The sequence below is a fragment of the Coregonus lavaretus genome, assembly GCF_964263955.1.
Source record: "Coregonus lavaretus genome assembly, chromosome: 9".
NCBI lineage: Eukaryota > Metazoa > Chordata > Actinopteri > Salmoniformes > Salmonidae > Coregonus > Coregonus lavaretus.
The window spans coordinates 38,502,475-38,616,760 of record NC_139996.1 but is presented as its reverse complement, the minus strand read 5'-3'; the positions used below and the strand labels follow the sequence as shown (position 1 = coordinate 38,616,760).

The 114,286-nt window shown below is 43.4% G+C and overlaps 1 protein-coding gene across 1 annotated transcript; it reads left to right on the top strand.

The window, feature by feature from the left end:
- Positions 1-5,108: 5,108 nt before the first annotated feature.
- Positions 5,109-86,896, top strand: LOC311135344 (cytosolic carboxypeptidase 4-like; the record flags this gene model as incomplete). The annotated part of the gene is made up of 20 exons (XM_084169285.1): positions 5,109-5,184; positions 20,489-20,559; positions 24,192-24,255; positions 24,401-24,547; positions 34,974-35,105; positions 37,075-37,168; positions 41,273-41,310; positions 62,925-63,133; positions 63,431-63,590; positions 64,989-65,056; positions 67,873-67,989; positions 71,163-71,605; positions 75,307-75,390; positions 75,996-76,085; positions 76,523-76,671; positions 77,134-77,221; positions 77,523-77,655; positions 77,862-78,015; positions 86,037-86,297; positions 86,883-86,896. 20 exons carry the CDS (start codon positions 5,109-5,111, stop codon positions 86,894-86,896), a joined length of 2,592 nt encoding a protein of 863 aa, XP_084025411.1.
- Between the last annotated feature and the right edge of the window lie 27,390 nt (positions 86,897-114,286).

The following is a 114,286-nucleotide window of genomic DNA, read 5'->3' as shown; positions in this document are numbered from 1 at the left end:
ATGGGGAAAGTAACACAGTATTAAAAACAGGTCTCAAAATGGGAATTAACAACTTTGTTATCATCAGTTAATTTATTGATGAGCAACTGTGGCATTACCTCTAGTTTAGTTCTAGACAGAGAAACAAGCCCAGCCATTTATGTCTCCCCACATTCTGCCATCGCAATTAGCTTGTGAAGGCCTTTAAATACAAAGTTATAGTATGTCTGTCTGTCTGTCAGGACGTGGTTTGTCCATGAGGATACAGCAATATAAGTATTGCTTTGATACAAAGCTTGTCAAAGATTTCAAATGGTGCTTGATTGTCCTTGCATCAATTTACCATTAATTCACTGCTGTTCCTACTTACAGTTTGTATAACAGATGGAACTGGTCTCTGTTGTATTTTTAACCATAAAGCATTTCCCCTATAGGAGGTTGGTGATTGTTATTTCCGTAGTTATGCTGCTACTGATTTATAAAAGTTAAAGCTGGATAATTTGTAGTACAACATCAGAATCGTGTATAGCCTTCCCACAACCTTGCACACTCCTCTGATTTATTTATGAAGAGTGCTGGTGCTTGGTATGAGGATTTAGCTTCTTAAGCTGCATGATCTTGCGAGCTTAGTACTATAGAATATGAGTGCATTTGGCTATTTAACCTTTTACTGCAGTGGGCTAAATCAGGGTCACACAGAGTGTTTCTTGGTAGTCTTAAACAAATCTACTTTGAAACAAAAGTATACACTTCACACACATGGTTATGGGCTTAAAAAAAAAGAAGACATCTGTACCATGTCAGATTGTCACGGTCGTTGAGAGACGGATTGGACCAAGGTGCAGCGTGATATGCGTACATGTTTATTAGAATAAATAAACACTTGACAAAATAACCAAAACAACGAAACCGTGAAGTCCTATGGGCTATACACACAACAAGCCAAACAGGAACACAAACAAGATCCCACAACTAAGGCAGGCAACATGGCTACCTAAGTATGATCCCCAATCAGAGACAACGAGCGACAGCTGCCTCTGATTGGGAATCACACCCGGCCAAACATAGAAATACAACAACATAGAATGTACACATAGAAATTCCCACACATCGAATATTCACACCCTGACTCACCAACTCTATGTCAGGGCGTGACAGTACCCCCCCCCCCCAAAGGTGCGTACTCCGGCCGCACCAACCTGACTCATTAGGGGAGGGTCCGGGTGGGCATTCAGCCTCGGAGGCGGCTCCGGCTCCGGCCGTGACGACCTCTCCCTCTCTGCCTCCCCGTTGCACCCCTGGTCTGGTCTGGACCTCGGCGCGATGCTTCCCCTCTCCTTCCTCCCACGATGCACCAAGCCCTGTCTGGACCCTGGTGTGGGAGACCCCAAACCTGGAGAGGGGCTGACGTCTGGGCCTGGATCGGCACTAAACTGGACCCCGTGGAGCGGACTGCCCTGGCTCCGGAGTGGAGCCGCTGACCGGAGCTGAACTGGACCCCGGTGGAGCGGACTGCTCTGGCTCCAGAGTGGAGCCGCTGACCGGAGCTGGACTGGGAACACGCACCACTGGTCTGGTGCGAGGAGCATGCACGGGTCGTGCCGGACTGGAGACACGCACCACTGGTTTGGTGCGAGGAGCAGGCACGGGCCGTGCCGGACTGGATACACGCACCACCGGTTTGGTGCGGGGAGCAGGTACGGGGCATACCGGGCTGGCGACATGCACCACTGGTTTGGTGCGGGGAGCAGGTACGGGCCGTACTGGACTGGATACGCGCACCACTGGTTTGGTGTGGGGAGCAGGTACGGGCCGTACCGGGCTGGCGACACGCACCACTGGTTTGGTGCGAGGAGCTGGCATGGGCCGTACCGGTCTGGATACACGCACCACTGGTTTGGTGCGGGGAGCAGGTACGGGGCGTACCGGGCTGGCGACAGGCACCACTGGTTTGGTGCGAGGAGCTGGCACAGGCCGTACCGGGCTGTGGAGGCGCACTGGAGGTCTGGAGCGTAGAGCTGGCACAACCCGTCCTGGCTGGATGCCCACTTCGCACGGTACGTGCGTGGCGTTAGCACAGGACGCACTGGACTGTGCAGGCGCACTGGTGACACAGTGCGTATCTCCGCATAACACGGAGCCTGCACGGTCACACGCTTCTTAGCGTGAATACGGGGAGTTGGCTCTGCTCTGAACCCTGGCTCTGCCAACCACCCCGTGTGCACCCCCAAATTTTTTTATTGGGGCTGCTTCTCTGGCTTTCTTCGTGACCGAGTCCTTTTGGGTCGCCGTTTCTCCTCTCCTGCCTGGGCTTCCTCCTTCGCCCAGGGTCCTCTACCAGCCAATATCTCCTCCCAAGTCCAAAATGTCTTCCCCACCTGTGTCCAGGGTGTCTGCTGCTCCTGGGCACGCTGCTTGGTCCTTGTTTGGTGGGATCTTCTGTCACGGTCGTTGAGAGACGGATTGGACCAAGGTGCAGCGTGATATGCGCACATGTTTATTAGAAGAAATAAACACTTGACAAAATAACAAAAACGTGAAGTCCTATGGGCTATACACACAACAAGCCAAACAGGAACACAAACAATAATAATATATGCCATTTAGCAGACGCTTTTATCCAAAGCGACTTACAGTCATGTGTGCATACATTTTAAGTATGGGTGGTCCCGGGGATCGAACCCACTACCCTGGCGTTACAAGCGCCATGCTCTACCAATTGAGCTACAGAGGACCACACACAAGATCCCACAACTAAGGTAGGCAACATGGCTACCTAAGTATGTTCCCCAATCAGAGACAACGAGCGACAGCTGCCTCTGATTGGGAATCACACCCGGCCAAACATAGAAATACAACAACATAGAATGTCCACATAGAAATTCCCACACATAGAATATTCACACCCTGACTCACCAACTAGCCAACTCTATGTCAGGGCGTGACACAGATATAGAGTTGAAATGTATTCAATTTTGAGTTTGCATCCCAATATTACAGTTGATATACATCACAGAAGACTGAAATATAACAAAACCGTTTGAAAACCAGATTTTCAGAAATTAAAAATTCAATAATGTTTATAAATTATGCAATTATGTAAAATATTAATGACATTCCACCCATGAGGCCACTAGAGGTCGATTTGGTCATTTGTACTGCAGGAAAGGTCTACGATCTGCATATTAGCTACCCAAGTTTATCAGGAGTTATTTTGAGCCTATTTGCAATAAGAATCAATGTGTTTGCACAGTGGGAAATGCAGGAGGTACACAGTGTAACCTACATCCATGGCTAGCTGGAAGTTTAATCTGTCTGGAAGGCTAGTAGCATTGGGTGTAAAAGGGATACCCCTGGAGGACATGATTACACATGGGCATCCATCCATCGCTCTGCTCTGCCTCTCTGCAGCTGGGATTAAACTGTCTACAGGTTCCCTACTGGCCACTGACTAGGGCCAGCAGCCTTATTAACCTTCAGGGCTAAGGACAGCCTTAAGTCCTAGCCTACTGTATGCCATCTGAAAGGACAACTCAACCTTGTTTGCTACAGCAAAAGTCTGCAACATCATGGGTCATGAATCATGACCTATGGCACTACTTAATAACGTTCAGTCTAGGAGGAAAACCTGCTGTAATTATGCAGATCAAAGAATTGTGAGCTATTAAATAGAATGTGATTGAAATCGAGAGAGAGAATGATGTTAATAGCGATGTCATGGCATCCATATCAGTCAGGCCCAGTTATTCTAAGGATGTAAAGTGTTAATTAACAGGTTGAGAGACAGCCGGCCAGTTGTAAATCTGTGGCCCTAGGTCTCTCTGTAAAGATATACTGCTCAGCTCTCTGACTTCAGGACATGCAGTTGTTTGAAACACTCTGCCTATAGTTACAGTAGCTAGAGCTGCAATGTTGTCCTGCTTTAGACCTCTCAGTCAAGGTATTCTCATTACATTTACTGAATGACTGTTTTTTTTGCTCTGCGTTACGTTCCCAGCATTGTTGTCAGTGGTTCTTGGCACCTAGTCTGACCGTAATGAAGGTGGTATGGCAGTGAGTTATGATCTATGACTGTGTCTGTTTAGTCACTGAGGCAGCACTGCTTTAAACATTCACTTCATTCACACTGAGGACTGATTCAATCCTGCACTCTTAGAAAAAAAGGTGCTATCTTGAATCTAAAAGGGTTCTTCGACTGTCCCCATAGGAGAACCCTTTGAATAACTATTAAATTGTTTTGGATCCAGGTAGAACCCTTTTGGTTCCAGGTAGAACCCTTTGGGGTTCCATGTAGAACCCTTTCCACAGAGGGTTCTACATGGAACCCAAAAGTATTCTACCTGGAACCAAAAAGGGTTCTACCTGGATTCAAAAAGGGTTCTCCTATGGGGACAGCCAAATAACCCTTTTGGAACCCTTTTTTCTAAGAGTGTAGATATATTCTGAATGGAACAGGCCCATGGTCTTCTTCGAACGCCCTGCTGGTTCTGGAAAGTTCAGGACAAATAGTTTGGTACATTAGTGTCGTGTTTGTTTTGATTGTTGTCATGGTCATATCCTTTGCAAGCTGCCACAATGCACTGGTATAGACCTAATCAACACAATGCATTTGCATGGGATTGAATAAGCTTATGTTATGATTTTACAAATATTTCCAACATCTATTCTAAACAGCTTGAGTTCAAAGGAAACATTTGTTGCCTGTCTACTCATATTGCATACTATTTGTGTTGTGTGGAAGGCACATGCATTGCAAGCCTTTTGAGTTTAGAAATCTCACTAAACAGATTAACACACACACACTGAGGCTCCGTAGCGGTGCGCTACAACCTGAAGCCCACAAGCTGATCTTGATGACAAGGGAATGCTTGGGTGATTTACTCCCCGTACACTCTAGAGTTCACTTATCCATGTCACTGTTTGACGCACAAGGGGTCCAATGGGAGAGTTAACGCACAAGGGCGTTTTAAAACACAGCAGGCGCATTCCTCCGGTCAGAGCTCAACGGGCGGGCTGCCCCTGACACGCACACTCAGAGGACAGACAGTAGTGAGAGGAAGGAGAGCTGACCGAGCCCCCCTTTTACATTTATCCTTTATTCCCCTTCTGGGTTAGACACAGCACAAGCCATGCACAACTACAGCAAACGCAGTAACTTTACCTGGAACGGAACCCTGAAAGAGCTGGGTAACTACTCCTGCAGTGGTAAGCAGGATACGCATCCTTGATACAGTATGTATCCTTGATATGTCTTGAATGTGCTTTTGAAATCCCTCACTTGGCACAGGTCTCGAATCATTCATTGAGAAGTGGTGAGAGTCAGGGCTTGACTTACACATGCAAAGCTCTTGGTTTATTCAATAATATTGCATGCATATCCTTTTTGTTAACACTGTACAGTGTTACCATATTTTTTTTATGTCACAGACATTATTATTTTTAGTATCAGTGCAAGCATGGATCCCAGCATAGATTTGAATTTCACAATGTTAGCTTGCATGCTACTTTTTTAGAGTCTGTGATTCCAATTCATGTATGGGTTCAGTTGTATTAGTCTGCATCCCATTGCCTCTCCCCCTTCTGTCTCCACAATAAACTCTGCAACCACCACTGGTCTTGCAAAAATATTTAGCTTACTGATATTTAGCCTAGTAGTTTCAATGGAAATCTTGTCAATTAGAGTTGATTACCTAATTTATATTGTGTTGAAGTTAAAATATAAAAATGTTTCCTTCTTTCTGCCGCAACATTACAAATGCTTTATCTGAATAATGGTGGTGCAGGCATGCAGGTGCAGGATGAAACAGGATCCTCCAAGCTAATACCAAGATATGTCCAATGCAGCAAAGCTTCAACATCCTTCCTGTTACCTATAGGAACAGATACATACAGTGCCTTGCAAAAGTATTCATCCCCCTTGGCGTTTTTCCTATTTTGTTGCATTACAACCTGTAATTTAAATTGATTTTTATTTGGATTTCATGTAATGGACATACACAAAATAGTCCAAATTGGTGAAGTGAAATGAAAAAAATAACTTATTTCAAGAAATTCAAAAATATATATAACGGAAAAGTGGTGCATGCATATGTATTCACCCCCTTTGCTATGAAGCCCCTAAATAAGATCTGGTGCAACCAATTACCTTCAGAAGTCACATCATTAGTTAAATAAAGTCCACCTGTGTGCAATCTAAGTGTCACAGGATCTCAGTATATATACACCTGTTCTGAAAGGCCCCAGAGTCTGCAACACCACTAAGCGAGGGGCACCACCAAGCAAGCGGCACCATGAAGACCAAGGAGCTCTCCAAACAGGTCAGGGACAAAGTTGTGGAGAAGTACAGATCAGGGTTGGGTTATAATAAAATATCAGAAACTTTGAACATCCTACGGATCACCATTAAATCCATTATAAAAAAATGGAAAGAATATGGCACCACAACAAACCTGCCAAGAGAGGGCCGCCCACCAAAACTCACGGACCAGGCAAGGAGGGCATTAATCAGAGAGGCAACAAAGAGACCAAAGATAACCCTGAAGGAGCTGCAAAGATTGGAGTATCTGTCCATAGGACGACTTTAAGCCATACACTCCACAGAGCTGGGCTTCACGGAAAAGTGGCCAGAAAAAAGCCATTGCTTAAAGAAAGAAATAAGCAAACACGTTTGGTGTTCGCCAAAAGGCATGTGGGAGACTCCCCGAACATATGGAAGAAGGTACTCTGGTCAGATGAGACTAAAATTGAGCTTTTTGGCCATCAAGGAAAACGCTATGTCTGGCGCAAACCCAACACCTCTCATCACCCCGAGAACACCATGCTGTGGGGATGTTTTTCATCGGCAGGGACTGGGAAACTGGTCAGAATTGAAGGAATGATGGATGGAGCTAAATACAGGGAAATTCTTGAGGGAAACCTGTTTCAGTCTTCAAGAGATTTGAGACTGGGACGGAGGTTCACCTTCCAGCAGGACAATGACCCTAAGCATTCTGCTAAGGCAACACTTGAGTGGTTTAAGGGGAAACATTTAAATGTCTTGGAATGGCCTAGTCAAAGCCCAAACCTCAATCCAATTGAGAATCTGTGGTATGTCTTAAAGATTGCTGTACACCAGCTGAACCCATCCAACTTGAAGGAGCTGGAGCAGTTTTGCCTTGAAGAATGGGCAAAACTCCCAGTGGCTAGATGTGCCAAGCTTATAGAGACGTACCCCAAGAGACTTGCAGCTGTAATTGCTGCAAAAGGTGGCTCTCCAAAGTATTGACTTTATGCACGCTCATGTTTTCAGTTTTTTTGTCTTATTTCTTGTTTGTTTCACCCCCAAAAATATTTTCCATCTTCAAAGTGGTAGGCATGTTGTGTAAATCAAATGATACAAACCCCCCCCAAAATCCATTTTAATTCCAGGTTGTAAGGCAACAAAATAGGAAAAATGCCAAGGGGTGTGAATACTTTCGCAAGGCACTGTACATTACAGTATATATACAGTATGGTGTCGGCTATTAGGCCTACTTGGAAATATTTACTGTAACATCTTCTACTTGATTAACTTCCTGGTGGAACCCAATCCGTTAGCACAACAGCAGTATAATGGTGTGTTGCTATTAGGAGATACACTTGGGACTATATACAGATTCTCCGTTTTGCACGCTCCAGTGTACTGGGTATGTATGGAAATGCATATCATCTTGTCTGGTGTCTTTACAGGCCCATGCATTAAGAAGGCTTCTGTGAACTCATTTCACTGGGAACTCAGTTCTCAGATGCACCCGAGTAGCAAGCTGACAATGTCAAGCATTGCAATACAAGTGCCCTTCCTTCTCCTTTCCACCCAGTCATTTCTATGGCACTATCCCTTTCATTATCAGATCCTGTTATATTTGATGGGTATATCTGTTTCTATATTGTATGTTGTAAAGTCACAAATAGGTTATACTAGGTTTTACTGTATGAGTCAAGTATTTAAGACGGTGTTTAGGCGCTGTTGAACATGTGGGGATCAAGAGAGAGAAAGATATCATCAGAGAGTGAGGCGACTCAGCAGAGAAAGTGAGAAAGAGAGAGAGAGAGAGAGAGAGAGGGTGGGAGAGAGAGAGAGAGGGAGAGCGAGAGAGATGCCAAGAACTACATGTCCCACAGGTGTAGGTCATAACTCATAGACCCTGTATGTGTGGATTAGGGAGGGAATTTAGTTATATTGTGACAGGCAGTCACCTTGCTTCATTCGCTAGGCTGTAGGGAGGAGAGCTTTATGAAATGGTAGCAACTCCTCCTCAAGAAGAAGTAATTGAGTTCTGTGTTTGTGTGTGTCTGTCAGTAAAAAACGTTGAACTTAACACTGAATCTTCAACAACGTATCTTCATTTCATATTAGAAAGACATAAATTGCATCTAGCCTTGACAGCAGACATGTTTCAAGATTTTAACTATCTCAGCAATTCAAGTTTACATTCACATTAATTTTGGTATTTTGCTGGAAGCTGCTACTGCAAAAAAACATATGAGAAGGGGAAAAATGTGTTTGATACCCTCTAGGTATGTATCTTTTCATGATTTGAGCACAGCACTGGTAGCATGGTAATTTTAGCTCTGACTGAGTAGTGAGTCATTTGAATACATGACTGTTGTTCTTGTGCCACAGAGGGATTTAGGTAGCTTTAGTGTAAAAGCCAAAAGGCAGTACTTGTGTGTCACCAACGCTGAACACCAGTGCGGGGGTAATTCAACTCCAGGGTCAAATTGTTTCTTATTAATAGCAAATTATTCACAGGGCCATAGTTATCCCTCTGTGTCGTTCTGAGAGGAATCTGTTTGATGAAAGAAGCCTCCAGTCTCATCATCATATCCCACTGCGAACGAGTCCTGGTTTACCCTGTGATGTGCTAATTAATTAGGCTTTAGGTTACCTCTAATACATGCACCTTAACTGGACAAAGATGTTGCTCTGTTGTGGCTCTGCAGATTAGCAATGTGATAGCGCTGCTTTGCGACTGTGGACTAATAAGACTAATAGCCTTGGCTGGTGCTTCTGTGAGGAAAGATTTGTCTCCACAGCCTGGAAGTGGTTTCTAATTTCACTCTGAAGTTCAAGGTCGAGTTTACCGTCTTCCTCCTCGAGTTATTTTCAACAACGGACTAGTCACCTAAGGAAACAATGCTTTAAAGGGACAAATTACTTTATTTCTTCTGAAATATTAGTAGGGTTTTCTTGGGATGTTGATATTTGCTGATATTGGACCTGTCAGAGAGCCAGTGAAACTTAATGATGCCAAGGCTCCCCTAATACCACGGCATTCGTCCTCAGCTTTGTTTTATGACAGACACTAGGTTTCAATCTCCGACCTAAATATAGCTGCTGGAGCCAAAACAACAAATTACCATCTGGTCACCTTGTCATCAGTTTACATTTTGACCTGAGGAACTGGATGTTTAACCCCTATTTTATAGTCATCCAATACTAAACATACAGGACATCTTTCAGCAATTTCTGAAGCAGTAAGCAGTCATTTGACGTTTACAGCCACAACCCCCCCGTGCAAATTCCTACTCGTTCTCAGCCACAGGTTGTAGGTTAGATTTAGGAGTGGACATCCTTTATGATTTGACGCCTGTCTGTTTAGGGGTCTATTTTAACAAACCCAACTCAATGGTAAATCTATTCACTGGCGGTAGCGCTGTAGGTTCGTGGGTCTGTCAGAAATATTTTTGCTATTTTCACGAACAGAATTATGGCCGCAGTAGCTGGCGGTGGCACGAAAGTGCTGGGTTTCAATGAATAAACAATTTGAAGGTGTGTTGACCCCTCACTGGCCAATCAGAATGTGCTCCATGGCTAAATATGTGGTTGCTTCAAGTTGTGTATTTATGGTCTTTTACATATCGCATTGTCATCAACTCCAATTCAAATGTTAGTCTGTTATAGCCTAGTTTGTTAAATAGCCTACAGAAACCAAATAACAGAATGTAGGCCTATCCCATATTTGTTAAATATGTTGAACTGGTTTTTGAACAGTAATTACATGGCTTCAATATATTGTTAACATAGCATTCGTACTGATATAGGCCTACTGTAAAATGCATTATGTCTGAGCCATGGACATGCCAAACTTTGTCAATAAGCAAGATTACATTCACTATTGATAAGACCTAAAAAGACTGAATAATTTGAATCAAATTCTAATAAAACGAAACAACAACTTGTTTTAAATAGGCTAAATACAGTTACAGGCACCATAATTGCTCCCTGTGGGCATATTAGGTCTAAGACAACGTAGACTATGGAGGGTTTTACGCACATCCAAACTTTTCACAGGAGCTGGAAAAAGAACCAAAGGGGGAATGTCCACTCACCGTTACTGCTCCTAAATATACATAGCTATAGCCTGCCATCGCGGTTGACATGGCCAGTAGTGACTTTACCATGTGAAAGGTAGACAAACAAACAGGCAAATATAGCCTACAAGCGGATTCAGCACCATGGGCAGCCATCGGAATTGCCGCGATTTTACAGTTAGGTCCAACAGAGGAAAGTGGAAGATTCATATTTGACAAAGTGATAAATGAAAAACAATAAGCAGTCTTTTAAATAACGTCATGTTCCTTAGCAGGCTTCTTACAGTCACTGACACCTTTCATGCAATGGGCATCGCACAGAATGAGTCCAAACGCTTCACAGAAGCTGGACAAAAATAATGTTCAATATAAATAAAAAAGGGTGTTTTGCTGTTTGTGATATTTTAATGATACATTGGTGATGCACATAAGGCTACTGTGTGTGCCTCCGCTGGCATAATCAATACCATAACCAATTGTGTTACCGCTAAGACCAGCTTTTGGTCGGTCTTAAATAACCCTATTTGTGCACACTGACATTGGCATATTGGCGTGCGTTTTTAAGGACACACCTAAAATATTTCCACCCTCCCACCTCAGCGCAACCGAGATAAATTACCAAACCTGGCGTAAGGCCTTGAAAATGCCAATGTGCCAGTTTTTACATGACAAAATTGCAAACTATCGGCGTTTGACACTTGCGCCTACTTACCGCCAACCGAAAATAGAGCCCTTAGTGTGTTATGTTCATCGTTAGGAAACATGAGTGTGATTTAAGTCTTAGCTGTTATTGTAGAGTGATGATGGTTGAAATGGGGCCTCTGGATATAATGGCCGCCAAGATGTGTTTCACAGCAAAAAGTGAGTAGCCCTGGAGATGGTGTACCTTTCAGACCGTAACTTTTCAGATGACGAGACAACCTACTCATCGGTGTTATTTTACAGGGCTTTTTATTGGGTGCTGCTGGTCATGGAGGGCAACGAGGGCAGAGGGACTGTCTGAATGCTAGCATGGCTACAACGCTAACTGGGCTACAACTAGGCCTACAACTATTACATGGCTCAAAATTATGTGAAATATTAGGCTTCATACTTTAGCTGGACAACATTATTTTATTTTGAGGCATGAATTAAGCTTTATAGAGACAACTTGGCTCTACTGTCTATTACATTTCTGAATTATACAACTCATCAGTGCTGTTTATATGCATTAAGCGACAAAAGCGGCCGCTTAGATCCCCGCAGCCACTAGGGGGGCCCCAACCCCCAATTTTGTTTTTAGGAACTCAGTCGGGTCTCAACTTACTGTTAGTTAGGATAGTAGAATTTTGAAATTTGGTAGTGCATCAGCAGTTTTTCTCATGTTTTGTCAATCACTGACAGTCAGTCACTCAATTGCTAGTTAAGTTAGTCTAGCCAGCTTTGCAGGACATTAACTTAAAAACTGTACATTTTTCTCTCCGCCGCCAATAGCGGGGCCTCTAAAATGTTTTGCCCACCAGGTGGGAGGGCCCCAACCAAATCTTGCTTAGGGCCTCCAAAATGCTAGAAACGGCGCTGCAACTCATGTTACCATTATATTGTATTGCCTGCATATACTTGATGACTGTATTCAATGTCCTTTTTGGTGTAAGGGGGATAAAGATGAATTTCATTCGCACATTTCACAGGCTAAACTGTAATTGGAGCACATCTTAATGTTTAATAAGATGTGAGGTGTCTACATATAAAGTTCTCCTGTTTTATGGAAATGTTAGGGTCATCCATTTGGTGCATGACCACAAATTGGCTGCCCACTGTAGCAAAGAAAACTAATAATAATTGTCAGACTATAATGTTTAATCTTAACACAACCAGTGGCGACCCGTCATTCAGGGCAGGTGGGGCAATCACCACTGAACACAACAAATCCTTTTGCACCTGTGTCAGTAACCGACATAGCACTGGGGCAAAGGTACACTGTTTCCTCTGTTTCATAAACTACTATTCTGTTAGATAGTCTCCTAAACAGACTATATATATTTTTTCAAGCGTCTGAAGACTGTTTAATAGGACTTGATGGCTAAATTATGCCCTTACATTTAGAAGGCGGAAGAACACACTTCATAGATGACTTAAGAGCACACCACTTATCTAGTGTATGTCCAATACCAGGTTTCTATGACACTATCACAGCAGATTATCTTTTCATTGGATCCCCCTGTTATCTCATGTCAATTTTTTTATGTAATTGTCTCCCTTTGAATATCAGATGTAATTTGGCAAAGAATAGCTTAATTTTAATCCTCTTCCTCACTTTAATTATATAGTATGTTACAACATAGGCTACACTATGCAGCCTTCTCGTTACAGCCCCCCTCAGGTTTATTGTGGGTTCATACAGGTTCATTGTAGATTTGGCCTCCTTCGTGTACCTGGCCTCCTTTGGTTTTTTCCTTGACATGAGAAAGAGCCTGTACCTGGTCCGTGCTCTAAAGGCTGCGGTGTAATAAAGTTATATCTGGTCCTAGCAGCTGGCTGCTCTCTTCTCTGGTTCCATCTCGGCTCGGCCAGTTTCATCTCCCTGCCAGCCCAGTGGGCTGCTGGCCTGTGTCATCAGGAGGGGGGCCAGGGTGAAACATGACTGACTTCTAAACCCAACTGGCGTCTCCATTCTGACACCACCAACACGTACAGGAGGCATCAAGCACATATACACTTAAAACACCTGCACACACACACACATATGCAAAACACCCTCTCTTTCTCTCTTTCTCTTGCTCCTTCCCCCTCTCCCTCAGATCGACACATTCTGGAGCCGGTCTTTCTCTGGCTCATTTGGCGTTAGGCAGTGGCTCATTTATTTTCCATCTGTTTGCTTTCATTAAGTTATTTCTGATTTATTGCTGCATTTGCAAGTCAATGGCTGGCAAGGTTACATCCATGCACCTTTCACTATACAGTAGAAAGGAATATTATTAACTCTTTATTTCAGGATTTTCTGTTGTGTTGACCGTTTATGTTTAGAAACAGCTTACAGCTAGATAATGTTTCAAAACATGTTATTTGGTTATTGAATATGCTCCATTGAGATGAATGGATTCTATTTCCAGTATAGGAATAGTTTTCCATGTACAGTAGAGTTGCATCCAGACTATTCTGTATTTATATGTATTGCCTGTAGGGATCATAGCACATTGACTAGACAACAACAGAGGAGAGAGAAAAACTAAACACAGGGTACATCTTTTTTTGGGGGTGAGAGGGGTGAGGGTGTGGGGGATGAAATCAAGCCATGTGTCCTTCAGCCTGACCCCTTGTGGTCTATGAAGCATTGGCTCTCTCCCATGGTTCCCTTCGCCACCTTAATCCTCACTCTCACCCACACACCTTACTGCCAACTCTTTAGCCCATGAACTTCAGAGTGCCCTTTGCGTCCCCATTAAATTCACAGCGGTAATCCCAACCTGACATCATTCAACCCATTCTGTTCCGCCCAAGGATTCCCGTCTGTCCAAGTTTGTCTGCTTAGCACCCTGCTACAGGACCAGCAGGCAGTTGGGATTGGTCTCTGAAGACCGTCAACACATGGACGTGGCTTAGCATAGCAGAGAGAGTATTTTAGGTGTGTGAATAATGATCTCTGTACCCCCAGCAGCAGGTCAACAGCATGTTGGATTTAGGGAGCTATCTTTGGTTGGATAGTTGAATGGTTCAAAATAAGAAGGGGTGTTGTGGGGTATCCGTTGTCTTTGGGATGAGTGTAAAAGGGGGTTAATGCAGGAGGTGGTGGGGGAGCTGTACACCCAACCCAGACGACCCCAGAAAGATCAGGAATGTCTGTATAGGCCACTACTCTCCAGGGAAGTCAATTCCCAACCATGGAATGACTCATCCTCACTAGGCTCAGTCAACTGTATTTTCACTAAACGTAATCGTATTAACACAATAATTTGCCTTGTCTGCTTTATCAGAGCAAAATGCCTTTTACAGATAGTTTTATAATCTGTATAACTTTTATCAGCCGAGTAATGAGCCAGTCAGATTGTCTGGCTCATTATTTCTTCACAGAAAGAATATGACTTCATCAAATGTTTAAATTGAAATTGAAACTCTCTTACGATGACAGAAATACTCGTACTTATTTAAGTGTCCAAATTGTGATGGCTTGTAAAATCTATGTTGTTAACAATATAATTGCTGTAGTCCTGCAGACATTATTCCACAGATATTGCTATCAGCACCCACTTTGAACAGAGCTCTCTGACAGGTTGTCACTTACATAATGTTTATTTTGGTGCACACACATAAACACACTTACAAAACTGTTAAACTAGGTCCCAAGTTGCCCATGTTGGATAATGGTACACACTTTTTGTAACAAAGTTGGTATAATATGTACACAACACTTCTATAGCATTACCATGATTTGATTAAGCAAGGAAAGGTATACTGGCCTCTAGTGTTTAGATCAGGCACCATATACAATGTATATACTGAACAAAAATATAAACATGTAAAGGTCTCATGTTTCATGAGCTGAAGTAAATGATCCCAGAAATGTTCCATACGCACAAAAATCGTATTTCTCTCAAATTTTGTGCATACATTTGTTTACATCCCTGTTCGTGAGCATTTCTCCTTTGCCAAGATAATCCATCCCCCTGACAGCTGTGACATATCAAGAAGCTGATTAAACAGCACGATCATTACACAGGTGCACCTTGTGCTTGGGGACAATAAAAGGCCATGGTATGGGTTATGGTGTGGGCAGGCATAAGTTAGACAACAAACACAATTGCATTTTATCGATACCGTGACGAGATCCTGAGGCCCATTGTCGTGCCATTCATCCACCACCATCACCTCATGTTTCAGCATGATAATGCACAGCCCCATGTCGTAAAGATCTGTACACAATTCCTGGAAGCTGAAAATGTCCCAGACATGTCACCCATTGAGCATGTTTGGTATGCTCTGGATCTACGTGTACGACAACGTGTTCCAGTTCCCGCCAATATCCAGCAACTTCGCACAGCCATTGAAAAGGAGTGGGACGCCATTCCACAGGCCACAATCAACAGCCTGATCAACTCTATGTGAAAGAGATGTGTTGCGCTGCATTAGGGAAATGGTGGTCACACCAGATACTGACTGGTTTTCTGATCTATGCCCCTACTTTTTTTTAAAGGTATCTGTGACCAACAGATGCATATCTGTTTTCCCAGTCATGTGAATTTCATAGATTAGGGCCTAATTTATTTATTTCAATTGACTGATTTCGTTATATGAACTGTAACTCAGTAAAATCTTTGAAATTGTTGCATGTTGCGTTTATATTTTTGTTCAGTGTACATTACTGACCATATGGGCCTTTCAAGCCCCCCACTGTGGAACTATGCCAAGTGTTCCCAAGACATGACATGTCTTTTAAACAGAAAATGGATAGGAAAGTTTATACGCCTACTGAAATACTATAAATACTACCTGTCCACAGTTTGATAATTTACATCATTTCGATCAATTCGTATTAATTTCCTTCTAAGTTAAGCAGCAAAAGTTTTGTATATATTATAGAAAAAACGGTAAACCCAAGAAGAGTCACTCTTCAAGACATTGTCATAAGGCTTGAAATGCTAACGACAGCTTTTTAGACTCTGATTTATTATATTGATACCTAATGCCAATCCAAATAAGTGGCCCACCAAATTCAAAGTGGTCCATCAAAGACTGTTAAACATTGACCATAATGACTGACATTATTGATTTGAGTCTTCTTTTAGCTCAATAACAAGCAACATCTAAGGAAATTTACCCTCTGATGAACAACTGAAATTTATATGGTGTTAGAGAACACCTTAGTCATTCATCAGTCAGAGCTCATCAGTGGTGAGGATGGGTAAGCTAAGCCTCCCCGTTTTATCAGCCAGCATCATAACACATCCTCAAGCCTTGAGTTTGACCTCGGCCACCGCTATCAGAGCATACAGCACCTTGTTTCCCTAGACGTTGGTCTATTTGGATGATATTTTAGGAGATAATTTGGTATGTGCTATGTACAGTAGTGGTTGTTACAGTATTTCTGAAAAACCTCAAGTATGGACGTAGAGGTTGACCTTTAATGTTAAAGTGGTCATAGGAAAACAGTCATACAACTGAGATAAAAGCAGTTGATTAAAAAGTTGATTAAACAGTTGAATATTCTTATGCTCTTCAATGACACATCAACAGTAGGCCTAAGGGGTGATTCCCTTTTAGATTTGTTCATATTCATAAATGTATGTAAGAAAATTGTTATTGAAATCAAAATACTACTCATATTACAGAGTAAGCTTCATATGACACCAATACTTGCTTTGTAGTACCTACATATGAAACATTACAAAGTCTTAAAGGAGGCCTGGGTAAGGCCAAAATGTCAGAAATATTCTAACTTCAATTAATTATTTCCCAATTATGATTTTAGATATATGTCAGCAATCCTCCCTCCAAAGGACCATTCTATGGATTAAATCATGGTCCTTTTTTGTCCTAGTTTTGTGAAGAATCACCCTATGGTTGTTAGCTAGCTCAATAAATAAAAGGCTTTATACTCAATAAACTCAAGGCTAAATACTATGCTCTACGACCTCTCTCAACACTCAATAACACAGCAAATGTGAAAATCGTGGCACTGAAAGGTAGAGAGATAGTGAAGATGGTGACATGATAGTTAGTTTGAAAGTGTAAGTGCCTCCCGTTGTGCCACATTTCGTCATTTACAGTCGGGCCGGTTCTAAGATGATATATCCTTGTGGACAGTCAGACACTTTTTGTCTGTTTCTAGCTTGCTTACTGCAACATTACATTTCGGGAGGGCAGTGCCCAACCCTGCACCCCCCTAAAACCGGCCTTGTTTACGGTCCTGTTCTGGTTGTGTTTGTATCCTAGGCCTGGTGAGTGGGTTTCCCCTAAACTAATGCCAGATCAGTATTATCCTCAGCATTGCAAATATTGCTTCAGAGCGGACACCATGTTCCATTCATCAGTAAGTGCCAGAAAGTTCCTCCTGACATACCCTGCTGTCATCGCTCATAATTTACAGCCTCTCCTGTCCATCCTTTCTCTAATCCACATGGTAAAAATAGCTCAGCTCATACTTACTCACTGTTCTCCATAGCCATACACTGATGAGGTTTTGAGGAGGAATAGGACCCATTACGGTGTTGTCATATGATTTGATGAAACACCATCTTTATATGACGTTTTAATGAGCTCTATAAAGATGAGCCAGGGCTTGGGGAGGATGGCCAATGTCATAGGGAAAGGATTCTCTTCCTGTGGGCCTCTAAAGGGTTTTTTTCTGGAAGAAAGCGGTGTGTACAATTTGAGGCGATGATTTCTCTGGGCTTGAGTCTGCCTTATTGGCTTCATTGTCGCTCCCCTCCCCTCGTTCCCCAGACGCTGCCCTCTTCAGAAGGGCCTGAGCCAGAGCCAAAGACGTGTCAATCCCAACCACTGTAAATGTAATGGAAATCTAAAGAAGAAGAGTATCAGTTTTCAAAAGCAAGGACACTTCACCTTTGTATGAACGTGTCCAGCTTGGGCTTTCGTAACTGTATCTTCACTGAGGGCCCTGCTGGCACTGCCCACTGAATGTGTTGCTTGCAACGTTTCTTAAAGCAGAAAGTTCTCAGTCTATTTCTGTATGTCACTGTATGTGTCACGTACCTCCTATTAACCCCCTTTAACATTGACATAAATTATTATGGGAAAATATACATACTGTACTCCTGTATGCGTCACGCAAATTTGTGTTAAATAGTTAGGTATACAGAGACCTTGCATTAAGCTTAAATAGGTTGACACCAGCAGATACAATTACTATCAGGTAAAATGAATGTAACACAGCAATGGAAAACAATATTGAGGAATAATTTTCCTTCATTGTTGATTTCCCCTACCTAACAACTATCTCCAATTTAAGCGAATTATTCATTTAATATGATATCTGCTACTGAAATGTCGCCTTGCTGCTTGCTGTAGTTAGCTACACCACTCTGTCCCCATGATGCCATTCATACTACGTAATATTTCCCAAACACAAATATTCCTACGCCAATCACACTACGCCTGTGAAACATTTTAAATGACACTATTCATGTGAGATATTTGAAATAAATGCCATTATGTATGTGAGACATTTAGCCCCTGTAAGTGTGAATAGATTAGGCATTATAAGCAGTTAAATACCGTATGGTGTTTTTGTTTCCTATGAAATCTCAATGTGATGGTTGTGTGCTGTTTATTAAACATTTGTTACCACTGGATGTGTGTGACCTATTGTTCATTAGTGTTGCAAAATGGAAAACAAAACAGAAGCATTTACCATAGACTAAAAGTGAAAATGTACGTGTAATGTCTTTCATGTTCTCATTGTGTCATTCATGTTGACTTCAATAGAGCCCCACAGTGGAGGTGTCATAATACCCATAAAACCTAGCGGTCAAACAGGGAAATGGTTCCAATCATTTTTCCCATAGGGGATTTTAGAAACACTTCAAATAAGGGCTGTGTTTTGTGTAGGCTAACTGGTATTGGATCTATTTAAAACTTGCACAAGACAGTTCACAGAATGGTCCATTTAAAGAAATGTAGCCAATTGATTAATTACTACATTTAGCTAACATTAGATAGTTAATCCAGAGATTCTTACCTTTGCCTCGATTCAGCAGTCTCGTCCAGATCATCATGACATTTGTAGTGGTCCTCTGTAGCTCAGCTGGTAGAGCACGGCGCTTGTAACGCCAAGGTAGTGGGTTTGATCCCCAGGACCACCCATACACAAAAAAAAATGTATGCACGCATGACTGTAAGTCGCTTTGGATAAAAGCGTCTGCTAAATGGCATATTATTATTAGTTCTTTCTGATAGCCACATTAGCAGCTAATTTGTGTTTCATTTTTGGGGGGTTAAATACAGCCGAATATATTGATAAAAGTCACCTTGTCCTAGAGAGATTTACACGGTTATCAAAACGTCACGCCAGAGTAAGCCTACATGAAACACAGCCCTTATTTGAAGTGTTTCTAAAATCCGTTATGGGAAGAATGAATGATGGAAAAACGATTGGAACCATTTCCCTGTTTGACCGCTAGGTTTTATGGGTATTATGACTCTGTGGTTGTCACAAGCTGGGCTAGAACTCCAGTCTCAGATGTGGAGAGCTGGGGGTTCTACCCCTTAGCCACAGAGGAGGTATAGTTGGACCCAAATGAAACACCCAAGGCAATACTCCAGGCAAGTAGATTTAATGTAAAAACAAAGGTTCTTCGCACTTCAAAAATAGTCCAACAAAAGTTCTTCTCAGAAAGAGGTATATTAACAGCGGTAGAGTAACAAAACAGGAGGCAAAACAAAATAACTCCACGAGGGGAGAAAAACAAACTAAAGATAACTTAGAAAAGCTTACTTGGAAAGACACGGTGGGACAAAGCAGGAGACACATAGCCAGGACTCAAAAACCAAGTGAGAAACAAGGGGAAAACACACAGCTAAAATACTCTAGGGGAAACAAGGCACAGGTGACCTGGATCAAGCTAATAAGGACACACGAGGAAGAACTAAGGCAGAGGGGAACACAGATGACCTCTAGAGGCCCGGAGACAAACAGGAGGCAGGAAGCTGACAGTGGTACTCTATAGTTACTAACCAACAGCCTGAAAGTTTTTAAATGCATCTGACGAAACACTAACTACGAACATAGATGATATACAGTTGTGTTTTGTTATGTTTCCCATTTGTCTGTCAAGCGCCCCCCTCCACCCAACACACACACACCCCTCCACCCAAACATAATAACTACACACACTCCTCGCTCTAGCCCCTGTGTGTTTTCCTAAACTAGGGCGGCCTCCTGTGGAATGCAGGGCTCTGTTTAATCCCTGAGTCTTGTCAGGCCCTTTTTTATAGGAAACTCATCTCAACGTCCAGCAACAAATGGAGCGCAGGGATTTATCCGTGGAGATAGAGTTTCAGCCTGCAGCTGAACGCCCCTCTCTCACAGCTCCATTAGGCTTCCTTGTTAAGTTAAGCCACAAAGAGACTGTGTGTCGCTGCTGCTGCTGCTGCTGGTCTCCTTGGCTTGGCGGCTGTGTGTGTGTAAGGTGGGCTTGACTCTAGCCTGATCTTCCTTTCTGTTTCCCCTGTGTACCTTCAGAGCGAGTACGGCCCAGCATGGCAGCCCCCGGCAGCTCCAGCGGACTAGAGGTTCTCCTGTCTACTCTGCAGGTAGGAACACACTGGGTCTGGGACTGTGAGTGTGTATGCATGTCACGGTGTGTGACTGTGTCTCTGTTTGCCCACGGTCACTGATATGGCAGTCTAAAGTGGAATGCTCCAAATAAAAGTGGGCAGGGGTTCTGCTGATGGACGGGAAAGGCAAGCAACAGGCACTTTCAACAGGCACTTTCTCCGTAGAGCTGAAAGAGGAAGATAAATCGAGAGCTTGGGACTATAAGGGTCTATCTGCATTTTTGTCAAAATTGAGTTATTGATATAGCCTTGTTCTGTTCAATGTTCTCTACCTATATAGTACTCTAAATACCCCAATTTGTGTTGTTTAGTTCTAAAGAATACTAGATAAAAATTGCTGACACCATTCAAACCAATGAGGGTTCGGAACTTTAAAGCCAATTCTCTCCGAATCGTCTTTTTGCAGATATAACTTTATAGTCCCAAGCTCTCGGAATGGTGATCATAAGCATTCTCTCAACACCCAGAAAAAGCATCTGGAAATATGTTCACAACTTTCACTTGTATTACACAGACAGTTACTGTACGGTATAATATAGCTTACTGTGTAGCTTCTGGAATGGAAGTTTCAATTTAGGTTGTGTTGTTCAAATAATTTTTATGAAATGGTAAACATATTTCCATTTAAATGTTAGTATATTGTATAGTAGTAGTATTTTAGTGTACTGATAGTCAGTGTCGAGAATACTGTAATTTCTACACTCCTAACTGAATTAAATAAATGGTGAAAAATATTTTCTAATATTGGTTTGTGCCCACTTTATTTAAAGTAGCTAAACTAGTTCATAAATCAGTTTGTGTAGTTTACATGACATTAACTTGTGTAAGAAAAAGCTTGTGAAGTGATATGCATGACCAGCTGTAGGAAGGCAGGCAGAAGGCTGGCGGGCAGATGTCAGTGGGGATAGCTAGCTCTACTGTAGCTGTTCTGGTGGGAGAGGAGCAGAGGATTACAATATAGAACGGATGGTGTGTGAGATATCATCTACAGCCCAGTGAATGCAGCTGATCCCTCAGTATTGCAGTTGTCAGGATCCACTTTTAAAACCAGTTTCATACTGTTATGTTGTTGGTGCTGTTGTTGCATTTGGTTCTGTTGAACCACATTTGTCAAGCATGTTGGTAGACTATTTGTTTTTTCATAAGTTTGTTTTTACTAATTAAATAAGTAATTACATTTTCGATTATGTCAAAGCTGTTATATGTTTTGGCCTTCCTGGTTGTTGTGTATTTGCAGTGAAAAGTATGACATTTAAAAAATTTAAGAAAGCTCAACATAACGTAACTGACACATCCTAAATTAGCCTGTATAAAATGTCAATTTTTTCATAAACTGTAACATTAAATAGAATTGCATTACAACCAAGTGTATTTAAAATGTAAACAACATATAAACAACATAAATATAAACAACTTTGTATTCTTATATAAAACGGACAGCTTAGTATTCTTAAAATATTGTAATTTTTACCTTGCTTGTTGGTTCATTTTGACCAAAGTAGACAGTAGCTTTTCTCTTACTTTGAGTGATAATTCATTAGATTTCTGATCCACTCCCCAGCCATGTATCCTGATTGATAATGAATTATGATAGAGCACACTGACAACACCATTAATTCCCCATGCTTAGCCGGAGACAAAGTGTTGCCCCCCACAAAGTAGCAGTCTTACCAACTGTTATCATTAAGCGGATTGTCTTACAAATACACTGGCCTTGGTGTGGCTGTGGGTGCCTGTATTGATAGCACCGGTAATTCATATATTCATGTCATATACTGAACAAAAATATAAACGCAACATGCAACAATTTCAAGGATTTTACTTAGAGACAGTTCATGTAAGGAAATCAGTCAATTGAAATAAATTCATTAGGCCCTAATCTATGGATTTCATATGACTGGGCAGGGGCGCAGCCTTGGGTGGGCCTGGGAGGCCAATCAGAATGAGTTTTTCCCCACAAAAGGGCTTTATTACAGACAGAAATACTCCTCTGTTTCATCAGCTGGCAACATCTCTGGTGGACATTCCTGCAGTCAGCATGCCAATTGCACGCTCCCTCAAAACTGTGGCATTGTGGTGTGTGACAAAACTGCACATTTTAGAGTGGCCTTCTATTGTCCCTAGCACAAGGTGCACCTGTTTAATGATCATGCTGCTTAATCAGCTTCTTGATATGCCACACCTGTCAGGTGGATGGATTATCTTGGCAAAGGAGAAATGCTAACAGGGATGTAAACAAATTTGTGCACAAAATGTGCGAGAAATAAGCTTTTTGTGCAAATGGAAAATTTCTGGGATCTTTTATTTCATCTCATGTAACATGGGACCAACACTTTACATGTTACGTTTATATTTTCTGATGTAATAGAGACATGGAGAGTAACAATATGCCAGTGTTAGTAGTTCTTAATGAAACCAATACCCACCAACCATCACTTCTAATGTTTTCTGAAGCGCATGTGACAGAAAGACATGGCTCTTCACAGATACACCTCATGTCAGCTCAGCTGTAATAGATCGCCTCTGTTGGGTGTTGGGTCCTGTCTCTTATCCCCTCTGTGACAACACCTGTCATGGAGTACACACACAGAAAGGCCAACAGAGAATCTATCTTCTGCACTGTTATATGTCAAGGTCATTGTAGTACTTTTCCTAGATCATTTCATATGTTCTGCTGTACTCACAGAGTATTTATTTTCAGAGTATTTTACTTAGATTATTTATTTTCCTTTATTTCGGTTCTATACTTTTAAAAAGGTGCATACGTACTGTACAATCCTTCAATAATGTAACCCTTTGCATATCTTACTCCCAGTGGTCTATTAGAGAACCAACGTTTTAGCCTTCTTTAGTCTGCACCTCGTCAACTATTAAGCTTTGAGTCTGCAGCTCCTACCTTATCCCTTTCCATATCTAAAATCATCCCAACCATATAATAACACTGCCACCTGTCTAACAAAGTTAGCCTTTTTCAGCACATACGGTATAAGCAGATATTTTCCCTGCCTGTTATCATATAGGAATTCTCTCAGCTATAAATGTCGAAGTCTGGGCCTGGATCGTGTAGGTGATCCATTCACACCTAATCACCATGCCTGTTTAGGTTCTGTCTGTCTATAGAGATCCCAGATATCACCTTATTCCATATGAAGTGCACTACCTTTGACCAGGGCCCATAGTAGTGCACTATATAGGGAATAGGGTGCAATTTGGGACTTCTCTCTGGGGATTAGTCCCCCCTCATACAGAAGGGCTGTCATCTGCTGCTGCTTTTAAACACAGCACTACAGCCCCTGCTGGGCCCGGGGCATTCGGTTTCCTGCACCTGGGCCTGTTGCAGTATTTGGAACCCACGCTGCTGTGTTGTTGTGACCTAAGTGATCTCACCACCTAATTCATCAGCAAAATTAGACGTCCGAGTCAAAGCTCCCCAGCTCGGTTTTGGGAAATGCGTTTGCATTGCCAGTCGAGAGCATGGTCACATAGTTAAATGTAACAACAATGCCAATGTCAGTTCTCTCGTTCAAATTGCCATTACAACATGACAGAAAACAACAGCAGCAGCCTGGCTGAGGTGTTGACGTAGTGTTGATCTTTTCTCCCCACAGAATGCAGGGGACATCGAGAGCACCCTCAATATCCTCAACGTGCTGGATGAGCTGCTTTCAGCTGGTAAGTCTCTGTTGCTGATTCAGATTCATAGTAATTCCATGCAGATACAACGCTACAGTACCTCTACTCCCCCTAGATGGCTACAGTCTATTACCCTTCTTTGGTTTAGGTGCCTTTGGTCACTGTGTTGTGTTGTGTGTCCCAGGCACAGACAGACGGATCACCTACATGATCTCGAAGGGGGGCAGCGAGGCCCTCCTAAGCGCCCTGGTGACCACAGCCAGGACCTTCTCCCCCAACTTCACCATCCTCCTCCCCCTGCTGCACCTCCTGGCCAAGGTCGGACACAGAGGTGAGGCTCCGACTGACAGATCAGAGTGGAAATATAGTTTACAAGAACGTGAAGTGATAAAATATTTGGAGATATTATAAAGTGTGTAATTATTTAGCTGTTGTCATGACAGTACAGTCTCAGTTCTACTGCACGTTGTAGTGAGAGGTTGTCAAATGGTCTGTAGATCCCAACCTTTCAACGCAGTGGGTAGCTTGATGATTTTCTTAGTTACCATCTTAGAATGTCATCAGGAAGTGAGTCCGCATCAAATAATGGAGACATCGTGGCTTTCTCCTCCTTGGCTGAGGTGTCCGTCAGCAGTGGTGGAAAAAGTACCCAATTGTCATGACTCAAGTAAAAGTGAAAGTCACCCAGTAAAATACTACTTGAGTAAAAGTCTAAAAGTATTTGGTTTGAAATATACTTAAGTATCAAAAGTAAATGTAATTGCTAAAATATTTTATTTTAACTTTTTTTAACTAGGCAAGTCAGTTAAGAACAAATTCTTATTTACAATGATGGCCTACACAGGCCAAACCCGGACGACGCTGGGCCAATTGTGCACCGCTCTATGGGACTCCCAATCACAGCTGGTTGTGATACAGCCTGGAATCGAACCAGGGGGTCTGTAGTGACGCCTCAAGCACTGAGATGCAGTGCCTTAGACCGCTGCGCCACTCGGGAGCCCAAATATACTTAAGTATCAAAAGTAAAAGTAAAATTATAAATCATTTCAAATTCCATATATTAAGCAAACCAGATGGCCTCATTTTCTTGTTTATTTTAATTTACGGATAGCCAGAGGCACGCTCCAACACTCAGACATAATTTACCAACGAAGCATGTGTTTAGTGAGTCTGTCAGATCAGAGGCAGTAGGGATGACCAGGGATGTTCTCTTGATAAGTGTGTGAATTTGATAATTTTCCTGTCTTGCTAAGCATTCAAAATGTAACAAGTACTTTTGGGTGTCAGGGAAAATGTATGGAGTAAAAAGTACATAATTTTATTTAGGAATGTAGTGAAGTAAAAGTAAAAGTAGTCAAAAATATAAATAGTAAAGTAATACCCCAAAAAACGACTGTTTTTTTACTTAAGTACTTTACACCACTGTCCGTCAGCTTTTAATAGAAAGGCCAGCCCAACAGGTCCATCTGACTGATGTTATCCATTATGTGACAAAGCTTCACTGACATGGATGCATACCCTCATATCTCCACTAGTGACATGTGGCCACTTGTAGGAATAGGATAAGCTTTCTCCATTCATATTCATTGACCTGTTTATTGTAACCCACACTAATGAAGGGTTTATGGTAACTGGTATCAGCAGCATCAGCTGGTTTCTAAAACCCCATTTTGATCTCAAGCTATTTTGACAAGAATGAGAAGCAATGGTCAATTTATATGGTGCTATGCAATATAATAGATCAATGTGCTTGTGTTACTACTTGAATTAGATCCCACAACTCTTTACTTTCACATCTGTTAGTGCTTTCATTATGCTATTGCTAAACAGCACAAATTGTTTTATTGGTCTCATCTGCATTCCAATAAAAGCAAAGCTTCGCCCTATACTTCAGGGCCTGATGAGCCTTTTCTCTCTGGTCTACAAAACATAGTACAGTCAGTCATCTAATGGGTGCCTTTGACTGGATTCTTCACATTTAATGGGTGTCCTCCGATCACTAAAATGCCAGCTTTGAATATTGATGCAATATCCAATAAAGCCAGTTACGCTTTTGAATGTTGGTTTAAGTGGTTTTTCCACTGTAATTGCTGTAATATTGTATCATAAACTAGGATTTGTATGCCTGGTTAAGCATTGTTGTGTGTCAGTGATTAGTAGAAAATCATACCCGATCTATTCCACTCCACGGACCGTCGGGCAATTCACATGTGTAAAAGCAGTGAGAGATCATTCAAGCGGATAGACAATCTAATAGCATATTTGGATTGCGTATCATTCAGTGAAAATATTGTCCTCATGCGCCCAAGCAGCTTTTATTCATGCGTTAATTTCATTATGGTGATTCTCACTGAGAAGTGTTTTCTTGTTATTTTTTTTATTATAATTTTTTTTATATACTTTGTTTATTGAATTTTCAGTACCAGCATTTAGTAAATAATTGCACTTGAAAGTTATTTGGTATGAATATGGAACAACAATTTGAAGACAACGATACAGCAAAACATGGAGAGACAGACATGAAAGAAAAAATAGACATTAAGTACATAAATAAGATAAAACACAAAAAAAAAAAAAAAAAAAAAAAGGGAAAAATATCTGTTTTGATCCAGTTGTTATAGGTCAGCTAGCACAGTTATTACCGTCCTGTCACGGTCGTCGAGGAGTGAAGGAGACCAAGGCGCAGCGTGTGAAACGAACATGGTACTTTATTTAGTTAAAGCACAAAAAACAAGAAACACGACTAGTGAAGTCCACAGTCAACCTGACTGAAAACGGAAACAATAACCCACAATGCCCACAGGAAAACATGCAGTATAAATATGGCTCCCAATCAGAGATAACGAGCCGACAGCTGACACTCGTTACCTCCGATTGGGAGTCAATGACCAAACCTAGAAATAAACGTGACAGAAATGCAAACATAGAAAATCACCCAAAACCCAACAAAACACAATACACCCTGGCTCAAATACAAAAGTCCCGGAGCCAGAGTGTTACAGTACCCCCCCCTAAAGGTGCGCACTCCGGGCGCACCAGCATACAGTCTCGGGGAGGGTCTGGGTGGGCGTCTGTCCACGGTGGCGGTTCTGGCCCTGGTCGTGGTCCCCACCCCACCTTAGTCACCACCCGCTTCCCTAGCCTCCTCCACATGACCACCCCCCAATTAAACCCCACTGGATTAAGGGGCGGCACCGGACTAAGGGACAGTACCTGACTAAGGGGCGGATCCTGGCTGGCTGGCTCTGGCGGATCCTGGCTGGACGGCTCATGGCAGGCTGAAGGATCTGGCTGCTCATGGCTGGCTGACGGATCTGGCTGCTCATGGCTGGCTGACGGATCTGGCTGCTCATGGCTGGCCGACGGATCTGGCTGCTCATGGCTGGCCGACGGATCTGGCTGCTCATGGCTGGCCGACGGATCTGGCTGCTCATGGCTGGCGGAAGGCTCTGGCTGATCCTGTCTGGCGGAAGGCTCTGGCTGATCCTGTCTGGCAGAAGGCTCTGGCTGATCCTGTCTGGCAGAAGGCTCTGGCTGATCCTGTCTGGCGGAAGGCTCTGGCTGATCCTGTCTGGCGGAAGGCTCTAGCGGCTCTGGTCTGGCGGACGGCTCTGATGGCTCATGGCAGACGGGCGGCTTTGCAGGCTTTAGGCAGACGGGCAGTTCAGGCCCCGTTGGGCAGACGGCAGACTCTGGCCGTCTGAGGCGCACCGTAGACTTAGTGCGGGTGGCCGGAACAGGCCGGACCGGGCTGGCGACGCGCACCGTAGTCTTGGTGCGGGTGGCAGGAACAGGCCGGGTCGGGCTGGCGACGCGCACCGTAGTCTTGGTGCGGGTGGCAGGAACAGGCCGGACCGGGCTGGCGACGCGCACCGTAGACTTGGTGCGGGTGGCAGGAACAGGCCGGACCGGGCTGGCGACGCACACCGTAGACCTGGTGCGGGTGGCAGGAACAGGCCGGACCGGGCTGGCGACGCGCACCGTAGACTTGGTGCGGGTGGCAGGAACAGGCCGGACCGGGCTGGCGACGCACACCGTAGACCTGGTGCGGGTGGCAGGAACAGGCCGGACCGGGCTGGCGACGCGCACCGTAGACTTGGTGCGGGTGGCAGGAACAGGCCGGACCGGGCTGGCGACGCACACCGTAGACCTGGTGCGGGTGGCAGGAACAGGCCGGACCGGGCTGTGGAGACGGATAGGAGGCCTGGAGCGAACAGCGGACACCACCCGTCCTGGCTGAATGCCTACCCTCACACACTCTGTGTGAGGCATCAGCACAGGACGTACAGGGCGGTGTACCCCTGGCCTGGTGGCCTCCTGGATACTCCCCCTTTTCTCCTCCGTCAGCCCCGTCGTCCATGCCGTGTGCCCCCCCCTAAAAAATTTCTGGGGTTGACACACGACCCTCCGACGATGGCCCTGCTGCCGCCGTTGCTCCTCTCTCGCCAGGGCCTTGATCCTTCCCCAAGGTCCCTTGCCTCCGAGCATGTCCTCCCAGGACCACGATGTGCCCACCTGGGCCATCGCCAGCCTCTCCATCTCCTTGCCCGGTGCCTCCTCCCATGTCCAGTCTCCCTGCTCCTGGACACGCTGCTTGGTCTTTCTTTGGTGGGTTATTCTGTCACGGTCGTCGAGGAGTGAAGGAGACCAAGGCGCAGCGTGTGAAACGAACATGGTACTTTATTTAGTTAAAGCACAAAAAACAAGAAACACGACTAGTGAAGTCCACAGTCAACCTGACTGAAAACGGAAACAATAACCCACAATGCCCACAGGAAAACATGCAGTATAAATATGGCTCCCAATCAGAGATAACGAGCCGACAGCTGACACTCGTTACCTCCGATTGGGAGTCAATGACCAAACCTAGAAATAAACGTGACAGAAATGCAAACATAGAAAATCACCCAAAACCCAACAAAACACAATACACCCTGGCTCAAATACAAAAGTCCCGGAGCCAGAGTGTTACACGTCCTTAACATCCGAGATGTCGTATATGCACATACCAGGCTTCTTACATCACCAATATATAAATATACATCACTCTGGAACTGCAGGGAAATGTATTCTTTTAACATAAGAAAAGAAGGGAGCCCACTTTGCATAAAATTTGTCTACAGACCCATTGAGTGTCTGTTTTATTTTCTCCAACTTTATGCAATTCAAAATAGATTTAATCCAAAGAGCATGAGAAGGGGCTGCAGAGGATTTCCATCTAAGTAAAATTAATCGTCTCGCTAACAACGTGACAAAGGCAATTACATCCTTATTCATTTTGGTCAATTGTATTGTGGGTAAGGAAACTCCAAATAATGCAATGAGAGGGTCTGGCTCGATCTGTGTGCCGCTTAATTCTGAGAGTGTGTTAAAGATGTCTTTCCAGAAACCAACAAGAGATGGGCAGCACCAAAACATGTGCACATGATTAGCAGGGGACTGGTTACATCGAACACAATTAGGGTTCACATCCTTGTAAATTTTTGAGAGTCTTGCTTTGGTCCAGTGGGCCCTATGAATGAGTTTGCATTGGATGAGGCCGTGTCGAGCGCAAATAGAAGAGCTATGTACCCTTTTGAGTGCCCCTTCCCATAGTTCATCAGATATTTCCTCACCCAGTTCCTCCTCCCAAGAGGATTTGATATTGTTTAATGAGATGGCTTGTAGTGAGCAAATTTGACTATAGATTATTGACAATGTGCCTTTCTGATTAGGAAGTGGGGTGAGAAATGTGTCGAACTGTGTTCCACTAGAAAGGTTGGGGAATCCTGGATCTATGCTGCGGATGTAACTCTGGACTTGTAAGAACCTAAAAAAATGATGTCTGGGGAGACCAAATTTAGCTGATAGTTGTTGAAACGTACTAAATGTATTGTTAGTATACAGATCTCTGAATCTTTTAATACCGAGATTAGACCATGTTGAGAAAGCACCATCAATCATAGATGGGGGAAAAGCTGGGTTTGAGGCTACCGGAGCCAAGGAAGAGGTTGTTTGAAACCCAAAGTGGCGCCTAAATTGATTCCAGATCTTCAATGTTGTTTTGACACATGTATTATTGGTGAAGGAGGAGTAAGGGCCTGTAATAGAGGAGTGAGCGAGGGAAGACAGTGATGCCGGTGTAGACGAGGCAGCCTCCATCTCCAGCCAAGTTGGGGGTGGGAATATTACTCTGCTCTGCAACCAGTACTGAATGATCCTAAGGTTAGCGGCCCAATAATAGAATCTGAAATCTGGTAGAGCTAGACCGCCGTCTGGTTTGGGCCTCTGCAAGAGCTGTTTTCGCATCCTAGGAGGCTTTTTGTCCCATATAAAGGGTAGAATTAGGCCGTCGATCTTTTTGAAAAATGTATTGGGTAGAAATATTGGAAGGCACTGATAGAGGTATAAGAATTTAGGGAGAGTATTCATTTTAATAGAGTTAATTCTAGCAACTAAGGAGAGGTGTAGCAAAGACCACCGTTCCAAATCGTCCTTAGTACGGGTTAAGAGAGGAGCAAAGTTGGCTTGAAAAAGGTTTTCAAACCTAATTGTGACATGTACCCCGAGATAAATAAAACTACTGTGTGCTATTTTAAATGGCAAGTTATGTAAAGGGGATTTTTTTGCAGCCATGTTAAGTGGCATCAATTCACTTTTACTGAGATTTAGTTTATACCCTGATATGTGACCGAAGGATGCGAAAGTGGCAAGGGCAGCAGGGACAGAGACAGAAAGATTGGATGTGTATATTAATAAATCATCTGCATATAAAGACAGTTTGTGTTCGTGCCCGTATCTGACTATGCCTTTGATGAGGGGGTTGGAGCGAAGTGCTATTGCAAGTGGCTCTATGGCGAGGGCAAACAGTAAGGGACTTAAAGGGCAACCCTGACGTGTCGATCTTTGCAAAGGGAAGCGATCTGATTGAGTGTTATTAGTCCTGACAGAGGCTTGGGGGGATGAGTACAGAAGTTTTATCCAGGTCATGAATTTGGAGCCAAAGCCAAATTTATTTAGAGTGTAAAAAAGGTATTTCCATTCCACCCGATCAAACGCTTTCTCCGCGTCCAGGGATATAATGGCTTCAGAGGTATTGTCGACAGAAGGATTGTATATAATATTAAATAATCTTCGGAGATTGAAGAATGAGTGTCTATTTTTTATAAATCCTGTTTGATCCGGAGAGATAATTGATGGGAGGACTGTTTCTAGCCGCGTTGCCAGAATTTTGGCTAGAATTTTATAGTTCACATTTAGCAGGCTAATTGGACGGTATGATGCACAGTCAAGAGGGTCTTTGTTTTTTTTAAGAATAACACAAATGGTTGCTTGAGTGAGAGTATGTGGGAGAGCACCATTTACAAATGCATCATTGTACATTTCAATTAGAATAGGGGCTATTTTGGTGATAAACTTTTTATAAAACTCTGTCGGGTAGCCATCAGGCCCTGGGCTTCTCCCAGATTGAAGGGATTTGACAGCGTTAGACAGTTCTTCAACAGTGATCGGCTGCTCTAATTTTTTTACCAAATCCCGGCCGACCGAAGGCACAGATAGTGAGTGGAAGAAATTATCAAATTCCAGTGTATCCGCTTTACTTTCAGAGGTATATAGAGACTGGTAAAATCTCTTGAACTCCTCATTGATCCCCCCAGGATCTAATGATATCCCAGATGATGTACGAATTTTTGTAATCTGAGATGATGATGATTGTTGACGTAACTTGTGAGCTAATAATTTACTGGCTTTCTCTCCTTGTTCATAGTAAGTGCTCCTAGACTTGACAAGCATTTCAGTAACCTGGTCTGTTAATAGTGTGTCAAATTCTGCTTGCAGAGTTAAACGTTCCTTATAAATATCCGGGGATGGTGAAACGGCATAAATGTCATCTAATTGGGCAATACAGCGTGTTAGCATAGATAACCTATTCCTTTTCAATTTGTTCTCATGTGCGGTGTAGGAGATAATTTCACCTCTGATATAAGCTTTCAAAGTTTCCCAGAGAGTAGACGCAGAGATGTTTGGGGTTCTATTTGTAATCATGAAAAAGTCGATTTGACTCAAAACAAAATTGACAAAGTGTTCATTACTGAGCAGTTGAGTTTTTAGTCGCCAAGGCGGTCGCTGATTGTCAACATTTTGAAAAGCTACTTCCATAGTAACAGGGGCGTGGTCAGATACAACAATTGGGTTATATGAACATGAAGTTATGGAGTGGAGGAGCCGGTCATCAACAAGGAAGTAGTCTATGCGCGTAAAAGTGTGGTGAACCGATGAGAAAAAAGAGTATGCTTTCCCAGCTGGATTAACCATTCTCCAAGGATCTGAGACTGCGAATTCAGACATAAAGGTTCGAACAACTCTAGCTGAGGTTGATAGGGTGGTAGGTTTAGTGGAGGATCGATCCAATTGTGGGTCTAACCAACAGTTAAAGTCACCTCCTAAAATCAACATATGGGTGGACATATCTGGGAGTGTAGAGAAAACCGATTTGAAAAAATCACCATTGTCCCAATTAGGAGCATAGATATTAACAAGAAGAACCTTTGTATTGAGCAGCCTACCACTGACAATTATATATCTACCATGGGGATCTGCGATCACCTTAGAACATGTAAAAGGTACCGATCTGTGAAGTAAAATAGCCACCCCTCTCGCCTTACTCTGAAATGAGGAATGGAACACCTGACCCACCCATCTGCACCTAAGACTTGAGTGTTGTGATACCTTCAGATGAGTTTCTTGGAGAAAGATGATGTGAGCTTTCAAATGATGAAGATGGTGTAGCACCTTACTACGTTTAACTGGGTTATTTATGCCCCTGCAGTTCCAAGTAAGAAAATTAAAGCCATTCCCTCCAGCAGTATGGGCTACACTAGGCTGAGTCATATCTTAAGAGAGAGAGAGGATGTGTAAAGGACAAGGTACAATGTAAACTGAAGATCTTAGTTGAACCTAAAAGCGCAAATGTAAAAAACAAAGACAAACGAAGAGGCACAAAAAACATATACAAACTATATACAAATAGAGAGTGAACAAACCCTTCCCTCACACCCGCCCTTGCCGAAGCATCTCCCCAAATGAGATGCAAGCAAAACCCTAAATACGAAGAAAGTTTAGAGCTAAGCATGATAACTCTTACTCTGTGCTACCTAAGATTAGTGACCATTTAACTAGAGTAAGCCAAACATGAATAGAATGGTCCCCAATAGAGTCTAAGGAAAACTATCCTCGATTAAGAGAGGTTTAACCTCGACGCAGATGGTAAATGATCAGACTGAAACAGCCATGCAGACCCCCAGATATTGGCATTAGAGGCGGCAAGCCTGGGCTGGAAATAAAGAGATAAAGAAGAGAATGACATTCATATGTCGATGAACCCAGCAGAGATGGCTTCGTTAGTCACCCATTCGGCCTGCTAACTAGCCTGCTAGGAAGACCAGCTAGCCAACCATTTGTTACAAACCATGCGGTACAACAGCCGCTTTCACGTTCTTGTTGATGAAATCTGCCGCTATAGCCGGGTCCTCGAATCTGTGCCGTCCGGTAAAGTCAGTCTCAAAACCGCAGGGTAGATGAGGCCGAACTTCACGCCCGGGCAGGTGTGTAGTTGGCGTTTCACAGCTCCAAAGCTAGCCCGCCTCTTAGCCACAGCTGTTGTGTAGTCCGCAAATATCGAGACTCTTTTACCCTTATGTAGAAGAGGGGATGCTTCTCCCGATCTTCTCAGTATGTCGTTGCGGACGTGAAAGAAATGCACCCTGATGACAAATGGTCGTGGGGGTTCTCCATCCCTGGGTCGGCTACGCAGAGTGCGGTGAGCCCGGTCTAGCAGTGGCTTCTCCTCTAGCCCGAGCAGCTCCTGAAGTAGCTGGGCCATGTACTCCGTGGGTCTTGGGCCCTCCACTCCCTCCGGTATTCCCAGTAGACGAATGTTGTTCCTCCGCATTCTACTTTCCATATCTTCGCATCTATTATCGAGGAATGCCACCCTAGTTGTCAATGAGCCGACGTTAGCCTCTAGCTCGCTAATGCGAGTGCTGTGGTCTGTAGCCCCTCGCTCCAAATCCGATAAAGTCACCCCATGTGCGTCGAGCTTATTCTGTATACTCTCGATAGATTTTTTAAGCTCGTCTTTGATCGTTGATATCTCTGACCTGAGGTTGGTAGAGAGACAGTCAATTTTTCCGAAAATGTCGGCTTTGAGGGTGCCTATCACGGATTGTAGCATCTCCACAGTCAGTGTTTCCGTGGGGCCGGCATTGGTAGCGTTCGGTGGCGGGGGTGAGTCGGGAGAAGTTGCAGGCTTGTTGCGGCCTGCTCTTGCAGACTCTGTTTTTGGTCGGGTTGATGTCATTACGAATTTAAATTTATTAAACTTGAACTGAGTTGTTTATGGGTCTCTTCAGATGCCTGGGGAAACAGAAATGTATGCAGTTTTGCAAAGTTAAATATATAAATTTGGTCACTAACTCAGGAGCGATAGGGAGACGCGTGCTACATCCTTGGCTTCCAACAGCGCCCCCCGTTTTCTTGTTATTTTAAGTGGTGGATAAAATAAGCAAACCACATTGGCCTAAAACTGTTTTAATTACTCGAATCAAATCTTTATCTTCATTTTAGCTTGATCCCTTTTTCTACCTCATAGAATGTTTAATTTTCTCTGAAAAATAACTTGTGAACATTTGCACTGGTGTAAACCGTGTCAGTGGGTGGTCACACTCATTAGATCTGGGGGTTACTGACTGCTGTCTGTGGTGTTGTGTCTCGATCAGACCGTCGTATTGGGATGAAGGCAGAGAAGGCGGAGGCTGTGCTGCCAACTCTGACTCTGCTGAAACAGAATGTAAAACACGCCAGGAGGACGGCAGCCTGCCTTTGGGTCCTCCAGGTCTTCTGCTCCTCTGGTAGGTCAATGACCCCTCAAAGCTTCAATCACACTTCACTGCTTTGTCTGTTTTGTGATTTACTCTCAATGTCAACAGTATCCAGAATTAATACAAAGATGTCTATGGGACTCTGTGAGTTCAGGGAGTATGGAGGAGGTCTGCATTCTGAAGAGGCACCACACATTTGACTTGAGTGCAGACGTGCTGGTGCCCTTCATTTAGGATAGTAATTACAATTGAATGAAAACATACTGTATCTAAATATTGACCAGTGAAATGATAAAACAACATGGTCACAAGGTCAGAGCTGCAGCAGGTTTATGTCTGATAATTTTTACGATGACTGTAAACTGTCAATAAGTCGTTTATACAGTCGCAAGTGAAAAGTCCTCTGTAGCTCAGCTGGTAGAGCACGGCGCTTGTAACGCCAAGGTAGTGGGTTCGGTCCCCGGGACCACCCATACACAACAATGTCTGTAAGTCGCTTTGGATGAAAACGTCTGCTAAAATGGCATATTTATTTTAAGTCTACACACCCTTTGCAGTCTTCAAATTTTGCTGCCTTAAAATTAAATCATAAAAGGGATCCAATTTGATTTTTTCCCCTATCGATCTACCAACCTACTCCACATTTTCAAAGTGAATGAAAATGTATAGAACATTTTCCAAATTACAACAATATACAAAAGGAGGATGTATTTATTGCGTATGTCTTCACACCCCAGAATTAATACTTGGTGGGAACACCTTTGGCAGCCATTACAGCTGTGATTAATTTTGAATAGATTCTACCAACCTTGCACAACTCTTAAGGCAACATATATCCTTTGTTTTTGTCAAAATTGCTCAAGCTCAGTACATTTGGTTGGGAATTATTGATGGATATATTGTATTTTTTAAGTATTATGGTGGTAGCATCATGTTATGGGTATGCTTGTCATCGGCAGGGACTGGGGAGTTTGTCACGATCAAAATAAATATGAAAGGAGCAAAGACTAGTAAAAAGATAAAGGAAAACCAGCCTGTCTTCTGAAAACCTAAACCTGGGATAGAGTTATATTTTTCAGCAAGACAATTACACAAATGTTTATGCCAAAGACACACCAGAATGGCTTTCCAATAGGTGTTGTGTGTTCCTGAGTGGTCTAGTCTCAGTCCTGACTTAAATTTGTTTGAAAATCTTAGACAAGGTTTGCTGCCCATCACTGATTCCCAACCAAATGTACTGAGCTTGAGCAATCTTGACAATAACAATGGATATATGTTTCCCTAAGAGTTGTGCAAAGTTGGAAGAATATACATATAAAAAGCTGGTTGAATCAACGTTGTTTCCGAAGTTATTTCAACCCAAAAATGCAATGTGATTATGTTGAATCAACGTGGAAAACTGATTAGATTTGAAAAAAGTTAGATAATTTCCAATTTTTTTACACAACCTTTAACCTAAAATCAATGGCAAGGTGACATTTTTGGTTGATTTCACTTTGAATTCACGTTAGCTGACAACCAACTTTAAATCAAAACTAGACGTTGAACTGACATCTGTGCCCAGTGGGAAGACTGTGCATGGGGTGTGTAGACTTTCACTAGGCACTGTAAATTGAAATGTTTTGTCTGTAAGCATACCTAAATTATGTGGTTGAAGTTAGAATTTTGGTTGAAGTTGAGGTCTCTTGAAATTCCCATGAAGCCAGTAGATTTCCACTATGGACTCGTAAGGAATTGGACAGGGAGAAACATCATCAATCAGCACCAACCATTGAATGCAATTATCAATAGCATTTCTATCCATGTGTGCCTTTGTTTGTGGTCCTCTGTAGCTCAGCTGGTAGAGCACGGCACTTGTAACGCCAAGGTAGTGGGTTCGATCCCCGGGACCACCCATATACAAAAAATGTATGCACGCATGACTGTAAGTCGCTTTGGATAAAAGCGTCAGCTAAATGGCATATTATTATTATTTATTGTTTACTTCTTAATCTTTCAGTCACCACGGCTACGCTGCTGGGACAAAACCGAGGCCTGGACGTTATATTCAGACTGATACCCCCTCACACTACGAGGAACATACGCACCATCAAGTGAGTATCGTATATCATGTCCACCTGTCATTGGCTGTGCCAGAGAAATGCCACAGCTACAGCCCGAGCTCTACAGTATACCCACCGCTGCATTCTCTAAGCGCTACACATAACACGGACGGATCAGGTCACACTGAAAATGAGACTAACCAAGTGCTGGGTGAATCAAATACTGCACTTTATATGATTTATAGCCCAAGATTTAAACATAAGTTCTGCTGAAGTGCTGTTAATTGTTCTCTGTAGTTAGCCAATATGTAACAATCTTAGTGCCCTTATCAATAGGCTTTGGCCTAATAAATGATTGTCGCACGAGAGGTATAATGTTTATTGAAGGTTTACTGAAGGTACAAGTTTATTAATAATATCATGAATTTGGCATTCTATTTATAGGGCTAATGGTAACTACTTCTAAACTTCCAAAGATCCAATCAACCATGGATGAATGATAGTATACCTAGCTTATCATTGAAATGATGGTGTCCTTTGGGCAAATCAGATGTCAATGTAGATTTCATAAATCCAACCTCACTCTCAATTTACTTTCACATATAGCTTGTTTAAGAAAAGTTAGAGGAGTTACTTTAAACTGTTCAATTTTATTTAGGTAGTCTATGCAAAATTGTATGGAAGCTGATCAATGTCTAAATGTGTTGACATGATAGCTCAGCTGAATCAAACACAGCTGGTTTCCAAAGCTAAGCAGGATACTTAGAGGTAGGCATCTGGATGGTAGACTTGTTCTCACTGAACTGTATTACCCCTCGTATACCAGTAGGAGTCAATGTTCAGGCAGGAATCCATCGACACATTTTATGATTTACTTCAATCTTTTTTTGGGTTTATGGCATGATGTTGAAACGATGACGTTGACTCAAAAATACAATTTTACTATCAACATTGAAACAAGGTCAAATAAAATATGCCTAATCAAATATGAAATTCAACATAATTTCAACCACCCAATATACACGGAGTATACAAAACATTAGGAACACCTTGCTAATATTGAGTTGCACCAACTCAAACTGGTGCGCCTGGCACCTACTACCATACCCAGTTCAAAGGCACTTAACTATTTTGTCTTGCCCATTCCCCCTCTGAATGGCAAAGATACACAATCCACGTCTCAACTGTCTCAATGCTTAAAAATCCTTCTTTAACCTGTCTCCTCCCCTTCATGTACACTGATTGAAGTGGATCTAACAAGTGACATCAATAAGGGATCATAACTTTGAACTGGATTCACCTGGTCAGTCTGTCATGGAAAGAGCAGGTGTTCCTAATGTTTTGTACACTCAGTCATCACTCAATCAATCAAATGTATTTATAAAGCCCTTTTTACATCAGCAGATGTCACAAAGTGCTATACAGAAACCCAGCCTAAAACCCCAAACAGCAAGCAATGCAGAAGCACTCAGTGTATATATTGTATATAGGATGAAAAAGATTTGTAACATTTCTATGTGGAATTGTCATGGCATACATAGTTCTGACGATTATGTTGAAATTAGATTGATGTAACTACCTGTTAGGTCAGTGTATTTAAGTTGAACTCTAATTTCAATGTACTGTATACAACGCTGGTTGAAATGAGATGACAACAGTACTGGTTGTTGACTTTTTTCTAATCCAATGTATTTTCCATGTTGATTCCACATTTTTTGTAATTTTACCCAGAGTGACTTACAGGAGCAATTAGGGTTAATTGGCTTGCTCAAGGGCATATCAGCAGATGTTTTACCTAGTCTGCTCAGAGAGTCAAATCAGCGATCTTTCGGTTACCAGCCCAACACTCTTAACCACTAGCCTACCTGCTGCCCCACGTCACAATACGTTGACAAATTACATTGAAACAACGTTGATTCAACCAGTGTGTGCCCAGTGGGTCTAGTTCACAGATATCGCTATAAAATCACTCACTCTGTCATCACTCTGCATGACAGCAGACTATGGAGCACCACTAAATTTCAACATGAACTTGAGTACTATAGATAGGTTTGAGTATAGTATACTTGGACAGCTCAATTCATAATTTAACTAAGCTAACTGTGTCTTATGAGATAACAAAGTTTAGCCTCACTCAGGAGAGGCTGTAGTGTCTTCCTAGTACTGCTAAAGGGCATAGGTCTACTTTGTCGCCACCATAAAGCCAAGAGCCCAAAACAGAATGTGTGTTGTTGCTTATAGATTCAAACATTATTTTTGTCTTATATCAAAAATAGTTTTACCCTCTACCAGCAAGAGAGGTTTTACGTTTTCTAAAACTGAATCCCTTGAAAAGCGGAACCTTTTTCGTGTCGGCACAAATTGAACAATTTGCATAAGTTTGCCTGGCTCAGATTTGTAATTAAATGTGTGCCTTAAAGCAAGAGTCCGCCGGGCAGAGGAGGAACTTGCTGAACCTGCATTCATCAAAACTTTCCCCAGTAGCTCATTTAAAGGGAAGTAGGTTACTCATGTTTAATGGAGTTGGATCACGGCAGGGAGCATATCTATTGGCACTTTCTTTCTGTGCAAATGGAAAGGAAATTGTTACCGCCTTTGGCAGCAGGGGGGAGTTTGAACACCTGACGTTCTCACTCAATTTGACCAAATGTTATAATACTTTGCAAACACTAACGTACACAATCAAACACATACACATGAAAGCAAACACACGCAGGCCAAGCGCACACACAGGCACACAAGCGACAGGCACACACGCACAGACACAAACACATTTGTTAGTAGTGCCTGCTATCAACAATCCAGCACCAGAGATCCCTGCTCCCAGCTTGGATTCTGATGGGAATTCTGACACATGCATTTATTTGTTCACATGTTGGAATAGGAAGAGGCTTATCAATCATGTATGTAGTGAACGGTGCCCTCATAGCCTTTCCCCAACATGGTAATGAAAACGCAATACTGCCAGATTTCCCTTTTTGTTGCCTATAGTGTTGACTGTGCACCATAGGCTATTTTTTCCCATAGGGAGAGCCCCAGTGCTGTATGGCTGCATGGCAACCACATGACTGAGGGCTAACAATGTCACAGTCAGCTGGGTTTCAGCACAACAAGCTGTAGTCGACGAGAGGTGGTCCACAGGGCTAACCTGTGGCTATGAGCTAAGCCTTAATATGACCAAGAAGCTTTTCAAGGATGAGCGCTCAGAACATAATTAACAAGACTCTCTCCCCCTCTGATGAGCTCGTCTGTGTGAGAGGGTGTGTGTGTGTGTGTGTGTGTGTGTGTGATCATTGATCTGTCCAGAGGCATGCTGTATTCCCCATAGAACAACAACAACAACCACAGCTGTGAGGAACAACTTTATTATGACCCCTGTTCAAATCGGCTGAAATTAGTCACATATTTATGTGATTTCGGAAAATAAATCGTCCGGATAATTACTTTTCACCGCTCCCATCAGATATCCCCATGGGCTCTTTTATATACAGCACTGCTAGGTGCCTGTGTTAAACTGTTTCAGTTTGAGTCTAAGACGGGGAGACGGTGTGGCGTATTAGGAAAACGAAGAGCATGATAACCGATTAATTTAATAGACTACATATGGTACACTGTGTGAATGGTATTGATGTGCACTCATCAGAGGGGAAGCACACACTGCTTATTCTTAATAATGGAACATGTCACAGGAGATGTGTCCTCTTAATGTGGATCAAAGACAATCAACAGACAACAGTTCACTGGCATTACATTTCCTGTGTTCCAGCGACTGCATGCAACACTGTTTGTATTTGGCTTGTTTATGCCGTTCACCTCAGCTCTAGATCAACATAACACACTACTGCATCATCCTAATTCAGAAGTCCAATTTAGGATTTATGTGGATGTAGAGAGAACCACATTCATAATTAATCTATGTTCACACTGTTGTGGCAGAATATATGTCTGCAACCCTGAATCAGCAGTTATGTTGCTGGTAATAAATGCTTATGATTGCAGTGACAGGGATTTCGACATTACTAAAGCAGGTGCCTCTGTGCTTATGTAAACTATAAAATGCTGACTGGGACATTGGAGAGGTGCCCATCTTCTTGGTTTTATTCTGCAGAAGGAGAGCAGCTCCTTAATCACTGTGACTTCTCTTTTGTTTTGCAGGGCAGCAATCGATGCACTGGCAGCACTTTTATGTTCAAGTAAGTATTCTTTAGCCCCTCTTACTCATACTTTTTCCCCTTTATAAACTGTTACCTCCCATACTAGTAGTCTGGAATAGTTCTATCACAATAGACTGTGCTATTGGCTGTCTCAGATGATCTTGTTCAATGCCATGAGAGTAATCTGGATCATAACAGGGAGGAATATTGAGTGGTATTTTGTGTTGGATAGCCTCGACTCCAGCTGTGTAACGTGTCGGATAGTCTGTGCCACAGGCTTTGTTTTGACCACACGATTAATCTATTCTCTCGATATCAAACCCCTTAATTAACTGGTCAAACATGGTCATTTTATCGAGTCTATTTACGAGCCAGTGGGTAACCATTGCTGATTTATAGCTATTAATATTATGCAAGCATGGAAGCATATGCACAGAATATGATTTAGTGATATAGGGAAGCCAGCTGTGAATTAGCTCAGTGTAACATGTCTTTTTGTACATAATTGTGATAATATTCCAGGCAATTTACTTTTTCAAATGAGCACACGGGACTGTTCTTCTGTAGTACCGTACAAGTTGTTTTGTGACCGGGGCTTGAATATGGATATGAAATGTATAGTATTACCAGATTTAGCAATTCTGCTAGCAGAGGCACTGGTGAAAAATGCATATATGACAAGCAATACTATTGGGTCTATTTCATTTTTACTTAGCTCACATCTTCTTGGGTGGTAATAGTTTACATACAATCTCCATGTCTGTGTTAGCCCTCAGAGTGATCATCTTCTTGGGTGGTAATAGTTTACATACAATCTCCATGTCTGTGTTAGCCCTCAGAGTGATCATCTTCTTGGGTGGTAATAGTTTACATACAATCTCCATGTCTGTGTTAGCCCTCAGAGTGATCATCTTCTTGGGTGGTAATAGTTTACATACAATCTCCATGTCTGTGTTAGCCCTCAGAGTGATCATCTTCTTGGGTGGTAATAGTTTACATACAATCTACAATGTCTGTGTTAGCCCTCAGAGTGATCATCTTCATTAAATTATTGATTTGTTGTCTTGCAGCACTTTTATTTCTAACAGCTTCTTCCAGTTGGATTCACTCAGTTGAAACACAATCATAGTCAGTATAACATGATTACACTGAGGTTCTCCGCAACTTTACAGCTTGTCAGACAATGATTTAATATCACATCTCCCTCACTGGATATTTGCTCATAACAAAAGCTATATTAGCTATTGATATTGTAGTAAATGTTAAAAATCACTTTAATATTACTCCCTGTGTGCTTTAACAGAACCGTTATTTCCTTTTATCGTCAGGGGAATAATTTTTTTCCTCCAACAAAATCAAGTTTCTGTTTTCTCCCAGCATTCAAAATGCGTAAAGGCATGAAAAACACACAAACTCAGCTATTAATCTGCCAGGGAGAGGTTGCTCAGCTCTGAGCTGTAATAACAGCCAGGTAGCAGTGTTCTGGTCTACCTGTAGGTGGCAGTGTGACTCTGTGCCTTACTCAGCTCCTCAGCTCCCTCTTTGTGTATACAGGCTCTGCACCTGTTGATGCACTGCAGTTGTTGAACGATTCTACTTGTGAATAACATTAGGCTACTGGTTCTCTCTGAAGCCTATTTTAAAGATGTGCGCCTAGGCGGGGATGGTGCAATTAATTCTCTTTCATTCAGCAACAGTTTCCAGTGCAGTCGCTGCTCTTTGTCTATGCAGTCTACAGGGAGCTTTATTACCCTTTGTGATGTTTTTTGACTGTCCTGGTTTCCTGTTCTCTTAAGGGGGATGTGAGTCAGAGGTAGTCGATAACCATCTAACAATTCACCTCCTTCTTCCTTGTATGGTTTAACGATCAGTTAGTTGTGCATTTTAGTTCATTGCTATACATTTAGTCGTCGTAGGCTAGATGATGTTTCTGTATCAAGCTGCTCAGACGGCAGCTTCAAAGATGGCTTGACATGAGAAAAGGAAGGTCCCAGATGCATCTTTTCTTTCAGTTTTATTTTCAATGTTTTACCATTTCAACTAGGCTTGCGCTGCTTCCACTCTTACGCATAGTCCATGTGTTGATGCTGTATTTCTGGGCAGCTGTTATGACACAGTGTCTCATTCCAAATTATACTCTCTCCATAGGATTAGAAAACCAAACCTTTTAAAAAACCTTTCTAGGATTTTCAGATAGGCTTACAGCAAGGCATATTGCTTGCATACATACCTGTCCCTGTGGCTGTGATTGGAGTTATGTGAATTAGCTTTGTAGTATGCATTACCTACCTACCCACTCCTATACATCTGCATGCATCTCACCATAAGTTGATCTCTAACCCCGTGGGAGAGCGCAAAGAAAACCCATTGCAGTCAATAATATTTCAGAAAGCTGTGTTTGGCAGAGGGCTAGAGCTCTAAGAGCCCATAGCCCCTATGCTGAGATCTAGGTGATAGGAGGAAGAGAGAGTTGGAAAACGGATACCTAGTCAGTTGCACAACTGAATGCATTCAACCGAAACGTGTCTTTCCGCATTTAACCCAACCCCTCTGAATCAGAGAGGTGCGAAGGCTACCTTACTCTACATCATCATCGCCCAGGGAACAGTTGTTGTTCAGGTTTAACTGCCTTGCTTAAGGGCAGAACAGAAGATTTTTCCACCTTTGCCAGCTCAGAGATTCAAACCAGTGACCTTTCGGTTACTGGCACAACACTCTTAACCGCTAGGCTATCTGCTTGCCAGAGTGAGGGAGGGAGATACAGAGAGAGAGGGGAGCTCTTGCACTAGTGAGAGAATCCCCAGTTCTTTCTTATTTGCTTCCATACTCACGCTACATTCCATCTCCTGTGATCAACTGTCAGACACTGGACTGGGGAGATACACTTGAGCACTTCCCATGCTGCCCCAGTCCAGCATACAGTACAGTACCCACGTCAGGTTGACCTTCAACACGCTAGCTCAGTCCTCTGTGGACTACTGCAGTGGCACCATAGATTCTCTATCAGAGTGTAGCTCTGGCTATGGCATTGGTATTGGCCAGGCCCAAGCTTCCTCATCAGATACAAGGATGCATTCTGTTATAAGATCAGCAAGCTGTCCTCCCCTTCACTGAACAATAATAAGGTTTATGGCCATTGTGGATAGTAGATGTAGTTACGCTTCTGTTTATACCATTCAGACTGAACACGCAGCTAGCTACAGAAACTAAACCAAGCCAGAGCATTGTTATATACAGTGCATTTGGAAAGTATTCAGACCCCTTGACTTTCTCCACATTGTGTTACGTTACAGCCTTATTCTAAAATGGATTAAAAAAACTAAAAAACTAATTAATCTACACACAATACCCCATAATGACAAAGCAAAAACAGGTTTTTCGAAATTTTAGCAAATGTATTAACAATACAAAACTGAAATATCACATTTACATAAGTATTCAGACCCTTTGCTATGAGACTCGAAATTGAGCTCAGGTGCATCCTGTTTCCGTTGATCATCCTTGAGATGTTTCTACAACTTGATTGGACATGATTTGGAAAGGCACACACCTGTCTATATAAGGTCCCATAGTTGACAGTGAATGCCAGAGCAAAAACCAAGCCACGAGGTCGAAGGAATTGTCCGTAGAGCTCCGAGACAGCGTTGTGGGAAGATCTGGGGAAAAATGTATGCAGCATTGAAGGTCCCCAAGAACACAGTGGCTTCCATCATTCTTAAATGGAAGAAGTTTGGAACCTCCAAGACTCTTCCAAGAGCTGGCTGCCCTGCCAAACTGAGCAATTGGGGGAGAAGGGCCTTGGTCAGGGAGGTGACCAAGAACCCGATGGTCACTCTGACAGAGCTCCAAAGTTCCTCTGTGGAGATGGGATCTTCCAGAAGGACAACCATCTCTGCAGGTCTCAGGCCTTTATGGTAGAGTGATCCTTGATGAAAATCTGCTCCAGAACGCTCAGGACCTCAGACTGGGGGTGAAGGTTCACCTTCCAACAGGACAACGACCCTAAGCACACAGCCAAGACAACGAAGAAGTGGCTTCGGGACAAGTCTCTGAATGTCCTTGAGTGGCCCAGCCAGAGCCTGGACTTTAACCCGATCTAACATCTCTGGAGAAACCAGAAAATAGCTATGCAGCGACGCCCCCCATCCTACCTGACAGAGCTTGAGAGGATCTGCAGAGAAGAATAGGAGAAACTCCACAAATACAGGTGTGCCAAGCTTGTAGCATCATACTCAAGAAGAATCGAGGCTATAATCACTGCCAAAGGTTCTTCAACAAAGTACTTAGTAAAGGGTCTGAATACTTATGTAAATGTTATATTTCCGTTTTTTCTAAAAAACTGTTTTTGCTTTGTCATTATGGGGTGTTGTGTGTAGTTTGATGAGGGGAGAAAAACAATTGAATCCATTTTAGAATAAGGCTGTAACGTAACAACATTTAGAAAAAGTCAAGGGGTCTGAATACTTTTCGAATGCACTGTAGCATTCACAAGCACTGGCTAGACTAACAGTCTTTCCTTCAATTGTGTAGCTTTTGCAGCACTCACTAGACCTTAATTATCATACCAGTTGGACTTCTTACCATATTCTTCTTCTTAACAAGTTGTTTTGCCCAATGGTATCCTCATGGCGCCTACATGCATTGTAACACAAACTGCCCTCATCTCATCCCTATTGGAGCAGTGTTCCTGTATTCCACATCTTCTCCAAAAGATTCATCATTATGTGCAATGTGTTTTCATCTTATTTCGACATTTCAGTTTTACATTTTAGTCATTTAGCAGACGCTCTTATCCAGAGCGACTTACAGTTAGTGAGTGCACACAATTATTTTTTTCATACTGGTCCCCCGTGGGAAACGAACCCACAACCCTGGCGTTGCAAACACCATGCTCTACCAACTGAGCTACACGGGACTACATTATAGTATTGTTTATTTGGCCTCTCAGTGCCAAGATGATGCATGCTCTTATTATGTTCTTCTAATAAAATGCACTGTGAAGCATGACATGGAGGAAAAAAGCGCCAGCCCGGCATATTTGAATATCAATAGCTAATACAGCTGTTGGACTCTGACCCAGAGAGCAAACAGACAAGGGACTAATGCAAATGCAACACACCTTTTTCTTTAACACTAAGGTGGTGGCTAATACTTAAATTGATGCAAATGTCACGTGTGAATAACTATTTGAAAAAGGTTTTTAAACTCCCTCAATACTTGAATCCATTTATCACTCAAGCCTGTCTGCAGGACATATGATGGATACGATGTTTTGCCTTCCGTTAGGCCTTGCCGAATTATCATTAAAGAGAAGTAGAGGGGATCAGAGAGGTAGTTAAGTGATGCCAACACGAGAAAGTGCTTCACTTTTCCAAGTTTATTTCATTATTTTGTGTTTCATTATAATGAGGCTGGAAATGAGGACACTTGAGTGTTTCTACTGCTATTAAACCAGGTAGAAAAGCTTTGTTGTCTCTAGAGAACTGTGATAAAACTTACCCTGCAGATACTGAATGTAAATGCCAACCATGACATCTCACGCTGTGTGCTATGCAGTATTTTACACCTTCCAAGAAAGACAGCTCTCTATGTCAAAGTAATAACACTCATTGACCATAGGATCAAGATCTTTGACATTACCGCTGTGGGCTTGATAAATAGGCCAAGTATGCATTGTTAAGCATAGCCGCTCAATAAATACAGTGCCTTCGGAAAGTATTCAGACCCCTTGACTTTTTCCACATTTTGTTACATTACAGCCTTATTCTAAAATGTATTTAAAAATAATAATCCTCAGCAATCTACACACAATACCCCATAATGACAAAGCAAAAACTGGTTTTTAGAAAATTGAGCAAATTTATTAAAAACTTAAAACAGAAATACCTTATTTATATAAGTATTCAGACCCTTTGCTATGATATTAGAAATTGAGCTCAGGTGCATCCTGTTTCCATTGATAATCCTTGAGATGTTTCTACAACTTGATTGGAATGCACCTGTGGTAAATTCAATTGAATGGACATTATTTGGAAAGGCACACACCTGTCTATATAAGGTCCCATAGCATGTCAGAGCAAAAACCAAGCCATGAGGTCGAAGGAATTGTCCGTAGAGCTCCGAGACAGCATTGTGTCGAGGCACAGCTCTGGGGAAGGGTACCAAAACATTTCTGCAGCATTGAAGGTCCCCAAGAACACAGTGGCCTCCATCATTCTTAAATGGAAGAAGTTTGGAACCACCAAGACTCTTCCTAGAGCTGGCCGCCTGGCCAAACTGAGCAATCAGGGGAGAAGGGCCTTGGTCAGGGAGATGACCAAGAACCCAATGGTCACTCTGACAGAGCTCCATCATTCCTATGTGGAGATGGGAGAACCTTCCAGAAGGACAACCATCTCTGCAGCACTCCACCAATCACACCTTTATGGTAGAGTGGCCAGACGGAAGCCACTCCTCAGTAAAAGGCACATGACAGCCTGCTTGGTCAAGGGTTCCGAAGGCACTGTATTTACCACAGGACAACTATAGAACTAAATCAAATCAAATCAAAATGTATTGGTCTGGTCGCGTACACAGATTTACAGAGGTTCAGCGAAATGCTTATGTTTCTAGCTCCAACAATACAGTAATATCTAGCAATACATTAACAATACACACATAAGAGAAGAAGAACAGCGCCGGAGAAGATGGCTGCCGTTTTACAGCACTCTAATCAATTGTACTATTATGTGTGTTTTTCCGCGTTATTTGTAATTTATTTTGTACATAATGTTTCTGCCATCGTCTCTTATAACCAAAAAGAGCTTCTGGATATCAGGACAGCGATTACTCACCTCGTATTGGACGAAGATTTTTTCTTCAACGAGGCGGCCGCGAAGGATATCATACAGACACCCGACAAGGCCCAAATCCCCGTCATTCGCGTGAGGAAGAGACGGAGATATCGTGGACGTAGATCGGGGTGCCTTGTAAGGATCCGACGGCGAGCGAGTAAACTGCCTCTTCCATCAATCCTATTAGCCAACGTTCAATCATTTGAAAATAAATTGGATGATTTAAGATTACGGTTATCCTACCAACGGGACATTAAAAACTGTAATATCTTATGTTTCACCGAGTCGTGGCTGAACGACGACATGGATAACATACAGCTAGCGGGCTATACGCTACATCGGCAGGATAGAACGGCTGACTCCGGTAAGACAAGGGGTGGCGGTCTGTGTATATTTGTAAACAACAGCTGGTGCACAAAATCAAATACTAAGGAAGTCTCGAGGTTTTGCTCGCCTGAGGTAGAGTGTCTTATGATAAGCTGTAGACCACACTATTTACCAAGAGAGTTTTCATCTATATTTTTCATAGCTGTCTATTTACCACCACAAACCAATGCTGGCATTAAGATTGCACTGAATGAGTTGTACAAGGCCATAAATCAACAGGAAAACGCTCATCCAGATGCAGCGCTCCTAGTGGCCGGGGACTTTAATGCAGGGAAACTTAAATCCGTTCTACCTAATTTCTACCAGCATGTTAAATGTGCAACCAGAGGAAAAAAAACTCTAGACCACCTTTACTCCACACACAGAGACGCATACAAAGCTCTCCCTCGCCCTCCATTTGGGAAATCTGACCATAACTCTATCCTCCTGATTCCTGCTTATAAGCAAAAACTAAAGCAGGAAGCACCAGTGACTCGGTTAATACAAAAGTGGTCAGATGACGCAGATGCTAAGCTACAGGACTGTTTTGCTAGCACAGACTGGAACATGTTCCGGGATTCTTCAGACAGCATTGAGGAGTACACCACATCAGTCACTGGCTTCATCAATAAGTGCATCGATGATGTCGTCCCCACAGTGACCGTACGTACATACCCCAACCAGAAGCCATGGATTACAGGAAACATCCGCACTGAGCTAAAGGGTAGAGCTGCCGCTTTCAAGGAACGGGACTCTAACCCGGACGCTTATAAGAAATCCCGCTATGCCCTCCGACGAACCATCAAACAGGCAAAGAGTCAATACAGGACTAAGATTGAATCGTACTACACTGGCTCTGACGCTCGTCGGACTACAAAGGGAAGCACAGCCGTGAGCTGCCCAGTGACACAAGCCTACCAGACGAGCTAAACCACTTCTAGGCTCGCTTCGAGGCAAGCAACACTGAAGCATGCATGAGAGCACCAGCTGTTCCGGATGACTATGTGATCACGCTCTCCGTAGCCAATGTGAGTAAGACTTTTAAGCAGGTCAACATTCACAAGGCCGCAGGGCCAGACGGATTACCAGGACGTGTACTCCGAGCATGTGCTGACCAACTGGCAAGTGTCTTCACTGACATTTTCAACATGTCCCTGACTGAGTCTGTAATACCAACATGTTTCAAGCAGACCACCATAGTCCCCGTGCCCAAGGACTCTAAGATAACCTGCCTAAATGACTACCGACCCGTAGCACTGACGTCTGTAGCCATGAAGTGCTTTGAAAGGCTGGTCATGGCTCACATCAACAGCATTATCCCAGAAACCCTAGACCCACTCCAATTTGCATACCGCCCCAACAGATCCACAGATGATGCAATCTCTATTGCACTCCACACTGCCCTTTCCCACCTGGACAAGAGGAACACCTAAGTGAGAATGCTATTCATTGACTACAGCTCAGCATTCAACACCATAGTGCCCTCTAAGCTCATCACTAAGCTAAGGATCCTGGGACTAAACACCTCCCTCTGCAACTGGATCCTGGACTTCCTGACGGGCCGCCCCCAGGTGGTAAGGGTAGGTAACAACACATCTGCCACACTGATCCTCAACACGGGGGCCCCTCAGGGGTGCGTGCTCAGTCCCCTCATGTACTCTCTGTTCACCCATGACTGCATGGCCAGGCACGACTCCAACACCATCATTAAGTTTGCCGACGACACAACAGTGGTAGGCCTGATCACCGACAACGATGAGACAGCCTATAGGGAGGAGGTCAGAGACCTGGCCGTGTGGTGCCAGGACAACAACCTCTCCCTCAACGTGACCAAGACAAAGGAGATGATTGTGGACTACAGGAAAAAAAAGAGGACTGAGCACGCCCCCATTCTCATCGACGGGGCTGTAGTGGAACAGGTTGAGAGCTTCAAGTTCCTTGGTGTCCACATCACCAACGAACTATCATGGTCCAAACACACCAAGACAGTCGTGAAGAGGGCACGACAAAGCCTATTCCCCCTCAGGAGACTGAAAAGATTTAGCATGGGTCCTCAAAAAAGTATACAGCTGCACCATCGAGAGCATCCTGACTGGTTGCATCACCGCCTGGTATGGCAACTGCTTGGCCTCCGACCGCAAGGCACTACAGAGGGTAGTGCGTACGGCCCAGTACATCACTGGGGCCAAGCTTCCTGCCATCCAGGACCTCTATACCAGGCGGTGTCAGAGGAAGGCCCTCAAAATTGTCAAAGACTCCAGCCACCCTAGTCATAGACTGTTCTCTCTGCTACCGCACGGCAAGCGGTACCGGAGTGCCAAGTCTAGGTCCAAAAGACTTCTCAACAGCTTCTACCCCCAAGCCATAAGACTCCTGAACAGCTAATCATGGCTACCCGGACTATTTGCACTGCCCCCCCACCCCATCCTTTTTACGCTGCTGCTACTCTGTTAATTATTTATGCATAGTCACTTTAACTCTACCCACATGTACATATTACCTCAACTACCTCAACTAGCCGGTGCCCCCACACATTGACTCTGCAACGGTACCCCCCTGTATATATAGCCTCCCTGCTGTTATTTTATTTTACTTCTGCTCTTTTTTTTCTCAACACTTTTTTTGTGTTGTTTTATTTAAAAAAAATACATGCACTGTTGGTTAAGGGCTGTAAGTAAGCATTTCACTGTGATGTCTGCACCTGTTGTATTCGGCGCATGTGACCAATAAAATATGATTTGATTTAAGAAATATCAGAAGGAGCAATATCAGAACGAGCAACGTCAGAGTCCGGAGTATACACTGAGTGCCCTCAGAACAGCCTCAATTCGTCTGGGCATGGACTCTACAAGGTGTCGAAAGCGTTCCACATGGATGCTGGCCAATGTTGACTCCAAAACATCCCACAGTTATGTAAAGTTGGCTGGATGTCCTTTGGGTGGTGGACCATTCTTGATACATGCGAGAAACTGTTGAGCGTGAAAAACCCAGCAGCGTTGCAGTTCTTGACACAAACCGGTGCGCCTGGCACCTACTACCATACCCTGTTTAAAGGCACTTAAATCTTGTGTCTTTCCCAGTCACCCTCTGAATGGCACACATACACAATCCATGTCTCAATTGTCTCAAGGCTTAAAAATCCTTCTTTAACCTGTCTCCTCCCCTTCATCTACACTGATCAAAGTTTGTAATTTATTTAACAGGTGACATTAATAAGGCATCATAGCTTTCACATGGATTCACCTGGTCAGTTTATGTCATGGAAAGAGTTCTTAATGTTTTGTACACTCAGTGTGTGTGTGTGTATACAGTTGAAGTCTGAAGTTTACATACACCTTAGCCAAATACATTTAAACTCAGTTTTTCACAATTCCTGACATTTAATCCTAGTACAAATTCCCTGTCTTAGGTCAATTAGGATCACCACTTTATTTTAAGAATGTGAAATGTCAGAATAATAGTAGAGAGAATTATTTATTTCATCTTTTATTTATTTCATCACATTCCTAGTGGGTCAGGAGTTTACATACACTCAATTAGTATTTGGTAGCATTGTCTTTAAATTGTTTAACTTGAGTCAAATGTTTCGGGTAGCCTTCCACAAGCTTCCCACAATAAGTTGGGTGAATTTTGGCCCATTCCTCCTGACAGAGCTGGTGTAACTGAGTCAGGTTTGTAGGCCTCCTTGCTTGCACACGCTTTTTCAGTTCTGCCCACACATTTTCTATAGGATTGAGGTCAGGGCTTTGTGATGGCCACTCCAGTACCTTGACTTTGTTGTCCTTAAGCCATTTTGCCACAACTTTGGAAGTATGCTTGGGGTCATTGTCCATATGGAAGGCTTTAACTTCCTGACTGATGTCTTGAGATGTTGCTTCAATATATCCACATAATTTTCCTTCCTCATGATGCCATCTATTTTGTGAAGTGCACCAGTCCCTCCTGCAGCAAAGCACCCCCACAGCATGATGCTGCCAACCCCGTGCTTCACGGTTGGGATGGTGTTCTTCGGGTTACAAGCGTTCCCCTTTTTCCTCCAAACATAACGATGGTCATTATGGCCAAAACAGTTCTATTTTTGTTTCATCAGACCAGAGGACATTTCTCCAAAAAGTACGATCTTTGTCCCCATGTGCAGTTGCAAACCGTAGTCTGGCTTTTTTATGGCAGTTTTGGAGCAGTGGCTTCTTCCTTGCTGAGCGGCCTTTCAGGTTATGTTGATATAGGACCGTTTTACTGTGGATATAGATACTTTTGTACCTGTTTCCTCCAGCATCTTTACAAGGTCCTTTGCTGTTGTTCTGGGATTGATTTGCACTTTTCACACCAAAGTACGTTCATCTCTAGGAGACAGAATGCGTCTCCTTCCTGAGCGGTATGACGGCTGCGTGTCCCATGGTGTTTATACTTGCATACTATTGTTTGCACAGATGAACGTGGGACCTTCAGGCGTTTGGAAATTGCTCCCAAGGATGAACCAGACTTGTGGAGGTCTACAATTGTTTTTCTGAGGTCTTGGCTGATTTCTTTTAATTTTCCCATGATGTCAAGCAAAGAGGCACTTAGTTTGAAGGTAGGCCTTGAAATACATCCACAGGTATACCTCCAATTGACTCAAATGATGTCAATTAGCCTATCAGAAGCTTCTAAAGCCATGACATCATTTTCTGGAATTGTCCAAGCTGTTTAAAGGCACAGTCAACCTAGTGTATGTAATCTTCTGACCCACTGGAATTGTGATACAGTGAATTATAAGTGAAATAATCGGTCTATAAACAATTGTTGGAAAAATTACTTGTGTCATGCACGAAGTAGATGTCCTAACAGACTTGCCAAAACTATAGTTTGTTAACAAGAAATTAGTGGAGTGGATGAAAAACTATATTTAATGACTCCAACCTAAGTGTATGTAAACTTCCGACTTCAACTGTACATACACTACGGGTCAAAAGTTTTAGAACACCTACTCATTCAAGGGTTTGTCTTTATTTTTATTATTTTCTACATTGTAGAATAATAGTGAAGACATCAAAACTATGAAATAACACATATGGAATCATGTAGTAACCAAAGAAGTGTTAAACAAATCAAAATATATTTTCTATTTGAGCTTCTTCAAATAGCCACCCTTTGCCTTGATGACAGCTTTGCACACCCTTGGCATTCTCTCAACCAGCTTCATGAGGTAGTCACCTGGAATGCATTTAAATTAACTAGTGTGCATTCTTAAAAGTTAAATTGTGGAATTTGTTTCCTTCATAATGTGTTTGAGCCAATCAGTTGTGTTGTGACAAGGTAGGGGGGTATACAGAAGATAGCCCTATTTGGTAAAAGACCAAGTCAATATTATGGCAAGAACAGCTGAAATAAGCAAAGAGAAATGACAGTCCAACATTACTTTAAGACATTAAGGTCAGTCAATACGGAACATTTCAAGAACTTTTAAAGTTTCTTCAAGTGCGGTCGCAAAAACCATCAAGAGCTGTGATGAAACTGGCTCTCATGAGGACCACCACAGGAATGGAAGACCCAGAGTTACCTCTGCTGCAGAGGATAAGTTCATTAGAGTTACCAGCCTCATAAATTGCAGGCCAAATAAATGTTTCACAGAGTTCAAGTAACAGACACATCTCAACATCAACTGTTCAGAGGAGACTGTGTGAATCAGGTATTCATGGTCGAAATGCTGCAAAGAAACCATTACTAAAGGACACCAATAATAAGAAGAGACTTTCTTGGGCCAAGAAACACAAGCAATGGTGGAAATTGTCCTTTTCTCTGGAGTCCAAATTGGAGATTTCTGGTTCCAACCGCTATGTCTTTGTGAGACGCGGTGTGGGTGAACGGATGATCTCCGCATGTGTATTTCCCACTGTAAAGCATGGAGGAGGAAGTGTTTTGGTGTGGGGGTGCTTTGCTGGTGACACTGTCTGTGATTTATTTAGAATTCAAGGCACACTTAACCAGCATGGCTACCACAGCATTCTGCAGCGATTCGCCATCCCATCTGTTTTGGGCTTAGTGGGACTATCATTTGTTTTTCAACAAGACATTGACCCAACACACCTCCAGGCTGTGGAAGGGCTATTTTACCAAGAAGGAGAGTGATGGAGTGCTGCATCAGATGACCTGGCCTCCACAATCCCCCGACCTCAACCAAATTGAGATGTTTGGGATGAGTAGGACCGCAGAGTGAAGGAAAAGCAGCCAACAAGTGCTCAGCACATGAGGGAACTCCTTCAAGACTGTTGGTAAACCATTCCAGGTGAACCTGGTTGAGAGAATGCCAAGAGTGTGCAAAGCTTTCATCATGGCAAAGGGTGGCTATTTGAGGAATCTGAAATAAAAAATATTTTGATTTGTTTAACACTTCTTTGGTTACTACATGATTCCATATGTGTTATTTAATAGTTTTGATGTCGTCACTTTTATTCTACAATGTCGAAAATAGTAAAAAATAAAGAAAAACCCTTGAATGAGTCGGTGTTCTAAAACTTTTGACCGGTAGTGTGTATATATACAGTGGGGAGAACAAGTATTTGATACACTGCCGATTTTGCAGCTTTTCCTACTTACAAAGCATGTAGAGGTCTGTAATTTTTTATCATAGGTACACTTCAACTGTGAGAGACGGAATCTAAAACAAAAATCCAGAAAATCACATTGTATGATTTTTAAGTAATTAATTTGCATTTTATTGCATGACATAAGTATTTGATCACCTACCAACCAGTAAGAATTGCGGCTCTCACAGACCTGTTAGTTTTTCTTTAAGAAGCCCTCCTGTTCTCCACTCATTACCTGTATTAACTGCACCTGTTTGAACTCGTTACCTGTATAAAAGACACCTGTCCACACACTCAATCAAACAGACTCCAACCTCTCCACAATGGCCAAGACCAGAGAGCTGTGTAAGGACATCAGGGATAAAATTGTAGACCTGCACAAGGCTGGGATGGGCTACAGGACAATAGGCATGCAGCTTGGTGAGAAGGCAACAACTGTTGGTGCAATTATTAGAAAATGGAAGAAGTTCAAGATGATGGTCAATCACCCTCGGTCTGGGGCTCTATGCAAGATCTCACCTCGTGGGGCATCAATGATCATGAGGAAGGTGAGGGATCAGCCCAGAACTACACGGCAGGACCTGGTCAATGACCTGAAGAGAGCTGGGACCACAGTCTCAAAGAGAACCATTAGTTACACACTACGCCGTCATGGATTAAAATCCTGCAGCGCACGCAAGGTCCCCCTGCTCAAGCCAGCGCATGTCCAGGCCCATCTGAAGTTTGCCAATGACCATCTGGATGATCCAGAGGAGGAATGGGAGAAGCTCATGTGGTCTGATGAGACAAAAATAGAGCTTTTTGGTCTAAACTGCACTCGCCGTGTTTGGAGGAAGAAGAAGGATGAGTACAACCCCAAGAACACCATCCCAACTGTGAAGCATGGAGGTGGAAACATCATTCTTTGGGGATGCTTTTCTGCAAAGGGGACAGGACGACTGCACTGTATTGAGGGGAGGATGGATGGGGCCATGTATTGCGAGATCTTGGCCAACAACCTCCTTCCCTCAGTAAGAGCATTGAAGATGGGTCGTGGCTGGGTCTTCCAGCATGACAACGACCCGAAACACACAGCCAGGGCAACTAAGGAGTGGCTCCGTAAGAAGCATCTCAAGGTCCTGGAGTGGCCTAGCCAGTCTCCAGACCTGAACCCAATAGAACATCTTTGGAGGGAGCTGAAAGTCCGTATTGCCCAGCGACACCCCCGAAACCTGAAGAATCTGGAGAAGGTCTGTATGGAGGAGTGGGCCAAAATCCCTGCTGCAGTGTGTGCAAACCTGGTCAAGACCTACAGGAAACGTATGATCTCTGTAATTGCAAACAAAGGTTTCTGTACCAAATATTAAGTTCTGCTTTTCTGATGTATCAAATACTTATGTCATGCAATAAAATGCAAATTAATTACTTAAAAATCATACAATGTGATTTTCTGGATTTTTGTTTTAGATTCCGTCTCTCACAGTTGAAGTGTACCTATGATAAAAATTACAGACCTCTACATGCTTTGTAAGTAGGAAAACCTGCAAAATCGGCAGTGTATCAAATACTTGTTCTCCCCACTGTATATATATATATAAATGACGTGTATAAACAGTATGGACACTATATGAATAGAAAAGGTGTGTACAGCAGTAGTTATATAGGATTAACCATGACTAGAATACAGTATATACAGTTGAAGTCGGAAGTTTAAATACACTTAGGTTGGAGTCATTAAAACTTGTTTTTCAACCACTCCAAAATATATTGTTAACAAACTATAGTTTTGGCATGTCGGTTAGGACATCTACTTTGTGCATGACACAAGTAAGAAGTTTACATACCCTAAGTTGACTGTGCCTTTAAGCAGCTTGGAAAAATCCAGAAAATGATGTCATGGCTTTAGAAGCTTCTGATAGGCTAATTGACATCATTTGAGTCAATTGGAGGTGTACCTGTGGATGTATTTCAAGGCCTACCTTCAAACTCAGTTCCTCTTTGCTTGACATCATGGGAATATCAAAAGAAATCAGCCAAGACCTCAGAAAAAAGTCTGGTTCATTCTTGGGAGCAATTTCCAAACGCCTGAAGGTACCACGTTCATCTGTACAAATAATAGTACGCAAGTATAAACACCATGGGCCCACGCAGCCGTCATACCGCCCAGGAAGGAGACGCATTCTGTCTCCTAGAGATGAACGTACTTTGGTGCGAAAAGTGCAAATCAATCCCAGAACAACAGCAAAGGACCTTGTGAAGATGCTGGAGGAAACAGGTACAAAAGTATCTATATCCACAGTAAAACGAGTCCTATATCGACATAACCTGAAAGGCCGCTCAGCAAGGAAGAAGCCACTGCTCCAAAACCGCCATAAAAAAGCCAGACTACGGTTTGCAACTGCAAATGGGGACAAAAATCGTACTTTTTGGAGAAATGTGCTCTGGTCTGATGAAACAAAAGTAGAACTGTTTGGCCATAATGACCATCATTATGTTTGGAGGAGAAAGGGGGGGCTTGCAAGCAGAAGAACACCTTCCCAACCGTGAAGCACGGGGGTGGCAGCATCATGCTGTGGGGGTGCTTTTCTGCAGGAGGGACTGGTGCACTTCAAAAAATAGATAGCATCATGAGGAAGGAAAATTATGTGGATATATTGAAGCAACATCTCAAGACATCAGTCAGGAAGTTAAAGCCTTCCATATGGACAATGACCCCAAGCATACTTCCAAAGTTGTGGCAAAATGGCTTAAGGACAACAAAGTCACGGTATTGGAGTGGCCATCACAAAGCCCTGACCTCAATCCTATAGAAAATGTGTGGGCAGAACTGAAAAAGCGTGTGCGAGCAAGGAGGCCTACAAACCTGACTCAGTTACACCAGCTCTGTCAGGAGGAATGGGCCAAAATTCACCCAACTTATTGTGGGAAGCTTGTGGAAGGCTACCTGAAACATTTGACCCAAGTTAAACAATTTAAAGGCAATGCTACCAAATACTAATTGACCCACTGGGAATGTGATGAAAGAAAGAAAAGCTGAAATAAATAATTCTCTCTTCTATTATTCTGACATTTCACATTCTTAAAATAAAGTGGTGATCCTAACTGACCTAAACAGGGAATTTTTACTAGGATTAAATGTCAGGAATTGTGAAAAACTGAGTTTAAATATATTTGGCTAAGGTGTATGTAAACTTACGACTTCAACTGTATATTATATGCCACAGTAGGCTACTAAATACAATTTCAAGTGGCACACTGACTCACCTAATGATGAAGTTGAAGCCATACTGTAGGTTACTACTCACGGTGATGGCCGATGCGCTCCTCTTGGAAAAAGCCTATCTCAAGATGAGCTACTTTGAAAAACAGTGCTGCTGTTCGCCAAAAATGTCTGTATTAAGACATTTGCAAAAGGCAAACAGACATCCGCAACCAGCAATAGAAATATAATGAGTAGATGGCAGTTCCCATTTAAGTCAGGACTGGCAGCTATTGCTAGCATTCCCATGAGTTTAACACTCAAGCTGTCAGAATGAGAGGTTCCAAAATCCTTTTATGAATTATATGTCTATGGACACAACGCAACAAGCTGTATATTTGGTGCCCATGGTGCCCAAATTGCAGCCTTCCCGACTGTAGGCAATCGGTAACTGCCAAAATAATGGAAAATACACTATATATACAAAAGTATGTGGACACCCCTTCAAATTTGTGGATTTGGCTATTTTAGCTGACAGGTGTATAAAATCGAGCACACAGCCATGCAATCTCCATAGACAAACACTGGCAGTCGATTGGCATTACTGAAGAGCTCAGTGACTTTAAATGTGGCACCGTCATAGGATGCCACCTTTCCAACAAGTCAGTTTGTCAAATTTCTGCCCTGCTAGAGCTGCCCCGGTCAACTGTGGCTTGCGAAAGTATTCACCCCCCTTGGCATTTTTCCTATTTTGTTGCCTTACAACCTGGAATTAAAATGGATTTTGGGGGGTTTGTATCATTTGATTTACACAACATGCCTACCACTTTGAAGATGCACCCATAATGACAAAGCAAAAACAGGCTTTTAGAAATGTTTGCAAATGTAAAAAAAAAAAAAAAAAATGAAATGAAAACTTGAGCGTGCATAACTATTCATCCCCCCAAAGTCAATACATTGTAGAGCCACCTGTTGCAGCAATTATAGCGGCAAGTCTCTTTGGGTACGTCTCTATAAGCTTGGCACATCTAGCCACTGGGATTTTTGCCCATTCTTCAAGGCAAAACTGCTCCAGCTCCTTCAAGTTGGATGGGTTCCGCTGGTGTACAGCAATCTTTAAGTCATACCACAGATTCTCAATTGGATTGAGGTCTGGGCATTGACTAGGCCATTCCAAGACATTTAAATGTTTCCCCTTAAACCACTCAAGTGTTGCTTTAGCAGTATGCTTAGGGTCATTGTCCTGATGGAAGGTAAACCTCCATCCCAGTCTCAAATCTCTGGAAGACTGAAACAGGTTTCCCTCAAGAATTTCCCTGTATTTAGCACCATCCATCATTCCTTCAATTCTGACCAGTTTCCCAGTCCCTGCCGATGAAAAACATCCCCACAGCATGATGCTGCCACCAACATGCTTCACTGTGGGGATGGTGTTCTCGGGGTGATGAGAGGTGTTGGGTTTGCGCCAGACATAGCATTTTCCTTGATGGCCAAAAAGCTCAATTTTAGTCTCATCTGACCAGAGTCCCTTCTTCCATATGTTTGGAAGCGAACACCAAACGTGTTTGCTTATTTTTTTCTTTAAGCAATGGCTTTTTTCTGGCCACTCTTCCGTAAAGTCCAGCTCTGTGGAGTGTACGGCTTAAAGTGGTCCTATGGACAGATACTCCAATCTCCGCTGTGGAGCTTTGCAGCTCCTTCAGGGTTATCTTTGGTGTCTTTGTTGCCTCTCTGATTAATGCCCTCCTTGCCTGGTCTGTGAGTTTTGGTGGGCGGCCCTCTCTTGGCAGGTTTGTTGTGGTGCCATATTCTTTCCATTTTTTAATAATGGATTTAATGGTGCTCCGTGGGATGTTCAAAGTTTCTGATATTTTTTAAATAACCCAACCCTGATCTGTACCTCTCCACAACTTTGTCCCTGACCTGTTTGGAGAGCTCCTTTGTCTTCATGGTGCCGCTTGCTTGGTGGTGCCCCTTGCTTAGTGGTGTTGCAGACTCTGGGGCCTTTCAGAACAGGTGTATATATACTGAGATCATGTGACAGATCATGTGACACTTAGACTGCACACAGGTGGACTTTATTTAACTAATTATGTGACATCTGATGGTAATTGGTTTCTCCAGATCTTATTTAGGGGCTTCATAGCAAAGGGGGTGAATACATATACACTTTTCCGTTTTTTTTTTTTTTCATTCCACTTCACCAATTTGGACTATTTTGTTTATGTCCATTACATGAAATCCAAATAGAAATCCATTTAAATTACAGGTTGTAATGCAACAAAATAGGAAAAATGCCAAGCGGGATGAATATTTTGCAAGGCACTGTAAGTGCTGCTATTGTGAAGTGGATACGTCTAGAAGCAACAACGGCTCAGCCTCAACGTGGTAGGCCCCACAAGCTGACAGAACGGGACCGCCGAGTGCTGAAGTGCGTATCGCGTAAACATCGTCTGTCCTCGGTTACAACACTCACTACCAAGGTTCCAATCTGCCTCTGGAAGCAACGTCAGCACAATAACTGTTTGTCGGGAGCTTCATGAAATGGGTTTCCATGGCCAAGCAGCCGCACACAAGCCTAAGATCCCCATGCGCAATGTCAAGCATCGGCTGGAATGGTGTAAAGCTCGCCGCAATTGGACTCTGGCGCAGTGGAAACGCGTTCTCTGGAGTGATGAATCACGCTTCACCATCTGGCTGAATCTGGGTTTGGCGGATGCCAGGAGAACACTACCTTTCCGAATGCATAGTGCCAACTGTAAAGTTTGGTGGAGGAGGAATAATGGTCTGGGGCTGTTTTTCATGGTTCGGGCTAGGCCCCTTAGTTCCAGTGAAGGGAAATCTTAACGCTACAGCATACAATGACCATCTAGACGATTCTGTGCTTCCAACTTTGTGGCAACAGTTTGGGGAAGGCCCTTTCCTGTTTCAGCATGACAATGCCCCTGTGCACAAAGCGAGGTCCATACAGAAATGGTTTGTCGAGATCGGTGTGGAAGAACTTGACTGGCCTGCACAGAGCCCTGACCTCAACGCCATCGAACACCTTTGGGATGAATTGGAAAGCCCCAAAAATTGTCAAAGACTCCAGTCACCCAAGTCATAGACTGTTCTCTCTGCTACCGCACGGCAAGCGGTACCGGAGCATCAAGTCTAGGTCCAAAAGGCTCTTTAACAGCTTCTATCCCCAAGCCATAAGACTGCTGAACAATTAATCCAATTGCCACCCGGACTATTTACATTGACACCTGCCCCTCCATTTGTTTTTACATTGCTGCTACCCACTGTCTATTATCTATGCATAGTCACTTTACCCCTACCTACATGTACAAATTACCTCGACTAACCTGTACCCCCACACATTGACTCGGTACCGGTACCCCCTGTATATAGCCTCGTTATTGTTATTTTATTGTGTTACTTTTTATTATTTTTACTTTAGTTAATTGGGTAAATATTTTCTTAACTCTTTCTTGAACTGCGTTGTTGGTTAAGTGTAAGTAAGCATTTGTAAGTAAGCATTTCATGGTAAGGTCTACACAATTTGATTTGATTTGATTTGAACGCCGACTGTGAGCAAGGCCTAATCGCCCAACATCAGTGCCCGACCTTACTAATGCTCTTGTGGCTGAATGAAAGGAATTCCCCGCAGCAATGTTCCAACATCTAATGGAAAGCCTTCCCAGAAGAGTGGAGGCTGTTATAGCAGCAAAGGGGGGACCAACTCCATATTAATGCCCATGATTTTGGAATGAGATGTTCGACAAGCAGGTGTTCACATACTTTTGGTCATGTAGTATATGTTATGGTGTGTGCGGTGCATTTTCCTGGCATGGTTTAGGTCCATGCAAATCTATGCAAAGGCGCATTGAAGCTGTTCTGGCAGCTCGTGGTGGCCCAACACCCTTTTAAGACACTTGATGTTGTTGTTTCCTTTATTTAGGCAGCTATCTGTATGCACTTGTGATAAAATGTAATTTTTTTTGAAACTATTGAGCCTCTGTGGCTAAATTATGCTCTCTGGTGTATTTTGAACATTAAGTTAAGTTATTTTTTTTATTTTTTTTGCCTCTTGGGCAAGCCCCTGACTCACACAATTGACCAGTCACATTTATTTATTGTGCAGTTTATTTATTCATTTTGTATTAATCACTTACCCAATCAAGGCAGGTTCTCCCAGTTACCCAAGTGGGCCCCTACCTTGTCTCCTCTTCCCATCTGACAGAGCGGCAACAGACAGCAGAAGTCTGTCTACAGTCATGGAGAGCGGGCTCTTGAATACTCCTGTAGTTGGCGGTTGCAGTAAAAAAATAGAATAAAATACAAATTAAAATAAATAATAATATATATACTACATATCTAATATATACTTTTAATTATTTTGCTGCCTCTGGGGCCCCCCACTGGCCTGGGCCCAGGTGCTTCAGCCCCGGTATGCTCCTGCATTAATCCGGCCCTGGGTAGAGTACCTAGTGGTGACAACTGTTTCAATGTCCACAAAGCAGTAGTTATATAGCAGGGCAGAGACGTAACCCTTGGCCACAGCTGTGATCTCTAAGGAAAGGTAGGTCGAGCCACAGCCTGTTCACCCCGCTACCATCCAGAAGGCGAGGTCAGTACAGGTGCATCAATGCTGGGACTGAGAGACTGAAAAACAGCTTCTATCTCCATGCCATCAGACTGTTAAACCTTTACATATCTTTCTTTCAGAGGCCAATGTCAGGACCGCTGTGGCCAAGGGTTACGTGTGTGCCCTGTTGAAGCTGTATGAGGACTGGCACAACAAGGACCCGGACCATGAGGCCATCCCCATCCGCCTGGCCCTGCTCCACTGCCTGCACCAGACCACCCACTGCAGCCTCGGCCGGGACGATCTGGTGGCACAGGGGGGCATCAGCCTCCTCTACCACACCACACAGGTATACCCACACATAGCTTCACATGCTACCAGTCACTGTTATAAGCCATAACTAATAACCCTTACTTTAATTGCTTTTTTTTACTCCTTTGTAATTTGAGATTAATTTCTCAGATCTAATTGCTTTAATGATAATGGCCTTTTATAATTGGTGTTGGTATTGCCTGGCAAGTTATTTGCATATAATACTGAGCTTGATTGTAATGCTGGATAAAGCATGCTAATTTGACAGTTAAAAAAAGTACAATAAATATATGTAGGAGGTGGCTGTGTTTCTGTTTGTGTTGCTGTTTTGAAGACCTGCCTGGCCAGTAAAGGTCTGGAATCTCTGGTGGAGCCTGCTGTCCAGCTGATGAGGAAGTGCTATCCTAAATGTCCCCTGCCACTGACCTCTGATCAGAGTGTTTATACCTTCCCCCTGCCTGGGAGGCCTACTGACACTGCTCCAGGACCCCAAGGTATTGTTTGCCTATCTCTATTTTCATCAGCCTCTCTCCCTCTCTCTCTCTCTCTCTCTCTCTCTCTCTCTCTCTCTCTCTCTCTCTCTCTCTCGATGTCTCACACTATATCCCATATGTAACTCTGTGTTGTTGTTGTTTTTATCGCACTGCTTTGCTTTATCTTGGCCAGCTCACAGTTGTAAATGAGAACTTGTTCTCAACTGGCTTACCTCGTTAAATAAAGGTGAAATAAAAAATAAACACTCTCTCAGATACTATACTGAGAGGCATGTGATGTTTAAAATGTTGATGTAACTGCTAGAATATGATGAGCAACATTATCCTATTGTGAACACACTGTCAGTGGCCTGCAGTGAAAAAGTATTCCTGCCATGTTTGTCATTCAGCGAGCATAGGCTTGGTTACCCTGGCAACCCTGGGGCTCTAAGGCAGACTCTTTAGATGCCCACCTAATTTCTCTTAGTGATGGGGTACACTTCATCTGATCTGCCTATCAGCAGGCAGCAGTGAAACTCTGTGAGAACAGGATGGAGCACAGGATGATCCATCCAAAGGAAAGAATAGGAATACCCCATGCATTAATGTATGATTGTATTGTACATATTGCTGAACTACAAACTGGCACGTGCTTATACAACGTGAGAAAAATCGGAATAGCCATTGATGATCTATATTTACAGGGACCAACAAGGACATATTTCACAGCTTTCGAAAGGGATACTGTCTGCAACACAGCACATCAACATGATCAGCCTGCAATGTTGAAATGGAGTGTCTCTCCGGTGACATCAACAGTGGCACACCTCTAGAATCTGTTAGAGGGCAATGGGTCCTTTAAGACCCCTGCAGCTACCAATTCCACACGGCCCTCTCAATAATGACCCTCCAAATTGAAATACCTTGATATAGTCGCCGTTGCTATGAGGCAGATTTCAGTATGACATATTCCTAGCTCATTCTGGTGGAATGGGGGTCTTTCTGAGGAGGTTCTGCATTCTTTCCATCTGTCTGCTGAGATAGCCCTGACTTCACCTCTCTCATCTGCCAGTCAAGTTAGCAGACTAGAACATCAGGCTGACAGGTCTACAGAAAAAAAAGAAGATCAAGTAATTTTTTTAAAGTTCAGGCACATTACTGTAAAATCCATATGAGATAGACATGTTAGTACTTTGTAGAATACAAAAGATACAAGAAAATATCAAAGCTTTCATATGATTTTTGTTTTGATCACTGCTACACGTCTGTACTGTGCATTTTACATTTCACATATTTGTCATGCACACATACATCACATGTCAGACAGCAACAGATTTCTCATGGACCAGTTTGTTTGATCCTACACAAATAGTTCAAAAGTCTTGACATTTACATCTTAGTGTCTTTTCTTTTTGCTAGATGTCAGCTTCGAAGATGATAGTGACGACGACATTGAAAATGAAGAGGCTGACTGCGGCAAGGAATACGTGAGTGATTTGTGATCCTCGCTCGGAGGCAACACACACATGCACACAGCAGTCATACACACATGCAAACATTCACTCACTCAAGCACTCACACCCAGACACAGTCGCACAGACAAAGACACAATCTGACACATGCAATTTTCCTCTGTAATTTCTCCTATATTAGTAAAACGGGAGCATATTTGACTGGTCCAGTACTTGTGAAAAGGAAGATGGTCTGTGCGTGCCGTTACTTCAATAACAGAGGGTAGTGCGTACGGCCCAATACATAACTGGGGCCAAGCTTCCTGCCATCCAGGACCTCTATACCAGGCGGTGTCAGAGGAAGGCCATAAAAATTGTCAAAGACTCCAGCCACCCTAGTCATAGACTGTTCTCTCTGCTACCGCACCGCAAGCGGTACCGGAGCGCCAAGTTTAGGTCCAAGGGGCTTCTAAACAGCTTCTACCCCCAAGCCATAAGACTCCTGAACATCTAATAAAATGGCTACCCAGACTATTTGCATTGCCCCCCCCCCCCCTTTATGCTGCTGCCACTCTCTGTTTATTATCTATGCATTGTCACTTTAACTCTACCTACATGTACATATTACCTCAATTACCTCGACTAACCGGTGTCCCCACACATTGACTCGGTACTGGTACCCACGGTATATAGCCTCGCTACTGTTATTTTACTGCTGCTCTTTAATTATTTGTTACTTGTATTTCTTATTTTTTTTAGGTATTCTTTCTTAAAACTGCATTGTTGGTTAAGGGCTTTTAAGTAAGCATTTCACTGTAAGGTCTACACCTGTTGTATTCGGCGCATGTGACAAATACAATTTGATTTGATTCGAATAACAGGACCTCTGATGCAGGCATAAATCAATGCCACCACCTCGCTGCTTCGTTCAAACCAGGCCCCCAGTGTCCGATCTGGAGCATGAAGTCACGAGCTCTGTTGGTCGCCTACTGCGTAGCAACCTAGCGGTGCCAAAAGCCCTGGTCTGCCCTAGAAAACCTATGTAAATTACGATTGCGAGAACGGCCAAACAATTAATAAATTGACGGCCTTTTTGGGATCTAAAATGTGTTCATTATGATCATATTCGATCCCCAAGGTGAATTATTTCAGTTTGATTTGAAATAAATAGTGACCCATTCTGACTACTACATTTGTCATCACACAGGATCACGTGCTGACACAGACCAATCACGGGCCGGCAGGCTACAATGAGCCTCGTGCCGTTATGCACGCTCTTTACACATGTGTCTCAGGCAGGATGAAAACGACTACATCGACCATGATCCTTTGCTAGTTACAGCCACTTTCACCATGATCCATTCAGCCCATTCAGCAATATGGCGTGCTTCAAATTCAAATACTTCCGGCTTCATGCGCCATTGGGAATTTTCCATAGGAATAAGTGGATGACGTCAGCGCTGCCACTATCTACAGGTTTGAATGTTTATGGTTCAAACACACTGAAGCCCACATTATCCTCCTCCCTCCAAACATATCCATTGCATTGTATGGCCCTCATCTGATGTGGCCAGTGGCTAGGCGCGGTGTGGCTGTTTGTGAATAGCAACATTTGGCACGCTGCAAAATCGACTTGTTGTGGGTAGAGAGAGAGGAGGAAGGAAACGCCATGGTATCAGATCCATGCTGACAAACACCAGCAGGCACATCTATTATCTGACACATTTGTGTATGTAAAGCAGCAGGAGTGTTGTGCTCTACTGGGTTATTGCTGTCTTTATGTCTGAGCGCTGTGTGCTGGTTTGCGGTTAGCATCCAGGCCCTGCTGCTGGACACTGTCATAGACAGGGCTCTAACAGATAGAGACTGTCCTTAAATGGCCTCACCCACGTAATCTGATATAGCCCGACTCTCTGTCGAGTGAATGTGTTTATCATGCTGCTATTGCACTGTTCAGTGCAGGACATTATGTGTCTGAGGAGTTGTTGTCTGTTGAGAGTGCAGACAAATAAAACAGAGGTCATGTTTTCCGGATGTGTGCGATGCTGCATTGATGTGGCGGTAGAGCTGGGACGATAAAACGGAAATGATCGACACCGACCACTTATCGTGAAGATTTTGCTCATATTGTTCATTCCAATAAATAACCTATAAATAACCTATAGGGCCCTACTAAAGAAATGTGAAGTTTGAAATGAAATACGTTTGCTATTATGGGTGATTGTTAATGGTACAATTGATAGCTACAACATTCAAAGTAGCAGTCGTGGTTTTAAAGGTCATATTTAAAAAAATACTGCGGTGCACATTAGAGGCAATCAGCAGTTGAAACAATAACAAAGCGTTTTCCCCACCACTGTTTGGTTAGAAAGTGGTGGGGTTGGGGCTGGATAAATGTAACCACTCTCAAATTCAAAGACAGAGCTATGGATGCAAGGACTGACCATCCATGATATCAAAATGATAGTTTTAACCATGTTGAGGTTATACAGTGTTTGTTTATATTTACTCTGTTGACAAATATTTTTGTAAAGCAAGAGTATATTTTGGGTTCTGATGGGTTATGTCAGTTCAACTAAGCTCATGAGGCATGTATAAGTTATATTCTTAAAGAATAAATGGGTACATATCGTTAATTTATAAGTAAGAAAATGTATGTAGCAACTGCTGATTGCCCCTTTATTGTTATAAATGTATCTTTCAATTGATCGTGATCGTGATAATTCAGTCAATTTATCATGATATGGATTTCTGTCCATATCACCCAGCTCTATGTGGTGGTTACAGCTCTGTGTGTTCGTGCGTGCGTTTGTGCGTGTGTGTGTATGCATGTGTGTGTATAACCCCGACAGGATGATGACCTGGAGTCAGATGTGAACAAGCTGCGGTCCCGGCCAGAACCTGACAGGCCCCTGGAGCAGCTGGGTCAGTACGTCAGACTGTGTCCTGAACTCCACCACGACTTCCAGGTAAACTTTGTCCTCCTATGCCCTATCCCTCCATCTCTCCCATGGGAGTCCAGTGTCAGTGTCAGACATTGGTGGTCTGCTCTAAATAAGATGTTATTAATACCACATAACAGCAAATACCTGACTGACTCTCAGCAGTTTATGTCCATAACTACTTATTTATTGGTACAGTGTTTAATGTGTTTAATCAATTGTTGATTCTAGCAGGGCTCCAGAGCCCAGCCTGAGGTGGATATATATGTGTCCCATGTAGCTCAGTTGGTAGAGCATGGTGCTTGCAATGCCAGGGTAGTTGGTTTGATTCCCATGGGGGACAAATATGAAAAAGTCTGAAAATGTGTGGAGTCACTACTCTGGATAAGAGCGTCTGCAAAAATGTAAAATGAGTGTGCATTATGCCTATCCTAAAAGTCAATATAGGTGCTGACCCCACTTCTTAGGTAAACATTTTCTACTCAGCAAGACCCAGAGAGCCTGGGAAGTGGTCTGACTGTGAGAGGCTGATAGCTGGTGGCAGGGTATGACAGCCACTATTATCCTCTGATAAGCAAACTGTTCTCAGGGCAACACTCAAAATCATTAACCTCTATGGAACTTCTGGATAACAGGGTTTCGGGAGCAGAAGGATTCTAGTGAATCACAACAGGATTTCATAATTTGCATCAAATTGCTTGATGTGTATACTAAGACGTATTATTTTTTCATATTTTCTGTAGGATTGTCAGGGCAATACTAATAGGGTATCTAATTTCACAAGTGAGCTGATGGCATTTAAATTGCCCTTCTAACTTGATTGGCATGTATCAGGCAGTGTGATACCTTACCCCATGACACTGTGGTAGTCTTTAGACTGTTGTTGAGTTAAGGCAAATTGAAATGCCAACAAGCCTGTGGAAATGTATCTCCTCTCGCTGCATCTCTTCTCTCCTCCTGGCGCCACTCTCTTAATTTCAATGATATCACAAGATTAACTGCCTCTGCTGAAAAATTCTTCTTCCCCAATTAATTTGCGGCTGTCTCTCTCAACTGATGTAGTAATTCAGCATGCCATGAAACAACAAGACAATTAGGTTAGTTACATTCCCAGAATGCCCTTCTTCAGAGAGGGGGCAGAGATTACACAGAAAGGTCGAATGCATTTCACATTCATTGTTCACACAAAATAGCAGTGCATTTTAGTTTGCCTACTACAGTGTGTTCACATTGGATTGGTTTTAATTCTATGTAGAAATATGGCTCTGAACACAGCACTGGAAGTTCATTTTCTCTGAACATTGGTTGTGTTTGAAAAAGAGAACATCATTGCAATGCTTAGACAGGCGACATACAGTAGGCATAAATTATCCATTATTGAAGTTATACCTGACTGATTACATGTAATGAGGTTGTCGTATCTGCTGATCTCCATGATCAAAACATAGTTTATAGGCATACAGTACCTTGATACAGTGTAAAATAACCATGGTTCATTAATAAATCCTCAATCTGTTTCATTATATATTTCCAAGTCCAAGAGATATGGTTTCCCTGTCCTGGGGACTGTAGTATAGGCGTATGGGAGTGGAAGGCACTAGGCAGACAGGGGAGTCTTCTCTCCCTTACAGTCAGATGCCTGAGGAGACTGCAGCTTACTTTGATCGGGGCTGCTTGTATAACACCTCTCAATGAGACCCTGGGTGTCCATTCTCCAATTTTATCCCAGGATCTTCAATACATTCACTACAGCACAACTCCCAGGTGTTCCTCTAATTATGGCTTTGATTATTATGAGATGTTAGAATGTGAGCGCCGATTTCTGTCCTGCACCTGCATCATATCTACGGTTTAATCAAGAGAGATTCTAATGATGTTGTTCTGGAAATTGCAAACAACACAATCATATTTTCACCAGTCCCTTTTAATTTGCTGAATTCAGTAATCAAATTGAGATTTGATCTATAGTGTTTGTTTATGGGGCCTTTTTCATTTTAAATGAAAAGGATAAGTCACATTATTCCTGTGCTGCGAGAAAGCGAGCTGTTTTAATTTATATGCTATTTTGTTTCATTTTGTTTCACATGGTACACATTGCTTTGTTGAGTGCATGAAGCCAAACATGCATTATTAAAGCCCAAGAAGAATGATGCCGTTAACTTTTCCCTGAAACCTGCTTTGACTGCATAGTGCCCAGAGTTATAAAAAAAAATGTTTTAGTCATTTTTGCAGATGCTCTTATCAACTAGGGTTACGTGCCTTGCTCAAGGACACATCGGCAGATTTTTCACCTAGTCGGCTCGGGGTTTCGAACCAGCAACCTTTCGGTTACTGGCCCAACGCTCTTAACCGCTTTCTTTTTCTCTCCATCTCTCTCGCTCTGCTTCAATGATACCTACAGTATGCATTTCTGCATTATACTGTACATATCAATTGGTATTCAGCTCTTATTTTAATGTTAATGTGATGCGAAATGCAGTGAATCAGCAAGTGCGCAGTGCAAACACAGAAAAAACTCCCAAACTCATAAGTTTAGCATAACTGCTGAGGGCTAGAGGTTATGACAAAGAACACACAGTAAAAAATCTGGGTTTCCAGACATTCCCACATGCTTTAATTAACCTTTTACATGCTAATCAATGCCTGTGCCCATGAACACTAGCCGTTGACACACATCAACTTTCTCATAGATTCACAAGCTTCAAGGAATTGGTCTCCTGACTCCTCTCAGTTGAGTCATAGAACAATTATGCATAGGTTCTAAATTGATATTTAAGTTGCGAAATTGCAAGGATGGGGCCAATGATGCTTCATATTTTCTGCTTGTCAGCTGCTGTAATTGCTCGACCTCATCTGCTTTCAATATCAAAGGACAGACCACCTTTTTGATGTCACTGGGAATTGGACAATAAATATATATTCTTGGGGGCACCATCAGAGGGGTTCTATATGTTTTATTGACCTTAAGATGTATTTATGTTTTTACTACTGAATGCATTTGAATGTTCCTTTTTTATTCGATAAGATCCCTTGAGTTTATTATTTGCATTGAGTTCTTACGACGACAGTATATTTAGCTAAACATGGCTGTTGTGTACTTTAAATGTAACTAGAGGCTAAGAGATACCCACTGCCAAAAATAAAGGGTAGAACATCTTGAACACCATTTAGTTCTACAGAGTACTCTATGTGTCTTTCAGGACTTGGACTCGGACTCTGAGGTAGATTCGAGTTCCGATGAAGAGGGTCTACTCAATGGGGACTTCAGGACTGATGGAAGATCCAGAGTAAGTCCCAGAGATTCTCCAACCCATTCTCCTGTTGAGCACCCAGTCTCAACAGTAGAGGGAGACCAGGATTGCAAAGGAGAACCTCCAGAGAACCATCTGCAGGCCTGTGACTTCCACAGCCACTTCCTGTCTAGCTCCAGTGTGAAGCAGGACAGCCACCCCAGCATGGTAGACAGGCTGCTGGAGAAACACAGGGCCTGCATCCCTCACCATGACCCACGCATGTACACCGCAGCAGCAGCCCTCACCAAGTCCATCCCTGGGTATTCCATCTTAGCCTTCCCTGACTTCTGGGGACATCTCCCTCCACAGAGCAAAGAGCCAATGGCTGGAAGGAAACCCAATGTGCAAAGGTAGGTAGATGTCTCCATATAATAATAATAATATATATGTCTCCATATGTCAACCAATGGTTTTATATTTAAGTAAGTTGAAGGGAAAATGCCATGGAGGACAGAAGAAATAGCACTGCTGCGGCTCCCCCTAACTAAATTGCAGTGATTGATGAGTGTGGGAATGATTGAGCCATTTTGATGTATTCATCACGACATGATGGGAGGCCTTGTCTCAGTGTGGTACTAACCCATTAGACCCATCCCATCACTTCATTTGCATCAATCCCATTTAAAGAAGGAGTTTATGGAGCGTGTTGGAAGCATGGCAGGAAGGAAGATGTCAAATATAAGCTTGGTTCTCCCTCTTTCCCCACTGTCTTGATTCCTTTCTGTCTCTGTATCGTCAGCTGTTGCTCCTGTCACAGATGGCACAGCACAGATAGCATTCATCCTGTCAGTTGTCTCGGATTGATTTAATGTTTGGTGTGTGCCACCTTTGGAAAGTGGTTGATGGAAGCAGGTTTCTGGAAGTGATTGCCAGAAGAATTTTTGAGAAGAGACAGACATGCCGGCGTGATTAAGAATTATGGCGACATTTTTCCTGTCTTCTTGGATGGTCACCTCACTGTAGTGGTTTAACCGTCTGACACCCTTCATTGAGATGAACACAGTGTTCAGCACTGTGGGAATGTTTGAGGGGGTTTGTTACTAGTGATGGGGAAGAAATCGATACAGTTACATATCGGGATATTATTTTAGACAATATTATCATATCGTATTGTTTTGACAATATCGCAATATTATTTTTGCGCTAGCTGGCTGCACCAAAACTCCAGTATTTTTCCTTCATGGCTTGTTCTCCATCTTCTTTTTAAATAGGGAGCCAATTTGTTTTCCGCACCTTTATTTCCCTGACTGATCAAAACTCATTTTCTCATGCTCTCTCGGCAATATGTTAGGAACATCGAAACGCAACAAAATCCCAGTATCGAATTGCAATACAAATAGAATTGTGAAAATAGCAATACATATCGTATCGGCACCTAAGTATCGTCATAACATCGTATCGTGAGGTCCCTGGCAATTACCAGCCCTAGTTCTTACTTTGCTGTACAGTTTTCCTGGTTGAATATTTTAGATCATACTCTATTTCTACTGCTTTTTCTTCTTCTACACCCTACTACAGAGTAGTCAATGTAGTTAGTCATTTTGAGGGGCCATACACAACAGTGCTTGAAACAAATCGTTTGCTGCTGCTTTCTGCGGAGTGACTAATATAGGCTTACTGCATTACAATGTTATGTTGATTGTAACTGCCAAATTATTCTGTAGCGTCTGAGTCAGGTTCAAGTGCTCTTTTTCAGTGTGAAATACCGGAAATATTGTAAACAATAGCATGTCATTGAAGCGGCATATTAAATGCAGATTTATTTTGAGCGGTAGTGTTTCACACTTGAGCTGAGAACACAGTAGAAGCTTAGACTTCTCAAAGCTGTCAAAGTATTATTCAGATAATTTCTTACACTAGAACATGCACAGAAAGATGGGATTTAGCTAGTCTTGAAATGTTTTCCACATAATCTGATTTTGGCCTTATTTATAAGCGAGAGTGTACATGTAGTGTATTTGTATTCTGTTAAGTAATTCTTTATCCTTTTGATTATTATGCTTTGGTCATTTGTTTCTGAAGCTTTGGGATTTGTGAGTCTCAACAAATGCTTAAGTGTCATTGACGTGTGTAATCCATAATGGATAGATACCCACCTTTTGCTTATCATGATCTCAAGCAGCCAAGCTGTATAATTTGTCAGTGCACAGGATCTTTGTCAGTCCCTTTCATTCTACTGCTCTCTACTGAAGTCAGTCAACCCAAATGCATTCCAAAGTGCCAACCTTTTATTAAACACTCATTCAGTTATCTAATTAGGCTATGTGGCAGCTGCCCGGACCAAAACTTGTTTTCTTGGAGAACTTTTCAAGGTGCAAATGGCAGATTGTGTGGAAAGAACGTTTATTTCAGTCATTTCACAGTTCATTGTGCTCATCCTGGGAAGAGATAAGTCTATGTTAGCTCTATTTAGTGTCTTCTCTGCAAAAGCCATTTTTCGGGACTTAAAATGATTGACAGTCTGTGACATTTAGGTTGCACAGATGCAATTTTGTCAGGCGCTTTACTTTTTGGTAGTCTGTGTTCACATTAAATGGTTCTAAATATTTTTTAATTCCGCTTTCACCAGAAGTGTATATAAATTGAGATTTCCCTCATGTAAAACACATCTAAAGTTGATATTTTTAAGAAAAAACAAGTAGACTAATTTGATTTGAAGGGCATCCCGTCTGCTGGGCCCTGCTTTCTTAGAGAACATGAGAAAGTGTTTTCAGCCTTTCTTTTACTCTCTCTGACTCAGTGGGATGGTTACTGGCTGTTCTGTCCCCTCAGGACCCGGTGGGGTAGAGCCAGGGCAGTGGTCCTCACAGGCATGGCCTGATCAAACAACCACACCCTCAGGCTTCATGCGGCCTGTGTTCCCCTAGCCTCCTGGTGGATCTCCCAGCCTTTCTGATTGTCCTCTGGTGTATTTGTTTAGAGTGCTCTGAGTCAGAGCGCCCTGGACGGGGATGAGGAGGGCTCTGTGGCTGCAGTGGAGACTTTTCTCCTGCCCGTCCTGTAGTCCTATATAGACGAGGAAAGGGATGGCTGTCTGGTGCAGTGCTTCTCTGTGCCCCGCGCCTCTCCTCTTCAGTTGGGGAGTGATGAGGGACCTTGGGGAGGTGGTGAAAGGAGAGTAGGAGGAGAAGAGGAGAGAGTGAAGCGCACCACAGTCTCTCTCCAGCTACAGTGCTGAGAGAAAGGAGGTACTATATATGGCACGCCCGTTGCTGTGCTGACTCACCACTTTACTACACAGAGAAACTAGGTCTGCAGGGGTTGGAGGCATTTTATATTTAGTTTGGGGAAATATAGAAAAGTCCAGTCGAATTGCAACATACACTGAGTGGACATGACATGGATTGACCAGGTGAATCCAGGTGAAAGCTATGATCCCTTATTGATGTCACCTGTTAAAGGTGGATTTTTTGGTGAGACATGGATTGTGTATGTGTGCCATTCAGAAGGTGAATGGGCAAGACAAAATATTTAAGTGCCTTTGAACGGGGTATGGTAGTAGGTGCCAGGTGTACCGGTTTGGTCAAGAACAGCAATGCTGCTGGGTTTTTCATGCTCAACAGTTTCCCGTGTGTATCAAGAATGGTCCACCACCCAAAGGACATCCAGCCAACTTGACACAACTGTGGGAAGCATTGGAGTTAACATGGCCCAGCATCCCTGTGGAACGCTTTCGACACCTTGTAGAGTCCATGCCCCAATGAATTGAGGCTGTTCTGAGGGAAAAAGGGGGTGCAACTCAATATTAGGAAGGTTCCTAATTTTTTGTACACAGTGTACATTTACAGTATACTTCCAGGGTTTATGAACACTAATGTAATTGTTTAACTCAATGAGACTATCATAACATGCTTTAGATTACATAATGCTGTACTATTTGGACCATTCATTTTGATGATAAATCATTATTTAAGCCAGTATTAGCAAATCTAAGAGAGTAATAGAAGCAAGATACCTTTATGTATTTAGGAAAGTAATTACAGAACCATAATTAATAAGATAGATTATGTATTATCCTTGGTGAATATGTACTCTACTCTGTCTCTGACAGGAAAATGGTGTTTAAGGATGTCCAGCGTCTCCTCTACCCTGAGGACATTATTCATGAAGTTGTGTTTGACCTGGAGGACCCCAGGTGAGTGTTAACAAATCAGCCACACTCTCTAGGACTGATGCCACTCCTCTACACAGGCATTTATCATATGTCCCTATCCTCCTATGGATTGTTAATGGATGTCCGCCATAGGTGGTTGAGATGGGGAAATATCTGCTGAAATATCTTGCTTGTTATACAGACCAAATGTTGGAACAGCAGAGCACTTTAGTGCATAGGTGTGTGTCTAATGGAAAGAGAACATTGAGTAGAGATATTTCTGGGCTCTGCTGCTGCAGACTCGCCTGTTTTGATTTGACAGTTGACTGCAGAACTGCTTTTTAAGTGCTGTGGAAATGGAATATGTCAGAGGTATAGCATGGATCCTGTAAGAGCAGCTACACCATCCTGACTGGTGCTGTGTTCTTACTGCATGCCTGATAATCAGAGCATCGCCAGGCACTCTCAGCTAGCTTATGTGTATAATGAGAAACCTTGGGTGCCATTTTCTGTTACTGGTCAGACTGATAATGGATGGGTCCGGTCACTGAAGTACAAAAGCTTAAAATTCAAAATGACCATTACCCTCCTAGTCATTTTTGATGTAGTCAGGTACTCTGTATTAATGTACCCCCCTCCATCCCCAGCTCCCAGGGCTCTCCTGATCACTCCGACTCCCTGCGCTTCTTCTCCAAGTTTGAGTGCGGAAACCTGCGCAAAGCTGTGCAAGTCCGTAGGTATGCTTCTCCGCTTTGTTCCAGCTCCTTCCTGAAAGAGACCTGACTACAAGCAGCATATTCCCCTCAGGGCTTACTTACGCTGCATTAGAAATCAAACAGCATCTCTAACCTCTCCTTTTGGTTCTGGAAGGAAGGTGTCCCGTTGACATATTTCAGATCAAATTAAAGGTTTAGTCTATACTTGGACTGGAATTTCTTTAAATAATACATAAAGTCTTTGTAAAACCGCTACACTATAGAACAGATAGAATACATCATAGAGGGAAAGACTTATTTCTTCATGATGTAGGATGTGTCCCAAATGACACCCTATTCCCTTTATAGTGCACTACGTTTGACAGGCTCTGGTCAAAAGTAGTGCACTATACAGGGAATAGGGTGCCATTTTGGATTAATCCGTAATCTCTGTCTTCAACCTCCTCCCTCCTCCTCAGTCACGAGTACGATTTGATCCTGAATGCGGACGCCAACTGCTCCCAGCACCACCAGTGGTTCTATTTCGAGGTCAGCGGTATGGCGGCCAACGTGCCCTATCGCTTCAACATCATCAACTGTGATAAAGCCAACAGCCAGTTCAACTACGGTAAGCACAAATAGCCAGTATAATGACACCTCCCTGGATAAGCACTGAGGTAGATGATTGTCAAAAATAGGTATTTTAGGACCTCTGTATTGTTGATCTGTCTACACGTTGGGGGGTTGGTGGTGGGTCCTCAGTCCCCCTCACTGTGCCATTCCCAGTCCCCCACACACAGGGCTCCTTCCTTCTCATCCTCGGCAGTTCTAGAACTCAGCGGTGGGCCTGGCCACAATGGCACTTCCTAGAAATGTGTAATTGGAAAAAAGTACAATGGCATTTTAAAGTCCTTTAGGGAGTATACGTGCTATAGATCTAGTAAACTGTATGTGCTCCCTGTACTGTGTGCTCCTGTCTAACGGTACAACGTTCTGTGTGGTTTACGTTGTTTTCTTATCAATCTGTTCATTATTGTGTAGATAGGTGTAGTGTACAGTACCTAACAAATGGCTTTCTGTCTGTCCCCAGGGATGCAGCCTGTGCTGTACTCTGTCAGAGAGGCTCTGGAGGGACGACCCAACTGGATTAGAACTGGAACCGAGATCTGCTATTACAGGTTAGTGACAGGAGGACACTTATGCAATATTTATTTTAGTATCACTCAAATAGGCTGCAGATACCTTTTTAATGATAGCTAGAAGAGTGAGATTTGCCATGTAATTTGGTGCATCAACACACCATTATTTATTTAGTGATATCCATTGCAAGCATATTTTAATGGCTTGTTTGTTAGAGTTCGCTTTATTCTTTAGCTAGCAATACAAGCGCTGTCAGTGCTGACACAATATTGCTGTCCCTGCAGTAGACTTCTCTAAATGGCATAACATTTTGTAACTTGAGTAATACTGTTTTTGCAGAAACAGCTTCTGTCCGAGCCGAGGCCGAAAGAGCTCTTCCTTCTACACCCTGACCTTTACCGTGACCTTCAAACACAACGAAGACGTGTGTTACCTGGCCTATCACTACCCCTATACCTACTCTGCCCTCCAGGTACAGTGCTCACCCTGCTGTGTGTGTGTGTGTGTGTGTGTACATACACCCACATCAGCCTTGAGGTAGTCTTGGCATTCTTCTTCCAGAGCATGTGTCCAGTGTGGTTATTTTGGATGTGTGTTACGTTCTATTTGCGTTAGCAATTATGCCCCATGCATCACGGCAGTTTAGTTTACAGGCCAGTGGTTATCGCTGTGTTTCAGAGTCACCTGCAGGTGCTGCAGCGGTCAGTGGACCCTCGCAAGGTGTTCTTCCGGCAGCAGAGTCTGTGTAACACACTGGCTGGTAACCCCTGTCCTCTGGTCACTATCACTGCCTGCCCCTCCTCCAAAAGCTGGAAGGACCTGCATCAGCTGCGTGAGTCTACAAAACCACATCCCACTGCACCTTTGCTGTGTGTGTTTGCGAGCATGCGTGTGTGCACATCACGTTTTGTCCTGTGTGTGTGTGTATGTGTGTGTGTGTGTGTGTGTGTGTGAGAGAGAGATTACTCAAAGAAACTCATAGCAGCAGATATAACACAGACAGCTCCTGTCAGAGCAAGAGTTGTGATGTGGAGAATGCAAGGTGATAGACTCACTGCCAGTGCCAACTGTTGACTTACCACATGATACATGCACTGCTGGAGTCAGAGGAGAAAATAAATAACACTCATAGTTACATTGCTTTGAATCCAAGTCAAACAAATGGGCCAGATAGAAGGTGAGTGAGAGGGCTTTGAAGTGAGACATGTAATCCCTCTGAAGGACAGTGTGTTTATGTCTTGGCTTTCGTCATGGCCTTGTGGACATTCTTATTAAGTTTAGGCTGATTCCTTTACAGGCGATGATGATGCTGTATGAATGAGAGAGGAGCAGTCTGAGCTGTGTGTCTGGCTTGGTTTGAAAGAGGTAGCGAGAGACAGAGACAGACAGAGGCTGGGTGATGGTAATGGATGTGTGGAGTGGGGAGAGGGAGGGAGGGACAAGCTGACCCAGCTGTGGGACACAACCAGGGCCGTGCCACCGGGGAGGGGAGCGCTGTCTCCATCCTGCCCCCACCCTCCCCAGCCTCCACCCGTCCCCCCACCTCCCCTCCCTCCCAAGCCTCCCCACCAGCCTCTCCCGGGCCTCTCTCCACCCTCCCTTGCCTCCCCATCCCTCCACATCTCTCCCCGCCCTGCCGATTACCCCCATCCTCCCCAGCCTCCCCCCGGCCCGACTGCTCCTGCTGATGAATATTTAGGGGAGCCCCCCCCACAGCCAGCCTGCTAGCATATGGCTGTCTGTAGAGGCACAGGAATGCCTTCTCAGATCTGCACCATTAGCGCTGATAGTGGAAACCTCGAAGGGAGCAAGATTGTGACCCTTGATTGGGTACCAGCTGCCTTTATGGTGATCAAAGGAAGGTTAGCGATGCTACTTCTGTTTACTAGTAGCTGCAACTATAACAGTATAATAGGGTTGTTGTAGCTACTTAGCTATGTTTACTGCTACCGATAAAAATAACACCATAGTAAGCCACATAAACAGCTGAATAATGTCTCCTGTCTAGAATAGGGATGATATAGCATTACTAAATGTTGCCCCCTAAAATAAAGTGCTTCCAAGTTTCCAGGTATCAGGGGTTTAGTATAGATTGGAGAGACTACTCCTCTATACATTCTGTCAGCCTGAGACAAATAATAGATCTTCTCAGTTGTTCCTCAGTGCAACATGACCATGCCATGATATGTAGCCTAGCGGTTAATACGTGCGTTGGGCCAGTAACTGAAAGGTTGCTGGTTTGAATCCCCGAGCCGGCAAGGTGGACAAATCTGCCTTTCTGCCCTTGAGCAAGGCAGTTAAACCCCAACAACTACTGCTCGCCGATGACATGGATGTCGATTAAGGCAGCTCCAAGCACCTCTCTGATTCAGAGGGGTTGGGTTAAATGTGGAAGACAGATTTCGGTTTCATGTATTCAGTTCTGCAACTGACTAGATATCCCCTTTCCATAATGTATGTAATCTATTATAATAGCTACATGCACTATACAATAATCCATGTTTTCAACAGACAACATGCATCTTCTACAAATCAATCAGTTTGTCCTCCCCTGCCACTCTACTAACACATCACTCTGCAGTGTGGTGCATCAATCCAGCCATGTTAGGGTGGGAAAGGCTGTAATTGGCTGATTCAGCAGCAACGCTATGGACTTATTCCCATTAGGGATATTAAGAGTGCTGTCTGTCAAACAGGGACCTTTAAGTTGTGTTTAGGCCTATAGTACATTAAGTTAATGTTTCGTGGTGCTGCCATGACAACCTTGTGAGGGGATGAGGAGGGCATTTGAGAAGGTCGGTCCTAACTCCTGTACACACATTCATACCCTTGTTATGTAACACATTTATAAACTAATGCTATAATTATGCCCCAATGAACACTATGCAAGTCAATTGCACTGCAGATCACCTCTCTAGTGGTATAGTAGTCGGCCATAACATTAACTACGTTTGGTGGTTTTATTTCATTAGGGCTGATATTAAATCAATGATACTTAGCTGTCTCCCACACCCATCACAACAAGCAAATGAAGACTAATTTGTAATCTGATATAATCATAATATTTTGTGTAGGTCATGAATAATTGCTTGCCACTAAATGTAATAAAGCTTTGTGTTTCCTCCTAAGACAGATTGATGACTGTCACGGTGAGAAAGGGTCATTTCATTTTGTGACAGGTCAAGTGTGGGTGTGGGTGTGGGAGTGGGTGTGGGAGTGGGTGTGCATGGAGAGTCCTGTGATAAGAGTAGCTTGAGGAGTTTAAACAAATCAAATAAAATTGTATTGGTCGCATACACATATTTAGCAGATGTTAATGCGGGTGTAGCGAAATGCTTGTAAAAACGTTCTGGGCTAATAATGTGAGAAATAAGCTTCGGGTTCAATTGGTTTCTTGTTTGTTTGCCAATCTGAAATAGCTTTAAACACAGAGGATGTTGTTTCCATAGGAAAAAATATGTTATTGTGTTAGTGTGGGTGGAAAGATCATAGAAATAGAATGAATAGAATGGGCTTGGAACCTCTAACCCTGGCAATTTGAATGGTAAATTAATGGGTACACTCGCAATGGCTGCCTGGTATTCTGATGCAATAATTTCCATGGTAATGTAGAATGTTCATTCAAATGATGCTAACTAATGTGGCTCATACAATGGAATGTCTTTTGTGTAATGTCAGTTGAGTTGATTCAACAAATCACAGCACAGGTTGATGGGTACACTTCCTGCTTTTACTTCCTGCTTTGCGTCTATGGGTACACTCGCAATGGCCACCAGTCCACCCATTATGCCATAATTGACTTGGATGGGGATGCCCGTTCTATTCATTCTATGTCTATGGGAAAGATACTGTAGGAGTCAGAATAGATTGTCTTTGTCAACATGATTACTGTAGCCTCATTACGTACCTGATTTAAACTTAATTTCAATCTAATCAAATCGGGTTTGAAATATGCACTATTATTAAACAAATTAAGGCATGTACTGGTAAATAAATACATAGTATTGTTGTTGAGCTTGGAATGTTAAATAGAAAATGTCCCCTCTGTTTGCAATACATTCTCTATATACTGTTATTTTCACCATCTGCTCTCTGATTCTCAGTATGTCTCCTGATATTTGACGAGTCCGTCATAACGCTCACATTTATCACACCCCATTGGTCAGATAGCCTGGTCGAGGTACATTAGGTGATAATTACTTTATCACATGAATGATCGACTTGGCTCCCCCATCACCCCCATCACCCTCATAACACACTGTCACCACAGTCAGCAGTTGAGGAACAAACTTTGGTGCCGGGTTTTAGTAAATACATGCTCAGAATGTATTAGGCTTTTGGTGATTTTCATTCCTAAAGTTATTCACAAGGTGTACCCAATGGAATGATACTGTACGAACTCAATGACTGATGAACTCAATCAGAATGCTGTTTTCTAGAATGTCTGAAATGGGCTCAGATCTGAGCTTTGGGCAATGTTATAATAGCTCTTTGAATAGGTCGATTTATTCTCCCTTTTGTTGTCCTGTAGCTTGATTCAGACATGAATTGTGTCTTTCATACTGTATTGAACTCATACTGGTGATCGAACACATTGTGAATTGGTATGAAGTACAATCTCAATTGATCTGGCTCTCGTTTAACCCTGATAAGTAAACAATAACAGTTTTGTTGAGGTCTGACCCCTGGAATCTATTGGAGTGAAACTAGTCTGAAATATGATATTGGTACACAAGCCTCCCAGTCCCAACAACCAGGCACATTTCACTTTCACACGGAGAGAAATAATGAAAAAGTTACCTCCCTTTAGATAGCTTTTGGCCACACTGTCATGCTAATTGAGATTATGTTTGATAATTAACAAGCTCTGAAATGAGCCTGAGTGCAATTGCACTGGAACATTTTTAATTAATAAAATGGAAAATTAAAGCTGCATTTTCAATAGCTTTGCGGGGCAAATTCATCTTATGATTATAAATGGACAACCCTGATTTGTACTAATTAGACCTGATTTGCATATACAGGAAAGGATAACAGAGATTGGTTTTGATTGCTCAAGGCCCCCTTTGTACTTCTGCGTACATGTGAATGCGAGGCAGGCAGCCTCTGCCAATATCGTGTTTGTCTCACTAACTGCCATTTGATCAGGGATTGCTTCAATTTAAAGTTTCAGTAACTTTCACTCACAGTGTGTTGCCTCCTCCTCACCTCAGGTGATGCACAACATACCAGCTGGCTGTTTTGAGGGAACCATTTCTGCATCTGACAGCTATCTGGGGATGATTTTAGATTGCTGAGGCTGAAACTGTGACGATCGTGTCAACATAGACCTGGTTATGTATGCACACATCACTGTAAGTCGCTCTGGATAAGAGCATCTGCTAAATTACTCAAATGTAAATGTTATTACTAACCAGGGTTTTTCCTACATAGGAAACCACTTGATCCAGGAAAAGGACCAGACCTTTAACTCTCCTTTTAAGCTGCAGTCTTTCGTATTAGGATTTGTTTGATCTGTTATTGTGGACCCAAGTGATGGGGCGTCATGGATGGATGGTTTGATATTGAGATAGCCTTACAAGAATAGGGACAGGCAGAGCTTTGAATCACAACACAAGGGACCATTGAACTAATGTAAAAACCCAGACAAGCTTTACATTGACATTTTAGTCATTTAGCAGACACTCTTATCCAGAGCGACTTACAGTTAGTGAGTACATACATTTTCATACTGGTCCCCCGTGGGAATCGAACCCACAACCCTGGCGTTGCAAGCGCCATGCTCTACCAACTGAGCTACACGGGACTACTTTACACAGTGTATCAAAAGCATCTGAGTACAGCTTGTCTTCATCTCAGTAACAACAAGTTCACACCAGAACACATATGGCATTTTTTTATGCTGTCTTTTGTTTTAAAAAGCAAGCGTTTCATGGCCAGATTTATTACCTGGTAGAGTGGTTGTAGAGTCACCCAAAGGGACTAAAGTGTGTCACTTAATCATCAAGGTGCTCAGTGAGAAAGCCCTTGATGGAGCCTCCAACACCACTTACGCCTCATGGGAGATGACGGATGCACCTGTCCAAGTGGGTGAGTAGCAGAGAGCACAGATGCATCAACAACCACCACTACTCAGTACATAGAGGAAAGGAAAGGACCTGGGAGTGGGTTGGCAACCAGACATTTAATGTCAACTTGTTACCTTCACATTTCCACAAACAAGCCATTTCTTTCAGGCATGTTCAGTCAATTCATAGCAATTCATCGCCCTAGAAAAGTAGGATAATTGTGCTGTTTGCGGTCAAGTGCATTATAATGGAAGGATAAGTGGTTGTGGTGAATGATAAGCTAATGTTAACTGAATCGAGGGGCTTTTACGGTGAATGTGGTTATTGTATTTTAAAAGTGGTTATTTTCTGAGTGTTTCTGTTGCCTAGACTACAGGACGATAATAATTTTATGAAATAAAATGCATACTTTATAGTGGTCCAGGCTTTATAATCTGACTGCAATATGTGGATTTACTCTTAAAGGACAGTTATTGTCAAAATGTACACCACAGAGCAGGGGAACTCAAGTACTAGGTCCGGTCACACAAATTTCCTAGGTGGCAAAGGTCCGGATGGATAATGTAATTTAGCGGCGTAGTAACAAACCCCCACCTCGCAACCCATGCGACCCCAAACTGTTCACACCCCTCTTGTTGGCGGAGAGAATTTAAAAATGTTAAAGCTAATTTCCCACAATTCTACACATTTAGCTTTTTTAGCTTTTTTTTCCTGTTTTAAAGCTAATTTCCAGCAATTCTATGCATTCTTCCATGTCTTATGTGTGTTTATATGATACCAGGGGTCTAAGCCTGACTGAGAACAAAAAATAAAAAATATATTTAAAAACATTCGGGACCTGCAGTCCGTATTGACCCCGTTCTGGGTCCAGATCTGGTCCACGGTCCGCCAGTTGAGTATGGAGACCATAGAGCAAATGTTCTGCAGATTAACACACTCATAGGTCCTCTGTAGCTCAGCTGGTAGAGCACAGCGCTTGTAACGCCAAGGTAGTGGGTTCGATCCCCGGGACCACCCATACACAAAAATTTATGCACGCATGACTGTAAGTCGCTTTGGATAAAAGCGTCTGCTAAATGGCATATTATAGGAAAACACACAATCACACATGCACATATACACACATTTGAAAAAGACAAACAAGTAATTTGAGGATGTTGTATATGTGCTCAGATAGCCAGTAGGATAGAGAGACAAAAATACATTTCCAACCGGTTCTCCGTATGACAGCTTGGCTGATAATGCCTGTGTGCCCGAGACAGGTCCATATCAAAGAGAAGACTCACAACACACATGGCCTGGCTGTGTGCCTCTCTCTACCTACTGCTGCGAGTGTAGGTAGCTTGGCTTGGCTTGCGTCAGATTGGCAAGGAGAACTGCTGACGACCCTGATCGCTTGATGCCTTTCAGAACACGCCTACACCCCTCCAAGCTTTATACTTTACATGTGCCAAGACCAAGTATTATTAGGCCCTGAATAGAGAGGATGAATGGAAATGGGGTCAAGGTTACGGTAGATCTGGAGAGGAATGTGTGAGAGCCTACTGTTATAAGTCTGTTTGTGTGGTTCTCCAGTTAGGAGTTCATCCTAGTGTTGCTGCTTGTTTGATTAATTTGTGCGGTTGCACCATAAGAAGATATTACAGTTCAGTAGCGTAGGTTTGACTTGTTGAGGAATAGGAAACACTCAAACACCACGGATAGGTTACACATACACTACCTCACACAAAAGTGTGTGTATATGAAAGGGAGTTGTGGAATCTTTTTCTTCTTGAATCGAAATGTAAATTATCAATTTTTCCAGGCTGAAGCAGGCTGCTATTGCAGGGAATTGAGCCCCATGCTTTTGGCTGATGTGATATTTATCACTCTAATTATATATTCTGGACTCTTCCACAAGATGCCTGCATTCCCGCTCAGTCACCTTTGTACGTTCAATCTATTTCAGTTTGCAAAAGCCTCAAATAAATCGTATGCTTTGCAATTACATTTTTCCCCTCCAACGTGTTTCTTTTCTTCATTCCATTTATATCATATCATTTCACTCTGCATTGTTATGCATTCGGCTATTCACTCATAACGTATCATTGTTGTCAAAACTGGACAGCCTACAGCCAAATTATGGCTGGTTAAATTAAGACGAAAGTATGAGAATGCTGCTTTATCTCATTTTGTTTTACAAAAACAAATTACTTATTGCTCAAACCTGATTGCTCATGCTCATATGGATTCAATTAAATATAGAAACGAAATGGAGCATAAAGAAGGTGTACACTTTACAGGCCTTGCAGAAACTCATTACTGAGTGATCAATGCAGGAGTCAGAGGAATTAGTCTCTTCCGTGGCTGTCTTTTGTGGCGTGGCAGCCCTGGCCGCAATTGCCAGGCTAAATTAAAATTGTATGTGCCTCTGAAAGCATATCCATCTTCTCCCTTTTTCAAAATCTACATTTTCACAGGACCTGCTGTATAGATTCTGCCCTATAGAAGCACATACGGAATGTATTACAGGCTTCAGAAATGTGATTATCTTTTTCAAAACAAGGGACCTGAATAGGACAGGCGATCATTTTGAGTAAACCTTAACAATACATGTGTGTTAAGATGTGGATTTATGGTTTGTAGAGAGCCTTGTTCCAACATAGTGGAAGAAGGGGTGGCTTGAGGATTTACTTATTTACTGTAAAGAGTGTTACTAATCCTCTTCAATGTGGATATTGGTGAACTAGCAATCACTGTGTAACTCTGTCTCCCCCTCTCTCTCCACCCCCCATCCCTCCCCCAGGGAACCGTCCGTGTGTGGTTCTGACAGCACGGGTCCACCCTGGGGAGAGTAATGCCAGCTGGGTGATGAAGGGTACCCTGGAGTTTCTGTGTAGCAGTGACCCGGTGGCTGAGACCCTGAGGGAGGCCTACATCTTTAAGATTATCCCCATGCTCAACCCTGACGGGGTCATCAACGGCACGTACGTACTCTGCACTCTGACACCCACCCTGACCTTTGACCTCTATCCTCAGACCTACCTGTCACCCTCCATGTTAACTAGTACACGGTCATTTAGCTAGGCAGTCCAGGAAGCTAACCTGATGTCCAGGTTACCACAGGGTTATCTTACTGACACAATGGGTATGCAATGTCAAGTGAGTCTGTGGCATCTTCATACTGTCAATAGAGAAAGCAGAATTAACAGGAAGGGAGTTTGAGCCACAGGGTTGGAGTCAAGTCCAACTCAGAAAATACATTTTGGAGTTTGGCCCCTTTTCATTACATTGTATCGATGCCTTTGCAAGTGTAAACCTGTTTAGTAGTACCAGTACTTAACAAAAGCTACAGCATCATATTGGTAGTCTTATTCATGGTCTGGAGGTGATCAATAAACCTCTTCACCCCTCTGTACCATTCACTGACCTGACTCCTTACTGACGCCATGTAGGAACTAGATCCAGTCAGAGCTGCAGTCTTTCCATTATCACCAGGCTAGTGCTCAGTGAGCCTAAGCAGAATAATCATTGATCAGACTGTAGCTTATTACACACTGCTTGTTTGGGGCTAGAGAGAGATGGACTCAATAGGGACAACAACTTGCTGCTGTAGCTCATGTTGTCTAAAACCATTCCCACTTCTCTACAGTGACCAGGTTTTAGAGGCTGCAATGAGAGTAGAAGATTATGATTTTTAACGCAACAATAAACATTAAAGGTGTCTTCTAAATACTGTATGCAGAAATCCCCTAAACTCAAATATATGTTAATGCCGTTAAAGTACATATACATGTTGAAGTGTCATAACCCTTTGGAATGGAAATTGTGATTTGATATGTTGAAAGGTCACATTTGCTTATATCAGTTTCACCACAGATCTCAGGAAGACAAAAATGCACTTTACATAAAGCAGAGCTAATCTGAGATCAGAGCTGTCTGACTATGTTAAACCATCGTTTAATTTCCTGTTTTGTTCATCGAGCCATGCCATGAAAAAGAAGACACAACATTTACTTTGGCTTGAACATTGCACTTATTGAAATACGTCTTCCGCTTGCATTTCTACAATCCATCTCCCTTGGCAACTGATTGCGGTGTCAAGTTGTTTGCTGTTCGGGGAACACAAACACAAACTTGTTTCACTATCTTGACTCTCTGCTGCTATTTTCAGCTCACACATACAGCATGAATTATTGGGTCTTCAGATATGATAATTGCTATGAGTCTGAAAGCCCAATCTGCATCACACAGCTGGTCTGACCAGAGGGAGAGGGAGATGTAAACCGAGCTGACTTTTTGACTAACAGCCTTTTGCTTTGCTGTTATTTTCATGATTGCAGAGAGAGAGGGTGATGACAGTGTGCTAGCTGCTTGTATTTAGCTGGGGACCGAACAGTAAGAGGTGAGAACAGAGTAGTGTGTCAGTAGGGAATCCACTAGTGTAAAACCAGGAATAGCACATGCACAGCCACATCCCTATGTCTGACTGTGACACTCACTGTCTGACAGCTTTCATGTGAAATCCCCCGTGCTCTGTGCAGCAGCATCCTGCCCAGCCGTGCATGTCAGCGCAAGCAGCTATTTACTTAGACATTGGTGTGAAATCTGAGAAGACGGGGAAACCAAGTGTATCTTTCATACCTTCAGTGGCAGGTTTTGCAAATGCATTTAGAGCACCCTGAAATTGGGCATTTGAGGGCAATGCTGTGAAAGACGAATGATTGATTTTCTCCAATATAGCATATTGGACAAGCCATTTGAGGTTGGAGCATGACACATTGGGGTCCATTGTTGACAAGGGAAGTATGTGTTCAGTGGTGAATGCTGCTCAATGTTCCAGACTGCCAGATGATAACTAATTTAAATGTTAGTAATTTAGCAGATGCTCTTATCCAGAGCGACTTACAGGAGCAATTAGGGTTAATTGCCTTGCTCAAGGGCACTTCGACAGATTATTCACCTAGTCGGCTCGGGATTCGAACCAGCAACCTTTCGGGAGGCTACCTGCTGCCCGTCTAATAAAACATAAATACTCCACAAGTGGGTTACTAACATCACCATGCACACACCATGGAATTGCTTGATGTTTTTGTTTCTTTGTTACGTCTAATGTGTTCCGTTAGAGGAATTAAGCATCAGTTAATAAAACTCAGTGAGCATTTGAGATATTTGACACAAAATGTCATCATTAGATCTGAGCGGTTAATTGGCCCTGAAATTGAATTCGTTTTCTGTGAGTGATGATAGAAGACGTTGGCATTGCACGGCGCCATATCACTTCTGATACACTGCTTTAGTGGGAGATAGGAGATATGAAGACTTAGGGTTCAGTGTTGGGGAGCACTGAACAAAAATATAAACACAACATGTAAAGTGTTGGTCCCATTTTTCATGAGCTGAAATAAAAGATCCCAGAAATGTTCTATACGCACAGAAAGCTTATTTATCTCAAATTTGGTGTACGAATTTGTTTTCATCCATGTTAGTGAGCATTTCTCCTTTGCCAAGATAATCCACCCACCTAACAGGTGTGGCATATCAAGAAGCTGATTAAACAGCATGCTCATTACACAGGTGCACCTTGTGCTGGGGTGGGTGGGTCTATGCCCTCCCAGGTCCACCCAAAGGCTGCGCCCCTGCCCAGTCATGTGAAATCCATAGATTAATAGGCTAAACTACACATTCTATTAACATCTGACCCCAAAAGGATCTGTTATTGCAATTTATAGTCTATGACATTTCCGATTTACATATGATAATTTTTCACGAAGTAATTTGGATGTAGTGAACTACTTTTTCAAAGTAACTTTAGTTAAATAAACTATATTTTTCTTAAGGGTAGCTTTAGTGTAGCTTAACTTCTTCCATTGTGAAGTAATTGGTAGCTTGGTAAACTATATTTTTAGAGTAGCTTCCCTAACACTGCTTGTGTTGCCACAAAGCTTTTCCACGTGTCTGATCAGAGAGTGTGTGTTGGAGCAGCATGCTCTGTACAGCTCTAGACCTGGCTCCGGCTGTCTGGTTGTACTGCACCTATCCTGTCTTCACAGATGGCCTGAGCATTTTTGTTTGCCCTATTTTTCCTACATTGTTTTGTTCCTATTTTAATGATGTAACGTGTGTTGTGACCCATGTACTAATTCTCACTTGAATTCTGACCTGGCCATGCTCTGAAGGCAACCCACACATGTCCTGGATACTTTGAATGCTGCTGACTCTGCTTGGGTGGGGTAGTTCGGAGGCAGACATTCGTTTTGAGTCATAGTCAAAATCAGCAATACACTCGACTAAATAGAACAATTCCCTGAGATTCATGGGTTGTCACGTGTATTGGATACTATCACACTTTGGGAATTGAACTTTGTTGGAACAGCCTGTGTGTGTGTGTGTGTGTGTGCGTATGTGTAAGTGTTTAAGTGTGATAATATTCTGCTATTATGCCAGGGGGTTGCTCAGGAAAGACAACATGTTATTTTTAGTCTGTTTGATTTAGTGGATGAGATTTACCCAAGACGAGCCTCCTCAGTCAAGTCTCTGACTGCTGGGAATCCTAGTCTCAGCTCGGCTGATCTGAGAAGTCTGAGGATGCATCTCACATCTTGCCTTTGACAGCCTGTCTCCCTTTCCTCTCCACCATTGATGTTTATCACAACTCTCTGGGCTATAATTATGTAGGGAGAACAACTCGATGTGCGTGGAGGGGAATACTGTGCTGCTTCTTACCTTCCTACCTGTGACCTGCATCTCTCACTCTGCCAGCCAGGTGGGGACTGACTGGTGTGAACAGACTGTAATTTCCAACACTGACCTTGGGAACGGAGGAACAGAGGATTGCATCAAGTAGCCCCTGGGGAAGGAAGACTTCCTGTAGCCAAATCTGAGAACCTGTCAAAGTGGATCATCTTGTTATCACAACCAGACTTGAAGACCAGAACACGACATTTACATTTCACAGTCAGGCAAAATGAATTTGTATGTTCACCTTGAGGGATTTGTCTTGTACACTCTTATAAAAAAAGGTGCTATCTAGAACCTTAAAGGGTTCTTCGGCTGTCCCCATAGCAGAACCCTTTGAAGAACCCTTTTGGGTTCCAGGTAGAACCCTTTTGGTTCCAGGTAGAACATTTTGGGGTTCCATGTAGAACCCTTTCCACTGAAGGTGGAACCCAAAAGGGTTCTACCTGGAACCAAAAAGGGTTCTCCATTGAACCAAAAGGGTTATCCTATGGGGACAGCCAAAGAACCCTTTTGGAACCCTTTTTTTCTAAGAGTGTAGTGTTGGGAGTTTATCTGATCAGCGTTACACCTGCAATGTTTGAACAGAATGTCAGCATCCAGGCAGCCCTTTAATTACCATTCATTGTCAATGGTGCCATCACCACCACACAGAGGCCCTTAGACCATGCAGCTGCACAATGTGACAAGGGACATGAATGGATGAGACAAATGGGAGTTTTGACAGAGTTTTTGCATTTCTGTTCCCTCTTTATATGCAGTGAGAGTGGGATCGGTGACCATGACATTGGAGGTCACATTTGAGCACAGTCCAATGCCCCAGAGAAGGGATGGTTGGTTATATTTCTATAACTGTTCAGCTGGCTTTAACCATGCTATCCCACCCAGTGTCTGCCTCTGGGTGAGGGAACAGACCAGCTGGGAGATGGTTAACCCCAGCCAGCCAGGGACAAGGTTGGTTTACAATATTTTTGTGTCAATAGCATTGATTTGCCTCAATTATAGGTGAGCGTATCCAGTATTAAGCTCAGTAGGGTGCTCTCACTCCATCTCTTGAACAAGGAGTAATCTTGCCCCTAGCTCAGAGAATCAGAAAAAGGCCTGACCCCATTCCATTCATATTGCTGACACAGAAAGATGATTTATTCTCAAGGTAGAAGCTGGCCAGATCACATTGGAGAGTTTATTTTTTTCCTGGACTGGAGTCAGTATGAGCCATTTTGTGTTATTGTGTTTTTCATTAGGAGAGAGGTGGTTTCTACACACTAAAAACAAATGGTTCTATATAGTGCCAGTTCTTTGGCTCGTAATGACAGCATATCCCTTTTTGGTGCTATATAGAACCCTTTTTGGAAGGTTCAATAAAGAACCATGCTCATAAGGTTCTAAATGTAACCTTTACGGTGCTATAAAGAACCCTTTCCTAAGGTTCTATAAAGAACCATTTAAAAAAAGTTATATATAGCACCAAATAGGGTTCTGCTAATGGTACAACCCTTTTTGATGCTGTATTGAACCCTTTTTAATGGTTCTTTATAGAATCTTTATGGAGAATGGTTCTATAAAGAACACAGGAGGTTAGTGGCACATTAATTGGGGAGGACGGACTCATAGTAATGGCTGGAACGGACAACAGATTAGATCAACTGGAATGACACTCTCACTCACGGTTACACAAAAAGAGCTGTACTCAAACCACGCCACAAACAATTATAATGAGCCACTGCCCCTACATTTTAATTATCACTAAAGGAGGAAATAACTATTTTCTGAACTGCAAATAACCATTGAACGGCTCAAATGGTTATTTGAGTCATTATGGTTCCACATAGAACCATGCCCTTCCCAAAGAACCCTTGAGGAACCTTCTTTTCTTAGTGTGTACCTGCCTCTTTTTAAAAACACATTTTTATTCAAGTAGAGTGGTACTTTCAGATGCTTTTTATTATCCTTTTTCATCAGGGACCATTTTATAGTATTTTGTAATGTCTCCTATTGTGTCTACCTGCCTTCTGTTGCCATAAAGCAGTCTATTTCCTCACTCCTTCACCCTCCATCATCTACAACTCTGTATAGACATTCGTTCTGCCTCAGCTTCTCTTCAGAGGTTACAGGAAATGTTCTACAGGTGTAGGATCTTAATTTTGATTATAATTAATGGTATTTGTGTAGGGCTTGATACATTTTTCGGAGGGGAAAATCGAGTCTGACATTTCAAACCTCAAATGCACTACAATTTTAAAATGTCCTGCATTGCAGGAAAGATCTCCTGCAACAGGGTGATCAAATTAAGATCCTACATCTGTACCCTACACTTCTGAAATCATAAAACCATTTTTTTGTATGTCTGTAATTTTCTTTAACGCATGTTTACAATATGTGTACAAAGCAGCAGAGATGATAGATGAAGGTTCATGTCACGGTTTTCACCCAATCTTTGATAAAACCAGGAGAGGCACACGGGTCAGCTAGCCTCCCTGCCATGAACAAAGGGGAGTACAACGAGAGGAAGCATGGAGCTGAGCTGTATTAAAATATTTTGATGCATGGGGGTGGTCCAGCATGCGACAATGACATATTGTTGAGACCACCGTAGCTTGGATTGAGACAGGCCCGTGATGAATGGAGGAGAGTCCCCGCTGTTCATCATTCCACAGCAAGGCTAATGTTGACCACAGCCAAGCCCGTCCACTCGCCCCATACCTTCCTCTCCTCCTCCACCTCACAACCCTCCTCCCTCCGGCCCAGTGTTCTGGCACAGGTGATGGCCACCTTGCTCAGACGGGCCAGCAGATGAGATCTACCCACGGTTCTCTTCTTCCTCTGAGGCAGGTTTATCAGTAGGCCCTTTCCCTCTACTCTTTCTGTGGGGGAGAGAGGTAATGAGTCACTATCTCCCAGGCTTTGGTATGCCTCCCCAGTCCAGATCAATACCCTGGCATTTGAGTCATGGGGAAATACAATAGGGTGAATACAAAGCCTCACAATTTGTGGTTGTCCATTTGTTGATGTTTTCATTAGTGTGCTTACAATAGTAGCAAGGGCAAACATGAAATTGTTCGTCATAAATGTTATCGTTATTAGAGTGGTTCTCATGAATCTGCCCAGATTCATTACTTCTACCTCTTCTTGTTATTTACCATCCAAGGCCCTCATCTCCTGCCTTCATGAAGCTAGACATACAGTACATTTCCAAACCTACTATAAAAAAGTGACTATAACTCTAGTAGGACTCTTTTTGAGTTGATACATTTGTTGCCTATATACAGTGTCATGTGTTGACAGCATATAGTGTCATGTGTTGACAGCATATAGTGTCATGTGTTGAGAGGCTGTCAACACCTGACGCTGCATGTTCACTATTGAGGAATATGTGAGCAGAGATACACTGTGAATGAACAAACAACCCAGCAGGTTGATTGAAAACATTTTTCACTGAGGGAATCTTGGGAAGGTGATCGGTCACTTACAATTACCTTTCATATCTGTCAGCCTTTGGGTTCCCTGAATAATCACAGTTGCTGCAGTTGATTGGAGGAGATAGAGAGATTGACCACTATTTGTGAATGAAGTCTGTTAGTCACTATTCCTCTAACAGCAGAGATTCATTGTTCTCACTGAACACCGTCCAACCTGTATGTTTGTGCCAAGACCCAGTGGTTGTACCATTGATTAGAGAGGCAGCTATTATACAGATGCATGTCAGATTTGTGTTACATGCTGGTCAGCTGTAAAGGTTAGAGACAGTGGATGCGCCCCAAATGACACCCTATTCCCTATGTAGTGCACTACTGTTGACCAGGGCTTTGGTCGAAAGTAGTGTACTATATAGGGAATAGGGTGCCGTTTGGGACGCCCACAGACACATTGGCTGTGACGCCGGCTGGGCCGGGGTGTTGAAGTCACGTTAACCTCCCTGGCCCTGGAAGTAGATTAAATTGACAAAGACATTGGGACTGGGATCCCAGAGGACCACATATAACTGGAGCCCCATGAAGCCTGTGACCTCATCATTGTTAATCTATTAGAGGCCATTTTATGCACCCAGCCACTTTATAGTGAATATCAAGCGTTTCTCTTCATCATCTGTACTGTATATTGAATTGCTTCAATGTACAGTACATGGAAATGTGTTGTGTTACTGTGATCTATTTGTTAATGATCTATTGGAACAATACACAACTGCACATGTACATCACTACAACACGCTATTAGCGACAGTCCATTGCTGATGCACCTTCCCTACGCTAGCTACCTAGCCCATATTGATTCATGTTGTTGGTGAGAGTCCTAAGAGGGAACCAACTGACACGAAACACTACCAGATGCATTCTGATAACATTCAAGTGGTGTGGCGGAGAACGAATTCTGTAGACAACATGACTGATTCCCTTCCTGCTCGAGGTTACACAGTCTCAGAAATTAGGGATTGCTTTGTGTGCCTGGAATGAAATGACCAGGCCACTTCCAGGCTTACCCAAGCCTATCATGCAGTTCAGAAAGCAGTATTCTGCACCATACCCTATTTACAAAGGCTTAACACGACCAGGCAGGAGAGGAGAAGTTAGGCTCAGAAGGCTATTAGATTCCAGAATGTACGTGAAAAGGGAGGTATCATTGTGAAGGAGGGTCAAGGGCACACCTTTGTGCTTACCAATCCAACTGACTCACTTTTCTCAATTTCTGAGTCTGTTAGTTTATGCTGCAGCAGAGCAGTTATGTGAAATACTTAAGCAACCAAAATAATCCTACCATAAAAGTATATGAGATACACTTGGACAGTGTCTCAGGGCTCAATTCAATCGCTCTCACATTGCACTTTTTGCAATGGTCAACATTTATCACAGTGTTTTTTTGGACTGTTTAAATCTATACTACTGGTGACAGGTAGACTCTCCTGTTTCCATTGTTTACAATCAATTTGCCGGTGTACAGTTTAAACAACGATACAGTGTAAACATTCCTGTGGCGGATTCAATTACTGTATATTCCATCCTAAATGGGCACAGCCCACCAGGGAGAGCTCTGAGGTGTTCTAGCATTCAATTTCTTCTCTGTAACACATTATCTGTTTTGGCTTGTGATAGGTCCAGTGGTCTAGTGATGTGATAATTTGCCTCATGCTCCCTGACCTCTGACTTTCCCCCCCACACACCCTCACTTCCCACCTGGTGTCATCCCCAACACCCCTCCTCACTCACAATCAACCCTCCACACCTCATCCTCAAAATTCCCCATTACTCACTCACTCACTCACTCAGTCACTCACTCCACACCTAGCGTCATCCCTAGACAGTAAACGTTTCTTTCCACCACACCCTTTGAAGCAGAACAACATGCCTACACCACCAGCAGCCAACTAATTGGCTGTTTCGTTCAAGCATCTAAGCAAGTCCCTCAGCAGGTGACTCATAGTGTTAGATGGTGAGGGATTTCAAGAGTTACCTTGGAGGTACGTAATCAGGAGACAGGAGAATGACTCAGATGAGCAGGCATAGAGTTGGTGTTGATGCACACCACTGGATATTTAAGCAATACGACCCGAGGGGTTGTGGTATATGGCCAATATACCATGGCTAAGGGCTGTTCTTATGCACGACGCAACGCAGAGTGCTTGGATACAGCCCTTAGCTGTGGTATATTGGCCATATATCACAAACCCCCGAGGTGCCTTATTGCTATTATAAACTGGTTAGCAATGTAATTAGAGCAGTACAAATAAATGTTTTGTAATTCCTGTGGTATATGGTCTGATATACCACGGCTGTCAGCCAATCAGCATTCACGGTTCGAACCAACCAGTTTATAATGCTTATTAGACTACGAAGTGTAACATGAGGCAATATGTTAACTCGTTTGATATGGATAACAACAGTAATCTGCAATAAGATTTCAATTTTCAACTGTATTTCATTATCTTTATAGCCCTGTGTCTGAAACAGTACCTATTTTACAAGTAGCCAACAACACTGCCCCAATCACAGGAGAGGTCTCTGATTGTCGCCTCAGCCATTCATTACGATATGTACTGGAACATCAGAATAAGCTTTTTATGTAACCTTGGTCTGTCAAGCTAAACCACAGCCACTCAAACAATTCACGTTGTATTTCTTCCTCCAAAGCTCCAATTTGATGCTACATAAATGAACCACTCAGATGAATTTCAGAGTGAAACAGGCCAATAAGATGTTGGATGTCAGTGCTAGTTCTGCAGAACTAGACTTAGACGGGGAATAAATAAAGGAAATAGACTGTGTTTTCATACGGGAGCCACATTTACAGAGACAGTGGTGTCATTATGTAGTTATGTGTTTCCTGGACAGGAGATGAGCACTCTGTCTGTCTACTCCATTTCCCTCTTTTTGGTGAGACTAGGAGGCGAGGGAAGACACTTTCTTGACTTTTAACTAAATTGATTACAGTATCTGGCTTCAGCTACCTTTGTTATTCTGAGAAAACATATGAGCAACAACTGGATAGAAATTAGTGAAATACTCATAATAAAAATACTCATAATCATATGAGTGATTTCTCGGAGACTGTGGTTAGTCAATAATCCCTTTCCATACATGTTGTAGAAAATATTCTAGAGGTAATATATCTGCATGTGTTTTCTCTTGCAACAACTCTCACGATCGTCGTAATGAGTGGACCAAGGCGCAGCGTGAAATGCGTACATCTTTTATTGAGTACTATAACAATAACAAAACAACAAAACGAAACGTGAAGTCCTCGGTCATAAACACAAACCTACACGGAACAAGATCCCACAAATGACAAGTGCACAACAGGCTGCCTAAGTATGGTTCCCAATCAGAGACAACAAAACACAGCTGCCTCCGATTGGGAACAACCCCGGCCAACACAGAAATACACGATCTAGAAAAGAACACATAGAAAACAAAACATAGACACTACACAGAGAAACTAACACCCTGGCTCAACATATAAAAGTCCCCAGAGCCAGGGCGTGACAGTACCCCCCCCAAAGGCGCGGACTGCGACCGCGCCAACTAAACCCAACAGGGGAGGGGCCGGGTGGGCATTCCGCCTCGGAGGCGGATCCGGCTCCGGGCGTGACCACCACCCTCTAACTAACCCCCCGTAGCGCCCCTGGTCTGGTCTGGCCCCGCTGGCTGGAGCTGGACTCGACATCGGTGGAGCGGATTGCTTAGGCTCCGGTGTGGAGCAGCTGACCGGTACCTGACCAGGCACCGGTGAAACAGGCACAGGCTGTGCCGGACTGACGACGCGCTCCACAGGCTTGGTGCGGGGAGCAGGAATGGGCCGGACCGGGCTGACGACGCGCACCACTGGCTTGGTGCGGGGAGCAGGAACGGGCCGGACCGGGCTAGCGACGCGCACCACTGGCTTGGTGCGGGGAGCAGGAACGGGCCGGACCGGGCTGGCGACGCGCACCACAGGCTTGGTGCGAGGGGCAGGAACAGGCCGGGCCGGGCTGGCGACGCGCATCACAGGCTTGGTGCGAGGGACAGGAACAGGCCGGACCGTACTGGGAACACACACCACTGGCCTTGTGCGGGGATCAGGAACGGGCCGGACCGGACTGGTAACACACCCCAGTACCTCTCGCCGTGCCTCTACACTCTCCTTCCCTCTAATGACCAATGGCCCCCGTAACCTGGTGGCCTTCTCTCCTAGTCCACAATCTCGCCCTGTAGCTGCCTCCAGCAGCCCCGTCGTCCATGCCGTGTGCCCCCCCCAAAAAATTATTGTGGTTGCCTCTCGCCTGTCCGACGACGGCCCGGTTGGCGCCGCTTCTCCTCTCCTGCCTGGGTCTCCCCCTTCATCGCCCTCGGGTAACGGACGGCCTCCTCCTCCGTTATCCTCCCCCAACCGAGGAGGACATCTACCAACGTTACCTCCGGCGTTTGCTCCTGGAAACGCTGCTTGGTCCTGTTTTGGTGGGATCTTCTGTCACGATCGTCGTAATGAGTGGACCAAGGCGCAGCGTGAAATGCGTACATATTTTATTGAGTACTATAACAATAACAAAACAACAAAACGAAACGTGAAGTCCTCGGTCATAAACACAAACCTACACGGAACAAGATCCCACAAATGACAAGTGCACAACAGGCTGCCTAAGTATGGTTCCCAATCAGAGACAACAAGACACAGCTGCCTCCGATTGGGAACCACTTCGGCCAACACAGAAATAAACGATCTAGAAAAGAACACATAGAAAACAAAACATAGACACTACACAGAGAAACTAACACCCTGGCTCAACATATAAAAGTCCCCAGAGCCAGGGCGTGACAATAACGATGCTGATCAGAATCCAACAAATCCATTGCATCCACATTTTGGTTAAAGCCATGTTGACCTTTAAAAAGTCGAACTTGTTGTTTCACTCCTCGAGAAATGTATTACTTTTCCTTGCTGGCTGCTCTATGGTATTGAACTAATAACAATCAATGTGACCATGGTCCTCCTAATGCAGTGAAGACCAAGAGCATTTACATACATCAATACCACAGAGCACCCGCCCTTGGCTCTCACTGCTCAACACTCTCCATAGAAATACCTCTGCATCGCATTCAAATATCTAGCACACTTGTATTAATTTTTACTTGTCCTGTCCGTGCAGTCAGACACAAGTATTATCAACCTACTTCATACTGGTACTTCATGAAGAGATGCACTAGATAAGACCCTGAGTGATAGACAAGCATCCTGTGAGGTTCTCATAATCATCTTCTCCAGATTGGCTGTAGAAAGCATCCCTTCCATCCCACCGCCCACATGCCCATGTGGCTAAGGTGCTTCAGTAGGAGGAGAGGTTCTAAGGGGGGAAAGATAAGAGGTGGAGGGTCTCAGCTGGCCTCCAAGGTTGTTTGACCTGTTAGCTCCATCACTGTGATTAACATAGTGGAGACATGGTGGTCTTCTGAGTGGCAGGCAGTGTGTGGGGGGAGGGGGCTCCCTGGTGACCTGCAGTGTTTCCAATGAAACCCTGACGAAGACAGCTTGCTGTCGAAACGTTGGTAAATAAATTATTGCATCGGAGCTATTAGAGTGTGGCTTTTCCTTTTCTTCTAAAGGATGAGCTCTGCCATCAGGGACATGCACCACCAGGCAATCTTAAAGACAAGAAGGACCCTCCTCAATCAGCTCAGCCCATGGGACTGATGCCAAGACCCATCATTATGTATGCTACAGTTAGTGCATGACAAGTATGTTTTTCCCCTCCCACTATTTGCTTGAAATAGTCATGTTTGCCCTGTAGGTAAGGCCTCTTACCTACACAATTCCATGTCTCAAGTCACGCCAAGGATAACAGATGACGTGTATGTTTACTACATTCTAATGGAGAGAAGAGTGTTATGCATGGTTTTGATGTGTCTCACTGCAAACAGTGCATTATAAAGGTTAGATACTGGTCCTTAGAGAAGTCATTAGGGTTTGTCTAGCAGCCCCCTACAGCATAAACTAAAATCTATTTTTTGTTACTTTAACAATATGCACTTTTCCCCTTATGTAGGCCTATATTTCATAACATCCAGCACTGGCAGGACAAATGAATTATATTATTTCAGTAACACATACTGTAGATCCACACAAAATATTGATTTCAATGAAGAGACTCTGATGAGTGGTAAGATCAATCATTAGAGCTGCTCTCTCCATCTCACAAAGCCTCCTCTATTTCAGCAAAGAACACAGCACAGAGAGAAAAGCCCTAGAATGAGGCTGAGCCCCTCTTCTAGTTTTGAAGCCTTTGCACTTAAATGTTTAATGACCTGGATATTAATCTTCTGTAATGAGACATTCATTCTACTTCCTGAATCATTTCACCTATTTTTTGTTTTAATTAATGGCTAAACTAAAGCAACCTAAAGCATACAACTGGGTAATAACAAAACCCTCCAGCTCAAAAAAGTTTTGCGACAGACAATCAGAACACAAATGTATTTTTATCCTCGTCAACAAACAATATGTTTAGGGTTCTACCTGGGCTCCATGCAGCTATCTGCCATATGGCCATGGTGTGTTTGACATGAAGCTAAAATCCCGGCAGGCCTCTATGCTGGATGTCAATGGGCCTTGTGGAGGGCCACAGACCGACAGCAGCTCTCAGATGAGCAGCAGTACCATACCTCACCACCAGCAACAATACAGGGCCTTCGTAGTGCTAAGATCATCGTTAGAACCATCTTACAATGTATCTTTAGTAGCCGAGCAGTTTCCCAAAAACATTGTTTCTAATGTTGGACTTGAAAACGCTTTTAATTTACCCACTCACGTCTGTAGCCATGAAGTGCTTTGAAAGGCTGGTCATTGCTCACATTAATACCAGTATCCCAGAAACCCTAGACCCACTCCAATTTGCATACTGCCCCAACAGATCCACAGATTATGCAATCTCTATTGTGCTCCACACTGCCCTTTCACACCTGGACAAAAGGAACACCTATGTGAGAATGCTATTCATTGACTACAGCTCAGCGTTCAACACCATAGTGCCCTCAAAACTCATCACTAAGCTAAGGACCCTGGGACTAAACACCTCCCTCTGCAACTGGATCCTGGACTTCCTGACGGGCCGCCCCCAGGTGGTAAGGGTAGGTAACAACACATCTGCCACGCTGATCCTCAACACGGGGGCCCCTCAGGGGTGCGTGCTCAGTCCTCTCCTGTACTCCCTGTTCAGTCATGACTGCATGGCCGGCACGACTCCAACACCATCATTAAGTTTGCTGATGACACAACAGTTGGTGGTCTGATCAACGACGAGACAGCCTATAGGGAGGAGGTCAGAGACCTGGCCGTGTGGTGCCAGGACAACAACCTCTCCCTCAACGTGATCAAGACAAAGGAGATGATTGTGGACTACAGGAAAAAGAAGAGGACCGAGCACACCCAGATTCTCATTGACGGGGCTTTAGTGGAGCAGGTTGAGAGCTTCAAGTTCCTTGGTGTCCACATCACCAACAAACTAACATGGTTCATGCACACCAAGACAGTCGTGAAGAGTGCACAACAAAATCTATTCCCCCTAAGGAGACTGAAAATATTTATCATGGGTCCTCAGATCCTCAAAATGTTCTACAGCTGCACCATTGAGAGCATCCTGACTGGTTGCATCACTGCCTGGTATGGCAACTGCTCCGCCTCCGACCACAAGGCACTACAGAGGGTAGTGCGTATGGCCCAGTACATAACTGGGGCCAAGCTTCCTGCCATCCAGGACCTCTATACCAGGCGGTGTCAGAGGAAGGCCCTAAAAATTGTCAAGACTTTTCTCTGCTTCCGCACTGCAAACGGTACCGGAGCGCCAAGTTTAGGTCCAAGAGGCTTCTAAACAGCTTCTACCCCCAAGCCATAAAACTCCTGAACATCTAATAAAATGGCTACCCAGACTATTTGCATTGCCCCCACCCCCCCTCTTTTACGCTGCTGCTACTCTCTGTTTATTATCTATGCATAGTCACTTTAATAACTCTACCTACATGTACATATTACCTCAATTACCTCGACTAACCGGTGTTCCCGCACATTGACTCGGTACCGGTACCCCCTGTATATAGCCTCGCTATTGTTATTTTTACTGCTGCTCTTTAATTATTTGTTACTTTTATTTCGTATTATTTTATATTGTATTTGTTTGTGTGATTTTTTGCCATTCTTTCTTAAAACTGCATTGTTGGTTAATGTCACGCCCTGGCTCTGGGACTCTGTTATGTTGAGCCAGGGTGTGTTGTTTCTTTGTGTTTTGTGTGCTAGGGTGATATTCTAGTTCATTTGTTTCTATGTTGGCCGGTGTGGTTCTCAATCAGAGGCAACGTGAATCAGCTGTTGCTTGTTGTCTCTGATTGGGAACCATATTTAGGCAGCCTGTTTTCCACAGTGTGTTGTGGGATCTTGTTCCGTTTGGTTTGTGTAACCGTAGGACTGCACGTTTCGTATCGTTTGTTGTTTTGTTCTGGAATAAAAGAAGTATGTTCACTTATCACGCTGCGCATTGGTCCACTTCTTCTCAAGACGATCGTGACAGAAGATCCCACCTTAACTGGACCAAGCAGCGTGTCCAGGAGCCAACGCCAGAGAGGACTCTAACGAACATCAACCTCGACTGGGTCAAGCCGCGGGAGGAGGAGAGAGGCTGGACTTGGGAGCAGAGGAGCAAGAGTCTGGCGAGAGCCATGGAGGCCTGGCCCACAGGGAGGAGAGACGCCCAGAACATTTTTAGGGGGGGGGGCTCACGCCGTGGACGACGGGGCAGCAGGAGGCCGCCAGGTTACGGGAGTCACTGGTCACCAGGGGGAAGGAGGATGTAGAGGCACGGCGAGAGGTACTGGGGTGTGTTGCCAGTCCGGTCCGGCCCGTTCCTGATCCCCGCGTAGGGCCAGTGGTGTGTGTCCCCAGTACGGTCCGGCTTGTTCCTGTCCCTCGCACCGAGCCTGTGGTGCGCGTCGCCAGCCCGGTCCGGCATGTTCCTGCCCCTCGCACCAAGCCTGTGGTGCGCGTCGCCAGCCCGGTCCGGCCTGTTCCTGCCCCTCGCACCAAACCAGTGGTGCGCTTCGTCAGCCCGGTTCGGCCCGTCCCTGCTCCCCGCACCAAGCCAATGGTGCGCGTCGTCAGCCCGGTCCGGCCTGTTCCTGCTCCCCGCACCAAACCAGTGGTGCGCTTCGTCAGCCCGGTTCGGCCCGTCCCTGCTCCCCGCATCAAGCCAATGGTGCGCGTCGTCAGCCCGGTCCGGCCCGTCCCTGCTCCCCGCACCAAGCCTGTGGTGCGCGTCGTCAGTCCGGCACAGCCCGTGCCTGTTCCACCGGTGCCTGGTCCGGCACCGGTCAGCTGCTCCACTCCGGAGCTAGAGCAATCCGCTCCACCAGTGTTCAGTCCAGCTCCGGCCAGCAAGGCCAGACCGGACCAGGGGCGCTTTGGGGGGTTAGAGAGGGAGTGGGGGTCATGCCCGGAGCCGGAACCGCCTCCGAGGAGGAATGCCCACCCGGCCCTCCCCTGTTCGGTTTATGTTGGGCGCGGTCGCAGTCCGCGCCTTTGGGGGGGGGGGGGGGGGTACTGTCACGCCATGGCTCTGGGACTCTGTTATGTTGAGCCAGGGTGTGTTGTTTCTTTGTGTTTTGTGTGCTAGGGTGATATTCTAGTTCATTTGTTTCTATGTTGGCCGGTGTGGTTCTCAATCAGAGGCAACGTGAATCAGCTGTTGCTTGTTGTCTCTGATTGGGAACCATACTTAGGCAGCCTGTTTTCCACAGTGTGTTGTGGGATCTTGTTCCGTTTGGTTTGTGTAGCCGTAGGACTGCACGTTTCGTATCGTTTGTTGTTTTGTTCTGGAATAAAAGAAGTATGTTCACTTATCACGCTGCGCATTGGTCCACTTCTTCTCAAGACGATCGTGACAGTTAAAGGCTTGTAAGTAAGCATTTCACTGTAAGGTCTACACCTGTTGTATTTGGCGCATGTGACAAATAACATTTGATTTGACTGCCTCAGACCACTCGTAGAACAACTAAGTGCGTCGTTAGATGCTTTTCCGTGTCACTTTATAGGGAAAGGGGGATACCTACTGAGTTGTACAACTGAGTGCATTCAACTGATATGTCTTCCGCATTTAACCCAACCCCTCTGAATCAGAGAGGTGCAGGGGGCTGCCTTAATCGACATCCACATCATCAGCGCCCGGGGAACAGTGGGTTAACTGCCTTGCTCAGGGGCAAAACAACAGATTTATGCCTTGTCAGCTCAGGGATTCGATCCAGCAACCTTTCAGTTACTGGCCTAACACTCCTACCTGCCAGGCTACCCTCCTCCCCTCTTTTTACACAGAAGATATCAGCTAAACACAGAATCAAGAGGTTTATCTGTCTCTCTGTGAATGCCAATAACTTCAGAACGAAGTTGACTACAAAAAGCCTACAAAGTTGCCAATGTCTTTGCAATTGTTACAAACAAGCAAAGAATAAAACAATGCTTAAAATGAAAACTGAGATGTCCGCATAAGATCGATACTGTACATTATAGGCTACATAGCCCTATATTTCAATCACATTGAAATATATTTTATGTTCATTCCATTGAATTCTATTTAGCTAATTCTAGGCTACTGTCTGTAATTTTTCCTCAATATATTTCATGATGTGTAGCCTAACATGTACACAATGATGTGCCAAATCTTTGATTTAGTGTATTATTATAGGGTACGCATTAGAATAATCTGCCTCAATATTTGCAGCCATAGGTGGTAATATCTCTCTAGGAGTTGATCCGTCTGCAGTATTGTGGAATAATACTATTTGAATGGAGAAAAAGTATCAGAGCGCAGCGCTGCTTTTCTTTCAATCCTATCTGTATTGACACATGGTCCAATGACACACTTAGCAAACGTTCTCTCTACCTGCTTGTTTAGGAAACTCGTAAATAACGATGCATCTGGTACGATCATCGTAATGGTTAAGTTACATCACAACTGGGAAACGAGGCCCAGACCTGCTCAGGTGTCTTCAGAGCCCCTAACAGCATGGACATGTGAATATGCATTACAGCTCTCTGGCCAACTGCTGGGAGCATGTTCTCTCAGCCATTCTATGGAGAGGAGAGGATTCTGAAGTGTTGAAGATGAATCATTTAGCATATTTTAAAATATTATGGGGGTGAGAAAAAAAAGCTATTTGTACAATAACAGTTTGACTTTGCCTTTGGAAGAAAGATGTAGAGATTAATAAGAACAGAAATATGAATAAACAGAGTGAGTTTAAAAGCTATGAATTTCCTGGGGACTGTAATGAGATAGCCTTTGAAGAGCAGATAATAAAACTTCATTCATGTGATTATTTAAATCAAGTGCAAAAACAGGCAATAGAACGGAGACATACTCCTATTTCTTTCAGCTCGTATTGCTTTGGTAGGAGGAACAGCCTTTGTTACTCAGACACAAGCAGTGTGTGTGTGTGTGTGTGTTTAGAGGTGGCCATGTGTGCTGAAATGAGGATGTGTGTGTTTTCCCAGAGCCAGAGTAAGCTGCTTCTCATGTTGTGTTCAGTTCATTTCCTCTCTGTCTGGAATAACACACAGAGAAACCACACAGCAGAGGAGGTTATATGAGAGTAGCCACATCCTGCCGATATCACAGGTCAGAGAGGACCACTCAACCCTTATCTAATGTCCGCTCAACATGAGGGTAGTTTCTTGATAAATACAATAATGTGATGTTTTAGTTTTCCATTTTATTCTATGTTATTCCTATTCCCTTTTCATAGTTTTATACTGCAATTTATACTGTATGTGTACATAATATAATATAATTTGATATAACAGGGCAATATAATGGCCTGTTCTGATTGCAGTTGTATTAGTGTATCACTTGAATGGGATTTTGAAATATATACAATGAGTCTTGTTTATTTGAATATTCAGTACACATATTTTTTGTCTTCTCCTCAGAGCTCCACAACAAGGGAGATATTAAACAACCTCCCATGACTTTTCCTCAGCAGAATGATTGTGCCCAGCAGGCATGAATAAGCAAACAAATGAATATTCAAAACAAAGCCATCCCCCATCTCTATGCTATGCACACAGGTGATAATACAGTCAGTCCGACCCAGCCATGCACAACAGAAGAAGCTCCGTCAAAACAAATGACAGGCCCTGCTTTAAATCCACTGTGAGATTTGAAAGGAAGAGAGAGCATCCAGGAGAGAGGGGGTGGGTGAAGTAGATACTTGAAACACAACTCAACTGCTGGCTTCACGCTTCACTCAGGCTTCTTGTGGTGGATTGTGGGATGGCAGTCACTAGTAAATAACGCACAGGCGCAATAGTGGACAGAGTGAATGTGTCTGAACCAGCCCAGCCAATCTAGAGTGCCAGGAAAAGCTGTAGACTAAATGAGTAAAGTAAAGCAATAAGACATGATGGTGTGGGTGTTGCTGCAGTTATTGGCGTGGCGGTGCTGAGTGAGTTTGCCTGGCACTGCCGATCGGCATAGCTGTCACATTGGTGTTCTAGATGGTTTGAAGATCCAGTGCCAGAAATCTTCACTTGCTTCAGTGTGTCTACCGTATAATCCTCTATGGTGGAGAATAGATACACATAACTGATATGAGTTCTAAGGATATTTTCCTATTTGAGCTCTCAGAGTACATCAGTGTAAGACAGTCAGTAAGAGGTTCAGAGGGTTTCTGAGACGGCTTTGAACTCCGTTATGGAGGAGACGCTGGATCCGTTAGCTTAACGGAGAGCAGAGTTTTGCATTTAAGAGCATTTCAAAACTAACTATCTTCCCAGCAGCTGTCGTCTGCACTTACGTCTCTCCTCTCAGACATCCCGAGGGACACGTCAATCACACAGACAGAATGTAGCAGGAGCCAGAGTTCTATGCGGGGTTTCCATGGGCATCATCTGAAGAGATGAATGCCTGAGTTAAAATGGTTTTAAGCTATCAGGTAATATTATGGAAGGACACGCTTTATGTAACAAGCAGGAGCTTTGTTATCATCTCTCTCAAGGTAAATAGAGGGAAATTATAGAAAATAGGATTTAGGATTTTTCAGGTGTCTGTTTTCAGCGAGGTAAGACATGACCTAATTTATTTGTTATGTGAACACAAGGTTTATGCTTTTTCCTGTATACAGTAGGCCTGCCTGGTCTCCTGTGATTTGGTTATGCAAGTTTCCCTCCTTGGCAACATCACAGAGATGAAGCACCAGGCAACGGTGTCAGAACAAATCAGCTCCAGTCTATACCTTCCACAGAGGTGACAGATCATTATTATTTATCCAAATTGTACTAAGCGTCACAATTACATCATTAATGGGGTTAAAATGACCTTTTTGTCTGAGTCATTGAGCAGAACGTTTTAACATTGGATGAATAACTGATTAATCTTCAAATTGGATAAACAGGGGAAATGTGATTGCCTCAATTGGTGTGAGTAACAGAGAAATGTTCCTATTGTTGACATGGCTTTGATGATTTCCTGCCACGCGTTGAATCCTCTTGATGTTAATTTTCTAACACCAAGTTGTGTAAAAGCCTTCTAGGCCCTTCAAACGAGTTACTATATTAGCTAGCTATCACAATTTCTAGGCCACTGATGTGGCGAATAGGCTATACTGTGATAGAAAAAACACTAATTATTCGTGGTCTTGTGTTGATGCACAAATGTCAACATTTATATGGTTGTAGCTTATCTGTCTAGCTATATATATATATATATATATATATATATATATATATATATATATATATATATATATATATATATATATATATATATATATATATACAGTGAGGGAAAAAAGTATTTGATCCCCTGCTGATTTTGTACGTTTGCCCACTGACAAAGACATGATCAGTCTATAATTTTCATGGTAGGTTTATTTGAACAGTGAGAGACAGAATAACAACAAAAAAATCCAGAAGAACGCATGTAAAAAATGTTATAAATTGATTTGCATTTTAATGAGGGAAATAAGTATTTGACCCCCTCTCAATCAGAAAGATTTCTGGCTCCCAGGTGTCTTTTATACAGGGAACGAGCTGAGATTAGGAGCACACTCTTAAAGGGAGTGCTCCTAATCTCAGTTTGTTACCTGTATAAAAGACACCTGTCCACAGAAGCAATCAATCAATCAGATTCCAAACTCTCCACCATGGACAAGACCAAATAGCTCTCCAAGGATGTCAGGGACAAGATTGTAGACCTACACAAGGCTGGAATGGGCTACAAGACCATCGCCAAGCAGCTTGGTGAGAAGGTGACAACAGTTGGTGCGATTATTTGCAAATGGAAGAAAGACAACATAACTGTCAATCTCCCTCGGCCTGGGGCTCCATGCAAGATCTCACCTTGTGGAGTTGTAATGATCATGAGAACGGTGAGGAATCAGCCCAGAACTACACGGGAGGATATTGTCAATGATCTCAAGGCAGCTGGGACCATAGTCACCAAGAAAACAATTGGTAACACACTACGCCGTGAAGGACTGAAATCCTGCAGCGCCCGCAAGGTCCCCCTGCTCAAGAAAGCACATATACAGGGCTGTCTGAAGTTTGCCAATGAACATCTGAATGATTCAGAGGAGAACTGGGTGAAAGTGTTGTGGTCAGATGAGACCAAAATTGAGCTCTTTGCCATCAACTCAACTCGCCGTGTTTGGAGGAGGAGGAATGCTGCCTATGACCCCAAGAACACCATCCCCACCGTCAAACATGGAGGTGGAAACATTATGCTTTGGGGGTGTTTTTCTGCTAAGGGGACAGGACAACTTCACCGCATCAAAGGGACGATGGACGGGGCCATGTACCGTCAAATCTTGGGTGAGAACCTCCTTCCCTCAGCCAGGGCATTGAAAATGGGTCGTGGATGGGTATTCCAGCATGACAATGACCCAAAACACACGGCCAAGGCAACAAAGGAGTGGCTCAAGAAGATGCACATTAAGGTCCTGGAGTGGCCTAGCCAGTCTCCAGACCTTAATCCCATAGAAAATCTGTGGAGGGAGCTGAAGGTTCGAGTTGCCAAACGTCAGCCTCGAAAGCTTAATGACTTGGAGAAGATCTGCAAAGAGGAGTGGGACAAAATCCCTCCTGAGATGTGTGCAAACCTGGTGGCCAACTACAAGAAACGTCTGACCTCTGTGATTGCCAACAAGGGTTTTGCCACCAAGTATTAAGTCATGTTTTGCAGAGGGGTCAAATACTTATTTCCCTCATTAAAATGCAAATCCATTTATAACATTTTTGACATGCATTTTTCTGGATGTTTTTGTTGTTATTCTGTCTCTCACTGTTCAAATTAACCTACCATTAAAATTATAGACTGATCATGTCTTTGTCAGTGGGCAAACGTACAAAATCAGCAGGGGATCAAATACTTTTTTCCCTCACTGTGTATATATATATATATCTATCTATATATATATATATATAATGTGTTGTCAGCCTTCAAATTTGTGGATTCGGCTATTTCAGCCACACCAGTTGCTGACAGGTGTATAAAATTGCGCACACAGCCATGCAATCTCCATAGACAAACATTGGCAGTAGAATGGCCTAACTGAAGAGCTCAGTGACTTTCAACGTGGCACTGTCATAGGATGCCACCTTTACAACAAGTCAGTTCGTCAAATTTCTGCCCTGGTCAACTGTAAGTGCTGTTGTTGTGAAGTGGAAATGTCTAGGAGCAACAACGGCTCAGCTGCGAAGTGGTAGGCCACACAAGCTCACAGAACGGGACCGCCAAGCTGAAGCATGTAGCGCATAAAAATAGTCTGTCCTCGGTTGCAGCACTCACTACCGAGTTCCAAACTGCCTCTGGAAGCAACGTCAGCACAAGAACTGTTCGTCGGGAGCTTCATGAAATGGGTTTCCATGGCCGAGCAGCTGCACACAAGCCTAAGATCACCATGCGCAATGCCAAGCGTCGGCTGGAGTGTGTAAAGCTCGCCGCCATTGGACTCTGGAGCAGTGTAAACACGTTCTCTGGAGTGATGAATCACGCTTCACCCTCTGGCAGTCTGACGGACTAATCTGGGTTTGGCGGATGCCAGGAGAACACTACCTGCCCGAATGCATAGTGCCAACTGTAAAGTTTGGTGGAGGAGGAATAATGGTCTGGGGCTGTTTTCCATGGTTCGGGTTAGGCCTCTTAGTTCCAGTGAAGGGAAATCTTAATGCTACGGCATACAATGACATTCTAGACGATTCTGTGCTTCCAACTTTGTGGCAACAGTTTGGGGAAGGCCCTTTCCTGTTTCAGCATGACAATGCCCTGTGCACAAAGCGAGGTCTGTATAGAAATGGTTTGTCGAGATCGGTGTGGAAGAACTTGACTGGCCTGCACAAAGCCCTGACCTCAACCCCATCGAACACCTTTGGGATGAATTGGAACGCCGACTGCGAGCTAGACATAATCGCCCAACATCAGTGCCCGACCTCACTAATGCTCTTGTGGCTGAATAGAAGCAAGTCCCTGCAACAATGTTCCAACATCTAGTGGAAAGCCTTCCCAGAAGAGTGGAGGCTGTTATAGCAGCAAAGGGGGGACCAACCATGTAGTGTATCCTCTCTCATTGACCTGAATATGAAAAGGCATTTTGTTTGCTTTGAGTGCATCAACCATCAATCGTGTGATCCTCTTCCACCTCTCTGCTGCTCTGCTCTCTGTAGCTGTGTTGTTGATGGATGGAACATGTGTAACCTTTATTATGCTTTCTCCTGTGAAGAGGAGCCATGTGTCATGTGTGTTCCATAGCACAGACAGGACATTGATGTGTCAGATCATTCCGTGATGTACAGTATGTCTCTGAAAGAGCCCATAACTCTCTCCTGGGAGGTCTGACATTTCAACCACATTTACAAATCCTTTAGAGCCAGCCCATCCTCCATAGTGACGGCCATGGCCTTGGACGGAGGGAGCGACGGAGAGGGGAAGGGGGTGTCAAGGCTGCTCCCTCCCCTGCTCACCTGAGCCTCTATCCTCTATCTGTGAAGCCATCAGAGCACTCCAAACAAAAGGAAAATGAATTTCCACTTTCCAATTCCACCAGTTAATGGGACTCACCCATGTGCTGCCAGACAGAGCGCTTCCCCCCTCCCAATAGTGATAAGAGCTCCAATATCTGCTCAATGTTTTCCATTAGTTTTAAATGATAAACTCTGGGTTACAGTAACTGTGATTTTCCATCCTGGCAATGCTTAATGCTTAAATCCAAATTTCTGGCGTGGTGGGGTGCAGTGACTTTGTCTGTGCCAGAACTAAATGCTACTCATTGTGCACATCTATGTCTGATGGAGGGGGGAAACTAGGATGTAACCCCATTAGACAAGGCATAGAAATCTATTCAGCCCCTGAACTGGCGACTCCCTGTAACAAAACTAAATTGAACTGTCTTTGTCTGTGTTGTAAAGTGGACCCAGTGGCAGATTGCTTTGTTTGTAAAGGACAGGAGGTAGACTTCTGTGTCCAGGAGTAAAAAGACAATTTGAATTAATTCATTTTTCATTTATTTAGAAAATTAATTCTGTCAAACGCTATAAAGAGATCAAGGTGCTTTTTGTACCCTGACATCTGTTATAATGGTGACTGAAGAACTATCACACTGTGTGAGACTACAAGTAAAGAGGCTGTATGAGAACATCAAAACGAGATAGTAGTACCAGTCATCGACCTTGTGAATTTACAACAAATCAGGCGATTGAGATTATTGATTGCATAACACGTCAACCCTCTTACCCATAGATAGACAGGCTAGAAATGTTTTAACAATGTCATTTTTTTGGCATTGAATTTCCACTCCCTGTTGTACACAACAAGCTTCCATTCCCTTTCACAAGGGGATTTATGGCTGATTTAAGAGGAAATCGTCAACCCTGCTATGGTCAATCCTGTTACTTTATTTGGCATTTAATAGGCAGTTACTATAGTCATTTTTTTATTTAACCTCTTGAGATGGGAAAACTAGTTTTTTATGAAGTTGGACATGACAGAATGTTAAAATTAGGTGAACTCAAACTTTTACTTTGACCAAGTTACATCGGTGTAACTTGGTCAAAGCTCTGAATTGGTAGAACGACCCAGCTGTTACTTTCAAAGATTTTAGTAACTCCCACATCCAAGACACACAGAGAGATACACTAATTTAGTTTGATGTTGCATAGATGATTCTTTGGTGTGATTGGGACTCATAGTATTAATGAATGACCATTATATTCCAATCCATTCACACTTGATCAACTCTGTTTCTAATTAGATCCTATAAGAACATTACTCCTGCTTGGGTAAAAATCTGTTGGAGCTCAGTTCTGCATTCATGAACTTCTATACTGTATATCTGGGTGAAGTTTATTAGAGACGTTAGGAAGGCCTGGTGTACAATTAGTCCTCACAGCACAGATTTGTCAGGTTTTTGGTGTAATAGTAGTTTGCTCTTTCATCCCCACCCTGAAATGACTGAGGCACAAAATAATCACATGCGCAAAGAGTCACTATATTGGATCGGTATCACACTGTAGTTAATATGAGATGCATTGGAAAATTGACTTCAGATGAGGGTTCACCATTCAAAGCTCACAAACTGGCTTTAATGTACTATACTGTACGTCATGACAAGATAGACCGATGTCGTGACGTGACTTATATTAATACAGTTGAAGTCGGAAGTTTACATACACTTAGGTTGGAGTCATTAAAACTCGTTTTTCAACCACTCCACACATTTCTTGTTAACAAACTATAGTTTTGGAAAGTCAGTTAGGACATCTACTTTGTGCATGGCACAAGTAATTTTTCCAACAATTGTTTACGGACAGTTTATTTTACTTATAATTCACTGTATCATAATTCCAGTGTGTCAGAAGTTGACTGTGCCTTTAAACAGCTTGGCAAATTCCAGGAAATGATGTCATGGCTTTAGAAGCTTCTGATAGGCTAATTGACATCATTTGAGTCAATTGGAGGTGTACCTTTGGATGTATTTCAAGGCTTACCTTCAAACTCAGTGCCTCTTTGCATGACATCATGGGAAAAGGTCCTTGTGAAGGACCTTGTGAAGATGCTGGAGGAAACAAGTACAAAATTATCTATATCCACAGTAAAATGAGTCCTATATTGACATAACCAGAAAGGTCGCTCAGCAAGGAAGAAGCCACTGCTCCAAGACCGGCATAAAAAAGCCAGACTACGGTTTGCAACTGCACATGGGGACAAAGATCGTACTTTTTGGAGAAATGTCCTCTGGTCTGATGAAACAAAAATAGAACTGTTTGGCCATAATGACCATCGTTATGTTTGGAGGAAAAAGGGGGCAGCTTGCAAGCCGAAGAACACCATCCCAACCGTGAAGCACGGGGGTGGCAGCATCATGCTGTGGGGGTGCTTTGCTGAAGGAGGGACTGGTGCACTTCACAAAATAGATGGCATCATGAGGAAGGAAAATTATGTGGATATATTGAAGCAACATCTCAAGACATCAGTCAGGAATTTAAAGCTTGGTCGCAAATGGGTCTTCCAAATGGACAATGACCCCAAGCATACTTCCAAAGTTGTGGCAAAATGGCTTAAGAACAACAAAGTCAAGGTATTGGAGGGGCCATCACAAAGCCCTGACCTCAATCCTATAGAAAATATGTGGGCAGAACTGAAAAAGCGTGTGTGAGCAAGGAGGCCTACAAACCTGATTCAGTTACACCAGCTCTGTCAGGAGGAATGGGCCAAAATTCACCCAACTTATTGTGGGAAGCTTGTGGAAGGCTACCCAAAATGTTTGACCCAAGTTACATTTACATTTACGTCATTTAGCAGACGCTCTTATCCAGAGCGACTTACAAATTGGTGCAATCACCTTATAGCCAGTGGGATAACCACTTTACAATGTTTTATTTTTTTATTTTTTATTTTGGGTGGGGTGGGGTAGAAGGATTACTTTATCCTATCCCAGGTATTCCTTAAAGAGGTGGGGTTTCAAATGTCTCCGGAAGGTGGTGAGTGACTCCGCTGTCCTGGCATTGTGAGGGAGCTTGTTCCACCATTGGGGTGCCAGAGCAGCGAACAGTTTTGACTGGGCTGAGCGGGAACTGTGCATCCGCAGAGGTAGGGGAGCCAGCAGGCCAGAGGTGGATGAACGCAATGCCCTCGCTTGGGTGTAGGGACTGATCAGAGCCTGAAGGTACGGAGGTGCCGTTCCCCTCACAGCTCCGTAGGCAAGCACCATGGTCTTGTAGCAGATGCGAGCTTCAACTGGAAGCCAGTGGAGTGTGCGGAGGAGCGGGATGACGTGAGAGAACTTGGGAAGGTTGAACACCAGACGGGCTGCGGCATTCTGGATGAGTTGTAGGGGTTTAATGGCACAGGCAGGGAGCCCAGCCAACAGCGAGTTGCAGTAATCCAGACGGGAGATGACAAGTGCCTGGATTAGGACCTGTGCCGCTTCCTGTGTAAGGCAGGGTCGTACTCTCCGAATGTTGTAGAGCATGAACCTACAGGATCGGGTCACCGCCTTGATGTTAGCGGAGAACGACAGGGTGTTGTCCAGGGTCACGCCAAGGCTCTTCGCACTCTGGGAGGAGGACACAACGGAGTTGTCAACCGTGATGGCGAGATCATGGAACGGGCAGTCCTTCCCCGGGAGGAAGAGCAGCTCCGTCTTGGCAAGGTTCAGCTTGAGGTGGTGATCCGTCATCCATACTGATATGTCTGCCAGACATGCAGAGATGCGATTCGCCACCTGGTTATCAGAAGGGGGAAAGGAGAAGATTAGTTGTGTGTCGTCTGCGTAGCAATGATAGGAGAGGCCATGTGAGGATATGACAGAGCCAAGTGACTTGGTG